This window comes from Aedes albopictus, chromosome 2, assembly GCF_035046485.1.
Source record: "Aedes albopictus strain Foshan chromosome 2, AalbF5, whole genome shotgun sequence".
Taxonomy (NCBI): domain Eukaryota; kingdom Metazoa; phylum Arthropoda; class Insecta; order Diptera; family Culicidae; genus Aedes; species Aedes albopictus.
Genome location: NC_085137.1, coordinates 317,396,599 through 317,511,741, shown reverse-complemented (window position 1 = coordinate 317,511,741; position 115,143 = coordinate 317,396,599). Strand labels below are relative to the sequence as shown.

Sequence of the window (115,143 nt, the reverse complement as noted above, 5' to 3'; positions counted from 1 at the left end):
GTGCTAAATGGATGCCCCTTAGGAAAAAATTGGATGACCTAGGATATCCCGACTGATCTGATACTGTCTTTTAAACTTTCAGAAGACCTATTGGAATGATAGATTACGTAGCGTATAATGAAAGAAGTTACCATTACACCCGTAGATTTCAGGATCTGAGCTCAAGAACAGTTTGGATGACCTAAGATATCCCAACCATTCTGATACTGTCTATTGGACTATCAGAAGACTTACTGGACTTGATAGATTACAAATCGTAGCTTTGTATAACGAAAGAAGTTACCGTTATACCCGTAGACTTTAAGTTCTAATCTCAACAACAATTAGGATGATCTAGGATATCCCAACTGATATGCTACTATCTATTGAACTTTCAGAAGATTTACTGAACATGATATATTGCAAATCGTAGCTTTATATAATGAAAGAAGTTACCGTTACACGTGTAGACTTTAGAATCTAAACTCAAGAACAGTTTGGATGACTTAGAATAACCAGAAACAATATTCTGCATCATATTCTACCCTTTCAATGCTATTGAGCACCAAACCCGCAAAAATACGAAGAAAAAACTCTATAATAGCGCTTGGAAAAATTCCAAATCCAAAGGGTTAAACAAGAATAAGCACTTTCTTGCACTTACCTCGTTGTTTCCACTTTTGGTTAATTGGTACAAAGTTGTCCTTGCTCCAAGCGATCTTACAATTGCTTGTAATTTTCCATATAGGACATTTTCCACGAAATTCTTTCCGCGGTAAATGTGGACATTAGCGTGGTTCAAAAAATCGTTTTTGCTCCACACCGCTTATTCGGTTCGTAGCCAGATTCTAAGCCTTCTCCCAAAAAATGAGCTGATTTGGTTGAAAATTGAGAGTGCACAAGCTCTTCAAAGTTTGTATGGGAATTACTATGGGAAAAGGACGTTTTTCATTCAATTAACCGTAGCATTTCCCCAAGTGCCCTAGAGAGTTAATTGACCCTTGGTTCTCCTAGGCTCCAATATCAGCTACAACTTTGCTGAAGACCACATTCAAATCGAATGCCTCATTAATTAGTTACTGATTTTTATCCATAATGAAAATCTTCGATCATGATAATTACACCACAGACAAACAGACGTCTCACTCTACTCACTTCCCATCGTTACCCTTTTTACCGGTTAGTTTAAATATTTTGTAGTTCGCAAATCGCTCGGTTACGGCGCTCGCATCGTTTTTGCTCTTGTTTGACGTTTGCTCACTACTGCCACCTACTGAGCTGTTTGCGTAAAACAGCCTGGCTAGCATTGGGCGATTATGTTTTCGTGACGATGGTTTTTATCGCAAATTGTTCCAAGTCATACGTCTGTTTGTCTGTGATTACACTATTCGATGGGCATCACTGCAATTTGCCTTGAAACATAGTAGCCATGATTTATGTGTGCTATCTTTGGCGCCATGTGCAGCAATGTTGCCTGTTGGGAAGCTGAATGATCACTGTTAAAGTTTCTGCAGTTGGATAAAAACCAATAACTAATTAATGAGGCGTCCGATTTGAATGTGGTCTTCGCAAAGTTGTAGCTGATATTGGAGCCTAGGAGAACCAAGGGTCAATTAACTCTCTAGGGCACTTGGGGAAATGCTACGGTTAATTGAATGAAAAACGTCCTTTTCCCATAGTAATTCCCATAAAAACTTTGAAGAGCTTGTGCACTCTCAATTTTCAACCAAATCAGCTCATTTTTTGGGAGAAGGCTTAGAATCTGGTTACGAACCGAATAAGCGGTGTGGAGCAAAAACGATTTTCTGAACCACGCTAGTGGACATCTCATTATCTGGAGATAAGTATTTCAGACAGCATCGTGTGGCTCCCTTCTCGAAGGTCGAGCACGAGCTGGTGTCTATTCTCGTGAGCTAAGGCTGCATCAGTCTTCCTCACTTGGTAGACACTGCACCGTATTTCAGGCCGAAATCTTTGCAATCAGCACTTCAGCAGCACGTAATGGGCAAAGTAATCCCAAGTAACCAAAAGTTCAGATAAAAGGGTACTTTATAAGCTAAGCAGCTTGTTCGAGGTTGCTCATTAGCCTTCTAAGCAGCTTCATTTTTAAGTAATTTTGGAACTTGAAAGTTCACATAAGCACGCTGGATAGCCTTCTAAGCAGCTTCTGACAGAACTTTGTCAAAATTCATGCAGAAACAAAAATGTGTTTCAGAATCACACCCTGTTGGTGGGGGTTTGTGATTCACGTCTGGAAATTGCTACTGAAAATTATATTTTTACATATGACGCTGCTATGTAGATTTGAACTGGAACCTCCTGCGTGATAGCCTGCCGACTTACCGCTGCGCTGCTGAAGACACTTGACAAAGTCAAGCTAACTTCACTACTGTACAAATGTGCAAAACTAGCTGCCGACAGAAAATCGATTCAAGTCAGACTTTACCTGCTGTCCACTCAATCGCAGCTGTAGTACTGCGGTAGAGCGTAGGGCTCTCACGCAGCGACTGTCGGTTCGAATCCGATGGGCGGCAACTTTTTTTTGATCAAGCCTAGTATTCATTGATTTGATATATTCATATTTGTCTTTTATTCGTGTACGCTTAAACAGTTGTTTTCTGTAAAAGAAATAAATTTAATCTTCATTGAAACACAACGCTACTGAACTGAACTTCTATGAACTTGAAAGTTCCGACAAAGTTCCGACATAGCATCTTAAGCAGCTTTAAAGTTCCGCGAAGTTCAGATAAAGTTCCGAATGGAACTTTCTGGCTGCTTAAGAGGCTAACAATTAGCCTTGCCGGAACTTGTGACCGAAGTTCCAGCAAGGCTCATCGTTAGCCTCTTAAGCAGCCAGAAAGTTCCGTTTGGAACTTTATCTGAACTTCGCGGAACTTAAAAGTGCATTTTGTCATGGGAAGCGGAACTTTTGGTTACTTGGGAATATACTTCTGTTGAGATAGCCAGACTGATATTAAAGCACTTGCTTCGGCCAACTCTAGGTCGAAGATAGTTATCGCTTGTCGAAATCAAATCGAGGAGCTGAATTCAGCAAACGCTGTTCACCTTGTATGGGTACCAGGCCAAACAATGCTGAAATAGTTTGGAGTCATGTCGTCAAACAAAATTGTATTGTACGGAGCCATCTACAGGGGTGGCGAAGTATCTTACATATCTGTCAAAGCAGAATTGCAGCATGCTGGTCAAAGCATTGACTGGCCACTACCGACTCAGCTATCACATGACGAATATTCAGCAAGCATGTGAAAGCTGTGAATCCGCGAACTCCGTATCATTTAATATGGGTGCATTACACTCTTTGCCCAGACGCCAAATATTTGACCACTTTTGACAGATAAATTTTGGCAGGTTGTTTGGCTCTGTTTGTCCCTATTCGTTTTTCGAGAGTGACAAATATTTTTGTTTGTCATGTCAGGTACACCTTGGTCAAAATTTAACTGTCAAAAGTGGTCAAATATTTGCATTGGTCAAAAAGTGTCATACTAGCTTATGTAACTGTCCAGTTTTTGCGCAACTGCGTTTCCGAGGACTCGGAAATTTTTAAACAATTATTAAATGAAACTGACTTCAGAAACCTAAATCTTCAGGATGTTGCTGTTCTTGACAAGTTGTGGTAAAGAGCTTTAGGCTCTCTTTACGCTTTATGCGTTATCACAGTGCCCATTTCAGGGCGCTGTTTGAATCCATTGTAGTACGCTTATGTGTTAGTACCCTCTTCCAGGGTATCTTTTCCTATTTCTCTACTTCTCCCAATCGCCATCCAAATCCTAGTTTCCTTCCTTTTCCCTCAGATGATGAAATGGGGATAGCACAAATGTCCCAAATGGAGGATAATGTGTCCCAGAAGCCGGCTTTCTGGTGCCTGATACCCAAAAGCTTTCGGAGTTTTTGAGCGTAAACCCGAGCAGGAATGAATAACTGCCACATAACTGGAGCATACCAAAGTCAGGTATCATACCAAGACAAGGTGTTGGTCGGTTGTCCAGGTATTGAAAATAACTTATTTTGGTATTTTGTAGGTATTCAATACCTCAACGAGTTATTGGTTTGGTGTTGAGGACTGCTTGAGGTATTATTCAATTATGGAAAAATCGCTATTTGTATGGAAAAATCTCCGATTATTATTTAGGTATTGCCATACCTGATGTAATTATTCACGCGTTATGCACAGAATACACACCAGTTATTATTTTAGGTATTTTACCTCTTATGCAGGGCTACTTTATACCTCATTCAGGTTGTAGGTATTCGGTTTTCCATAACTGAGTTAGTTATTCTTCAGCCATTTTCTCCTGCTCGGGAAGTGCTGCGGGAAATTCTCGTGTCCAAGTGTTAAAGAAGAACTATAAGTACCTAGAGTTAATGTTTTGAACTAGAATCTCATAACTGCGTAACGTGTATGAAAAAAAGTAGATTTGTTCGAGTATCACAATTCTAGCCAAAGAGAAAATCACTTGAACACATAATAACTAAACAAACAACTCAATTTTCAACTAGCTGTTTGATCAATGGCGGCACTTTTCAGTATCGATGTCAGTATCAGCTCCAAATCGAATTCCAGAATGCAAATTGGTTTAGTCAACTACACCTCGCTGAGTTCAATCGATTGTTGCCGGAATTACTAATAATCCACCGGATTCAAACACCCAACGACCACAAATCATACCTCATGTGACTTCACACCACTGATAAGAAGTTCAATCGATCAATCATTCAACCGGTACCGGCATATCCAGATACCTATACCTTCACTATTTACAGTTTGATTGTGATAATTGGAGTATCGATGACGCTAAATGGATAAATCATTTCATACCCACCGCGCCGCATGTAAATTACTCGTATCAATTCGGTACTTGTCATCACCAATCGTGATGTCGTTAAATTCAACATGAATATTTCAAACGTAGATAAAGACGTTGATTTTTGAATGTGTTTGCTTCATTGATTTTCGTTTTCATTTCTGCTGAAAAATTATTTCATGTTCGTCACTTATAAATGCGTTGAAATCTATCTACTGGTAGTCCCCACTCGGATAGATAAACGGCCACGTTTTATGCAGTGTTATGTTGCGTTCGTTCATGCGACAGAGGCCGGAAGATGTAACTATCCCCCACGCAGAAAGAAGCATGGTAAAATCAAAAATATTTCAGGTGAACTCAAATGAATTGTCAATTTGTTCTGGCAATAAAAATAAAACTGTTTGGAGCAAATCGAACGTCACATTTGAAGCAAATTCAATCCATTTTTGAAACAAACATGCATCTTCTGACAGGTTATGTTAGAAACAAATGTATTTTTTTTTTGTTTTTTTGTGGCAGGTCGGCCCTATGGAAATATTTGTTTTCCAATTAGCTGTTTCGTCGATTTTTTTTCTTTTTCTTATCCTTTTTAGCTCTCACGATCGAATGTCAATTGTCAACATTACTTTGGTAAATTAGGATTTTTTCATAACTGTTTTCCATGGCTTTCCGTTCCAGCTCCGTACCGAGCTTAAAGCCTCTTCCTTGCGGCCGAATCTCCAATAGGTTATGGGCCCAGCCGAAGGTTCCAGACTCGGTTCCAGATTAAGAAAATTTAAGAGTGGACGTTTGCTGTTTTTTCTCGACGGAATGGAGTGGGCGAAAATTGTGAAATTGAACAACTCGAACTACAAATCATGGTCGTTCTCCGTGAAGGCGTTGTTGCGAAGGGAGCAGCTCTGGAGGCACGTGGAGCCGGGTACCCCGCCGGTACCGCTGACGGACGCTTGGACGGAAAGCGACGAGAGGACGCTGGCCACGATTCACTTGATGGTGGATGAGAGCCAGTACAGGCTGATTCGTGACAAGACGACGGCGAAAGACACGTGGGAAAATAAGGTACAAAACCGACAAAGAATTCTGTAACTTTTGAAAACCACGAATGCGGTTTACGAAGTTATACTTTTCTAATGTAAAAATGTGTGGGGAATCCAATAAAACCGGTTTCATAGGCCACACGGATCGATAACATGCTCATTTTACCCCAATTCCCCAATTTTTTAGCCGTTTTTATAGAAATTCATGTATTTTCAGAAGCGGAAATGGTCTTGAAGTATGAAAACTCGACCGATCATGCTCATATATATTGCGGATATGAGTAAAAATGTTAAACTTGACCGCATGAATGATTGTCATGCCCGTTTTACCATATTCCCCCAGATTATCGCATTTCTGTTAAGATAAGCCATTTATCTAGGGAGAAAATCAGTAAAAATCCATCAAAATGAGTTTATACCTGGAAATATATATATAAGCCATCTAATAAATCAGGATAAAAAATCGAACGAACTGGTTTTTTGATCATTTTGCCTTGATGCCCCAAAAATATCATTTTTTGAACTGAAGAGTTCTGCAACTTTTGAAAACTATGAATGCGGTTTACGAAGCCATACTTTTCTGATGTAAAAATGTGCGGGGAATCGAATAAATCTGGTTTCATAAACTGCACGGATCGTTAACATTTTCATTTTACCCCAATTCCCCCATTATTAGCCTTTTTTGATAGAGATGCATATATTTTCAGAAGCGGAAGTGATCTTGAAGTATACAAACTCGACCAATCAAGCTCATACATATTGCCGATATTAACCCGTTAATGCCCAAGGTGTCTCACAATTCACATCTTCAAATAAATTTGTTATCAAAGGTCAAGTTCCAATAAAATAAATATGATTTGACGAAAAAAATGGAAGTCTATGGTGTAGTTCCAAAAAAAATCTTCATTGTAGGTCTTCAATATCTGATAATTTTCTCGAGCTCTATTTCAGCACAACTTCTACGCTATCTTTATATTCTGATCCGTATAGATACAATACAGCTCTAAACAAGTGAGAGAGATGATAACCACTCAAAAAGAATAGAAAAAGAACTTTTAAATTGGGGCAGAAATATAACCCGATAAACGCCTAAAAGTATGCAATGTATGGTCCTTGTATTTTCATGTAGTTTCGACTGCAGTGTTCAACATTTCTCAAATTTATTGTTTTGTAACAAATCAAACAAAGAGTGCTCACTATGTGTAGCATAACCAAACGTTAAAATACTGTAGAAGATAGATTCTACACAGATAATGATTTCTAATAAAGTAATTGAGTTTTTCCTTTAGTACCCCACAAACTCTCTTTACGTACTCACCATACGTAAACTTTTCAGAAATGTTGCATGTTTTAAAAAGAAAATCGCGTTGAATACTGTTCATTTTAATTTGTATCCTTTGACAGTTACGCATTTCGACTTCAACTATAAGGTCGTCTTCAGTGTCTCGTACTTGCAGGTATTCCACTAACACGCCCAGGTTCATCATCATTCCATGTTTTGATAAAAAATTTCAACCAGATATACTCTACACGGCCTCTCCACTTATGTTTGCACTACTCCATGATTTTTTATTCGTGAACAATATGTGGGTTTAATGGTGCTAGTCTGGGCACTATCAATGTTACTACCACCCAAAAATTCAATTTTATTCGGTCTACCAATTGCAATTTAGAATTACGTACAAAAGTCTGAAAAGCATAACGCTGGGGGGAAGAACATTCCCGGTAGAAATCCATGAAGGAATATCGAGAGGATTTACTGAAGGAATTCTGAGAGGCACATCTGGTAGAATTCTGAGGGAATCTCAGCTGAAAGCTTGATAGGAATCCCTGAAATAATCACAGGAGAAATCCCTGGAGGAATTGCTGTATAAATTCCGAGCAAGGATCCCGGCTCGTAGCAAGAATTCCATTAGGATTCTCTGAATATGTTTCGCCAGAACACTTTGAAAGTATACTAAAATGAATCTGTAAAGTAATTCCATGAAAGAACGGTGGTTAAAATTTCTGAAAGAATCCTTTCAGGATTTTCTTGAGCAATTCTGGCAGAAAACTCCGAAGTTTTTCGTGGAGGAATCCTGTAAAAATACCTGGTGGAATTCTTAGAGATATGATCATGATTCCTGATGGCTTCTGGTCCTGCCGGTCAGAAACTGAGCAGGTATTCCTGTAAGAATCATCGAAGATGTCTCCATGATCTGGGATTTCCTTGAAAAAATTTCGAAAGAAATCTATATTTTTTCATATTTTTCTTTCGGGAGGGATCCCTTAAAGAGTCACAGCAGGAATCCGGGAAGGAATCTCTGAAAGAATTCCAGCACAAATCCCAGAAGGAATGCAGAAAAGAATCACAGGAATCTCGGAAGCAATATCTGAAGGAATCCTTGAAATAAACCTGGGAAGATTCTCGAAAGGAACACCTGAAGAAATCCTGGAAAGAATTCCTGAAGGTATCTCGAAAAAAAAACTCAGCTCAGCTAATCTCATCTCAATTCTTCACCCCACTCTCTAGCCTCTACCTTACTGTCTTCTTTGCCCTCTATTCCAACCCTCTATCATAACCTTCAACCCTACCATCTGCCATACCCTCCACCCTACACTCTACCATAACCACTGCATCCTTTACCGTACCCTCTAGTCCATAGGTTCCCAAACTTTTTAGGTGCGCGACCCCCTTTTGCCAGTAGACGTGCTTTTGGCGACCCACCATAGAAATCCCCTCATTTGTTGTCTGTTACAGTAAATTATTCAACTGTCCCTCGCGACTCCTTGGATGATGGCTGGCGACCCCCCTGGGGGGTCGCGACCCACAGTTTGGGAAACCATGCTCTAGTCTATATTGTGTTTAATCGTACCGTCCACCCTACTCTTTACCCTAACCTTTTCGCACCCTCAACCCAACTCTTTATACTACCCACTTCCCTACCGTCTACCCTATCCTCTACCCTAACCTTCTACTCCACTCCCTCTACTGTATCCTTCACCCAAACCCTCTACCAGACCGCCTTCTCCAGCGTTTCCCCTACCCACTACCCTACCATACTCATCAAGCCTGATCGATAGATACCCATATTGCATGGTATCATATCTCAAACTACCATTCCATGGTTGTCATCTTGGATATGGTCCGCCATCTTGGATTTAAAAATAAGGTCAAATATCGATTTTGACTTCTACTCATGAAGCCCGATCGATAGATACCCATATTGCATGGTATCATAGCTCAATCTACCATTCCGTGGCCGCCATCTTGGATAGGGACCGCCATCTTGTATTTCAAAATGCCGTCGGATATTCATTTTTGAGTTCTACTAGTGAAGTCCGATCGATAGATACCCATATTGCATAGTATCATTGCTCAAACTCTCATTCCGTGGCCGCCATCTTGGATTATGGTCCGCCATCTTGGATTTAAAAATGGCGTTAAATATCAATTTTTGACTTCTACTCATCAAGCCCGATTGATAGATACCCATATTGCATGGTATTACATATCAAACTACCATTCCATGGTCGCCATCTTGGATATGGTCCGCCATATTGGATTTCAAAATGGCGTCGGATATTCATTTTTAAGTTCTACTTATGAAGCCCGATCGATAGATACCCATATTGCATAGTATCCGAAGCAGCATTGCCGTTAAAAAGCATATATTCTGGAGTTTTGACCGCCATCTTGGAACCTAAGCCGCCATCTTGAATTCCAATAACCCTACTATCACGTCCACATCCTAAGGAATGTGTATGCCAAATTTGATTGAAATTTCTTGACGCATTCCAGAGTTATGCCGGTACATTGATACATATATACATACGTACATACATATCAACATACAAATAGACAAACATACAAACATATAAACATACAAGCATATAAACATACAATCATACATACATTGACTTTTGTATGCATTGATAAACAACTCTGCCGAAGAAATGAACTATAAATCATTAATTATTGTCAAGATTCCAGGGAAATAATTTATTTTCGCATTGGAAATTAAGCTCACAGATCGTGACAATATGTAATCTTTGCAGTATCGTTTACGCCACCTAGTGAACCAGTCACTAACTATATTGTCCACTATGAGCAAGGTATGGGTATGGATAGCATCTTCTCTGAAGAAAGTATTCTAAAATTTTGCATAATTCTGGAGATATTCACATCAAAAGGACTGTCCTATTTATAGGACGCTGGGCGTTCGGGGCATCTGTCCTATAAATAGGACGCTGGGCGGATATGGGTTAATGAAAATGTTAACTTGACCGCATGAATGATTGTCATGCCCGTTTTACCATATTCCCCCAGATTATCGCATTTCTGGTAATATATGCTATTTATCTAGAGAGAAAATCTGTAAATGTCCATCCATATGAGTTTCTAATTGGTGAATACATTTGAGCCTTCGAATAAATCAGGATAAAAACTAAAAGAACGGGTATGTTGGTCATTTTGCCTTGATTCCCCAAAAGTGTCATTTTTTGAATTGAAGAGTTCTGTTACTTATTAAAAACCACGAATGCGATTTACGGGGTCATGTTTATCAAATGTAAAAATGTGTGGAGAATCGAATAAAATTGTTTTCATAGGCCTCACGGATCGTTGACATACTCATTTTACCCCAATTCCGCAATTTTTTGTGTGTTTGATAGAAATTCATGTATTTTCAGATGCGGAAACGACCTTGAAGTATATAAACACGACCAATCATGCTCATATATATTACCGAATTAAATAAAAATATTAAACTTGACGGCATGAACAATTGTCATGCCCGTTTTACCATATTCCCCCAGATTATCACATTTCTGGAAAAATATGCTATTTGTCGAGGAAGAAAATCGGAAATGTCCATCTAAGAGAGATTTTTATTTGAATAACACATTTGAGCCATCTATCTATTAAATTAGGGAACAACAATCTAACGAACTTATGTCTTGGTTATTTTGCCTTGATGCCCCAAAAATATCATTTTTTGAATTGAAGAGTTCTGTAACTTTTGGAAACCATGTATGCAATTTACAAAGTCATATTTTTTTTAATTTAAAATGTGCGAAAAAATTAATGAAACTGGTTTCAAAGGCCACAAGTACGTCAAAATACTTATTTAACTTCAATTTCTTCATTTTTTTTTGTGGATTTTCATAGAAATTAATGTTTTTTCAGAAGTGGAAATGACCTTTGAAGTTTAAAAACTCAACCAATCAAGCTCATATATACTGCCGATACAAATGAAAACGTCACACTTGACCGCATGAATGGTTGTCATGCCCGTTTCACCATATGTTCCCAGATTATCGCATTTTTTGGTAAGCTATTCTGTTTATCTGGAGAGAAAACTTGACCGCATTGACAAAATGATTGTCATGCCCATTTTACCCTACTTATCGCATTTCTGGCAAGCATAGTATACATCTAAGGAAAAATCAGTAAATGCCATCCAGATGAGTTTTTTATTTAAAAAAGACGTTCGACCCATCTTTTGAACCAGATAAATAAATCTAACGAACTTATATCTAGTTTATTTTACCTTGATGCCCCGAAAAAATATCATTATTTTTGATTGCAGAATTCTAAAACTTTTGAAAATCTTGAATGCGGTTTACGAAGTCAATGTAGAAATGTGCAGGGAATTGAATTAAAGTGGTTTTATAGGCCTCACGGATCGTTATCGCACTTCTTATTTCACCCCAATTCCTATTTTTATGTATTTTTTTATTGAAATTCATGTATTTTCAGAAGCGGAAATGACTTTGAAGTATAAATGCTCAGAAAATTTGTTGAGTTCATATAAGTTTTTATTTGAAAAAATACACTTGAGCCATCTTATACATCAGGAAATAAAAATCGTACGAACTTTTATCTTGCCATTTTGCTGGAAATCTCGAAATATAAATATAATAGTATGAATATGTACAAGAATTTTATATGTTTTTAAAAACCGCTAATGCAGTTTATGAAGTCATACCCTTCTTATGTAAAATTGTACGGAGAATCTAATGAAAGTGGTTTCATAGGCCTCAAGGGGTTAATGCGCGTTAGCATACGCGTAAGCATAGCCCAATTTTCCGTTTTCTTGGGATTTGATAGAATTTCATGTATTTTCAATAGCGTTAATGACTTTGAAATATAAGCACTCAAAAAATCCAAAAAGGCCCATTCAAATGAGTTTTTGTTTGAAATATACATTTGAGCCATCTAATAAATCAGGATACAACAATCGAACGAACTTGTATCTTGGTCATTTTGCTTTGATGCCCCGAAAAATATCCTTTTTTGAATAACTGTACAACTCAGAATGTTATCAAAAGCGTTTATTCTTAGAAGTGAATTTTCTAAGACAAAAACCCTGTAAATTGGATTAATGCCCGCATGAGTCATAACTGTGATTTGAACTCGTTTTTCTGCAAATTCAACTAAATAATTGTATTCAGGGTTAAACAAGCTGCATCTAGAATTCACGAATTTTATCTTCAAAAAACTGTTTTATAGAAAAACGGATCAGATTATTTTTGTGTTATACACTTATGCAAAGTTAATTGTTTATTTTACGGGGAATCAGTGCTAAATAGGCAAAAAGCATTTCCGACCGATTTTCGTAACACGTTTTCTTTGGATAGTTAAAATTGGTAATAAACAAAATTTTATTAAATTTGTCATTTGTTGATTTTATTTTTAGATGAAGCTGTACAACCCTAAAAACCCTTATACCTGAAAGTACAAAACTGAAAATGTTTAACAAACACATTATTCATAGTTAGTATTTGGATAATCTGAGAGAATATGGTGAAACGGGCATGACAACCATTAATGCGGTCATGTGTGACGTTTTTATTTGTATCGGCAGTATATATGAGCTTGACTGGTTGAGTTTTTAAACTTCAAGGTCATTTCCACTTCTAAAAAACATTAATTTCTATGAAAATCCACAAAAAATGAGAAATTGAAGTGAAATGAGTATTTTGAAGACCCTTGTGGCCTTTAAAACCAGTTTCATTAAATTTTTCGAACATTTTAACTTAAAAAAATATGACTTTGTAGATAGCATACATGGTTTTCAAAAATTACACAGCTCTTTAATTAAAAAAAATATATTTTTGGGGCATAAAGGCAAAATGACTAAGTTCGTTGTTGTTCCCTGATTTAATAGAAAGATGGCTCAAATGTGTTATTCAAATAAAAATCTCTTTTAGATGGACATTTACCGATTTTCTCCCTCGACAAAAAGCATAATCTGGAGGAATATGGTAAAACGGGCATGGACATTGTTCATGCGGTCAAGTTTAACATTTTTATTTATTACGGCAAAATATATAAGAGCTTGATTGGTCGAGTTTATATACTTCAAGGTCGTATCCGCATCTGAACATGAATTTCTATCAAACACACAAAAAATTGCGGAATTGGGGTAAAATGAGTATGTTAACGATCCGTGAGGTCTATGAAAACCATTTTATTCGATTCTCCACACATTTTTACATTTGATAAACATGACTCCGTAAATCGCATTCGTGGTTTTCAAAAGTAACAGAACTCTTCAATTCAAAAAATGACACTTTTGGGGAATCAAGGCAAAATGACCAACATACCCGTTCTTTTAGTTTTTATCCTGATTTATTCGAAGGCTCAAATGTATTCACCAATTAGAAACTCATATGGATGGACATTTACTGATTTTCTCTCTAGATAAATATATCTTACCAGAAATGCGATAATATGGTAAAACGGGCATGACAATCATTCATGCGGTCAAGTTTAACATTTTTATTCAAATCCGCAATATATATGAACATGATCGGTCGAGTTTTCATACTTCAAGATCATTTCCGCTTCTGAAAATACATGAATTTCTATAAAAACGGCTAAAAAATTGGGGAATTGGGGTAAAACGAGCATGTTATCGATCCGTGCGGCCTATGAAACCGGTTTTATTGGATTCCCCGCACATTTTTACATTAGAAAAGCATAATTTCGTAAACCGCATTCGTGGTTTTCAAAAGTTATAGAATTCTTTGTCGATTTTGTACCTTATTTTCCCACTGTGGTTGGGGCAACGGGTGACCCTCCTCCGTCAGATCACGAACCAGAACTACAAGGTAGGTGAGAACATGGAGGCCTATCTCGCCGAAATAGAGAAGCAGTATGCACGTCTCAAAAATTCCGGATTCGAGATGCAAGAGTGCCTGAAGGTAGCGCTGATACTGCGGGGACTTCCGGAATCGTTCAATCCGCTGACGACGGCGCTGGAAGCACGCAACAAAAGTGAGCTAACCCTGGAGCTCGTTAAGGTGAAGCTTCTGGACGAAGCGGATAAGCTCCGGAAACGGTCCGGTTCCGACGAACAAGTGCTGCGCACGGGCGGAGCAAGTGCGTCGCAGAAAAGCGTGGTGTGCTATCACTGCGGCAAGCCCGGACATCGGAAGCGAAATTGCAAGGCGTTTATGGCGGAGAGCAGAGGCAAGATGGACCAGAAGCGAGAAAAGGCTAAGGCCAAAACAGTGCGCGAAAACGACGCAAAGTCGTTCACGTTTGGGGTGCGGTCCGATAAGCAAGATTCGAGTGCGTGGGTGATCGATTCGGGCGCGACGTCCCATTTGGCGAAAAATCGCAGTTCCTTTACGCGTCTTGATGAAACTGTGCGTCCGATGATGTCGAACACCGACGGTAAAGTGCTGCATACGGCAGGTGTCGGTGACTGTAAAATCGACTGCGTGAACGGTGATTGCGACGGCAGATCGCACCAGTGGATTGTACCGACTGAACGTGGCTGAAAAATCGTTGCAAAGTTAGTGATAAGCAGCACAACGGCGATTGTCTGCACACGTGGCATCGAAGTCTCGGCCACCGAGATCCGGATGTGATTGGCGATACTGAGCGGCGGACTTTAGCTACCGGAATAATGATCAAGCCCTGTGGCATCCTGAAGACCTGTGAGTGCTGCGTTGAAGGGAAGATGGCTTGGCCGGCGTTTCCACAGACAGCCGAGAAGAAATCGAAAGCGGTGCTGGATATCGTGCACAGCGATGTATGCGGTCCTATGATAACATCGCCGGGCGGGTGCCGATATTATATGACGATGATTGACGATAACAGACGCTACACGGTCGTCTATTTTCTGAGTCCGAAGTCCGAGAGTTCTGAGAGAAGTCCGAGGTCGTCGACAAAATCCGTGAGTATGTGAGGTTCACCGAAACGCAATTCGGGAGGAAGCCGTTCCGACCGGGGTGGTGAGTACACCAGCAAAGCTTTGCGCAAGTTCTACGCAGAGGAAGGAATCAAGTCTGAATTCACCGCTGGGTACGCTCCACAGCAAAACGGCGTGGCTGATAGGAGAAACAGAACATTAAACGAAATGGGACTGGATGCTGGCTTACCTCGTCGTTTTTGGCAGAGGCTGTGAACACAGCGGCGTACATCCAGAATCGGCTGCCATTATCAGCGATCGGATCGACTCCGTACGAGATCTGGTTCGGTGTAAAACCGGATTTGCAGCATCTGAAGGTGTTCGGTTGCAGCGCCTACGTGTGGATTCCGCCACAGAAGAGGAAGAAGTTTGAAGAGAAGGCAACCAAAATGACCTTCGTTGGATACGCGTCCGACAGCAAAGCCTACCGTTTGCTGAACACTTCTACATGCCAGGTAGTCATCAGCCGTGACGTGCGATTCCTGAAGCTCGACGAAAACGGTAAAAGCGTGAAAGATGGCACCATTCGTGACCTACCAGGTGAGTGCTACAAAGACGATGAACAGGTTGCAGTTCGATTGTACGATTGTGGACAGACTGGCGAGCAAGTTCCCCACAACGATTCCCAAGACGAGGAAGAATTTTTCGGATTCGAAGACGACGACAATGCGGATCGAGGCAGCACCAAGGCAGGAGGAGCAAGCTGTCGTTCCAGTTGCTCGGGATAATCTACGGCGTTCACAGAGGACGAACTTTGGCGTACTACCTGCAAGATACGACGGCACGATTGGGCTGGCCGTGAGCGAGTGCGCAGAACCAGGTTCGTATCGAGAAGCGATTGCGAGCCCGGAAAGCGAGAAGTGAAAAGCTGCCATGGACGAGGAGATGGCATCTCTTCGTGACAACGACACGTGGACCCTTACTAAAGCACCCCAACAGCGCAACGTGATTGGATATAAGTGGCACTGGCGTAGCCACGGGGGGGTTTTAGGGTTAAACCCCCCCCCCCCCCAGAGTCAACCATTTTGGAACAAATTTTCAGTATTTTTTCAGTATTCAGTATATTTTCAGAAAAAAAAATTTCGGCTGCGCCGCTATTTTCAAAACTACGAATACAATGGCTCATTACTGTTTACACAATGTATGTGGTAAATCAAAAAAGGTATCATTGACCGTTGAAAACCACTCCCAGAGACAATTTCTGGCTACGCCACTGATGAGTGGGTGTACAAGTGTAAACTGGACGAAACTGGGAAGACCGTGCGATACAAGGCCAGATTGGCCGCACAGGGTTTTTCCCAAAAGTACGGAACGGATTACGATCAGGTGTTCGCACCGGTGGTGAAACAAATCACATCGACATCAAGACCGCGTACCTGTATGGCGTGCTGAAGAAGGAGATTTTCATGAAGCAGCCTCCAGAGTACTCGAATGGTGATCCGTCTACCGTGTGCCGCTTGAAGCGGAGTCTCTACGGGCTCAAGCAGGCTGCGCGGGTATGAAACCAGCGGATTGATGCAGCATTGAAAGGCATGGGGTTTCATCAGTCATCGGCTGACCCGTGTCTCTACTTGCGAGTCGTGGACGGCGTGTGCACGTACATTTTAATCTACGTGGATGATATCGTTGTGGTGTGCAGAACGAAGCAGGAATATCGAAAGATGGCGGAATCTCTGAGCAAGTCCTTCAAGATAGCAGAACTGGGGGATTTGACATTCTTCCTAGGGATCAACGTTCGACGAGATGAGGACCGATTCGCGTTTAGTCAGAAGTCGTACGTGCAGAAGATTTTGTCGCGGTTCAACATGGAGAACTGCAAAGCATCTCGTGTTCCGATGGCCAGTGGATTTGTACAACAAAAGGAGGAGGATAGTGACTCGTTGGCAGGTGGACAACAGTACCAAAGTCTGATCGGTGCTGTGATGTACATCGCTGTCAACACGCGCCCGGATATTGCGATCTCGACCTCTATTCTCGGGCGGCGCGTCACGAAACCAACAACAGCGGATTGGAACGAAGCAAAGCGGGTTCTACGTTACCTGAAAGGAACAGCAAACTACGAGCTGCGTCTTGGTGCTGTTAGCAACCTTCAAGTGGAGTGCTTCGTCGATGCGGACTGGGCTGGTGAAGTCGACGATAAGAAGTCCAACACTGGCAATATTTTCAAGTTCGGCGGAGGGTTCATCGGCTGGGGAAGCAGGAAGCAAACATGCGTGTCTCTGTCGAGCACTGAAGCCGAGTACATCGCGATGGCGGAATGCCTACAGGAACTGCAGTGGCTTCGACGACTGTTGGGCGATTTGGGCATCCGTCTGACGTTGCCCATAGTGGTCCATGAAGACAACCAGAGCTGCATACACGTGTTCATTTCATTTTCTCCCGGAAAAAGTCTCTTCCTTGCGGCCGAATCTCCAATAGAAGCATGAGGTAGAAACTTGTGGGGACTAGGCTATGTTGTACGCTTTACTTATCGACTCACCGTTTTGCAGCTGACTGGGCATTCCGCACATTTACCGCTTCGGTTATATGGGCTCTCGGCTTCAAAGGCCATTTGATTAGACGCTGTTTAACCGAACACCATTTGGTTAAAAAATAAATCGTGTTACGTTATCGTTACTATAGGAAAAGGCATCTGGTACATCATACAGGTATAACGCCCACAAATCCACATGAATTTCTTTCATAGCAAAAAAAAGTTCGACCAAAATGATCTCCTTTCAGTTAATTTTTATGGTTGTTTATTGATTCACTATTTTATACTCAAATAAAAACTGCCCGTTTGTAGCACATACAGAAGAAGCCTTCATGAGAATACAATTATTTAACTATGTATATGTACTTCCGTCTCTTTATCTCATTTTCGTAGTCCCTCTTACTTAGTCATAGATTTACACACCTTCAGGATCGGGATTTTGTTGCAGCTTCCTATGATTTCATATTCGTTTTTCTTTATGTCTGCATTTCTCTACCATCACTTACTACATGAACGTGCGGTTGTTGTCTCAGTACGATCGGTTGGCTTACAAGTCTTGTTTCAAAACGCGAAAAATATGTACCTTAATAACCCTAGGATCGTTTCTGCTCGAACGGCGATAGTTAGGTTGTTACATTTCTTTACACATAACTTAAGATTTAAAAACACAGTAAATTTTCTTTTCATTGCTCATATGTCAACGTTTACTCGAAAGTCCATCTTTCTTCTTTTTATATTTTGTGGCTTGTTCAGGTTTGCATTTTGTTACATTCGTGGGGGTTCCTAACATTGTAGCGTTCTGTTATCAAGTTTGTTTCCAACGGTTTTAGTTGCTACTGGCTTTAGTAGTGCTGCTAATACACATAATTAATATAATTAATCATCAGTTATCAGTTATATCGACTTGCGAACGGAAAACAAATTACTAATGGAAACAGAAAAAAACTCTAATCAAACGAGGATCGGGTTTTACTTTGCTCACAGTTGCAGCGCTATATAGGTAGTTGTAGAAGAGTAAAATTAGTCAATTTTTACATTGGAATAAATTTTCCGCACGAATATGTTCGTTCCGATGTAGCCGACCGTGCCGCAGATGATGCCGAGCGCACCGGAAAACAGCGCCATGTAGCCGAAGTAGAACGCCGTCTGGAAAAGGCCGTACATTCTGAAAGGAGAAAACGGATAAAAAGAAAGTGTTAGGTGAGAGTTTCAGCAATGCAATTCCTATTCCTGAAGGAATCTTATTAAAGACGCCCAGAGAGGTTTCTGATGACAATTATAAAAGAATTATGGAAAGAATTCTGAAGGGAGGGTAATCACCGATTGATTAGAAGAGGTTACAGATTTTTTTTTTTTTTTTTTCATAAGGATATAAGATTGTCTGATGGAAAAATCCACAGGTTTTCTCTAGTCTACTTACTTGGTTTTGAAGAAGAAATAATAGAACGAATAGATGTAGACGTAGATCGACGTGGAAGCCGCCGACATGAAGCTGGTCCACTGCCATCGGTAGTCTTCGGCGTTGAGCAAAAAGTATGTGCATACGATTGTCACGCACACGGTCACGATGATCAAAATCAGGAACACCAGCAGCATGAAACCGTACACGTAGTAGATCTTGTACGCCCAGAACGAGGTGAAGATGAAGTACCTGAAACGAATGAATAAATTGTAACATTGCATCCATACGCGTTGAAAGTTTGCACCTACATCTCAATGAAGATCGATCCGAACGGTAGAACACCTCCCAGCAAAATGATCACCAGGGGTTCCATAAACCATTTCTTTTCCGGAATGGGTCGAGGAACGGCATTCACTCGACACGGGTAGTCCGGCTGACCGTCCAAGTTGCGACCGACGATCGTTCCTATCAGCGTCAGCGGCAAAATCACGAAGATGCAAATGCATGTGACTGCAACCTACAGAAATATACGAGGTTATTGAACATTCGAAAGACTGATTGCTACTAAAAGTTACCATAGTTCCAAAAGGAATTGCCCTCGACGCGTGATAGTAGATGGCGATAAAGTTAATGAAGAATGCCGTTCCGCAAACAAGAGCCGGGACGATGAATGCGGACAGAAGCATCTGTTTAATCCATTGTTTGCCACCCATACGAGCATACAGCGAACCTCCGAAGTAGCCATTGATGGGTGAAGTGGCAGCATAAACGAAGATGGTTGTCGAAAGCATTGATCCACGTCTAAAATGAATATCACAAAAATGAACACTTGCTACTACCATGTACGAGGTGTGTCTTACTCTGTATACAGTTCCCCAAGAATAGCGAAACTAATTACACATAGAACCACCGAAGTCAGTTGGTAGCCAGCTCCAATTAATGCCGAGAACATCATAGCATTCGATGCTGGTCGGAATACGTCTCCGTGAATCTGTTTCCATCCGTATTCATCGCCAAGATCTCGTTCCTTGAGAAAAAAAACATAACGTCAAAAAATTGCCCGAATAAGGACTGTTTTAAAAATCATTTTTTACGAAAACCTTATTCGTGTAAACCTGTAGACTTACCATATCATCTGCTTCTTCGTCCTTGCTGTATCTCGCATAATCTTTCCTCAGAGTTCGCATCAGAATCATCGATACCAATCCAACCAAAAAGATGACCATCATGAAACTGTTGAAAATGCTAAACCAATGGATTCGGTGCTGGAAGAAGTTCGGATCCAGATACTTGTCGAACCGGTCCTCAAACTTGACGTTGCTCGGTTTCCAGTTAACTTCATACGTAAACTTAATCCTGGCGCCCACTTTCAGCAGTTCCTTCTTTTCCGGAGTTAGCGTCACGTCAACAATCTGCTTGCCGTTGTAGCTGATGTCGAACTTTTTATGCGTGTAGATGTAGTACTTCTTGTCGTCTTCCTTGCCTACCACTCCCCAGATGGGCAGGTCGTCAATGTACATCTGGTACCAGTACTGGTTCATAACGGCGTAAACGAACGCTTTGTGCTTCTTCTCAGTCAGTTCCACCATGCAGATCTCCGTTGGGGCAATGTCGTCTGGAATTTCGGTAGATTAGTACCCATAAGCCCATACATGGTTGATACCCTTGATACCCCATTAAGTAGATTTGTATGAGAGAAAATCAAGTGAGCTCTTAAAATTTCGCCCAGATTCATACATACATTCTAAAACGGAACGATCATTTGCACTTCGCTGAAGTATTGTAGGGTGGTATAGCCAGAAAATTGCAGAAAAGTCTACAAGATGACATGAACTACGTGAAGCAGATTTTAAGATAAAGTTGGTTGCTGATTCAATCATGCCAGCTGTCCTGTTCAACACAGGTCATCAAACAGGGATGTATCTTGGTGGAACAACAGGCTGGCTGAATTGAGAAAGAAATCTAGACGTTTGTTTAACAGACCGAAAGTTACTTCTGACTGGGATCCATATAAAAAGGCCCTATCAGAATATAACAAAGAATTAAGGCAAGCCAAACAAAAGGATTGGAAGAGGTATGTGGAGATAAACAACGCCCCTACAGCTACACAAGGCTACACAAAGTCCTTTCTAAGGACCATTTAACTGGTTTTGGCAGCCTTAAGAAGGAAGATGGATTCTTCGGAAACGTTGGAAGTAATGATACGAACTCACTTTCCAAGGTCGATTCCTTATTTGAATGATGAGCAGGACTCAGACGAGGCAAGACATGTATGGTCGACAAATGCCTATCAAAAAGCTTGTAAAATTTTCACGCCATCTAGGGTCGAATGGGCATTAAGTTCTTTTCAACCAGGGTGGCCACTCAATTTTAGTTTTGGAATTCCCGTCTTTTTCCCGGTTTTCCCGGTACGATTATTCAACTTTTCCCGGTTTTTCAAAATGAACATTTTTGGAGTATGTAACACCTAACTCTCGTTTTACGTAAATATAGGAACAATGTAAAAAAAATCCACTCCAAATTATGCATTAGTAAATACTAATTATTTTCATCAATAAACGATATTTAAGAACGATTACAGTTTTAAAAAAAAATCAAACTGTTTTAGCACTGTCCTGCACCATCGTTCTAAATGATGATAAGATTTTTTAAGCTTTTCTTCTATGTGAATTCTAACTTAAAGCTTGTTTTTCACACTGCAATGACGAAGTACTCTACCCTCTCCGTCTTTTAAGAATGATCACTAACCAATGATTAAACAATGTTAGGTCACGCCACGAAAGCTCAGCTTCTCGGACGCAGCTTAATTTCCTCTCATTTCTCCCTAAAGCGGGGATAAAAAAAGAAAGTTTAGCTGAAACCAAATGTAATTCTGAACAAAATCTTTTACTAAATTTAACATCGATCACTTTACATCAGATGTGGAGTAATTCGAGTAATGTGCAATCAAACGAATCGATTTTAGGATCTTACAGTGTGAGTAAAGTACTGTCCACGTACATACTGTAGCTCCTGTATATACTGTAGGCATCGTAAAGTGAACGTTGAACAGAAAAACCTGGCTGGTACTTTTCTGAACACTTAAATTTTACTTGAACAGCTTTCTGGAAATTTTAGTCTTTAAACGAGCCAAGAAACGAGCCAAAATAAATTTGTCCAATTTTAAAGATTGCTCTGTGATTAGAAGTCTGAAAACAATTTTGGACTAAAGACGTAGTCACGTGCTTGCTTCCAGAAATATATGAAATATTAAACTTTTATTTCTTACGACTTTGAACAGCCAAAAGAAGCGTACCCGGAAGAAATCTGAACAACATATTCTGTAAATTGGCTTACTTTGAAATAGTTGTAAATTAATAGTGTTTTGTTTTTTTTTTTTTGATAATGGTTCCACTATTTAAACAAGTGGTTAGTAGTTAATTCAAAATTAATTGGGTTACAATAATATTCTGAAAACTATTACATCTAATTCCGTTTGTCTCAAGTTCGTTGAAAATGTTAAATATTCTGATCGAAAGACACAATTCTTTCTCTTCAAATTCACTTTCAATATTTAACCTTCTACTTCCCATGGTTGCTCTAGAGCATCATCGATGTTCGACAAACTCGACACAATCGGAATTCAATAAATATGATGGAATGGTTTTTACAATACAACTGTAATCTCATTAGGTAAACCCAACTACTAACACACGTTTCAATAGTAGAACTATTGATTACCATTCAAACAACTAATGATTTACAACTGTAAAACTTTTTCGTTGATTTCGGAAACTTTAGCCAGTTCAGAATAAGTTCAAGCACTTTTTTCGATAACGCTTTCTTGACATAGAAATAATCGTTAAAAATCGTGGGAAGGAAAGGCTTAATCCTTTATGAAATTGTTTATGTTTGAAATGATGCTGAAGTTTATTCACAAATTCGATAATGAATTAGCAAAATTTCGAGAAAAGCAAGGTTGTAGGATCAGAATCGACAATTTGAATTTAGGTTGCTTATACAGATTATCGATGAGTTGTATAAAATTCAAATATGTTCACCAAATTTCTCTCAACAATAATTTTCCCGGTAATCATCTCAAATTCCCGGCTTTTCCCGCTTTTTTCCCGGTCGTTCTGAATTCCCGGCTTTTTCCCGGTTTTCCCGTTTTTCCCGGTTCGGTGGCCACCCTGATTCAACCTTTCAAAACAGCTGGGAAAGATGAAATCTTCCCAGCGCTACTTCAGCAAGGTAAATAAGTGCTTTGTCCGCTTATAACTGAAATGTTCAAAGCTAGCGTCACTCTTGTCTACATACCTAAAGCATGGAGGAAGGTTCGAATGTGTTTATTCCGAAAGCTGGCAAAAGGGATAAAACAACTCCAAAATCCTTCAGACCGATAAGCCTTTACTCAGTTCTATTGAAAACAGTGTTGGTAAAAACTCAAAATCTCAAATCTGAAGGTTGAATTGTTTCACGCGCGATTTTTGACTCGCCAAACTCACCGCCGAAAAAATCACGCATGAATTGGCTAGTGATTTCACTCATTGCTTTATTTCTTGGCGTTCTTATCATTTACATCGAGGTTTTCAGGATTACATGATAGAACAAAAGCCAATCTAGCGTACAATAACATTGAATGCCATTCAAATTGATTTGGATACGTTTTACTCGCGATAGCGAACGAGATTTCGGCGCATGACTCGTGAGAGCAAGATTTTGAATGAAAATCTCGCGCGTGAGAAAATGATTCACACGCAGAAAAATGGCGCTGGTTTAAAACAATAAAACGCATGGTTGATTTTCAAACTGAGAATTTACTTATTCCAAAATTATATTTAATTGTTTTCATTTAGAGTTTATCGATAAAAACAACCGATTACCATCATTTCATATAATGTCAAAAATTTCATTTGTTTCAACAAAATAAAAACCATAAACATGGTCCGAAAGCACTCACACACCTATAAAATGCTTACCCCAACATCGCCACAACGAAGAAGGTGCAGCAAATTTATCACGCCAACTTCCAAGTGCAGCTTTGGTCGTGATGGATAACGCGCTGGTACTCACGACAGCATCCACAAAAAGTTGATCGGCTTCGCCTTTTTTGTCTTTTTTTTAGTCGTTCTCCTCTCCATCCGCTCACCGACGGTCTAAAAATAGATTTCCGAGCTGCCGCAGGAGCTGCCGTCACCAACACAATCACATTCCGGCTTTGTTAGTCACAAAAGTGCAGTCGTTTAAAACAATCTGTTATTTTATGTTGAAACTACCAAATCTGTGTTTGTTCTAACAAACTGTGAAAAATTTCGTCAAATGAAAACATTTGTATTATCAAACAATGCAACAGTTCAGTTTAAACTAGAAATCAATTTGTCGCTATAGTAAACTGAAAAATCGGTTGATTTGAACTAGAATTTAATTATGTTTACAATTTATTTTTCTGCGTGCAGAATCGCGCGCGAGTTTGCTCACGCAGGAGCAGTTCTTAAGTGTGCTTTGAGTGTGATTTTACCAACACTGGTTGAAAACAATGCAAAAGATATTGGATGACTTTATCAAGTCAACCAGCTTAGTAGAGATACCTCTTAGCAAATTTCAATTTGCGTATCAAGCTGGTTAGTCCTTCAGTCACTAGTAAATAAAATTAAGAAATCGCGTCAAGCCAAGGAAATTTCCGTGGTTGCCTTTCTCGATATGGGTAACTCTCGCTGAGACCGTCCCACTATTTACACCAAGTCTTTAAAAATGTTTAAAGTAGTGAGTTTCTGAAAGTGCTCCTCAAAAAAGTAAGAAAAATGCATTTAGTTAATCAATATGATGGACCCCCCGTTAGTTAGAGTCACAACCATTTTTGCGGACCCCTCGATTTTGATCAATTGTTGGCTCATTTGAACCGTTATAACTCAAAAGTTTCTTTAAAAACCACCTCAAAACAAAATGTTGTTGAAAAGAGGAAAAATAGAGCTACTATTTAAAGTTATAAAAAAAATAAGTCGGCCATATTGATTTTGGCCGCCATCTTGGATTTTTATACCAAAACTTTTTTTATCACCATGTTGGCAACCACCGATTTTCCATGCGCACCCAACAACATCAGAGAATACGCCTGCATGCATACACAACGGCACCTGCAGCCAAATTAGGGAAAAATTGAGGTTTTTAACTGTTTCTCAATGATGCGGACATTGCTTTTTAAACTTTTTTGGTGTTTTGAAAAGCTGAAACTTTCAACTTTTCATTAGTGGATTCATATTTCAAATAAATGTTCGTAAACATTGTGAAATAACAATGCATTTATGTAAACAACCGGCACCTGGCCCAGTGCACTAAAGTGTCATGATTTACAAAAGTGCAGATAACTTTTGATAGTAAAAAGATATATCTCTAAATTTTTGATATGTTGTGTAAAAATGTCCCGCTTTCGATTGACGCAAAAATGTTGAAAATCGGTGGTTGCCAACATGGTGAAAAAAAAAGTTTTTGTATAAAAATCCAAGATGGCGGCCAAAATCAATATGGCCTACCCAACTTTTTATAACTGTAACTAGTAGCCCTATCTTTCCTCTTTTAAACAACATTTGGTTATAAGGTGGTTTTTGGAGAAACTTTTGAGTTATAACGGTTTAATTGAGTCAACAATTGATCAAAATCGAGGGGTCCGCAAAAATGGTTATGCCTCTAACTAACACGGGGGTCCATCAAATTGATTAACCAAATGCATTTTTCTTACTTTTTTGGTGAGGACTTTCAGAAAATAGCCACTTTAAACATTTTTGAAGACATGGTGTAAATAGCGGGACGGTCTCAGCGAGAGTTACCCATATCGAAGGAGCATTCGATAGTACATCATACAGCTCAATGCGTTCAGCATTGGAAGTTAGAGGCTTGGATAAATGCATAATAGAATGGATAATGGCTATGCTGAAAGATCGGGAGATTTCTGCTGATCTTGGAGATGCGCAACTATCTGTTAGATCTATGAAGGGCAGTCCTCATCCTCAAGGCGGAGTATTATCGCCCTTGCTATGTGTAGTAGTTATAGCAATGGTAGAAGACGAACTCCTTAAAAAAAACTAGCTGATCAAGGTATGCAGATGATGAGACCATTATTGTATTGGATATTGAAATTCGCTGACACGATCTCTAATCAGCTACATTTTGCGCTCAATATTACGCTAGAATGGTGTAGGAAAGATGGCTTAAACGTAAACCCTTCAAAACAACTATAGTTCCTTTCACTAGAAGGAATAAATTGAGTCTTATGCAGCCTTAAGGACAAACGTCTTGAAATCCCAGTTCAACAGTGCATCAAAACTTCTGACGCACAAATCTCAAGAAGCAAGCTTCAAACAACAATGCATTTTATTATTCTGTTCTTGCTCACTTGTAATAAGCTTAAAATAAGAAGCTCAGGTGCGCTGGTTTTGTTTACGAGGAGATGTGTGCCCTCAAAATCGTGAGTATGTGCCAAAGTCGGCCATTGTGGCGGCCATATTGGGATTCTAACAAGTCTGTCCTTAAGGCTTTTTACGGCATCATCAGCATTGGCAGCCATGTTGGATATGTGGCTCGAAATTTCAAAGTGATAGGTAATTCTCTGCCACCAAAGCGAATATTCGTATGAAAAAGTATCATATATCCTATATGCTCACTCGCACTGATTGCGATGATACTTTTTCTGCTTCGTTGTTGCAGAGTTGACAGTTTTTTATTGCTGACTGCATCCCAAATTGGACTATCACACTATTTTTGGTACGCCTAAAAAGTGTGATAAAAGTGCACAATTGCCTCGGATCGCCTCGACGTCTTCGGTGTACTTATTCCTTGATTTACAAGGAATAAGTGCACCGAAGACCCCAACTCGATCCGGCGTGGTCCTGCGCTGCAATCACACTTTGAAAGTGTGTGCACAATATACCGCATTTAGTTCACCACTGGACTGCGAACTGCGACTTCATAAGTGCGAAAACGTAAATAAAAGTGCGCGATTGCATCAAATCAGGTTGATGTCTTCGGCGCACTATTTCTTCAATCTATGGTGAACAAGTGCTCTGAAGACACCGCACAGTGGGAAAAATCGACCCAAAAAACGGATCTTTTAACGCCGCTGGTTTCGGTACGTGAAGTTGACCATTTCTGACGTAAAAAAATACGAGAAATCGATTGGTGCTAAATTCATTCACCGCACGGCACGGGAAGTGGTCCATTTTGCCCCATTTGGCCCTTTTTTCATACAAAAAGAAAATTAAAATGTACTTTCAAACAACTAACACGACCGTAGATCGTTGAAAATAGCTGCGGGTGTAATAAGAGGTTAATATAAATCATAATAATTCATGAAAGATTCTTTGAAATGCTTATTTTGCCCCATATGCCCCAACAACTGCTGGAAATTGTGGATTTTATATAATTATGAATGGATTTTTAAGGTTACGGATTTGAATTTGATTTTTTTGCATAAACAAAAAGCACTAGATAGATTATCACCAGAATCATCTTCTGTAGTTATCCAATTTGCCCCATTTTGCCCCATAATCATAGAAAAATGAGATTTAAAATGCATTTATAAGAAACAGATACTGCTATCGAACGTTGAAATTAGTTTTAGTTGCAATTGGAAGCTAACAGTTATCATGCGCGTATATGAAAAATATTTTCCCTATTTTACCCCACATGCCCCTAAAACTGCTGGATGATAACATTTTTCGTATTATTTTGTGATGTCACTGGTTGCAATACATGAAGTTCTGTTAATTTTTTTATGTACAAATACGGTTAATCAATTAGCTTTGGAATCATTCTCGGGAGGTACAAATAGCTGTCCATTTTACCCCAGTTTGCCCTGATTTGTTTTCGCCTTAATTGATTGATTGATTTCCCGCATTTGCTTATGTCCGAATTGCTGAAATTTTGGTACTGAAACCAATGCAATCGAAAGGACTGTTAAAAATATAACTGGTGGGGAATTCAGGGTATTATAAGCATCAATGGTAATCTAATTTGTGGCAAATATGCACACAACTGATATAATCAAGCATCACAAATATATATAATTTGGTGCTTTAAGACCAAAGGGCCCCAATCAATCAATTTAGCCCATATTTGACATATATCGTAAAATGCTTATTATGCCCTTAATTCCCCATCAAAAGCTGAAAATATAGAAAAAATCATATATATGTCTTTTTGAGGGCCCATATAGCCGAGGCCCATATGTCTTTTCGAGGGCCCATATAGCCGAGGCGGTAAACGCACGGGTATTCAGCATGACCATGCTGAGGGTGACGGGTTCGATTCCCGGTCGGTCCAGGATCTTTTCGTAAAGGAAATTTCCTTGACTTCCTTGGGCATAGAGTATCTTCGTGCCTGCCACACGATATACACATGCAAAATGGTCATTGGCAGAGGAAGCTCTCAGTTAAAAACTGTGGAAGTGCTCATTGAACACTAAGCTGAGAAGCAGGCTTTGTCCCAGTGAGGACGTTACGCCAAGAAGAGGAGAGGATGTCTTTTTGATAACTTTGGTTTCAGTACCAATGCTAATGAGGGAAATTAATTTATTCATTACCTGACAAAAAATCAGTGCAAAATAATTTATTCATTACATGATAAAAAATCTCGGCTAATTGGGGTGAAATGGACAGCTATTCATACCATTCCGAAAATGATTCTAGTATAAATCGATAAACCGCATTTGTATATATCCAAGATGTTTCACGACTTCATGTTTTGCATTCAGCAACATTACAAAACCATACAAAATTTGTTATTATCCCGCAGTTTTAGGGGCATGTAGGGTAAAATAGGGAAAATATCTTTCATATATGCGCTTGATAACTGTTAGCTTCCATTTGCAACTAAAACTAATTTCATCGTTCCATGGCGGTATCTTTTTCTAATAAATACATTTTAAATCCCATTTTTCTATGATAATAGGGCAAAATGGGGCAAATTGGACAACTACTGAATATGATTCTGGTGATAACAGATCTAGCGCTTTTTGTTTAAGCAAAAAAAATCAAATTCAAATCAGTAACCTTAAAAATCCATTCATAATTATATAAAATTCACAATTTCCAGCAGTTGTTGGGGCATATGGGGCAAAATAAGCATTTCCAAGGATCTTTCATGAATGTTTATGATTTCTATTAACCTCTAATTATGCCTGCAGCTATTTTCAACGATCTACACTCGTGTTAGTTGTTTGAAAGTACATTTTGATTCTCTTTTTGTATGAAAAAAGGGCAAAATGGGGCAAAATGGACCACTTCCCGTGCCGTGCGGTGAATGAATCTAGCACCAATCGATTTCTCGTAAATTTTTACGTCAGAAATGGTGAACTTCACGTACCGAAACCAGCGGCGTTAAAAGATCCGTTTTTTGGGTCGATTTTTCCCACTGTGCACCGAGTTGATTTGATGCAATCGCGCACTTTTATTAGCGTTTCCGCACTCGTGAAAACTAGTGCGATAGTCCAGTGGTGAACTAAATGCGCTATATTGTGTCAGTCCAATTTGGGGTGCAGTCAGCAACACCACTTCAAAAACGCGAGGCAGACAATCATTGAAAAGCAAAACGTCAATGATTCGTTTGAAAGCTTAGTGATGCATCATGACACCTTAATTAGACGGAGTTCGAATTCACTTCTCAAGAAGTAAAACATCTTGGCCATACTTTGACCAATTACTAATACCTTCACTAATACCTTTATTACTAAAGGCACAAATGCTCTTTGGGTCTGCAGTAAAGCCCTAAGTAAAACCTGGGGATTTCGACCAAATATGATATACTGAATTTATTCAGAAACAGACCGTCAAAAAATAACATATGCTTCACTTGTCTGGTGGATCAAAACAAATGAGATAACCGCTCAAAGGAAATTAAGTATACTGAGGATACTGAGGATACTGTTCGTATGTTTTCCATAGTTTACATCTTATGAATCAGTTATTTTTATTATTTTCATCATTTCATAGTTCTCGTATGCTTTTCATACTTTGAAATGCGAAATCCATAAGACTTGTCGTATGGAAAATCTCATAAGAAGCATCGTATGAAAATCATAAGATGTGTTATGAAACACCATTGCTAAAAAACAACAAAACTTTTATTGACTTCTAACCACTTCAACTTCCGAAGCGTCGGTGGGCGTATGAGTAAAGCACGCACTCGCCAACCTTGACGTTCCTGGTGCGATTCCAGGTTGCATTTTTTTTTTACTTTGTGCAAAACATTTCATAAAAATATGTATGATAGTCATACGACATAGTTTCAGTTTTTATACGTTATCGGTATGATTTTCATACGTGAGTGTTATGAAATTTATACAGTAATAGTATGACAATAATAGTAGGCGCTTTGAATCCAAAATCATAGTTCGTAGCTATGATTTTCGCAAGAAATTCTTGTGGCAAAAAATCATAGTTGATTCGTATGATTTTCGGAGTTGCAGTATCCTCAGTGTAGATTAGGCCTGTCCAGCTTTTCAAAAATGTTCTCTGATTCTCAAGTCCACCCCCATATTTTGATTGGCATCCTGAAAGAAGTAACTGGTCAAAATTTCAGCCAAATCCATTAAAATTAAGAGGTGCATCAAATAAATTTTGTGTTTTTCGATTATTTTTGAACTTCAAAAAATCATAACTACACTAAAACATGTCAAAACTTAATTCTTTTGACAGAAATTGAAAGCTATACTTGTTTGCTACAACTTCTCCGAACAACGTGTGCCTATAAAATTGAAGGAAACATGTGTAATTATCACATTTGTAATCAGAAAAACCTTAAAAAGTTGGTTTTTTGATAGATTTCGTTCTGGAACACCCTAATATACGTAATGAGTTTGATTTTTCAAAACGGCATCATATTCTCCAATGTTTTTTGGTTATTTGCTTCTTTGACACTAATGCTGTAGGAGTTGAGCAAAAATTACTAAAATTCGTGAAAGCCAAATGTGGCCTAAAAACTAGCTTTTCGGGTGCAATCACGCTTTGGCGCGCAAAAAGTGGCATCGCGTCAGCACTGATATGAAAGCCAACACCTGTCATCACGCTTGTTTGTTATCACTCGTAGTAGGGGATAGCCTAGGCAAACTACAAGGAAGCAAAGCTACTACGTTCAGTACAATTTCGCGCCACAACGTGATTGCCTCCAAAAAGCTAGTTTTTAGGCCACATTTGGCTTTCCCGAATTTTAATATTTTTTGCTCAACTCCTACAGCATTGGTGTCAAAGAAGCAAATAACCCAAAAACATGAGAGAATATGATGCCGTTTTAAAATATCAAACTTATTACGCATATTAGGGTGTTCCAGAACAAAATATATTAAAAACTCAACTTTTTCAGGTTTTTCTGATCACAAATGTGATAATTACACATGTTTCCTTCAATTTTATTGGTACACGTTGTTTGGAGAAGTTGTAGCAAACAAGTATAGCTTTCAATTTCTGCCAAAAGAATTAAGCTTTGACTTGTTTTAGCGTAGTTATGATTTTTTGAAGTTCAAAAATAGTCGAAAAACACAAAATTGATTTGATGCACCTCTTAATTTTAATGGATTTGGCTGAAATTTTGACCAGTTGCTTCTTTTAGGATGCCAATCAAAATATGGGGGTGGACTTGAGAATCAGAGAACATTTTGGAAAAGCTGGACAGGCCTAGTGTAGATGTTCCGAGGTTTCACTTTCGATATTACAAAAGCGACAGATATCATTCTGTACTTGGCCAATGTTTTTCAAATGATATCTGCTCGGACTGTGCTTAGTTACTAGGCCAGGTACAGGTTGAGGATCACAGGCCGATTGTTCAACTGAAGCATAATAAACGTGCACAGCCCACACTCCGAAAGCACTGATGATGACAAGGACGCATTTTACGCGCAGCTCGAACGCGAGTACGATCGCTGCCCAATCCACGACGTTAAGATCATCATAGGAGATTTAAACGCTCAGGTAGGCCAGGAGGAGGAATTCAGACCGACGCGACGATTGGGAAGTTCAGCGCCCACCAGCAGACGAACGAGAACGGCCTACGATTCATTGATTCCGCCGCCTCCAAAAGCATAACCTATCTTATCGTTACACCTGGAGATCACCACAGCAGACGGAATTGGTGATTTGTTGTTGCATGAAGAAGAAGAAGAAGAATGATGGTGTTTTGAAAAAATCCTATCCCTACAACACAGGGGAAGTTTTAAAAATGCCTCTATAAAATCTAAAACAAAAACTAATTAAAAACGGTTTGATGTACGGTGTTAGACTTTGGACGGACTACATATTGAACGTATAAATTTGAATTTAACATTTTTTTCTTGATAAGGTACTTAATTTGTAGTTCGTTCAAAGTCTAACACCGTACATCAAACCGTTTTTAATTAGTTTTTGTTTTAGATTTTATAGGGGCATTTTAAAAACTTCCCAGGGGACACAGGGCTGTGTTATAGGGAAGGATTTTTTCTAAACACCATCATTCTTCTTCTTCTTTTTCATGCAACAACAAATCACCAATTCCGTCTGCTGTGGTGATCTCCAGGTGTAACGATAAGATAGGTTATGCTTTTGGAGGCGGCGGAATCAATGAATCGTAGGCCGTTCTCGTTCGTCTGCTGGTGGGCGCTGAACTTCCCAATCGTCGCGTCGGTCTGAATTCCTCCTCCTGGCCTACCTGAGCGTTTAAATCTCCTATGATGATCTTAACGTCGTGGATTGGGCAGCGATCGTACTCGCGTTCGAGCTGCGCGTAAAATGCGTCCTTGTCATCATCAGTGCTTTCGGAGTGTGGGCTGTGCACGTTTCGCCAATCGCATATCGACCACGTTCTGATTGACGGACGGCACTTTTCCAGCATTATCGACATCAGGACCTATCGTGGCGCCAAAATACCGACTCCGACCACTGCACCCAAAACTCTCCTTCATCAACAATGTACGGTACCGGCGACCGCCACGGTACAACCTAGAGCGACTGAAACAACCGGATGTTGCCTCAGCATACACACAAAATCTCGAGGCCGCGTTGCCAGACGAGGGTGAGCTCGATGAGGCCCCTCAAGAGGACTGCTGGAGTACAGTGAAAGCAACCATTAACGACGCAGCTGAGAGCACCATCGGGTACGTGGAACGGAATCGACGGAACGAATGGTTCGACGAAGAGTGCATAACGGTTTTGGTGGAGAAAAACGCAGCGCGGGCGGTGATGCTGCAGCAAGGGAACCGACAGAACGTGGAACGTTACAAACAGAAGCGGAAACAGCAGACCTGCCTCTTTCGGGAGAAAAAGCGCCGCCTGGAAGAAGCGGAGTGCGAGCAAATGGAACTGCAGTGCCGTTCCCCAGAAACACGAAAGTTCTATCAGAAGCTCAACGCATCCCGCAACGGCTTCGTGCCGCGAGCCAAAATGCGCAGGAATAAGGACGGAGGCCTCTTGACGGATGAACGTGACGACGTGACGTGAGGTGATCGAAAGGTGGAAGCAGCACTTCGATCAGCACCTGAATGGCGTGGAGAATGTAGGCACTGGGAACCACTGCAACGGAGGTAACGACGATGCCAGTGCAGCGGAGGACGGAAATGAACCAACTCCAACGTTGAGGGAAGTTAAAGATGCCATTGATCAGCTCTAAACCAACAAAGCATCTAGTAAGGATGGTATTGCAGCTGAAGTCATCAAAATGGGCCCAGAAAAGTTGACCACCTGTTTGCACCAGGTGATGTGTAGTCAGGGTCTTGGAAACCGAGCAGCTACAGGAGGAGTGGAAGGAAGAGGTAATCTGCCCCATTCACAACTTTAGAGCGATCACTATTTTGCAGTGGCGATTCCCTAACCTCAAATCTACCTGTTCAACAAGTTTAAATTCTCAAATTTTCTGATCAAATTTGCCTGTAATTAGTAGAAAATGACGAGATTAGCTATTTACGATCATTTCCAATTCTTTTTTGATCCTATATTTTCGGCAATTGTATGCTTTATGGACGTTGGACAGGTAAAAAGTGAGGTTACGAGACGCCACTGCTATTTTGAATGCTGCCCACCAAGTGCTATCCTAAATCATTTTCCGTCGACTATCACCTAAAACGAATGAGTTCGTGGGATGTTATCAAGCCGGCTTCATTGACGGCCGGTCGACAACGGACCAGATCTTCACAGTACGGCAAATCCTCCAGATATGCCGTTTTTACCAGGTCAGAAAGCATCACCGACTTCAAAGTGACATACAACAGCATCGACCGCACAGAGTCGTGCAAAATCATGGACGAAAACGGCTTTCCTGGGAAGCTAACTAGACTGATTAAAGCAACGATGGACGGTGTGTAAAACTACGTAACAGTTTCGGGTGAACTATCCAGTTTATTCGTATTTCGCCGGGAACTGCGACAAGGTGACGGACTCTCATACCTACTATTCTGCCCCCATTCGCACAACAGTCCCATGTGAATAGGAAACCCAGCAAACATGGGACTGTTATGCGAATAGGGGCAGTATTCAGGTGTAATGCGACTAGCCGGGCTCAACAGCCGGGGAACGATTTTCACAAAATCCGATCAATTTGTGTGCTTTGCGGACGACATGGATATTAGCGCCAGAACATTTGGAACGGTGGCAGAATACTGTACACCCGCCTGAAATGCGAAGCATCAAAGGTCGGAGTGCTGGCAGGCGGAACCGAACATGACCGGATTTGCCTAAGTAGTAATGTCACGATAGACGGGGATTCGCGTACCTCGGATCCTTACTGACGACTGGCAACAATCAGTCATCAGTGGAAGTCGTACCTTACACCTATATGGTGTTAGGGCCCATATAGCCGAGGCGGTAAACGCACGGGTATTCAGCATGACCATGCTGAGGGTGACGGGTTCGATTCCCGGTCGGTCCAGGATCTTTTCGTAAAGGAAATTTCCTTGACTTCCTTGGGCATAGAGTATCTTCGTGCCTGCCACACGATATACGCATGCAAAATGGGCATTGGCAGAGGAAGCTCTCAGTTAAAAACTGTGGAAGTGCTCATTGAACACTAAGCTGAGAAGCAGGCTTTGTCCCAGTGAGGACGTTACGCCATGAAGAGAGAGAGAGAGAGAGTGGAAGTCGTACCTACTACGGGTTCCAGAAGAAGCTGCGGTCTAAAAAGATTCACCCACGCAACTATTGCACTAGTGCACAACAAGTACACCATGTACAAAACGCTTATAAAACCGGTGGTCCTCTGCGGAAACGAGACGTGGACCATGCTCGAGGAGGACCTGCAAGCACTCGCGAGTTTTCGAGTGACGCGTGCTAAGAACGATCTTCGGCGGTGTGCAGCTGAATGATGTAGCGGACAAGGATGAACCACGAGCTCGCTGCACTCTATGGCGAACCCAGCATCCAAAAGTTGGCCAAAACCGGACCAGGTGGAGTGTGGCTTGACGCATGACCGAGGATGGAGAACGGTAGCCACAAACCGAGTATTGCAGCGTTCTATTGTTGATTATGTCTTATCTTAAATGTGATGTTGTGAAAATAAATGTAGGTATGTATGTATAAATCTGGAAGCTCCCCATTTGAACCAATCTAATCTCCACTCACCTTTAAAGTCAATCTCGTACCCGCTGAACTCCAGTTCCACTCCCTGCAAGGCTTCGCTCATCGTTTCGTGGTAGTGGCTGATAGTCTGTTTGGTCCCCACGCAAAACGGCAACGAAAAGTAAGCGTACGTCTCCTGCCGGTTGTGATACGGCCCCACTGTATTCATCCATAGCACCACCTCTTCGTGGTCTTCATACTGCGCCATCGCATCATCAACGATGAGGGGGGAACATCATTAGTCATCGGTTCGAAAATCCAAAATCACCGTCGTCCCCCGCGGGAATACTTACCATGTGAGTGTGCTCGTCGCCCACCACCAGCGACACCAGGCTGGCCAGCAGCGGTAGCCCCAGCGAAATGATGACGAGCGGAGACTTCATGTTTTGTTGTTCGATCGGGGGAGGAACACCTCTTGCCGCGGTAGGTACCTGAAAACAAGATCCAAAAAGGCCGGAAAACGAACGAACGCCACCACTAGCACATGACTTCCCGCGACGGACCGAGTTACGAGGATCGCGTTTGGAACAATCTAACCGACCGGACGTTCCGTTTTATGTCCGTAAAAACGATTTAATGTTCCCGTTCCTGGGAATGTAAGGAGCGAAAAACACGTAGACAAAACCGGAATGCAATTTTTCCTCTTTTTTCTTTTCTGTATGACAGCGACTTTTGACGTTTTCTTTTGGGCTTGCCAAGGGCGTCGTACAGAAAGGGGTAAAAGGACACGCGTGATTCACTTCCTGAGGCAATCTGCTTCGTTCATCAACACGCCTTTTCACTCATTCTTTTTTCGTCGTCATTCCTCTTCTGGTCCGCTTTCGACGCCTGTTTTTCGTTGCTGCGTGCTGTTTGTCACTTTGCCAGTCGCGTTCGCCCTCGTCTCGATCAGTCATCATCAAAATTCTATCAAAAATGGCTGGAGGAATCACCGACATCAAGAAGCTCGAGTACGAAATCTACAAATATTCCAGCTACTCCTCGTCCTATTTGCCCGAGTAAGTAAAATTTCTGGTAGTGCCTGGGTGGGACCGTGTATTCCCGGAAGAATTACCGGCCGTAGTTGTGTATTTCGAGCGCTTCAAGCCGACAACAAAAATGTCGCATTAGGTTTGGGTCTGCGTCGAACCGCGAAAGGGGTTTAAATTTAGCAGCAGCGACTTTCGCTGTTTTATCTGCCATGAAATGCCACTGTTTGGATCAACGAATGGTGGATGATGCTTGCTAGTGTTGAATTATATTTATCTGACGCGAAATATACGATATTCGCAAGCTCATGGGAGTCCACTATCGGTAATTGGCCGCAAGTGCACTTTTGTATTGAACGAACAGGGTAGCGGGACCTAACTTTGGCCAGGAAGTGAAAACGTTCATAAACGGGTTTTCAAAAAGCTTTGATGTTCAAGATAGTTCCATTGATAATCTTGTTTATGATTTTGCAAACAAGATGAAAATTTACCACTCTACCCTAGTGTGAACTGCATTCCGCGCCGCGTCGTGTCCTTGTCACCAATGTCGGATTTGTTGTGATAACATATCGCCTCGCTGATGCTAACAAGTGCCAATGCACTTTCGAATCGATGATGGACTCTCACTTTCGATTTCTTACGCCATTTCAGAAACATTCGTGAAGATAATCCCACCAACCAAACATCGCGATGGTCGTCCAATACGAACAGCCCGCCGCAGTTCCTGGTGCTGAAGTTGGAGCGGCCGGCCATTGTGACGAAGATCAAGTTCGGGAAGTACGAGAAAACGCACGTTTGCAATCTGCGAAAGTTTAAAATTCTCGGCGGACTGGAGGAGGACCGGATGACGCAGCTGTTCGAAGGGTATGTACCTTTTATCTTTTATCCGAGAGGGCTCAGTACTTTGAATTACAGTTGTCGCTACCGTATCAGGTATCAGAAGGCCGGCTCCAGAGGCACGTTATCCTCCATTTGGGACATTTGTGCCATCGCCAAAATAACAGCCTATTTCATCATCTACCTGAGGGAAAAGGAAGGAAAAAGGATTTGAATGGGGATAGGGACAGGTAGGGAAATAGGAAAAATACCCTGGAAGAGGGTACTAAAGCACAAGCGTACCACAATGGGTTCAAACAGCGCCCTGAAAAGGGCACTGTAATAACGCATAAAGCGAAAGAGAGCCTATATCTCTTTACCACAGCGGGTTAAGAACAACAGAATATCCTGAATATTCAGGTCTCTGAAGTCAGTTTCACTTAATAATTGTTTACCGAATACTTGGGAACGCAGTTGCGCAAAAACTGGACAGTTACATAGCAAATGATATGAAGTTCCATAATCGGATTCACAGCTATCACATGCAAATGAATCAGCTTGCTGAATATTCGCCATGTGATAGCTGAGTCGGCGGCAGTGGCCAGTCAATGCTTTGACCAGAATTCTGCAATTCTGCTTTGACAGATTTGTAAGATACTTTGCCACCCTTGGAGATGGCTCAGTGCAATACAATTTGGTTTGACGACATGACTCCAAACTATTCCAGTAGGGGTAGGCGGGGCATTATGGACACCCGGGGCAGAATGGACACCCTCAATATTTTGAAATATGCGAACTTTTTTGAACTTTTAATGAATGGAGAATATAGTCCATTTGTCTAAAACGTAGTTTCAGGAAATAAACATTCGAAATTAAAATTATACTTGATTTTACACGAAAAAGTTGCGTCCTCCGTTTTTTGTGCATGGAAATTATAATTTTCACACCATCTAAAATAAGATTTAGTAATTAATTTATTGCAGGTCGATTGAAACCTGATATTTCTAGAACACATGCAAGTAGTTTTGCTGTATCTACATGCTTAACATGTTTATATTTTCTTCTTTATTATATCAAAAATGAAGTTTGGAAATATCTTCTGCTGCCGGGGCAAAATGGACATTCACCTTTTTGAAAGAACGGGCAAGGGAAATATATAGGCTAAATCACAAACCAACCAAATTCTTCGATTTCAGTACATTTCCGGTTAAATGTTCACTATAGTAGACATAGGGTGAAACAAATTGGTCAAAAAACGACAGCAGTGGAAAATAGTTGTTCTAGGCACAGCTGTACATGCCGACAAAAACAAAGCTTTATCCAAAACAGCCTGAATTTAAATTAACTGAACAAAAATGAACTACTTCGGCGTATTATTCATCCATAATAGTTGTTTTGTAATGAAATGACTTTATAGGTGTAAATAATGTACGAAATTCGTAAAAGTCTCATGGTGTCCATATTGCCCCATGGGGGTGTCCATTCTGCCCCGTATGCTTGAAGACGGTCATGAAAAACTAACATTTTTCGTAACATTTTTTGAAGTGGATAAATCATTTTTCTTCGTGAGCATTCTTATGCAATAGATGCTAAATCTATATATATATATATATAAAAATGCAGTGGCATACGTGGGACCGCGCATAACTTGCGAACGGAAGGACCGATTTTGGTCGTCTAAGTTTTGTTCTGTTGGTTTTCACCCAAGGAAGGTTTATGAGACAAAAAACATGGGAAAATTGCGAGTTTTTGAAAATCGATCTTCCATACATTTTGACCGGGGACTTGGTCTTGGCTTGAAACTTGAAACGTCAAAAAACGCAGTAGGCAAGACAAAGTTTGCCGGGTACAGCTAGTAGACTTTAAAAGGATAAATGTATCGAAAAACTAAACTTTTTTGACATCTTGCCAGGTAAAGTTGGCAAAAACCTTAGGGTGTCCATAATGCCCCGCCTACCCCTATTGTCTGTGTTGAGTGGCAGCCCAAGTGTGAATCTGAAGCTTTACCCAACACTTCGATATCGGAATAGCTGGCTCAGGGCCAATGAGGTCATGTGATGCTCCAGTGCGAGCTAACTCATCAGCCAATTCATTCCAGGGATGGAAGAATAGCCAGGTACCCATACAAGGTGAACAGCGTTTGCTGAATTCAGCTCCTCGATTTGAGTTCGACAAGCGATAACTACCTTCGACCTGGAGTTGGCCGAAGCAAGTGCTTTAATAGCTGCCAGGCTATCTGAACAGAAGTATATTACTTTGCCCATTACGTGCTGCTGAAGTGCTGATTGCACTCCGCACATAAGAGCAAAGATTTCGGCCTGAAAAACGGTGCAGTATCTACCAAGTGAGTAAGACAGATACAGCCTTAGCTCACGAGAATAAACACCAGCACCTGCTCGACCTTCGAGAAGGGAGCCATCAGTGTAACATACGATGCCGTCTGAAATACTTCTTTCCAAATATCCAGATGTCCACTCTTCCCGGGAAGGGAATTTCGTGGAAAATGTCCTATACGGAAAATTACAAGCAATTGTAAGATCACTTGGAGCAAGAACAATTTTGTCCCAATTCACCAAAAGTGAAAACAACGAGGTGTGTGTTGATGTGCGGTTCACAGGAGTTTCCTCTAGTAGACCGAGTACCCGTAGACGGTAAGTGCAAGAAAGTGCTTCTTGTTTGAGATGAATGTGTAGTGGGGCAACGTCAAAGAGACCTTCGAGCGCTGCCGTGGGAGTTGAAGAGAACGCTCCAGACATCGCCATTAAGCACATCCTTTGGAGATGGCCTAATTTTGATTGGACCGTTCTCACTTCGCCCTTTTGCCACCACACAAGACATCCATAAGCCAATATTGGCCGAACCACAGTTGTGTAAATCCATTTGATATACTTGGGTTTTAGACCCCAAGTTGTACCAAAGGTTCGCCGGCATTGCCCGAAGGCCATACAAGCTTTCTTGATTCTGAACTCAATGTGAGGTGTTCAGGAAAGCTTGGAATCAAGAATGACTCCAACGTATTTTACCTGTTCAGTCACATCAATTTCAGAATCAAAGAGACGCAAAGGTCGAACGCCATTATGGTTTCGCCTTTCCGTGAAAAGAACAATAGATGTTTTACTCGGATTAACCGATAGGCCATATTGGCGACACCAACCCTCAACTACCTGAAGGACGCTTTGCATCAGGTCGAAAAGGGTGGTGATGCACATACCAACTAACAATGTTAGGTAGTCGTCTGCAAAACCAAAAGTAGGAAAACCGCTATTATTGAGTTGCCTCAAAACCGTATCTGCTACGAGATTCCACAAAAGCGGTGATAAGACTCCCTCTTGGGGGCATCCACAAACACTCAATTTCCTAAACCCTGCTAGACGCAATGTCGAGAAGAGATATCGGTTTTTGAGCATTTGGTGAATCCAATTGGAAATCATTGGAGATATACCATGATTCCGTGCGGCTTCCAATATGGCATAGAAAGGCACGTTGTCAAAGGCACCCTCGATGTCTAAGAAAACACCCAGACAAGACTGCTTTTGAGCGAATGCTTTCTCGATATCGTAAACAACCTTGTGTAAAAGAGTCACAGTGGACTTACCAGATTGGTAGGCATGTTGATTCACATGAAGAGGCACGTTGGCCAGATGAACATCACGGATGTGATGATCCACAATGCGTTCTAAGCATTTCAGAAGAAAAGAGGTCAAACTGATAGGTCTGAAACTCTTTGCTTCTTCATACGACGCACGACCCACATTTGGAATAAACTTTACAGTAATATCCCGCCAGGATTTGGGAATATAGCCTGTAGCAAAACTGAAAACAAGCAGTTTTTTCAAAACATGTTTGAAATAATCAAAATCCTTCTGATGCGAAATCTGTCCCAGGAGATTTGAAAGGAGCAAAGCTAAAGAGCACACTCAATCGATTCTATAGTTACAGTGCTCCGAGCCAAAGCTAAAGAATCATAACTGCAAGAAAAGACATCAGGTTCATCTGAAGATGTATCCGCATATCCAGGGAAGTGTGTGCTGAATAAGCATTCCAGAACTTCCTCATCAGAGGAAGTCAGATCGCCATTTGGCAAACGAAGTTCGTTCACCCGGAAATCCTTAGATTTCGCAAGGATTTTGTTTAACCGACTGGCTTCACTTAAGCTGGAAACATTTGCACAAAGGTTTTTCCAGCCGGATCGTTAAGCAGACCGGAGAGCTTTCCTGTAGGCCTTGCGAGCCGACCTGAAAGCCTCCGGACCAGCCGAACGTCGTCTGTTCCAACTCTTTCTACATTGTTTCCTGAGTTTCGCCAGATCAGAGTTCCACCAAGGGGTTCCTCTTGTGATCTTCACAGACCGTAGAGGGCATGCTTCTTCAAAAGCTTCCATGATGAAGGTCGTTGTAGTATCAACGGCATCATCTAAATCACTTGGAGTGTCAATTGATGGTGAATATCCATGAAATTTGGCTGCAACCAAATCAGTATAAAGATCCCAGTTTGTTGACCGAGGATTCCTGAAACGCAATGTTTGCGAAGTAACATTTAAATGTTCAAAAAAGATATAGCGATGGTCAGATAAAGATTCTTCATCTGACACATGCCAATTGGTCAGCTCGTGACTAATTCTGCTAGAGCATAGCGTTATATCTAACACTTCCTCTCTAGCAGATACCATGAAAGTTGGGCGGTTGCCTATGTTAAGTAATGCAATATCTGTACTACTTAAGTATTTCATCTAACTGGAGCCTCTCAAGTTAATGTCTGAGCTGCCCCAATGATATGGTGAGCATTAGCATCACTGCCAACAATTAGCGGAAGGCCTTTTGAAGTACAGTATTCGATGACGTGTTTGAAAGCATCCGTAGGGGATGGTTCATCATGCGGCAAATAAACCGAACAATAGACGTATTTCCTGTTGAGGTTTCCAACAGATACATCAATTGTGATAGCACATACATCTCTGGTGGTTAGTTCAGAGATGAGTGTAGCAACTATTGCGTTGTTGACAAGCACACAGGCTCGAGGCATGACTCGCGAGTTTTCCATTTCATGTTTACTGAAAGTAGCAAAAACCGGGTTCACAAGGTTTCCTAGATAGAAATTTCCCTTACGAAAGTAAGGTTCTTGTACCAAGGCCACTTGGGCTGTACCATTTTGCATAAGTCTGCAAAGATTGATCGTTGCTGTTCTTTTATGCTGAAGATTGATCTAAGCTATCCTAACCGTAGCCACTACCCAAACTAGATAAGATTAAACTCTTCGCAACAACAGCAACAATAAAACCAAATTGGTATCGATTGGAAAACGCCAAAGGCGAGGATACACAGAATGCACTGTGTAAATCGCATAATGCGAAACCATATAGGTGAAAATTTAAACTAATTAACAACATCTTCATAATCCCGCCCTTATTTAGCCTCAAGTGATACTAAAGAAGGGCAGCTGATTGACTCGGAGAAACACAAGGTCCACTGCACCATTGCTCCGGCTAGCGCAGTAAGGGCTACATGCTGTGGAGGGCGCCCTGGTACTCCACAGGCTCCGTTAGCGGTTAGGTTTTTATTAGACCCCCCTAGCCATTCATTCCTAGGCACGGTAAGCATAAAGCCGCATCACACCATGAATTAGGGGTCACCTGTTGGTGGATTCTTACCACCGGAACAGGCGATCCGTAGTGTTATTCTTAGCCAATTGAGACAATCGCTACCGACACTACACAGCTATCTAGGATGATCGAGAAAAGAAGTTAATATTGATGATCAACTTCATACGGACTCGAACAACCAGTTCTTCTGGACGTCCCAAAAACAAGACTAGGAAACTGATGCAACTTTTTAAATTTACAAAAAGTGACTGATCGTTCCAGAAAAAAAAAGAAAATTCCCTTCAAGGATGTTCTGGAACAACCCAATTCATAAAGTTTATGAGATATTTCTGGCAGCTACTGAACGTTCAAAAAAATCCTAAAATATTCTAGAACATCAAACTGCTTGAAATACCTGGAACTTTGTAGAAGCTGTTGAAGCGTTAGAAGCAGCAAAAAGAATAAGAAAATGAACCTACCGAAATTTTCTAGAACATATATTTTAAGCCGAGAATGTTCGAAGAGTTGGTGAGCGTTCATTTAAAAATATAAAATAGACCTTCTAAAATTACATTAAATTACATTAAACGTTCAAGAGAGAATCATTCTGGAGAACTTTACTGAAATAGCCAAGGAAATAGCTGAACATTCTAGAAATCTCTGGAACTCTCCTTTCTACTTCTCCTTCTATAAAAGCGTACGAGCAGTAGATTCAGCAATATTTTATGAATCGACAGATGTTTATATAAAATGTGTTGCAGTGAAAAAAAGTAACTGGAATTTTAAAAACAATCTTTTCCTAGCTAACGTGGCTAGCGTCAGGTCAGGTAGTATAAAATAGTTTTAAGCCATTATGGCAATTCTCGGAATTGTAAAAACTCTCAACGAAGGTGGCTAGCCACGTCGGGTCAGCTAGTTACCTATTAAAATTCAAGTACAAAACAATTCTGTCAAATTGGGCCACCCTAGTTTTTTTACTGGGCCATCCTAATGTTTATGTTTAGCTTCTAGAAACTTCTGGAAGGGGCATTTCTAGAAGCTTGCAAAATGCTGACACTACAATAGAGCACGATATAAAAATACACTATTGTAATAATGCAACTATGAATTGGATAGGCTCAGACGCTAGAGCGCATAACGGAGCCAAACTCATTTCAAGCAGCATTAGAAAAAAAATGTGCGCTATGTATTCAACGATACGATAGTATCTTCAATAATTCTTCATTGTGTAATTCATTGTGTAGTAACATATTAGTTCTTTTCTTGGCGTTACATCCCAACTGGAACAAAGCCTACTTAGTTCTATAAGCACATCCACTGTTATTACCTGGTAGCTTCCTCTGCCGATGGCAATTTTGCATGTGTATATAGTGTGGCGAAGATACTCTATGCCCAAGAAATTCAAGGAAATTTCCTTCATGAAAAGTTCCTGGACCGACCGGGAAACGTCCCAAGTGGCACAGAGCCGGCTTCTCAGCTTGTGTGTTCAACGCGTTCTTCCTCAATTATTATCTGAAAGGCTTCACTTGCTCAATAGTCATTTTGAATTTGTATTTCGTGTGGCACTAAGATATGGAAATATCATAGACGAACCGGAAATCGAACTCAGATATTTTTGGCATGTTCTTGCTTTCGCTGAGTCATGCCAAAAAAAAATCTATTTTCACCTGTTCATGAAATTGTTATGTGGATTATTGGGGGGGCATGGTTGGTTCTACCTCCGGTCTGGTCACGATCTTTGACATTATCGTGATAGTCAGCGTTTGTTGAATAAAAGTGGGATTAAGCGCGAAGTATAATTTGAAAGAACAAACGTACAGATCAGGTCCCTCCCGGATGACTCTAAATGTCCCAACCTAATGTGGGGTAATTCGGGTCGCCGCTGGCCTTTTGAAGGAGATTTTAGAAAGAGGCTGATCCATCTCCAAATCTGGGTTTAATAATTTCTTTAATTGAATATAAAGCGCATTGGTTTTTGGAAATGTTTTTGTGTTCCGTGATGCAAGTGAGGAATGTCAACATATTGTGACAAATTCGGTGAGTACAAAATCATGCAGATTGGAAAAGTGTTGTGTTTTTCAAACTATATCTTTATTTTAACAGTGATTGTTATAAATATAATACTAAACTATACGGCCGCCTATTTATGGAGTTAGGTGGGCTATTATCTCTTCTACCATTTTAGAACTGAGTTAGTTATGAAGAAATAGCTACCTGCAGACGTCATTTCGAAGCAGGAACTTCATCTGTTGGATTCAAGTAAGCTACGCCGACCTGCCGTTCTTCGAGCAGTCCAGTCTTGGCCAAAAGAATAACCTACAACAAGACAAAATGGTACTACCATCTAGCACACAATGAAGAAGGAAAAATTGAGTCTTAAAATGACACGGACCTGTATCTTTCTGGTAGGGTAAGGGAGGTATTTTGGACCCCTTTAGGAAGTGGATGAACAATTCAGCGAAAAAAGAAAGTTCTCACTTCAAAATATGGATAATTTTAGTAGGCATTACGTAGATCAACATGTTTTCTGTCGGAAAAGGCCAAACAGAACTCAAAATTGTTGTAGTAAATACAAGAAATATCAAAACTCCTGAAGGATCTCGGGCTTCTATTTTGGACCACCTGATTTTATTTTGGACCACCAAGAGCACATATTTTGGCCCACCAAATTAAACTTCAATTGATTGATGAAATGAAAGTCACCTCAGCAAAAATTTCAACATAGTTAAAACTACGTGAAGTTTACATCTTTTCTATTCACTTTTTGAGGCAGGGAACGCTTAAAAATTACGTAACGGTAAACAACGATAAAATTTTGCTGCAATTGCCAGTTCTACGCATTGTTGTATCATGTTTCATAAAAAATGTTACGCAAAACGTGTATTTTTTTACATGACGTCAGTCACCATGCATAAATTTCGTAATGCTTCATAGAAGTGAGAATGTCTAGTGATTTTGCTAAATATAAAGGCGTTCTACACATATTGTAATGATTGGAAAGGCCATCAAAAATAAAGTAATTTGAATGATACGTAAATTGTCAAACATACATTAGATAACACATTGTCTCAGTCATCTACTGATTGCCGAGAAGGACAACTGGATGACTAAACACCTGAAAATTTCATCTTGTCGAAAAGCTGTCAGGATACAAATCGAATCGAAATTTTTAACTTGGCGAAAAGTTGTTAGAACAAATCGAACCCACAACAATCTCATTGTTAAATAAACGTATAACAGCCCAGATCATGGGAAGTCCCAAGTTGGGGACTCCCAACTTATTCTATTTATCTGTTTTTAGAGTACATTACATTGGCATGAATATTTTCTCCCTTTAGAAGGAACTGGAGAGATGGATCTGACAGGTGGTCCAAAATATGTCCACATCTGATTATGTTGAACATATTTTGGCCATACCTCAAATCACCATTTTAGTAAATATTATCGCTCCACCGAGGTTAAGAACAGTTTATTTTGAGTTCTTACCAGGCCCGAACTACATTTACATGAAATAAATATTTATTTGTAAAATTTAATACCTCTTCGAAGCCGACTACAAATTTGTCATCTTCTTTGTTTTTGGTGCTTTTCCGTGCGTTTCATTGGAAGTGAAAACATTTTCTCTATTTTTGATACTGAACAGCATATTTAATTGACATCCAAAATAAAGGTCATCACATAGTTGAATACTTTTCGTGTTCCAATAAAAATTTACCAAGATTTAGTAGAGATTATGTGATAAATATCATAAAACTTTCTAGGTGGGCCAAAATACCTGCCCGGTCCAAAATACCTCCACTACCCTAATGTACAGTAATCATTTTAACCGTTATGTGTCCGGCAAACTTTTTGCTTTTTTCTGCACCGTGCTTTTTAAATGAGCGCTGGGTACCCGGGTACCCTGTCGGCCACATAACTTATGTATAACTTATGTGACAAAAGGGTTAATGAACCTCTCTTTCCCACGGCAGCTTCGTAGCATTAAATAAAAGGTGGAGATGATTAAATGAAACGTATTAATAGTAATATTCACATTCAAATGTCCAAATTGTTAAGAAAGGTAATCTTAGTGAAAATCTTTTGATGAAAAATTCAACTAATTTAGATATCTGTTAATCTGCTTTAAAACCAATTGAATTTAAATTTAGACCAAGAGTAAGTAGTAACGTGTGCTCAGACAATCGGAAATCATACAAGTCGTGGGAAGGAAAGGGTCAACCCAACTAATATTAATCAGCCTTCTTTTACACCCGCAAAAGATCATCCACGATCGAACTAGTTCCCTTAATTGTTACTCCCTCCCTCCATCGGTAGTAATATTAATAATTGCAAGAATTCAAATATCGTGTCCGCCTCATAGTTTCACATAATTGATTAGTGGATGACCTCTTGTCGAACCGCAATTATTAACTACGTTACACTTCACTTTTATAAATAAATTCGTCTTTGACAATAACAAGTTCGCAAACGTTCGGTTTAGCAGAATTAGATTAAACTGATCTTAAAGCTTACAAAAGCTTCAAACTAGAAAACGAGCTTAGTTCTATTAGTTCTAGTGCTACAAGCTCATCTTTTGATAGATTGTCAATCTGTGACTTTTCAGTGCCGACTGTTCGGCTTGTCATAATTAGGTTATCAGAACAAGTTATGATAGTGATTCTCGAATAATTATAACATTGCAGAACGCCGTCGATGTAGAAACAGCAGTGCGTAATTGATCAATCGTTTTATCAACGGAGTACACAGCGCCCCCTCCCTTAAGGATCGGACATTTATGCCGTAGCTGTAGGTTCTAGAAGGCTAGATCAACGGTATTAGAAATTCACTTTTCATTAAGTCCAGAGTTTGTAACATCGTCGTACTCCGTCCGGTAGACGTATCGCTCAGCGGGGGTTAAAGCGCAGATCGGCCAGAGGATGCGTTTAGATTACAGAATTACAGAATAATCACTGTAATTAGCTCATTATTTTATTAGATTTCGGCCTCTCCACTTTGCCTAGTTGGGTCAACCTAATATTAGTTTGAAGCATTCCACTATCCACTCGGGTCAAGTGAATTTGTTTTTGTTTCACTATTTTCCGGTTTGTCCACCCTAAACCCACTTGGCTCACCCTAATATCACTTCGGATCATCACAATATCCATATGGGGCACCCTAATGTCAGTTAGTTCCACTCAATAAACGCTTGACCGCCCTAATGGATCACCCTAGTTCTGAAACATCCAAAAAATAGGAAAAAGAATTCTAGACATTCAAAGGTTTAGGGTCCGTCCATAAACTATGTAGGCTGTACGGGGACGTAATATGTATTATGAATAGTAAGGAACTATCCCTTGACAAATTCAAGAGAACAGAAATCTATGAATGTTCTGGAACTTTTAAGAATATCATCATTTCATACATATAAAATCCCATCGTTGTCGGTCTGTCTGTCCGTAACGCGTTGAAATGTTTTGGAATGTTCTGGAGTACCTATTGAACTACTTAAATTTTCGAGAATCTCCTCGAACTTTCTGGACGCTTCAGAAAGAAGAGGAAAAACCTTCTGCAGCATTATGGAACATATTCTTTTTTATGTAACGTACCTTCTAAGTTGTTGAACGTTTTTGAAAAGAACCTTCTAGAATATTCTAGAACGTCATATATATAAAATCCCAGCGTTGTCTGTCTGTCGTCGTCTGTCCGTAACGCTTTGAAATGTTTCATGGGAATGTTTCACCATAGTTGTATCACTTCAGAAATAATAAGAAGAACTTTTTGGGATGATCTGGAACATCAATATTCTGAATATTCCAGTTACTGAAAACTCCAGAAGAAAAGAAGAAGGTTCTGAAATGTTCCGGAGTATTGAATTTCTTAAATATTCGTGACCTTCTAGAAGTTTCTGGACGCTGCAGAAAGAAGATGTAACATTATTAAACATCTTCTTCTTTTGTTTGGCATAACGTCCCAATTGGAACGAAGCATGCTTCTTAGCTTGCTCTAATTTTGTGGAAATCATATATATAAAATCCCAGCGTTGTCTGTCTGTCTGTCCGTAACGCTTTGAAATGTTTCGTTGAAATGTTTCACGATAGTTGTATCAAATTTCTAAAAGGTACGAGAACTTTCTGGATGTTTTTTGACTTTCCAGAAATAATAAGAAGAACCTTCTGGAATGTTCTGGAACATCAATACTCTAAAAATTCTAAGAACTTTCTGGAAGTTCCAGAAAATAAATAACGTTCTGGAATGCTCTAAAATATGGAACTTCTTAAATTTTCGAGAATCCCCTTGAAGTTTCTGGACGCTTCAGAAAGAAGAAGAAGAAGAACCTTCTGCACCTTTTTTTTTGGCGTAACGTCCCAACTGGGACAAACCCCGCTTCTCAGCTTAGTGTCTAGGAGCTCAGTTATTAGCTGAGAACTTCGGCTTCTAATAACCACTTCTAAGTTGTTAAAAGTTTTAGAAAAGAACCTTCTAGAATGTTCTAGAGCATGAAACTTTATTATATTGGGAAAAGTTTATGAACGTTAGAGAACGAGCAAGGAACCAAAAAAGAACCTTCTAGAATGTTCTGAAACATAAAAATCCATAAAATTTCCAGAAACCTCCTGAAAGATACTGAACGTTACAAAAGTAAAACAATCATCTGAGATATTCTGGATATCCCACTTCCTCAAATATCGAAAACTTTCTGTGCGTTACTTCACGTTTCAATCAGAGAAAGGAGAAGGAATGTTCTGTACATTTTTCATTCTTAATTTCAAGAACTTTCTGGAAGTTAATGAAAGTCCAAGAAAGAAGTAAAGGGCCTTCTAAAATGTTCCGGAACACCAAAATTCATTAAATTTCGAGACATTTCTAGGGATTACTGAATGTTTCAAAAAGAAGAATAATAATCTATGAAAATGTTCTAGATAATCAAAATTCTTAGAACTTGCGAGAAGTTACTGGACAAAAACAAGACAAAGGCCTTCTGCAAACTTTTTTAAATTTACGAAAAGTGTCTGAGAGTTTGTGAACGTTCCAGAAAGAATGAAAAATATCCTTTAAGAAGGTTCTGGAACAACCAAATTCATAAAATGTTTGAGAAATTTCTGGAAGCTACTGAACATTCCAAAAAAACAGAAAAAATCTATAGAATATTCTGGAACATAAGAAAACTAACCTTCTGAAATTTTCTGGAACATTTTTTTTAATGCCGATCATGTTCGGTGAGTTTGTCAACGTTCAAGAAAAAAAAATGTCAAATGGGCCTTCTGAAAAATTCTGGAAAATCAGAATTCATTAAATTACGAGAACTTTCTGGAGATTACTAAACGTTCAAAAAAGAAGCATTCTGGAGAGAGATTCTGGAATGTTCTCGAAAACAGTTTCATTGAAGAAGTGTAACTAAAATTTTAAAAACAATCTTTTTCTAGCTAACGTGGCTAGTCACGTCGGGTCAGCTAGTATATATATAAAATCCCAGAGTTGTCTGTCCTTCCGTCACGCTTTGAAATGTTTCACAGAATGTAAGCTACAATAATCACTGCACTGTAGCAATGTATCTGTGTTGAATTGGTGCATCGTTGCATTTGTATATCGTTGGATTGGTGCACTGCCCCTATTCGCATAACAGTCCCATGTTTGCTGGGTTTCCTATTCACATGGGACTGTAGTGCGAATGTGGGCAGTGCAACATTGCATTGATGCATCATTGCATTGGTGCATCACTGTATTCGTGCATCGTTCCATTGGTGCATATTTGAATTAGTATATCGTTGCATTGGTGCATCGCTGCATTGGTGCGCATCATACCATTGGTGCATCATTGCATAGGTACATCTACATTGATGCATCGTTGCATTGGTCGTACATCAATGCATCGTAGGATTTTTAAAGCATTGTTTTGTTAAATCAATTCGGCAGTTTCTAGAATTTTCTTTCCATTCTATGGATCAGAACTATACAACAGTAATTTACAGACAAAAGGTGGATGCTTGGAAGTATACCTTCTGGCGCTTTTCGATGAGATGCCCAATGCTGTGAAATATTTCACATATACATTGATGTAATGGCTTTCGTGGAATCTTTTAAAAAGTTTCCTCCTAGAAGATTTCGTGAATAAAAATCATAGATAATACAAGTATTATCTTTCCATTGTTCCGTCGTACATTGGTGCATTGTTGTATTTTAGCATTGGTGTATCGTATTGTTGCATCGCTGCATTGTTTCATCATTTCTTAATGCATCGCTGCATTTTTGCATTGGTGCATCTTTGCATTGCTGCATCAATCCCGTAGAAAGATCTAGAAGTTTCTTTCATTCTACGAATTAGAACCCTACAACAGTTTTATGTAGATCCAATATCATTAGGGCATAAGTTAGCCTGTTTATAGTAAAAACAAATACACAAATAAAAAAACAGTAATATACAAGCCAATGTTGGATATGTTATAGTATACCTTCTGGCGCTTTCCAAAGAGGTGCACCATGCTGAGTGAAATATTTCATATATGCACAAGAAAGCTTCTAGAAATTTCCTTCTAGGAGATTCTAGGATTTTCTTCATTGTATAAAAAATCTACTTTTTTTGGGAACGTGGCTAGCCACGTTGGGTCTGCTAGTTCTTTGAAGAAATCAATAAAATTTCTGAAACTTTCCTGGGCGAAGAAGTTGGAGATAAAGATGCGCATGTTTTTGGAATATTCTAGAACATTCTCTGATGCAGGAAATACTGAAAATGTTCTTTAATTTTCGATAAATAACACAGCGCAACATTTTTTTGTCTCAAGAGCAAACTTATGTGTCTCCGAAGGATTTTGGGCCGCTGAATCCGAATCCGGGCTCAGATTTGCTCTAACACGTCACAATTTTGAGCTATACCTCAATTTATAGGGCAAAATATGCGATTTTGGGCTTTTTTGACTGCAAGCCATTAAGCAAGGAAATATTTTTTTAAGCAATCAAAAGGTTAATTGGTCAATTAACATCTAAATTGACGACTCATGCAAAATATTTTGTTTTACCTAATCAAATTTCATAGATTTAAGCATTTCATGTTAGTATGAAAACTTGCATGCAACTCTTGAAGGATGACTTGTATGGGAAATATCGTACCTAACATAAATCGCTTAAAACTATCAAATTCGATTTGGTGAAATGAAATATTTTGCATGAGTCGTTAATTTAGATGTTAATTGACCAATTAACCTTTTGATTTCCTAAAAAAAATATTTCCTTGCTTAATGGCTTGCAGTCAAAAAAGCCCAAAATCGCATATTTTGCCCTATAAATTGAGGTATAGCTCAAAATTGTGACGTGTTAGAGCAAATCTGAGCACGGATTCGGATTCAGCGGCCCAAAATCCTTCGGAGACATATAAGTTTGCTCTTGAGACAGACAAAAAGTTAATTTTTGTTACGCTGTGTAATGGAATATTTAGATTATGTTTCTAATTCTAAAAAAATAGGAACGTTCCTGTAAGAATCAGGAGAGAAATCGAAGATTCATTAACATTCTCGCACATTCTTCGTAGGAATCAAACCAATAACATACATGATCGAGTATTTTTCACAAATATAGCATTTTTTAAAACTTTCTGTATAGATGTTTTTGGAGCCTTACATGGCGAAGAGATTAAGTAGTAGGAAATTCTAGAACACTTCAGAGGAATGAATATAGTTTATAAATAAAGTTGTAGATAAGCAAAAAAAAACATTTTTAAGTCATCGTCATAATTCTTGGGATTGTGAAAACATGGCTAGCCCCGTCGGGTTAGCTAGTTTTAGAATATTCTAGAACATCAAACTTTGTAAAAATTGGAAAATTTTATGGAAGTAATGGAAACATGGCTAGCCCCGTCGGGTTAGCTAGTTTTAGAATATTCTAGAACATCAAACTTTGTAAAAATTGGAAAATTTTATGGAAGTAATGGAACTAGCAAGAAAGCAGAACCTTTTGGAAAGTTCTGGAACATAAAAAATCCATAAAATTTCTAGAAACTTCTTGGAAGTTCCTGTACGTTCCAGAAGTAAAACAATCGTCTGAGATATTCTGGATTATCACCCTCTTTCAAATAACGAAAGTTTTCTGTAAGTTACTAAACGTTTGAAAAAGAGAATGTGGAAGAACTTTATGGATTATTCTGTAGCACTTTTTTTTCTTATTTTTGGAACTTTCTGGAAGTTAATAAACGTCCAAGAAAGAAATAAAGAGCCTTCTGGAATGTTCTAGAACGTCAAAATTCGTAAAATTTCGAAAACTTTCTGGAAATTATATATATAAAATCCCAGCGTTGTCTGTCTGTCTGTCCGTAACGCTTTGAAATGTTTCGTTGAAATGTTTCACCATAGTTGTATCAAATTTCTAAAAGGTACGAGAACATTCTGGATGTTTTTTTGACTTTCTAGGAATAATAAGAAGAACCTTCTGGAATGTTCTGGAACATCAATATTCTGAAAATTTTAAGAACTTTCTGGAAATTCCAGAAAATAAATAACTTTCTGGAATGCTCTAAAATATGGAACTCCTTAAATTTTCGAGAATCCCTTTGAAGTTTCTGGACACTTCAGAAAGAAGAAGAAGAACCTTCTGCAGCATTATGGAACACCTTTTTTTTTGGCGTAACGTCCCAACTGGGACAAACCCTGCTTCTCAGCTTAGTGTCTATAAGCTCAGTTATTCACTGAGAACTTCGGCTTCTAATAACCACTTCTAAGTTGTTAAACGTTTTAGAAAAGAACCTGCTAGAATGTTCTAGAGCATGAAACTTTATTATATTGGGGAAAGGTTATGGACGTTAGGGTACGAGCAAGGAACCAAAAAAGAACCTTCTAGAATGGTCTGGAACATAAAAATCCATAAAATTTCCAGAAACCTCCTGAAAGATACTGAACGTTACAAAAGTAAAACAATCATCTGAGATATTCTGGATATCCCACTTCCTCGTATATCGAAAACTTTCTGTGCGTTACTGAACGTTTCAATCAGAGAAAGGAGAAGAACTATCTGGAACTAGCTGACCCAACGTGGCTAGCCACGTTAGCTAGAAATAAAGATTGTTTTTAAAATTCCAGTTACACTTCTTCAATGAAACTGTTTTCGAGAACATTCCAGAATCTCTCTCCAGAATGCTTCTCTCTTGAACGTTTAGTAATCTCCAGAAAGTTCTCAAAATTTAATGAATTCTGATTTTCCAGAACTTTTCAGAAGGTCCATTTGACTTTTTTTTCTTAAACGTTGACTCGAACTCCCCGAACATAATCGGCATTAAAAAAATGTTTCAGAAAATTCCAGAGGTCTAGTTTTCTTATTCTTTCTGAAACATTCAGTAACTTCTGGAAAGTACCTGCAAGGTTTAATGTTTTCTGTTTTCATTTGGAATGTTCAGTAGCTTCCAGAAATTTCTCAAGTATTTTATAAATTTGGTTGTTCCAGAACCTTCTTAAAGGATATTTTTCTTTCTTTCTGGTACGTTCACAAACTCTCAGACACTTTTCGTAAATTTAAAAAAGTTTGCTGAAGGTCTTTGTCTTGTTTTTGTCCAGTAACTTCTCGAAAGTTCTAAGAATTTTGATTATCTAGATCTAGAACATTTTCGTAGATTATTATTCTTCTTTTTGAAACATTCAGTAATCTCTAGAAAGGTCTCGAAATTTTAAGAATTTTGGTGTTCCAGAACATTTTAGAAGGCCCTTTACTTCTTTTTTGAACTTTCATTAACTTCCAGAAAGTTCTAGAAATTAAGAATGAAAAGTGTACAGAACATTCCAGAAGGTTCTTCTCCTTTCTCTGTTTGAAACGTTCAGTAACGCACAGATAGTTTTAGATATTTGAGGAAGTGTGATATCCAGGATATCTCAGATGATTGTTTTACTTTTGTAACGTTCAATATCTTTCAGGAGGTTTCTGGAAATTTTATGGATTTTCATGTTCCAGAACATTCTAGAAGGTTCTTTTTTGCTTCCTTGCTCGTTCCCTAACGCCCATAACCTTTTCCCAATATAATAAAGTTTCATGCTCTAGAACATTCTAGAAGGTTCGTTTCTAAAACGTTTAAAAACTTAGAAGTGATTATTAGAAGACGAAGTTCTCAGTTAATAACTATGCTCATAGACACTGAGCTGAGAAGCAGACTTTGTCCCAGTTGCGACGTTAAGCCAAAAAAAAAGATGTTCCATAATGCTACAGAATGTTCTTCTTCTTCTTCATTCTGAAGCGTCCAGAAACTTCAAGGGGATTCTCGAAAATTTAAGAAGTTCTATATTTTGGAGCATTCCAGAACGTTATTTATCATCTGGAACTTTCAGAAAGTTCTTAGAATTTTCAGAATATTGATGATCCAGAACATTCCAGAAGGTTCTTCTTATTATTTATGGAAAGTCAAAAAACATCCAGAATGTTCTCGTACCTTTTAGAAATTTGATAGAACTATGGTGAAACATTTCAACGAAACATTTCAAAGCGTTTCGGACAGACAGACAGACAACGCTGGGCTTTTATATATATGATGTTCTGTACACTTTTCATTCTTAATTTCAAGAACTTTCTGGAAGTTAATGAAAGTCCAAGAAAGAAATAAAGGGCCTTCTAAAATGTTTTGGAACACCAAAATTCATTAAATTTCGAAACATTTCTAGAGATTACTGAATGTTTCAGAAAGAAGAATAATAATCTATGAAAATGTTCTAGATAATCAAAATTCTTAGAACTTTTGAGAAGTTACTGGACAAAAACAAGACAAAGACCTTCTGCAAACTTTTTTAAATTTACGAAAAGTGTCTGAGAGTTTGTAAACGTTCCAGAAAAAATGAAAAATACCCTTTAAGAAGGTTCTAGAACAACCAAATTCATAAAATGTGTGAGAAATTTCTGGAAGCTACTGAGCATTCCAAATGAAAATAGAAAAATCTCTAGAATATTCTGGAACATTATACTTTCCAGATGTTACTGAATATTTCAGAAAGAATTAGAAAACTAACCTTCTGGAATTTTTTGGAATATTTTTTTAATGCCGATTATGTTCGGGGAGTTTGTCAACGTTCAAGAAAAAAATGTTAAATGGACCTTCTGAAAAGTTCTGGAAAATCAGAATTCATTGAATTTTGAGAACTTTCTGGAGATTACTAAACGTTCAAGAGAGAAGCATTCTGGAGAGAGATTCTGCAATGTTCTCGAAAACAGTTTCATTGAAGAAGTGTAACTGGAATTTTAAAAACATTTTTTTCTAGCTAACGTGGCTAGCCACGTCGGGTCAGCTAGTCATCATATATATAAAATCCCAGCGTTGTCTGTCTGTCTGTCCGTAACGCTTTGAAATGTTTCGTTGAAATGTTTCACGATAGTTGTATCAAATTTCTAAAAGGTACGAGAACATTCTGGATGTTTTTTGACTTTCCAGAAATAATAAGAAGAACCTTCTGGAATGTTCTGGAACATCAATACTCTAAAAATTCTAAGAACTTTCTGGAAGTTCCAGAAAATAAATAACGTTCTGGAATGCTCTAAAATATGGAACTTCTTAAATTTTCGAGAATCCCCTTGAAGTTTCTGGACGCTTCAGAAAGAAGAAGAAGAAGAACCTTCTGCAACTTTTTTTTTTGGCGTAACGTCCCAACTGGGACAAACCCCGCTTCTCAGCTTAGTGTCTAGGAGCTCAGTTATTAGCTGAGAACTTCGGCTTCTAATAACCACTTCTAAGTTGTTAAACGTTTTAGAAAAGAACCTTCTAGAATGTTCTAGAGCATGAAACTTTATTATATTGGGAAAAAGAACGAGCAAGGAACCAAAAAAATAATCTTCTAGAATGTTCTGGAACATAAAAATCCATAAAATTTCCAGAAACCTCCTGAAAGATACTGAACGTGACAAAAGTAAAACAATCATCTGAGATATTCTGGATATCACACTTCCTCAAATATCGAAAACTTTCTGTGCGTTACTGAACGTTTCAATCAGAGAAAGGAGAAGAACCTTCTGGAATGTTTTGTACACTTTTCATTCTTAATTTCAAGAACTTTCTGGAAGTTAATGAAAGTTCAAGAAAGAAGTAAAGGGCCTTCTAAAATGTTCTGGAACACCGATATTCATTAAATTTCGAGACCTTTCTAGAGATTACTGTATGTTTCAGAAAGAAGAATAATAATCTACGAAAATGTTCTAGATAATCAAAATTCTTAGAACTTTTGAGAAGTTACTGGACAAAAACAAGACAAAGACCTTCTGCAAACTTTTTTAAATTTATGAAAAGTGTCTGAGAGGTTGTGAACGTTCCAGAAAGAATGAAAAATACCCTTTAAGAAGGTTCTAGAACAACCAAATTCATAAAATGTGTGAGAAATTTCTGGAAACTACTGAGCATTCCAAATGAAAATAGAAAAATCTCTAGAATATTCTGGAACATTATACTTTCCAGATGTTACTGAATATTTCAGAAAGAATTAAAAAACTAACCTTCTGGATTTTTTTGGAATAATTTTTTAATGCCGATTATGTTCGGGGAGTTTGTCAACGTTCAAGAAAAAAATCAAATGGACCTTCTGAAAAGTTCTGGAAAATCAGAATTCATTAAATTTTGAGAACTTTCTGGAGATTACTAAACGTTCAAGAGAGAAGCATTCTGGAGAGAGATTCTGCAATGTTCTCGGAAACAGTTTCATTGAAGAAGTGTAACTGGAATTTTAAAAACATTTTTTTCTAGCTAACGTGGCTAGCCACGTCGGGTCAGCTAGTCATATATATAAAATCCCAGAGTTGTCTGTCCTTCCGTCACGCTTTGAAATGTTTCACAGAATGTAAGCTACAATAATCACTGCACTGTAGCAATGTATCTGTGTTGAATTGGTGCATCGTTGCATTTGTACATCGTTGGATTGGTGCAACATTGCATTGATGCATCATTGCATTGGTGCATCACTGTATTCGTGCATCACTGTATTCGTGCAGCGTTCCATTGGTGCATATTTGAATTAGTACATCGTTGCATTGGTGCATCGCTGCATTGGTGCGCATCATACCATTGGTGCATCATTGCATAGGTACATCTACATTGATGCATCGTTGCATTGGTCGTACATCAATGCATCGTAGGATTTTTAAAGCATTGTTTTGTTAAATCAATGCAGCAGTTTCTAGAATTTTCTTTCCATTCTATGGATCAGAACCATACAACAGTAATTTACAGACAAAAGGTGGATGCTTGGAAGTATACCTTCTGGCGCTTTTCGATGAGATGCCCAATGCTGTGAAATATTTCACATATACATTGATGTAATGGCTTTCGTGGAATCTTTTAAAAAGTTTCCTCCTAGAAGATTCTGTGAATAAAAATCATAGATAATACAAGTATTATCTTTCCATTGTTCCGTCGTACATTGGTGCATTGTTGTATTTTAGCATTGGTGTATCGTATTGTTGCATCGCTGCATTGTTTCATCATTTCTTAATGCATCGCTGCATTTTTGCATTGGTGCATCTTTGCATTGCTGCATCAATCCCGTAGAAAGATCTAGAAGTTTCTTTCATTCTACGAATTAGAACCCTACAACAGTTTTATGTAGATCCAATATCATTAGGGCATAAGTTAGCCTGTTTATAGTAAAAACAAATACACAAATAAAAAAACAGTAATATACAAGCCAATGTTGGATATGTTATAGTATACCTTCTGGCGCTTTCCAAAGAGGTGCACCATGCTGAGTGAAATATTTCATATATGCACAAGAAAGCTTCTAGAAATTTCCTTCTAGGAGATTCTAGGATTTTCTTCATTGTATAAAAAAACTACTTTTTTTGGGAACGTGGCTAGCCACGTTGGGTCTGCTAGTTCTTTGAAGAAATCAATAAAATTTCTGAAACTTTCCTGGGCGAAGAAGTTGGAGAAGAGGAACGAGAAGAAGATAAAGATGCGCATGTTTTTGGAATATTCTAGAACATTATCTGATGCAGGAAATACTAAAAATGTTCTTTAATTTTCGATAAATAATGGAATATTTAGAACCATTATGTTTCTAATTCTAAAAAAATAGTAACATTCCTGTAAGAATCAGGAGAGAAATCGAAGATTCATTAACATTCTCGCACATTCTTCGTAGGAATCAAACCAATAACATACATGATCGAGTATTTTTCACAAATATAGCATTTTTAAAAACTTTCTGTATAGATGTTTTTGGAGCCTTACATGGCGAAGAGATTAAGTAGTAGGAAATTCTAAAGGGTGATACGGTCAAAATTTGGTCACACATTTTTATTCATAACTTTAGACTGCGTACACCAAAACAGCTGATTTTTGGACCAGTAATGCTACATTATATGTAGCTTATACCATAAAATTTTCATCAAAATCGATTGAGTATTGGTTGATATATAGACAAAACCATCGACCTACCTTTTTAAAATTTTGTACAAAGGCGCTCCATAGTAAATTTCGGAAATTTAAGGTCAATAAAGCACAATTTTGATTATAGAACTACCAATACTGCTCCGATTTTTATCAAAATTTTACAGTATAGTACTATTATGCAAATACGTTCTTAGTAAAATTTTGAGCCATTTTGTATGAATACTTTCAAAGTTGTAGCAGTTTGAATATGAAAAAAACTGACCGGCTGCCACTTAAGCAAATATAACTTTGTAACGGCTGGATCAAATTGAATGAAATTTTTACACAACATTTTGATATGCATACTTCGCATACAGAAAAATTTTCATTGAAATCGGTTAAGTATCTCTGGCTCTATAAATAAAACAGTAAAAATGTGTGAATCCTCTTTGCACAAAATTTTAAAATTGCGGATCTCAGGGTTCAACAATATCTCCGCAAATACTAGACCGATTTTGATGAAAATTTTACGGTACAAGCTACATATAATGTACCATTACTGATCCAAAAATCAGCTGTTTTGGTGTACGCAATCTAAAGTTATGTAAAAAATTGTGTGACCAAAATTTGACTTGACTTGAAAAAATTTGACAAAATTTGACCACCTAAACAAATATAACTTTGTAACGGCTAGATCAAATTGAATGAAATTTTTACACAACATTTTGATATGTATACTTTACACACAGAAAAATTTTCATTGAAATTGGTTCAGTATTTCTGGTTCTATAAATAAAAGAGTAAAAATGTGTTCTTATTTTTTAATCCTCTTTGTACAAAATTTTAAAATTGCAGTTTTCAGGATTCACAATATCTCCGCAAATACTAAACCGATTTTGATAAAAATTTTATGGTATAAGCTACATATAATGTACCATTACTGGTAAAAAAATCAGCTCTTTTGGTGTACGCAGTTTCAAGTTATGTAACAAATTGTGTGACCAAATTTTGACCGTATCACCCTTTAGAACACTTCAGAGGAATGAATATAGTTTATAAATAAAGTTGTAGATAAGCAAAAAAAACATTTTTAAGTCATCGTCATAATTCTTGGGATTGTGAAAACATGGCTAGCCCCGTCGGGTTAGCTAGTTTTAGAATATTCTAGAACATCAAACTTTGTAAAAATTGGAAAGTTTTATGGAAGTAATGGAACTAGCAAGAAAGCAGAACCTTTTGGAAAGTTCTGGAACATAAAAAATCCATAAAATTTCTAGAAACTTCTTGGAAGTTCCTGTACGTTCCAGAAGTAAAACAATCGTCTGAGATATTCTGGATTATCACCCTCTTTCAAATAACGAAAGTTTTCTGTAAGTTACTAAACGTTTGAAAAAGAGAATGTGGAAGAACTTTATGGATTATTCTGTAACACTTTTTTTTTCTTATTTTTGGAACTTTCTGGAAGTTAATAAACGTCCAAGAAAGAAATAAAGAGCCTTCTGGAATGATCTAGAACGTCAAAATTCGTAAAATATCGAAAACTTTCTGGAAATAACTGAATGTTAGAATAATAATCTTCAAAAATGTTATAGATCATAAAAGTTTTTAAAATTCTAAAGACTTTTAAGAAGTGACTGGACGTTCCAAAAACAATATAAAGAAGCTTCTGCAAACTCTAAATTTACGTAAGTTTGTGAGAACGTTCGGAAAGAAAGGAAAATAACCTTAAAAATGTTCTGGAACAACCAAATTCACATAATTTTTGAAGTATTCGTGGAAACTACTGAGTTCTGGAACATCGAGCTTCCTTAACCCTAGTAGTATGTTGGGGTCAATATGACCCAGACAGGCACGCTGAACTTGCACTTCGCCATTGTGGTGCGGAAAACCTAACATCTTAGGAGGGTTAAATACCTGGAACTATCTTGAAGCTGCAGAATGTTTCACAAAGAATAAAATAACGAATTTTCTGGAATTTTCCGCAACATATTTTTGTAATGCCGAGAAGGTTGGGGGAGTTGGTGAGCATTCAAGAAAAAAAAATATAAAATGGACCTTCTGAAAAGTTCTGGAACACCGAAATTCATTAAATTTCGAGAGCATACTGGAGATTACTAATCGTTCAAGAAAGAAGCATTATGAAGCGAGATTTTGGAATGCTCTCGGGAACTCTATAGAAAAAGCTGAACATTCTTTAAATCTCTGGAACTCCATTTTTGACTATATAAAACGGTAGAGCCAGTAGATGCCGCAGTATTTTATGAACCGACGAACGTTTATATGAAAAAGTGTTACAATGAAAAAAAGTACTTAATTGGAATTTTAAAACAATATTTTCCTAGTTAACGTGGCTAGCCACGTCAGGTCAGCTAGTATAAAATAGTGTTAAGCCATTATAACAATTTTCGGAATTGTGAAAACTCCACTCCGAGTCAGCTAGTTACCTATTAAAATTCAAGTACAAAACAATTCTGTCAAATTGGGCCACCCTAGTTTTTTTTACTGGGTCACCCTAATGCTTATGTTTGACTTCTAGAAACTTCTATAAGCTTCCAAAATGCTGACACTATAATAGAGCGCGATATTAAAGTACACTATTGTAACATTGCCACTATGGACACACATAGCATTTTTTTGCATTGGGTAGGCTCAGACGCTAGTACGCATAACGGAGCCAAACTCATTTCAAGTAGCATTAGAAAAAATGCGCTATGTATTCAACGATACGGTAGTATCCTTAATGATTCCTCATTGTGTAATACACTTTAATGTGTTATTTTTATTTTTGGCGTTACATCCCAATTGGAATAAAGCCTACTTCTCAGCTCAGTGTTCTATAAGCACTTCCACTGTTATTACCTGAGAGCTTGCTCTGCCAATGGCCATTTTGCCATGTGTATATATACAGTGTTGAAAAATTCATTTCGTCATATCTGAATTCAATCACCTACAGCTCATTTTAGAAGCTGGAATATGGTATATCAAAAACTTGTGCGGCTAGACCAGTTCTGCAAAAAAGTCACGAAAAAACCGCTATTTTTCGAATATTTAAGGTAAATGTCACGGACTACCTTCGAAAAATGCCAATGATATTTACGGTAAGCTACTAAACGTTTCAAAAGAGAAAGGAGAAGGACCTTCTGGAATGTTCTGTAACATTTTTTTATGATGATGATTAACCTGGGCTTGTTAGGGGAATATCTGTAAATAAAAAAAAATCGCGTTAAGTACTGTTCCTTTTAATTCCACTAAGAATTTGCATCCTTTGACAGATACGTATTTCGACCTCAACTGTAAGGTCGTCTTCAGTGTCTTGTACTTGACTCGAGTCAAGTACAAGACACTGAAGACGACCTTACAGTTGAGGTCGAAATACGTATCTGTCAAAGGATGCAAATTCTTAGTGGAATTAAAAGGAACAGTACTTAACGCGATTTTCTTTTTTTATTTTTTTTTTATTTTGAGAACTTTCTGGAAGTTGATAATCGGCCAAGAAAGAATAAAGGACCCTTTAAGATGCTCTGGAACATTAAATTATGTACATAACATTTCTAAAACTTTCTGGACATTACTGAATGTTTGAAAAAGAAGAATAATAATCTACGGTTATGTTCTAGATCATCAAAATCTTTCTAAGATTCTAAGAGAAGTTACTGGACTTCCCAGAAACAAGGACCTTTTGCAAACTTTTAAAATTTGCGAAAAGTGTCTGGAAGTTTGTGAAAGTTCAGAAATAAATAAAAATAACCTTCAAGAATGTTCAGGAACAACGCAATTTATATTTTTTTGGAGATATTTCTGGCAGCTACGTTCCAAAAAAATCCTAAAATATTCTGGAACATCAAACTGTTTCAAATACCTGGAACTTTCTAGCAGCTGCTAAAACGTTAAAAACTGCAAAAAGAATAAGAAAACTAACCTTCTGGAATTTTCTGGAACATATTTTTTAATGCCGAGAATGTTCGAAGAGTTGATGAGCGTTCATGAAAAAAATATAAAAAATGGACCTTCTAAAATTCCATTAAATTTTGAGAACTTTCTGGAGAAAATTGAACGTTCAAGAGAAAATTATTCAGGTGAGAGATTTTGGAATGTTCTCGAGAACTTTACAGAAATAGCTGAATATTCTAGAAATCTCTGGAACTCTCCTTCCTACTTCTCCTTATATAAAAGCGTACGACCAGTATATTCGGCAGTATTTTATTAACCGACAGATGTTTATATGAAAAAGTGTTAATGAAAAAAAGTAACTGGAATTTTATAAACAATTTTTTCCTAGCTAACGACGTGGCTAGCACGTCAGGTCAGCTAGTATAAAATAGTCTTAAGCCATTATGGCAATTCTCGGAATTGTGAAAACTCTCAACGAACGTGGCTAGCCACGTCGACTCAGCTAGTTACTTATTAAAATTCAAGAACAAAACAATTCTGTCAAATTGGGCCACCCTAGTTTTTTACTGGGCCACCCTGATGTTCATTTTCGACTTCTAGAATCTTCCGGAAGGGTCAATTCTAGAAGCTTCCAAAATGCTGACACTACATTAGAGCGCGATATAAAAATACACTATTGTAATAATGCAACTATGGACACACATAGCATTTGTTTGAATTGGGTAGGCTCAGACGCTAGAGCGCATAACGGAGCCAAACTCATTTCAAGTAGCATTAGAAAAAAAAATGTGCGCTATGTATTCAACGATACGATAGTATCTTCAATAATTCTTCATTGTGTAATACACATTAATATGTTAAGTTTTCTTCTTGGCGTTACATCCCAATTGGAACAAAGCCTACTTCTCAGCTCCGTTCTATGAGCACTTCCACTGTTATTACATGGTAGCTTCCTCTGCCGATGGCCATTTTGCATATGTATATAGTGTGGCGAAGATATTCTATGCACAAGAAAGCCAAGAAAATTTCCTTCATGAAAAGTTCATGGACCGACCGGAAAACGTCCCAGGTGGCACAGACCCATCTTCTCAGCTTGTGTGTTCAATGCGTTCTTCCTCAATTGAATCTGAAATGCTTCACTTGCTCAATAGCCTTTTTGAATTTGTATTTCATGTGGCACTAAGATATGGAAATATCTTAGACCAACCGGGATTCGAACTCAGATATTTTTGGTATGTTCTTTCTTGAGTTTATTTCCACCTCTTTATGAAATTGTTATATGGATTATCAAAGCAGAAGAATTGTCAAGTTAGTAACGGCTTCGTTCAAATTTTACTTTAAGGGTTCATTTGCATATTACGTAACGGCAAATTTCCCAATTATAACACAGCAGTTGACCTCCTCCCTCCCCTATTAGTGTTACGTAATATACGAACAAACCCTTATTAGAATTGAACTTTTAATATAAATGATTTTATTCCGGTGTAAGGAATTCACAAAAACAAATGTAATATAACTTGTTCTTTTTTAACAGAACCAGTTTTAGTTGACTTACCTTCACCTAAGTAGTATCCCTTCAATCGTTACTTTTCTATAAATCTGTTATAAACACTTGCGACAGAATCGACCGTTCCGAAAAACACATCCCGATCCCCGACCACTAACAACCCTACCGGTATTCCTACCTGACACGAGCACACCCATATGGCGTGACACGACACGAATGAACGTGGTTAGTCGTACCCAGAAGGATCCGAAAAGGAATGTTCCAGAACGTTACCTTCCGGAAAGTGCATAAAAGGGGCACCGACCGAACGAAGTAGAACAGTACCCACCCATTGATCCGGCAAACGATCACGAGCCAAGAATACAGCAAACTTGTGAAGAGTGTATACCGCAGAGCGCAAGTGTAATAAATTGATGTGAAGAATAAAAAGAGCACGTGCATGGATGTGAAGAACTTCACAACTATAATAATCAATTGCATATTTGCAGAACATGAAAAAGGATTTGTTGCATGTAAGCAATAATACATATTGAACTTCGAATTTTAAATTACTACTTTCTCGCGTTACATTTGAAAAGGACCTATCCTCAGAACATATACATTGAAAAAAAATCGATGCAAACATTTTCCATCACATTTTCTATTCGTATTTCTCAGTTTGAGGATTTTTCAACATGCTTTCCGTTCTGATGACACAAAATTAGATGTACAGGGTTGTTACAACAGCGCGGATTTCGCGAATTCCGCGGATTTCGCGATTTTCGCGAATTTGGCGCGGATTTACCCATGGAATTTGGCCCTCGCGCGGATTTGGCGCGGAAATGATTTTTGTAGTGTTTATAGCGAAATATTTGAATGATTATCGGCACTTGAATTAGAAATTATGAAAAGTAAATATTTGTTTAACCCTCCTAAGATGTTAGAATTTTTGCACCACGATAGCGTAGTGTACGTTCAGCGTGCCTGACTGGGTCATGTTGACCTTAACATCCTACTAGTGAAGAATTTGAAGCAAGTTTTCGTTTTGGTTAACGGCAATCGTTTACGAATGTAAAATTCAGCTCTTCAAAATATTTCTTTGAAGAAATTGTGCAACGATTCTTCCAATTCCATTGCGGGTATGATGTGCATCTTTTTTCAACTTTCGAGTTCTTGTTTCTCAAAAAAAATCAAATTTGTTTCTAGCAATTCCTTCGAATTTCGACTGTTGGTTATGTTGGGAGGTATGACGTTCAGTCTTTGGAGGAATAGCTCAAAAATGGATTCTTAAGCTTTCATCCGAGGTTTAGGTCGCTATATTGCGCCTTTTCTGGGAATTAACTATGCTTCGTTTTATCGTAAGTATGAGCCCACTGCATAGTCCACATTCGTCCCAGACGTAACGTATCGGCGGTGTTCCTTTGAATGTAATATCCGAAAGATATCCGTTTATCGGAAGCCGAAAGGGTAATAGTAATCTGCCCGAGTTACTGGTACAATTTCGAAAGGCACCAGCTATATATTTTGAAGAGATTTCTAGATAAATCCCTAGATTATTAAGGGAAAAAATCTTGTGAAGGGTATCCTAGAGGAAACTGCTAGTAAAAACTTTGGCGAAAAACTCTGGGGGATCTCTGTCGGCATTCCTGGATATATTATTACTGCAGGAATTCCCGGAGAAACTCCTAAAAAATCCAGGAAAACCCTGTAGGAATTTCAAAGGACTCCAGCAAGTAAATCTTGAAAATTGTCAACATTGTCCTTCTAGGATTTTTCCAGTGATTATCCATTTTAAGGGACGTTTTCCTCTGGGCAGAGGCACAACCTTGTGATCAGCTTGATTGCTGTCAGGTCTCGGGACTTAAATGTATCTTTACTCTACAGAGAAAGATGCACACTCGTGGTGCCAAAAAAAAACCGATACTTTTCGTGATCAAACGAAGAAGCGTCACGGCTCTTTTTTTGTTGTTTTTGATATAGGTATTTGATTTCTATTTCCATAAGAAAGGAGGTTGTTACACAATTTATCCTTCTATTTTTTAAAATTATTATTACCCAGCTTCCAATATTGAAGACACAAGATCAAGAATCACATGAAGAGCTGTTTATGCTAGTTCACTGAACCTGGTGCTTGATCGTCAAATTTGTTCATTTTGTGTGAAAATGCGCAAAGGTAAATAACGTTGACAATTTAATTAACAACACATTCTTTTACAGCTCAATTCGCAAAATCAATCTCCCACCTTTCCTCATCCTTTAGGCCACGCAAATCTTTAAAGCCACATGGCTAAATAGGTTGCAATACCTACTCCCAAATTCCACGGTGTATTATGGACGATGTGAGTTCTTGGACTTGCATTGGAGACTAGGCCCCATGATCCCCTTGTGCATCAATAAAATAAAATGAGATTACTCATTTTAAGGGACGTTTTCTCAGGTTTTACCAAGTATTCTCCTTGGAAAATTCCTCCCTTAAGATTCATTCAAGAACTACTAAGACATTACTCAAAAAATGTTCGAAGTGATCTTATGAGAATTTTTAATGAGTATCCTTCTCAAACTCATACTGGTTTCCAAAAATTCTTAAAAAAAATGTTCGGGTTACTGTCTCCAAAAATATTCAGTAATACTTAAAGAAAGCCAAGAAAGTTCCATTCTGTTTATTTCAAAGATTTTTTTTTCAGTTACTTATAAAATTTCTTCACTTTTTTTAGTATTTTTTCCACGAATGCACTACCTAGTTCTTGGGATGTTTCTCCTGAGATTTTGTCTAGAAAATTCTTTTCAAAAATCGCCCAATGGATCTTTAAGAAATGTTTTTGGAAAAAAAATAACGAAAGTTTTGCCGAAACGTCTTCAAACTCACTTTCAGAAAGCATGAGTTGTGTTGATTTACGAATCAAAAGTTTATTCTTCATCCAGCAGTCCATTCCAGTTTAATGGATTTAATGGATTTCTTCAATAACGTGAAGAAAGAAAAAAAAATACCTTCACGCTCTCGCGGATTTGGCGCGGATTCAAATTAAGCTCGCGCGGATTTGGCGCGAATTTTTTTCCACCCTTCTCGTAACAACCCTAGATGTATCTATGCATCAATAATCAAAATTGCATTAAAATTTATCAAAAAAGTATGAAAAATAATAGATAGACAGACATGTTAAGCTGATTTCAAATGTTTCACCCGGTGTCGGCCTTATTGTGAGTCTTTCTAAAATTGTCTTAGCGTGGTTCGGCCCGCCGAGTGAGTCCGTTGTTAACATCGAATCAAGGCTCGGCCCTTCTCTCTCTCTCTCTCTCTCTCTCTCTCTCTCGGCACTCGGGCCGGGAGCCGTTCGGAAAATTTTTAGTTGTCGGCCATTTAAACGAGAAGGCCTACCAATGTAAACAAAATTTTACCGTTAATGGCCCATTTTGAGCACGGGCTTATGAATGATTGGGAAAAAAGCAGGGATAGGCCGTTTTGAAGGTGGGGTTTATTCTGATAAGGTTAACGATTAGGTGGGTGATCTTTGCATAGTAGGTTACTGTTGGGGGATGCTATGGAATGGTATAAAAATCGATTTGTTTACAGTTTAGGGATAGGCCCTTTTCAAATGTAACGCGAGTTATGTTGGTTTCTGAAATTACGTAGAATACTAGCAAACCCAACATGGCTATACTGCCCATGATCACATAACTGTCCTATGTGAATAGGAAACCCAGCAAATATGAGACTGATATGCGATCATAGGCAGTATACTGTTCCAGTCATATAGGGGTAGGCGGGGCAATATGGACACCCGGGGCAGAATGGACACCCTCAATATTTTGAAATATGCGAACTTTTTTGAACTTTTAATGAATGGAGAATATAGTCCATTTGTCTAAAACGTAGTTTCAGGAAAGAAAAATTCGAAATTAAAATTACACTTGATTTTACACGAAAAAGTTGCGTCCTCCGTTTTTTGTGCATGGAAATTATAATTTTCACACCATCTAAAATAAGATTTAGTGATTAATTTATTGCAGGTCGATTAAAACCTGATATTTCTAGAACACATGCAAGTAGTTTTACTGTATCAACATGCTTAACATGTTTATATTTTCTTCTTTATTATATCAAAAATCAAGTTTGGAAACATCTTCTGCTGCCGGGGCAAAATGGACACTCACCTTTTTGAAAGAAGCGGCAAGGAAAAAATATAACCTAAATCACAAACCAACCAAATTCTTCGATTTCAGAATATTTTCGGTTAAATGTTCACTATAGTAGACATAGGGTGAAACAAATTGGTCAAAAAACGACAGCAGTGGAAAATAGTTGTTCTAGGCACAGCTGTACATGCCGACAAAAACGAAGCTTTATCCAAAACAGCCTGAATTTAAATTAACTGAACAAAAATGAACTACTTCGGCGTATTATTCATCCATAATAGTTGTTTTGTAATGAAATGACTTTATAGGTGTAAATAATGTACGAAATTCGTAAAAGTCTCAAGGTGTCCATATTGCCCCATGGGGGTGTCCATTCTGCCCCGTATGCTTGAAGACGGTCATGAAAAACTAACATTTTTCATAACATTTTTTGAAGTGGATAAATCATTTTTCTTCGTGAGCAATCTTATGCAATAGATGCTAAATAGACTTTAAAAGGATACATGTATCAAAAAACTAAACTTTTTTGACATCTTGCCAGGTAAAGTTGGCAAAAAACCTTAGGGTGTCCATATTGCCCCGCCTACCCCTATCAGTCCCATGTGGAAGAAAAAGGAGCCTCCTGCAAGAATTTTTGGAAGAAAATCAGACATGTTTCCTGATGGAACTTTTGAAGCAGGTTCTAGAAGAGTCCCTAGCATAGGCGCCAACTTGTGACGTAGTTGAGGGGGCGAAGCTCTTCAAAATTGGACAATACTGAACTATTTTCACCTCAATGTACTAGTTTTCATGTGCATATGCCTAAATAAGATGAACTGCGTCGATATTTGCCGGATTTCATTGATTTTGGGAGGCCTTGCCCCCCCCCTTGATTCAAGTCAATGGAAATGCCCAATAGGAAGCAATCAGTGAAGTACTAGATTGAAAGTAGTGAGCTGGATTTTTGTATGGTGAGATGATCAATTCTCCGTTTCTGCAATGAAATGGTGCAAACAGCGTGGGTTCTATGATTTCTTGCCTAATTTGATGCTGTTTGAGCAAAAGTTTGGGTAACTGTGTTGTTGTATTATTTATTCCGTGCAACTTCAACAACACAGTTACCCAAACTTTTGCTCAAACAGCATCAAATTAGGCAAGAAATCATATAACCCACGCTGTTTGCACCATTTCATTGCAGAAACGGAGAATTGATCATCTCACCATACAAAAATCCAGCTCACTACTTTCAATCTAGTACTTCACTGATTGCTTCCTATTGAATGCGAATAGGAAGCAATCAGTGAAGTACTAGATTGAAAGTAGTGAGCTGGATTTTTGTATGGTGAGATGATCAGTTCTCCGTTTCTGCAATGAAATGGTGCAAATAGCATGGGTTATATGATTTCTTGCCTAATTTGATTCTGTTTGAGCAAAAGTTTGGGTAACTGTGTTGTTGAAGTTGCAAGAAATAAATAATACAACAACACAGTTACCCAAAGTTTTGCTCAAACAGCATCAAATTAGGCAAGGAATCATATAACCCACGCTGTTTGCACCATTTCATTGCAGAAACGGAGAACTGATCATCTCACCATACAAAAATCCAGCTCACTACTTTCAATCTAGTACTTCACTGATTGCTTCCTATTGAACGTGTAAATACCACCATTCGTCTCACATGAGCAACTCACTTGACTTGAACGAAAGTTGAACATGTTGATTTTTTTCATTCAAGTCAAACGAAATCGTCTCACTTGCCCCGTCTAAACCCGCGATTCATGTTAGCTGCATTCAAGTCATCTGTCAGTGAGATGAACTCAATTCAGTTTGCTCACGCTCCGCACGAGTTGAACAATGTAAACACTTCAAGAAACACTTCCCAAATGCATTCAAGAGCATTCAAGTGAACACTCAAGTCATTTGCTTAGTCTATTCACATCATTCCATTGATGTGAATAGGAGGCAATCAGTGAAGTACTAGATTGAAAGTAGTGAGCTGGATTTTTGTATGGTGAGATGTTCAATTCTCCATTTCTGCAATGAATTGGTGCAAACAGCGTGGGTTCTATGATTCCTTGGCTAATTTGATGCTGTTTGAGCAAAAGTTTGGGTAACTGTGTTGTTGAAGTTGCATGAAATAAATAATACAACAACAAAGTTACCCAAACTTTTGCTCAAACAGCATCAAATTAGCCAAGGAATCATATAACCCACGCTGTTTGCACCAATTCATTGCAGAAATGGAGAATTGAACATCTCACCATACAAAAATCCAGCTCACTACTTTCAATCTAGTACTTCACTGATTGCCTCCTATTGGTGCAAACAGCGTGGGTTATATGATTCCTTGGCTAATTTGATGCTGTTTGAGCAAAAGTTTGGGTAACTTTGTTGTTGTATTATTTATTTCATGCAACTTCAACAACACAGTTACCCAAACTTTTGCTCAAACAGCATCAAATTAGCCAAGGAATCATAGAACCCACGCTGTTTGCACCAATTTATTGCAGAAATGGAGAATTGAACATCTCACCATACAAAAATCCAGCTAACTACTTTCAATCTAGTACTTCACTGATTGCCTCCTATTGATGGATTGAACAGCTTTGAAAAGTTAGCAAGTGAAATGCTCGTTTCAGTTGAACAATGTAAACCAGGCAGTGCTCTTAAGGCCGATTTCTTCATCCTGGCTTAGGCGTTAAGCCAGGTTCAACTATATGGGTAAGCCTGGCTTACGAGTTAAGCCGAGGTGAAGAAATCGGCCCTTAGGGGCGATTTCTTCACCCTAGCTTAAGCGTTAAGCCAGGTTTAACTGTATCGGTAAGCCTGGCTTACCGGTTAAGCCGAGGTGAAGAAATTGGCCCTTAGAATACTAACCCCACGTCTCCACTAGACAGAAATGTCTTGCCATTTTGCTGCCAGAAAAAGAAAACGTAACCCGACGTCTCCACTAGACAGAAATGTCTTGCCATTTTGCTGGACAGATGTGTCATGACAGAAATGTTCTCTCGCTGTTTGCATGGAAAGCAGCGGTGTTGATCATTTCTGTTACGTTTTCTCTTTCTGGCAGCAAAATGGCAAGACATTTCTGTCTAGTGGAGACGTTGGGTAACCCGACGTCTCCACTAGACAGAAATGTCTTGCCATTTTGCTGGACAGATGTGTCATGACAGAAATGTTCTCTCACTGTTTGCATGGAAAGCAGCGGTGTTGATCATTTCTGTTACGTTTTCTCTTTCTGGCAGCAAAATGGCAAGATATTTCTGTCTAGTGGAGACGTGGGGTAACAGAAATGATCAACACCGCTGCTTTTCATGCAAACAGCGAGAGAACATTTCTGTCATGACACATCTGTCCAGCAAAATGGCAAGACATTTCTGTCTAGTGGAGACGTCGGGTAAGCTGAGACAATGAGACAATTTTTTTCTTCAGCGAGGGCGTAACGTCAGAAAGAAGAAGAAAAAATCCACTAAAATTTCGATTCATTCTCTTTTCAGTGGTCTCAAAAACGACTCGGTTCCGGAAACGTTCAATTTGAAACATCGCACCAACTCGGGCGAACTGTTACCGATCAAGTTCCTTCAAATTGTACCGTTGCTGTCGTGGGGACCCAGTTTCAACTTTTGCATCTGGTACGTCGAGCTGCTTGGAATCGAAGATTCGATCTTTATCCTGTCGAACCTGCGCAAGTACAACATGCTGCGGGAGGTGGAGATCGTACGGCTGTTCATGAAACACTGCCGCCAGCAGGGCTACGTCAAGGCATTTAGCGCCCTGCAGGAGGAGACGGGCGTTCGACTGGAGGACGAAAAGATGACTGAACTGCATGAAATTCTCGTCAACAAAGGAGATTTTAAGAAGACTGAAGTAGTTCTGGTCGATTTTATCAACAGTGAGACAAGATGAGGAGGGCTCTGTTGCAGCTTAAAATAACATTTTGTCTGTCTGATTCTAGGCGGCCTAATGGACGACTACCTCTTGCGACAGGAGTATAAACCGCACTGGAGCTTGCAGGTGACAGCGGAACGCGAGTCACGACCTGGCCGTCGAGGTGGCCATCAGCTCATCATTGATCCGCTGACCAGTACCGTCTATCTGTACGGCGGTTGGGATGGCAGCGAGGATTTGAGTGATTTGTGGTCCTACGATATGAAGAACAACCGATGGACGATGATTCACGAAAATTCCGAATTGCTGGACGGTCCGTCGCCACGCGCCTGCCACAAGATGGTTTACGACACGAAGAACTCGCAGATTTTTATGATCGGACGCTACCTGGACAGTGCTTCCCGCACGGAGGAAAACATCAATAGCGATTTTTACCTGTATAATACCATCAGCAAAACGTGGTGCTTGATCAGCAACGATACGGCACAAGTGGGCGGACCCCAACTCGTGTACGACCATCAGATGTGCATCGACGTGGACAAGCAGACAATCTACGTTTTCGGTGGTCGCATCCTCGAGCCCAAGTGAGTACCATAGTTTCCTGTGTTACTTTTTTGTCGACTCTCTTGTCGATTTTTTCTTCACATTTTTTCGTTTGGTCACACCTTTCTACACGAACTTCCTACAAGTTACAGATTTTCTTTCTCCTTTAGAAATGAGGAAGAAACAACGGGCGATTACAAGTATTCGGGGCTGTACTCGTATCACATCAGCACCAACACGTGGAACCATATCTTGGTGGATTGTGGGCATCCGTCGGCCGCTAGTCCGCACGTGCAGAGCATCAAGTCGCGAGTGACCCATTCGATGCTGTTCCATCATGTAAGTCAAAATTCTTAAATTCTAGTTTAGTAATATCAGAATGAGTCATAGAATTGTAGAATCATAACATGTTTAGCTGTGCGCAGTTTCCTCTCAATAACTGGGCTATCAGTTCGCGAGCGTTTTTTAAATTGCTTTAAAATGACAACTCTTATCTTTGTCTCTTTTAGAAACACCGAAAACTGTACATTTTCGGCGGCCAACGCGGCAAGGATTACATGACGGACTTTCTGATCTACAATGTGGACAGCACTGAGCTCACGAGTATGACCCCGGAGAACGTCGGTACGGATTCGAAAAACGTGCCCCAGTCCGGTTTCACCCAACGAGCGACGATCGACTGTGACAAGGACGAAATTTACGTGCTGACCAGTCTGAGTAAGGAAAAGGAACGGCGTGATCTCAACATCAATTCGTTCTGGTTGTTCTCGCTGATCAAAAGGGAATGGTGCTGTGTGTACAGGAGTGACCACTCGATTGGAGAGAACTGTTATCTGAAGAGCCAGCATGCTTGCTCGGAACCGTGCCCACGGTACGCTCACCAGATCGTGTACGATGCAGTAAATCAGGTCCACTTCCTTTTCGGTGGTAATCCTGGCATGAATTCACACGTCCGTTTGGATGACTTCTGGATGCTACGGCTGGAGAAACCAACCAGGGAGAATATACTGCGCTACTGTAAGTACCTGCTTAGAAAACAAGAGTACGAAGAGATTGCCAGGAAGAATCCCCTCACGGCAATATCCTACCTGCAAACGAAGTTGTACGACATCATCGATCACAACGATCCAGCGCAGTTGAAGGAGTTCCACAAGTTGGCATCACTATTGTTCAAATCGGACAGTACGGATTGTGAAACGGAACCCACCAGCCTGCTGGCATGTCCCCTGGGCGGTAGCTTGAAACCCAACAGCCAGAAGCATGCCAACGAGCGTGAACCAAATGAAGACAATGCCAAGATTATGCGGGTGGAATCGCCCAAATGTCCGGACGAAGCGGACGCTTCCAGCATGAGTTCGCTAAGCAGTGAGTGTTCCAGCTCGCAAACAGCGCGGGCGATTCCATCGACGTCATCCAGCTACTCATCTCGCACCCGCAAGGCCAACGATCAACTGTTTGAGCTGAAAATAAGACGCTGCCTGCTGTACAACAAACTCGTCGACCTGCTTCCGGAAAGTCTCTGTCAGCCAAAGAAGAACATCAGTGACTTCGTGCTGCTCTAATCCCACGAGGTAAAACACAAAATAGCTTTTCTTTTTTAATTTTGGCAAAAAATCTTTGTTATGGAACTTCAAAAGCTCATACAAGAAGAGCTACCCGAATGGCACAAAATCGTTTAACATGACGCCATGTGGCATAAAGAGATAAACACCCAAGGGTCATTTGGCATAACGATCCTTCGGTATAACACAAAAAATAGCCTATTTGAAAAAAAATGTGTATTATGGCGAAATGTACAGTTACTCCAAGCACCATCATGCCAAACGGCTTCATGCCCAACGGCTGCTCCTTCCCCCCATACAAAGTTTTTCAAATTCTCAGACTGGTACTGATATCGGTACGGATTTAGGCTAATAAATGGAAACGGAAATGTGATAACTTTACCCTTCCCCCGCCCCTCCTGTAAACGCCGGTCACAGACACACACACCCACACGGATGCCATCTCGAAAAGTCAACCAATCAGTCAATTTTGTCGCTTTAGGTTTAACTCAGTTTTTTTTTTTTATTTACATCAAATATGTTAGCACATCAGCTTTTGATTTACCAATCGTTAGGGAAGACAATCAATTGTAATGACGGTTTTTAGGACTTTGTTTGAATAAATTTGGACGACGCGCAATGAGAGCCACAAACACACATACACATCACACACCAAAACGTAAGAGACGCTAGATTTTGTTTTGTTTTTCATTAAATTTATGCACTTCTTTCGCCTAAGTGATATATAGTTTATACAGATGCAAAAATAGTAAGAATCATACGTAAGATTGCCTCGTTTGTGTAACTTTCATGACTTTTTTATAATTTCGTTACTCAGAAATCGCTGTTTGTTAGCTTATTAAAAACCGTAAAGTCTGTAATTATCGAAATGTTGCTGATTTTATTATTTATTTCAGATAATATATAGAGAACTCCAATATTCTTAAAAAATCTTCTCGGACATCTTTCTGGTTTTGGACTAGAAGAACTAAGGTCCAACATCTTCACCTCCGCTGAACTCATACGCCGATTTTAAATTGATGAACAGGTTTGCTGTTGTTAGTGATCGGTCATTCTCCTGTATGAAGGGCCAAAAAGGGTTGTGCGGACTCGCAAGCAAAGACACTTGCGCCCCGCGTCAGGGGAAAAGAATCTCCTTCCAAAAGAAAGTTCTCACGAACAACTGCAAAATCGAGCCCTCGATTGACAGAATATTCCCAATAGATGGGGTCGAAGAGCCCGCGAATTGTTAACAACAAGGAGGAGGCAGTTCCAAGTTCCTTTCCAATTCGCTTCAATCGGGTGCTCTGATGGTACCTCCATTTCCCAATATATGATGTACACCAAACAAAGATCTTGAAAGGTACAGAACTGTCCGATTACTTTAGACAGTAAAATATGTAGCAAGATCTAATTCCCAGAGCTGTTTTCGTAATCGCTACCAGAAATGGGGCACGTTCGGCGTAGTACTAGATTTGTAGTAATAAGCTGAGTTTTTGTATGGTGAGAAGGTCAAATCTCCGTTTCTGCAAAGAAATGGTGCAAACAGCGTGGGTGTTATGATTGCTTGCCTAATTTGATGCTGTTTGAGCAAAACTTTGGATAACTATGTTGTTTATGTTGCAAGAAATGGAGAAAACAACAACACTGTTGCCCCAAGTTTTGGTCAAACAGCATCAAATTAGGCAAGGAATCATAATACCCACGCTTTTGGGATCATTTCATTGCAGAAACGGAGAATTGACCTTCTCACCATACTAAAATTCTGCTCATTACTACAAATCTAGTACTTCATCGATCCATCCTATTGTCCCGAAATTCTGGGTGCTCCTACTGGGATTATTTTATTCGTTGCTCATGAAGTTGTAGTCGGAAATTTTTCAGGAGTTTTTCTTCGGAATGTGTGGAGAAGTCTCGAGAGGAACTTCCGAAGAAATCCTGAGTAAAACTGGGACATGTCGGAAAAAAGTTCTGGGAGTGTTCCGGAATGAAATATAATTTAAGAAGAAACACTAAAACCTCCAAGAGAAATCCCGGCAGGAACTACGGGCGAAAGTCCGCGAGGAAACACAAGAAAAATGTCGGAAAACTCTGGATGAATGTATAATAAATGGATGAAAAGCAATCGCGGAAAGAGAAATTTCTGGAGGAACTCAGCATATATTTTGAAAGGATCTCCGGGAGTAAGCCAGCGTAGCATATCGGGAAAACATCTAGAAGAAATACCGGGGTCTCCAGCAGAGACCGCGTACAGAATACCCTGGGAGGAACTCTAGTAGAAATCTCTGGAACAACTCTCAGAAATCCCGAAAGAACATCCTAAAAACCCCGAGCAAATACGTAAAAACATCTGGATGGAAAACTGGAGAAATTCAGAAAAATACTCTAGCAAACCACTAGGGGAAAAAAGGGATAAATTCAAGGAGAATGCGGGAACAATTCTGTGAGAGACTGCGAAAGAACTTGAAGGAAGAATTACGGTATAAATCCAAGGAAGAGTCTCGGAAGAAAATCAAGGAAGAATCATGGATAGAGTTCCGAAATCTAAAAATTTATACACCACCAGCACACAGATATCAGACATCGAAGCAGAATTTTTTTTAATATGCATGTTCGTACTTGTTTCCGCGTTCGTATAGCTTACGTTTTGTTCACCATGAGTTTGATGAGCGCTGCAAGCCAGCAGGGATGATCTTCTCATCTACTTCCGTTGAACCATTCTGAATGGCCGTCGTGATAATATCACCAAAAGCTCTAATAGGTATTACCTTTCCTCTCCTTTCATGTACCTCAACTTAAACAATGCACTGTATCGAGCATTGATTTCCCGCAAAGCATCACAGCATGGGGCCATGATGGGCTCAAAACTGGAATCATCTCTAACACTGAAGCAATTACGGAAGTATTAGGCATATAAAATGTTCACTGATTACCCTTAAAATCAGTCTAAAGGTAAATGACGACTATACAATTATTAACACCTTCTATCCCCAGCTCAATACACCAAATTAATCTACCACCTTTCCCAATATCTTGGCCACGCAAAACCAATGCCTATTCGTAAATCCCAGTGTTTTATGGGCAAACATAGGGTATTGATTCCCTTATTAAGCATATGGCTCCCATTTTCATCCCACGAAAAACAAAGGATTGAAGCGCTGTTTGTTTTGTTTCTTATTTTTGTATTTTTTGTTAGAAGTGAGCACCCATGAAAACAAAAAGAACGGAATCAATCGGTGCCGTAGTCTCTTGTTTTCGGATAGGATAAATATGGGAGCGTAAGATTACTGCAGGGACACCTACCCTACATACTTTTGATCTGCACATGCATACCGTGCCATGCCCTAATACCGTGTGCCTCCTAATACCGTGTATTTAACAAAAAACTCAAATATTTTACTAAGTGTATTATTTTTTAAACTGAATAACTAGTTAAATCATTAGCATATTAAACCTTCTCAAGTTAGGCGTGATAAATTTGGCACATATTTTCAAAAACAAGCGATTAAAAATATTTACAGAATGTGAGTGCAAAGTACCTATACACGGTATTAGGGCATGGTTCCTTATGTGTTCCAAATACCGTGTTTCGGCTAAAACTTGCAAACTGAAAATATTATTGATACTTTTTACTATCAATTACACAAACCTCTAGACAACGTTTGACGCACATATTCTTTTAAGTATGAACTTAGTATGATTGATATAGTGATGATTCAAAGGACCACCAATGTATGCGGGTCACACGGTATTAGGAACAATGCTATGTTTTACTATTTTGATTTTAACAATGGATTAAACATTTGGAAGTCCATTAATCATATTTATTATACCGTGGAGGGTCCATATTCTGCGCAAGACTTTTTCAATTTCAATCAGCTGTAACAAATTCAAAATCGAACCGATTTGGCTGAATTTTTGACCGCACATAGTTATTAGCTTTGTAAATAAGAGAAAAATATAATTCTTATACAAATCACTCAATTTATACGTAACATTATGAAAATTCTAAAGTGTGTCTTTGTTCCTAATTCTGCGCACCCTTTTTTGGAATGTTCCTTATTCTACGCACTAGTGTTCCTAATTCTGCGCACATGAGAAAAACTCTAAAAAGATAACATATTGTAATGAGAACATGATTCATAGATTAAATTTAAATAATTGAATTCTTCATTTTCAACTTTTATACGACATTACGACCATATTGGAACTTTGCATGTACCCAACATTGATACTACCTACTTTGATTACTGAGCAAAGGGAATTTCAATCATAATACACAAAAGGATTTTATAGCATTAGCATTATCGAATACTTCTACGTAAAGTTTTTTAGTCATCCGCATATGCACATATTAGTAAAATTTACTTTCATTCCTAAAGGCATTATAAACTTTTTCGCCATGACAAGGTGGCACAATTTTTGTTTGCAAACTGAGACTTCTTTCTTGTCTAACTCCAGGGTTTCCATTGTTTAAGAAAATTCCATGTAAACTTACATCATATATCGCATTTGACGAATGCTTGCATTAACACATACAATTTCCCCAGAGGTTGATAGCAAATGTTTAAAACAAGTGGTTAGTCCGGTCACAAACTATCAGATCAAAAATGCAAGAATCGTAAATTAGCCTTCAAAGTTTATAAACTAACTTGTTGAGACGTAATTACATTCACCGGATTGCTAGAACCATAGAACATCCTAGTTATAACTATGTTGGCATTTATATGATGTTTGTTTATTAATTATATGTTCAAAACTTAGTGTTGAAATGTCTGCGCAGAATAAGGACCACTATTTAATACCGGTTCCTAATTCTGCGCACCTAAGAAGAACAAGAAGATTAAGAAAAGATGAAGAAAACTCAATTGTTTTTTGCCGATTCTGATTCCTCGAAGACAGCAGTACAGGATGCGCATGCAAAAGCAGACATTCTCTTCATTATTTATGTCGCAAAATGCTTCAGCTTATGAGGCAACTTTTTAGCAGCTTTGCTAACGGACACAGATTTCAGGCAATTTCCAGTAGGGAATCGCGCCACTTGGGCTGGCTTCTATTTCCGTCTGTTTTCCACTATAACTCAGTCAAATTTGAACCAATTGACACAATTTTTGGAATGCAGTGAGATAGGTATAGTATCTACCCGTGTACAACATTTCAAGTCAATTGGTTCAAAATTGACTGAGTTATAGTGGAAAACAGACGAATATAGAAGCCACCGCCCAAGTAGCGCGATACCCTACTTGCAACATCATTTTATTTTTTTACAAAATAATGGTCGTTGATTTCAAAAATTTTTCTTCACAAACTTTTTCATTACTATTGAAACAATATTCAAAAAATATATTTGAAGCTAATATTGAACTAGCGTCCGTGATTTTGTGGTATATTCGCGAAAGTGCGCCGAATTAGGGACTGCGCAGAATTAGGGACGGTCACGGTGCATAATACACACAATAAGCAATAATGTACCGTTTGAAAAATCAAGAAACATGGATTATTGATTTTTACAGGGCTCTTTGAAGTGAAGAGCATCCTTAAGGTGACGGTATTAGGGCATGGCACGGTAGTTCTCGAAATTGTTCTACGATTTGAATAATAAAGACTACGACTTACTTCTATAGAAAATAAGAACTAGGTACCTAATACTGTATTCTTTATGCTTCTGTGGAATGTTACAGTATAAAAATCCGTATCTTCAAAAATCAAAATGACAAACATAACAACTAGCATAATAACATAACTATCTAGCATTTTACCTAGACTTTGTTGAACCACCCGGTTCGACTGGCAACCTTTGAACGAAAGCCAATCAGGCAACACTGCAAATAAGTTCATCCTATGTAACTGAGCGTAAATAAATTCATTCTTGTCTAAAGCGTACTAGCGTCCACACGTGTTTTGTTCTAGCTTGACTGAGTCCCCGTTTCCCTCGTCTTTTCGTAGCCTCAACAGGTTATGTGCTCAGCATTGGGGCCAGTTCTAGTGAAAAAAGTGCGTGACGCGTTTCGGAAAATAGTGTTTTCGGTGCGAGAAAACAAAGACTTTGTTCGAGAAAGTACGCGGCGCGGTTGGAAAATCGTTTTTCGCGGTAACGAAAGTGGATTTGTCCGGAAATCTTTTGTGTGAGCGGAATGGATTTTTCGAAGGTGGGCGTCGTCCGGCTGAACAACCGGAATTATCGGTCGTGGGCTTTCAAGGTGCAAATGCTCATGATGAGGGAGGGTACGTGGAAGTACGTCGACCCGGGTGTCGCGCCGGCACCGGTAACTCCGGATTGGACGGAGGGTGATTCAAGAGCGCGAGCCACCATCGCTTTGTTGGTGGAAGATAACCAACATAACCTCATCATGTCGCAAGCCACAGCGAAAGGAACTTGGGATGCGCTCAAATCTCATCACCACAAAGCCACTCTCACACTCTCAAGTTTCGTTGCTCAAAGAGATTTGCAGCACAAACTATCGCGAAGGTGAGAATATGGAAGCCGCTCCGATCAGGACTTGACGATGGAGCTGGTGCGAGCCAAACTGATCGACGAAAGTGAAAAGTTGTATGGCGGTAAAGCACAGGAGGAGCGCGTGCTGAAGGCGAAAAACGAACACAAATCGGCTGGTGTTTGTTTCTTCTGTGGTCAGCCTGGCCATAAAAAGCGTGAATGCAGGGAGTTCCTGAGCCGCAAGAATGCCGGAGAGGGTGAAGATAAGAAGAAAAAGAAGAATAAACAGAAGCAGGAAGAAAAAGTGAAGCAAGTGCGTGAAAACGACAACAGATCGTTCACGTTCATGGTGCGTCACAATGACAGTCGTCGTCGGGTACCTCATTCGTGGCTGGTGGACTCGGGGGCCACGTCGCATATGTGTAACGACAAAAGTGCGTTTACGGTATTGTGCGTTTAGCACTAAATTGATTTCCGAAAAAACTTCATCGACTTCCGCTGCCTTTCCTATGCGTTAAACATAACGTCGGAAGTAGTGCGCTGTATAGAAAACCAGATTTACTGTACAGCGCACTACTTCCGACGTTATGTTTAACGCATAGGAAAGGCAGCGGAAGTCGATGAAGTTTTTTCGGAAATCAATTTAGTGCTAAACGCACAATAATGGAACATGAGTCGCGGTCGAGTGTCACCGTCGCGGATGGAAGCGAAAATCAAGTGGAAGGCGTCGGCGATTGCCTGATCAAGTGCGTTGATGACAGTGGAGAGACAATCGAACTCACACTTCGCGGGGTGCTGTATGTTCCCACTCTGGAAGGAAATATGATTTCGATCGGGAAGCTTGCGGCTAAAGGTGTTCGGGCGATATTTGACAACAATGGTTGCAAACTTGTGTACGGTAACACGGTAGTCGCGGTCGCGGACAAAGTGAGTGATATGTACTGGTTGCGGGTCGCGCAAGATCGAGTGATGAAATCCGAATCCCGAGAGCATGCGAAAAACTGCCAACATACATGGCATCGCCGCCTTGGACATAGGAGTCCGGATGTTCTCGGGGAAATGAAGCGAAACGACTTGGTGACGGGATTGAATGTGGTCGACTGCGGCATCCGCTGCACCTGTGAGTGCTGCATCGAAGGCAAAATGGCCCGGCCGTCGTTTCCTCAGGTGGCCGAAAAAACGTCGACACAGGTGTTGGATATAATCCATAGTGATGTGTGTGGACCAATGGAGGAGACGAGCTCAGGGGGGTGCCGCTATTACATGACTCTGATAGACGATCATAGTCGTTACACCTACGTCTACTTTCTAAGAAAGAAATCGGAGGTCGAGGAAAAAATTCGCGAGTACGTACGATTGGTCGAAAATCAGTTCGGTCGTAAACCGCGAATCATCCGCTCGGATCAGGGCGGAGAATTTTCCGGCATGTCACTGCGTCGGTTCTACGCCACCGAAGGAATAAAGGCGGAATACACTGCAGCATACTCACCCCAGCAAAACGGGGTTTCAGAGCGGAAGAACCGGTCTCTAAGCGAGATGGGTAGATGTATGCTTTTGGACGCAGGCATGCATAAGCGATTCTGGGCGGAGGCGGTGAACACCGCTTGCTACCTGCAAAACCGGTTGCCCTCTGCTGCGGTAGATCGTACACCCTACGAAATTTGGTTTGGTAGAAAACCAGATTTGGCCTACCTACGATTGTTCGGGAGCGTTGGATACGTAATGATTCCGTCAGCGAAACGAAAGAAACTGGACGTCAAGGCAGTTCGGATGACATTCGTAGGCTACTCGGCCGAGCATAAAGCGTACAGAACACTGAACACGAGAACGGGAGAGATTCAGATCAGCAGGGACGTTCGTTTCCTAGAGCTGCAGGACGGGTCCAAGGCTCAGCTTCGCGCTGAATGCAAACTGGCAGACAACGCGGAAGGCAGCGAGGAAATCGAGTGGTCGCTCGATAAAACGGAAAAGGAAGCCAACAAACAGCAGGTAGCGGACGACACACTTTCCGAAGGAGATTTTTATGGATGGGATGACGAAGATAACAGCTGGCCACGAGGTTTTTGGCACGACAACGACAATGATTGGCTTCGCGGACTGTGGAACGATGATGACGTCGGAGAACCGGATCCCGCGGTTGAGAAACTGGCTTTGCGCCGTTCGGAACGCGCAACAGCTGGTGTAGCACCAGTAAGGTATCCCGAGGAAGTGAACGTTGTGAAGCAAAGTCTGGTCGAACCAAGAACGTATCAGGAGGCTGTGTCTGGTCCGCAGTGCGCCGAATGGAAGTCGGCCATGGCCGAAGAAATGCAAGCTCATCTGGACAACGGAACTTGGGATATCGTCGAGCTGCCGCCAGGTCGAAAGGCTATCGGATCGAAATGGATCTATAAATGCAAGGCAGATGAGGATGGCAATCTCGTCCGTTTCAAAGCGCGGTTGATGGCTCAGGGGTTCTGCCAAAAATATGGGACAGACTACGACCTAGTTTTCGCTCCCGTAGTCAAACAGTTCACATTCCGGACGATGCTGGTTGTGGCTTGTAAGCGTAAAATGTTGACGAAACACATCGACGTCAAAACCGCCTATCTTCACGGCCAACTGCAGGAGGAGATCTTCATGCGCCAACCGCCCGGCTATGAGAGCGGTGAACCGAAGGAAGTCTGCCAGCTGAGGCGCAGTATTTACGGGCTAAAACAGGCGGCCCGCGTCTGGAACGCGAAGATCGACGAAGTCTTAAAGCGTATGGGATTCAACCAATCAACAGCAGACCCTTGCCTTTACATACGGCGGAGGGCGGGTAAGTCCATTTTTGTGCTTATCTATGTTGACGATGTAATTGTTATCTGCTACACGGAGGAGGAGTTTGCTGAAGTCGCCCAAGCCTTGAAGCAAAACTTCACGATCAGCGTCATGGGGAACCTGCGATTTTTCCTCGGTATACGTGTTCGACTGAATGACGGACGCTACTGTATTGACCAGCAAGCATATTTGGAACGGATTTTGGAGCGGTTCGGTATGCAGAACGCGAAGCCGTCAAAACACCCGATGGATCCCGGCTTTTTAAAACAAAATGAGGAGAATGGCAAGAAGCTGGACTCGCCGGCAGCGTATCAAAGTCTGATCGGGGCTTTGTTATATGTCGCCGTGACCACCAGACCCGATATTTCAATCGCCACATCGATTTTGGGAAGAAGAGTGAAGGAGCCATCTGAAGCGGATTGGACTGAGGCCAAGCGGGTGCTACGGTACCTTAAAGGCACATTGGACAAAGTACTGTACCTTGACGGTGATGGTCAGAAACTTGAGTGCTTTGTAGACGCCGACTGGGCAGGCGACGCCAGCGACCGCAAATCGAACTCTGGCTTCGTTTTCAAGTTCGGCGATGGACTTATTGGATGGGGCTGTCATAAGCAGAAGTGTGTAGCCTTATCGAGTACCGAGGCCGAATACGTAGCCCTCGCCGAGTGCCTACAGGAGATCAAGTGGATTCAGAAGCTAATGGCAGACGTTGGTCAGCAGCTGGTTCTCCCAATCGTAGTCCATGAGGATAACCAAAGCTGCATCGCGCTGACACGAGAAGATCGGACTGAACGTAAGGCCAAACATATCGATACGAAATACAACTTTGTCAAGGATATGGTTCGGGACGGCACTGTACAATTACAATATTGCCCGACCGAGCAAATGGAGGAGGACCTACTGACGAAACCGTTGCAGGCTATGAAACTGCGACAGCTTCGGAGGGCGATCGGCATCACATCGTTTAACGTTGAGGAGGAGTGTTGAATCACCCGGTTCGACTGGCAACCTTTGAACGAAAGCCAATCAGGCAACACTGCAAATAAGTTCATCCTATGTAACTGAGCGTAAATAAATTCATTCTTGTCTAAAGCGTACTAGCGTCCACACGTGTTTTGTTCTAGCTTGACTGAGTCCCCGTTTCCCTCGTCTTTTCGTAGCCTCAACAGACTTACCCAAGAGTACTGAATGACATAACGTTACAAGTATTAAACAAAATAAGACAATATAGTATTCCAGAAATTGAAAAGTCTTGACAAATGTACGACAACTGAAGGCAATAGAAAAAATAACGAACCATACCACAAAAATAAACACAAAGACAAGTAAGAACTGTGTAGAACACGGCATAGACTAATCCTGATGAACGACTACTTTAAGACTGACTGATTAATTGAAAATATTCCAATCTCCTACTGTAACTTTCTGAGTTAGTTTGCAACAGTGTCTTAATGGATGTCAGTATCCGCGTACGGTTGGTAAACTGCTTCTGAAAGATTACGTATTCTCTTCTATCTTCAGGTCTAGTGTAGATGTTTCAACTCTATTCAGAGTGCAGCCAGAAGCCTAACAAAAAAAATTCTCGAACATTTTCCCTTAATTTTTTTACCGATTTTGTAGGTTGAAATTTTTTAAATTTAATATAATTTCTTGAAACGTTTTTTTTTTATAAAATTTGAACTTATTTTTTTAACTTTCGAAATTTCCTCCTGCAAGACTCGGGGGATTTTATTTTGTCTATTGAGTAAACATCCTGGTAATGGCCAGAGTTCATAATGTTTGACGTGTTGTTCAGCAATCAGAACGTGGTCAATTTGCGATTTCGTTTGCTGTAGTGATAGGTTCTTGAAGGTTGAAGGGGGCAAATTCGACGCCGATGTTGGTCTCTCAATGATCAAGTATGAGTCAAGTACTCAAAAATGAAAAAAATTCGGCTTTTTATATAGGGGAAATTACCTATTCTCGGCCGTTTTGTTCTCTTCGTCTTTGGGGGTTTTTTGAAACCAATTGAACTCAGAGTTGGTCTTAAATCCTTCCCAACTAAGCTGAATTATATGGCCAAGTTTCAGACAATTTGACTGACAAAAACCCCCCATGACGAAGAGAACAAACCTGCCGATAATACCCATTGTCACCCTAATTTATTATACTTAAAAGTGTATTAAGCCTATACTGCCCCCACTCGCATAACAGTCCCATTTGCAAAAAGGAGGAATTGAGAAAACGGCATTTGAAGTTTGAAAACTTGTTTCCATATAAAACTTTGAAAAATTGCCAAAATTTGAAAAATATTTCGATCATCTCGAAACTTTCACAGATTGCTTTGCACATGAATATATAACTGTAAAAAATATTATAATTGCTACAAAGTTGTTCAGTTTTGTGTTTTGTGACACAAAAATCCATGATGGGACTGTTATGCGGGTACTTTTGATATGGGGCGCTCATGACTTGGTATTTTTTTCACACATTGACATAAAAATTCGTAATTTTTATTGTTGTATTTGGAAGTACATCGAAAATGATGACTATGCATAACATTAACTCAAAATTGATGAAAAGTCAAATGGGACTGTTATGCGAGTGGGGGCAGTATATATAACAAAACTGCATCTCATCTCAACCTGTATGACTCACAACTGGCTGGCCCTGTTCAAACGATACCATCCGATGAGCTTCATCTTCCGCGTGCACATCCAAAACATCGTGCACTTCTCGCTGTCGCTGTCCCGCATCGACTTCCATCCGTTCGCCAACGGCATCCTTCAGGCAGAGCACCATATGATCCTTTTTGAGCTTTCGCGTGGCAAAAGCCTTTTCACACTTTGTACACCGTTCGATCTGTTTGCGGGAAGCTCTGGCAGCTCCGACCAGCTGGTTGGCCGTCAACCGGACCCGGGCATTTGTCTTCAAACCGTGCACCAGGAACATGTGCTTGTTGTACTGGAGGTGATATTTGAAATCTCGATCGCAACAGTAGTAGTCGTCCCGATAGCTTATGCACAGATGTTCGTCGAATTCCTTCGCGTTGAGGAAAGCCGAAAGACACGTGGCACATTCAAGATCCTTGGGATTCCGGTGGTGTTCGGAGTGCTCGGTCAGTTCGAAGGCCGTTGCGAATGTTTTGAGACAAATTTCGCACGGAAAGTAGGTTTGAACCTGTAAAATTTAAAAGAAGTAACATTCCGGCATTCAGGTTTTGGGGAAGATTCTTAGAATCCATTTGGCAATTGAACTACCGGTGTAAAAGCTAAACCGCTTCTTAGTTCCACTACATACCTTATGAATTTTCTCCATGTGCATTCGCAGTTTATCCTTCCGTCCATAGCTGACTGGACACATGGTACAGTAGAACTTAATGCCACGGTGGATACTATTATGATGTCTCCGAAGAAGAGTAGACGTTTTGAAGGTCATGTTGCACTCCTCACAGGAAAAACTACGTTGCTCCGAATGAGTTCTCTCGTGCAGGGTCAATGATTTTTTGCTGCGAACAAATTGATAAAACAAAACAATATTAGGTAGGTATTTACTAGCTGATCTGACGTGGCTAGCCAGCAAAGTCCTATAGGTAGGAAAAGATTGTTTTTAAAATTTCAGTTATATTTTTTCACTCCAACACTTTTTCATATAAACATCTGTCGGTTCATAAAATACTGTCGAATTTACTGGTCGTATGTTTTTATAGAAGGAGAGGTAGAAAGGAGAGTTCCAGAGATTTCTAGAATGTTCAGATATTTCTGTAAAGTTCTCGAGAACATTCCAGAATCTCTCTCCAGAATTCTTCTCTCTTGAACGTTTAAGTATCTCCAGAAAGTTCTCGAAATTTAATGAATTTTAGAAGGTCCATTTCATATTTTTTTATGAACGCTCGCTTCGAACATTCTCGGCATTACAAAACCTTTTCCAGAAAATTCCAGAAGGTTCGTTTTCTTATTCTTTTTGCTGCTTCTAATGTTTTAGCAGCTTCTAGAAAGTTTCAGGTATTTAAAGCAGTTTGATGTTCCAGAATATTCTAGAGAATTTTCTGTTTTTTTAACGCTCAATAGCTTCCAGAAATATCTCAAAAAATTTATAAATTGGGTTGTTCCAGAATATTATTGAAGTTTATCTCTCTCTCTTCTTGGCGTAACGTCCTCATTGGGACAAAGCCTGCTTCTCAGCTTAGTGTTCTATGAGCACTTCCACAGTTATTAACTGAGAGCTTCCTCTGCCAATGACCATTTTTGCATGCGTATATCGTGTGGCAGGCACGAAGATACTTCTATGCCCAAGGAAGTCAAGGAAATTTCCTTTACGAAAAGATCCTGGACCGACCGGGAATCGAACCCGTCACCCTCAGCATGGTCATGCTGAATACCCGTGCGTTTACCGCCTCGGCTATATGGGCCCTTATTATTGAAGTTTATTTTTCTTTTTTTCTGGAACGTTCACAAGCTTCCAGAGACTTTTCGTAAATTTAAAAAGTTTGCATAAGGTTCTTAGTCTTGTTTTTGGAACGTCCAGTAACTTTTCGAAAGCTCTTAGAATCTCGAGAATTTTGATGATCTAGATCTAGAACATACTCGTAGATTATTATTCTTCTTTTTAAAACATTCAGTAATCTTCAGAAAGTTCTCGAAATTCTATGTAATTTAATGTTCCAGAACTCCCAAAACGTAGGGTATCGCGCCACTTGGGCGGTGGCTTCTATATTCGTCTGTTTCCTACTATAACTCAGTCAATTTTGAATCAATTGACTTGAAATGTTGTACATACACGGGTAGATACTATACCTATCTCACCACATTCCAAAAGTTGTGTCAATTGATTCAAATTTGACTGAGTTATAGTGGAAAACAGACGAATATAGAAGCCACCGCCCAAGTGGCGCGATTCCCTACTTTATTCTTTCTAGAACGATTATTAACTTCCAGAAAGTTCTCGAAATTAAAAAAAAGTGTTACAAAACATTCCATATTAGTTCTTCTCATTTAAGTAGCTTACAGAAAGTTTTACGTATTTGAGAAAGTGTGATATTCAGTGGCGTCGCGTAACCTCACTTTTTACCTGTGCACCAAGTATAATTTCTTGAATTTTTTGAACAAATTTGCTTGTAATAATTAGAAAATGACGAGAATAGCTGCTTTCACTTATTTCTATTTCGATTTTGATCATAAATCCCCTGCAATTGCAAGTTTTAGGGTCGATGCACAGGTAAAAAGTGAGGTTACGCGACGCCACTGGTGATATTCCAGAATATCTCAAATGATTGTCTTACTTTTGGAACATTCAGTAACTTCCAGGAGAATTCTGGAAATTTCATAGATTTTTATGTTCCAGAACATTTGAGAAGTTTTTTTTTTTATTTTTTTGCTTGTTCCCTAACTTCCATAAAGTTTTCTAAATTTTATTCAGTTTGATGTTGAGAACATTCTAGAAGGTTCTTTTCTAAAAAGTTTAACAACTAAGTTTAAGTGGTCATTAGAAGAGAAAGTTCTCAGTTAATAACTGTAGTAGAGCTCATAGACAGAATCTCCTAGCTAGCTGAGAAGCAGGCTTTGTCCCAGTTGAGATATTACGCCAAGAAAAAGAAGAAGATATTCCAATATACGGCAGAAGGTGCTTCCCCTCCTTTTGAAGCGTCCAGAAACTTCAAGGAGATTCTCGAAACTTTAAGAAGGTCAATACTCCAGAACATTCTAGAACGTTCTTTTCCTTTTTTCTGCAACCTTCAGCAACTTCCAGAAAGTTCTTGAAATCTTTAGAAAATTCTTTGGGTTACCCTAAGCTAGGTATTGACTGGTTTGTTGAATATGATACACCGCGCGGCCTTTGTAATGTTCCAAACGCGCATTTGCACGAAATTCCACGCGGCAAATCCTCTTGGAAAGGAACAACCGCACTTGAGGAAACGCCGCAATGTTATCTCCCATAAGAATTGAGTAAAAGAGGAGCTAAAAACGCGGCTGTTCCTTTCCTCAGGGATTTGCCGCGTGTACTTTTGGGCAAATGCGCTAATATACTCACTTTTTGAACGCCAATCCACATTCGTTGCACAGGAACTCAGCCGAATTAAGATGTACAACCGTCATGTGCATTTTCAGTTCGTTCGCCGTGTAAAACGATGTGTCACAGTACCAGCAGGGATAGTTGCTATTTCCGTTGTGCCGCCGTAGATGAACTTCCAGCGTGTATTTGTGCTTCACCGCCAAGCCACAAATGTTACACACGTAATTGGAATGAATTTCCTTTTTGTGCTTCAGGAGATCGTCTTTGGTTGGGAAAGCTTCACTGCAATTGGCAAACGAACATTTCCACGGATTCTCGTCGGTAGGATTTGCGTGGCGATCCACGTGATTCTGGAACATACTTTTTGATGTGGTTCGATATTTGCAGTAAAGGCATTGAAGCATTCTGATTTTTTGTTTTCGCTTAACGGGTGGTTCCTTCTTCTCTGAGGGCGTTTCTTCAAATTTCTTGTGGTGATCCAAATGAAATTCGTAGTTTTTTGACGAATGCGTTTGATATGTGCATTTAGCGCATTGTAGCATTTCTTGCTCTTGTTGTGGCCTAGGAATTTCTTCTGCTGCATTGGCTGGCCCCTCTTCACATTCGTTGATAAAGTAAAACATGTTCGATTCTTCCTCCGTTTCTTGCAAAAACTCTGCTACCGCTTCAATAGACTCGGCGATAGCCTGATGCTCCTCGTTTTGCTTTTCTCGGGAACTAACATCTTCTCCATCCTCAATGTATTCCACGTTATAGTACTCGGATTCCTCCTGTTTTCCTACGTTTTCTACGACACTTGAGTTGTCTTCCATTTTTAGAACAGACAAGTCGGTAGGTTTTCCCGGATCATATTCCAGTAATCGATCCAGAGCCATTTCTTCCCCTTCGGCACAGATATTCAGTTCCTTGAAAAGACTCTCCAATTCGCACCGGCTGTTACACAGTATGTCCTCAGTTGGTGCCTTATCGCCCGCTTTGAGCCGTGCAAATGCCACTTGAAATCTTGTGAGCAGGATCAACTTCCGTTGATATTGAACCACAAACTCAAACTCGGCGAAACACTTGCAACACATGGCTCTTGGGACTGATTCAGCAACATCCTACAAAACATATAAAAACTTTTGAAATTGAATCTTGCATTAGCTTTAAGTTCTTCATTACCTTAGGAATCACAACAGATGTGAGATCGTTCAGCAGATCCGCCAGCGTTTGGTTTCCGTGCTCCAGGGTGCTGCTTTCAATCGGGATCAACTGATCCGGCGGCTTCGGTTGGATGCACAGGCGGCAAACTTTCGGGAAGTGATCGAGCTGAACGATAACCATAGCGCAGCCAAATTATTCAAAGTTATCTTAGGCTTTCAATAAATCTGGAGTATTGAATATGTGATAAAATTTAATATTAAACTAGATTATATGAAAAACTTTTGATGAAAAATGCGAAAATGTTCAACAAAACGTAAACATAAACAAAAACATCAGCGAAGAAGAGCAAAGTTAGCCCGCACAAAGACCATAAATTACGTTCCGAATTTGTTAAGAGAAAAAAAACATGGGCGGCGAACTCAACAGGAAGCAAATCTGGAGCTCGATTTGAATAGGTCGTATGTGCTTTTGTCGATATAAAATTCGATCAGTTTATTTTAGTCATTGTAGCAATATGGCAGATATTTTGCAAACTTTTAATGATGGAACAGAAAGCCTGTTTTGTGAGGATTCTGCTGTATGTATCTACTTTGCTCAATTTCAACTGTTTTCGCTATAATAAGCGAATCCAACTGATCGAATTTTTAATCGACAAAAGCACATACGACCTATTCAAATCGAGCTCCAGAAATAATTACAGTAGACGTTCGATAACTGCAACATGTTTACGTTTCACTTAGCGAACAAAAATCCGATAACTGCAACGCCTGACAGTGTCAGCAAACCATCAACTGACGTTAAATGAACGTGAACTTCATCCGTCTGTTCATTTGGGCTAACATGGCGCACCATTTTGACATTTGGCGGTGCGATAACTGCAAATTTGTTGCACTTACCGGACTTGCAGTTAAAAAGCATTGCAGTTAAACCGCTTGCACCGACCAAACGTCTACTGTACTGAGTTTCTCACAAGAAAAAAAATCGGAATTCTAAGATGAATTCCTCAAGAAACTTCAAAGAATCCTCAGAACCCTACTCCAGGAACCTGAGATATACCACAGACAAACAGACGTAACACTTGCGAAATTTCCATCGACCACGCTTTTAACGATCATTTTAAATTTTCATGGTTGTGGCTTTCACAACCAGAGGCGCGTGCATCGTTTTTCTATGCGTTTGACGTTTCACACTAGCGCCTTCTGTTAACGATATTGCACAACACAGAGATTCGTGCAGCTTTTCCACCAGGTGATGGTAGTGTGAACTGGGCGATGGATTTCCATGAAAATCGTTCTAGGTGTTACGTCTGTTTGTCTGTGGATATACTCTCGCAGAATTCTTGGAGATAGGATGCCCCCAAAATCCTGAGAAGAATTTCTCCAGAATCCTTTTAAGTACAGTAGACGTTCGATAACTGCAACATTTTTACGTTTCACTTAGCGAACAAAAATCCGATAACTGCAACGCCTGACAGTGTCAACAAACCATCAACTGACGTTAAATGAACGTGAACTTCATCCGTCTGTTCATTTGGGCTAACATGGCGCACCATTTTGACTTTTGGCGGTGCGATAACTGCAAATTTGTTGCACTTACCGGACTTGCAATTAAAAAGCATTGCAGTTAAACCGCTTGCACCGACCAAACGTCTACTGTACTCACCCAGCTTTTCCCTAATAACCTTGGTAACCTGAGAATAATTCTGCCAGAATCCCGAAAGGTATATATTCTCCAGAATTCTATGAGTAATTCCCCAAGAATCCTGATAGAGATCATATGAGGGGTTCTTCCAGATTCTTAAGAGAAATATATCTAGAAGCATTTTTCCGAAAATCTGATCTGATTCTTCCTGGAAGGGATTACGAAAACATCTAAAGCCCATGGGCGAAACTAATGTCGTTTTCGTTTTTGCGGTGGTGCTACACCGCTTCGTGCTACACTTTTCGCCTCACTTTTCGCTGAATAAACATGTGTATAAACACCAAAATATTGACAACTTTGCAAACGTTGATTGGTGGACACGGTGTTCACCAGCTACACTCCCGATTTTTTGAGTGCTACACTATCATGCGCGGTGCAGAAAAAGTGCTGCACCGGTGTAGCACGAAAATCAAAAACGAACGTTTTCGGTGCAAAAGTGCTACACCGGTGTAGCACCACCGCAAAAACTAAAACGACATAAGGATTTTTGACAGGGGGTGCGCTATACAAACAAATATTCATTAGTTCATCCATTCATCATTCATAGACCTATAGGATACTGCAAGATGACGTCACGAATGAACGTTTGGTTCATTCTCGTTCGTCCCTTCCTTTTCTCTTCCACACGAATTTTGACATTTTCCGGTGGTTTGTTTTGATTCACATTCGTTGCCGTTCTTTTCTCTCTCGGGGAGAAAATTAAGGTTAAATTTCGATGCAAAACTATATCTAACAGGAATGCATCAAAATTCTGGCACCCCCGGTAGTTTCGCCTACACGAAAAGAAAATTCCTTAATTAGAAAATGTTATACAGTAGACGTTCGGTCGGTGCAAACGGTTTAACTGCAATGCTTTTTAACTGCAAGCCCGGTAAGTGCAACAAATTTGCAGTTATCGCATCGCCAAATGTCAAAATGGTGCGCCATGTTAGCCCAAATGAACAGACGGATGAAGTTCACGTTCATTTAACGTCAGTTGATGGTTTGTTGACACTGTCAGGAGTTGCAATTATCGGATTTTTGTTCGCTAAGTGAAACGTAAACATGTTGCAGTTATCGAACGTCTACTGTATTGCAAATTGAGCACTTTTCAAGTAAGGCATAGAGCTTGCTGACGTTTATTCACCTTTCTCTTTCAAACATGCAGGCGGAATAGGATTTGTTGTCATCAGGAAAGGTTTCTCGATGAAAACAAATCCTATCCCGCCTGCATGCTTGAAAGAGAGATGCGAATAAACGTCAGCAAGCTCTATTACAGTAGACGTTCGGTCGGTGCAAACGGTTTAACCACCGACGAACCGACGTGACAGTGGCGATCCAAAACTGTCCCCCCCCCCCCTAATTTAACGATCGACCAGCGAAGCGAGCGATTGCTTCTGTCAAATCAGCACAGACGCGAACCGTTTCCTATATGAACACACGGGGGTTTGGTGTCGAGCTATCAAATCATCGCGAGCCGTTATAGAAGTGGCGATAGTGTTCAGCTATTTTTCATCATGGCGTCGGGGACAACAAATTTGAATTTATTTATTCTAGCTGTCACGTCGGTTCGTAGGTGGTTTAACTGCAATGCTTTTTAACTGCAAGTCCGGTAAGTGCAACAAATTTGCAGTTATCGCACCGCTATCCGTCAAAATGGTGCGCCAAGTTAGCCCAAATGAACGATCGAATAAATTTTACGTTCATTCAACGTCAATTGATGGGTTGTTAACGCCTATCTGACATTGCAGTTATCGAATTTTGTTCGCTAACTGATACGTAAACATGTTGCAGTTATCGAACGTCTACTGTATAGCAAATATTTGCACTGAAAAATATCGGCACGATCGATTGATGTGTTTTAACTCATGAGCTGATTCGAAAGCGTCAACGATGGTTCAAAATATATTATGTTTCCAGTTCAAAACCGAATTAGCGACATTTTTTCTTTGACTTCCGCTGCTTTTACCTTGCGTTAAACACAATGTCGGAAGTGGGGCGCTGTATAGCGCACAAGGTGTACAATACAGCGCCCCACTTCCGACATTGTGTTTAACGCAAGGCAAAAGCAGCGGAAGTCAAAGAAAAAATGTCGCTAATTCGGTTTTGAACTGGAAACATAATATTGTCGGGCCGCCACCAAACCGGACTTCGCACAATCAAGTCGCGACGCGACCCAACTCGCGACGTTTTTCAATTATGTCAAAAGTAGTGCGCATCCTTCCCGTTGTTGTCAGCATCACAGCGCACTAGATGCGAAACAGTTGCGACACCTGTGGACCAAGAAAATGGCTATTTTTGATTGAATGTCGGTCTTGATTCCAACCGTATAGACAATACATTTGGCAGCAGAGCTTACATCACCGAATCAAATGTTATTCACTTTAATATAATATTCGTTACACTTGGCATTCGAATACAGTAGACGTTCGATAACTGCAACATGTTTACGTTTCACTTAGTGAACAAAAATCCGATAACTGCAACGCCTGAATTTTGCACCGAAATTTAACCTCAATTTTCTCTCTGAGAGAGAAAAGAACGGCAACGAATGGGAATCAAAACAAACCACCGGAAAATGTCAAAATTCTCGTGAGAGGGAAAGAGAAGGGACGAACGAGAATTAACCAAACGTTCATTCGTGACGTCACCTTGCAAAATTCAATTGCAAATTTGTTGCACTTACCGGACTTGCAGTTAAAAAGCATTGCAGTTAAACCGCTTGCACCGACCGAACGTCTACTGTAGCTCTGCCTTTGACTGAATCCAAAGGCTAAAACATCACAATCTTATATGTGATACGATTGAATTTGAAAGAAATGTTCAAATGAATTTGCGCTACTGTTTTTCTCAAATGCATTTCATAATTGGTGACACATGACCTATAAAAACTGTCAAATGTGAAACGGCTGCCATGTTGTTTCTAAATTATACTTTTTTTTTCAAACATAACGTGTAAATTGACGTCGTTCCGGAAAAAATGTATTAAAAGGTGGGTTTTTTGGATTTTATTGATATTGACCCACATATGTCTGACTTGGGATTTACGTTTTCAGATTCGAAAGTTTCACCAAGCGGAGAATCCCGCATCGACTGCAGAACATAATCATGCCCCAAACAAGAAGCCGAGGACTCTTGGAGAGTTCCTAATCATCCTGAAAAGATTCGGGCGGTACCACAGAGAACAGACATCCAAGTCCAGTTCCGAAACTGTGTAAGGAATTTAACGGCCATTTGAAATCGGCAACACAAGTGGCAATAGCGTGGCGCTGCAATCGATTAATTTCCCATACTAATTAAATTCACCACTTGAAATGTTTCAATTCACCACTGACTGTGGCAATATGGTGTTTGGTGGCGTTAGTGTTGTCATCGTGTATTGGTTTGCAACCTTACTCAAGTAAAGATTCAAATCCTTACACAACTTTCTAAATGAAATTTGTTCTAGCCTGGATGTCTGTTCTCTGTGGCGGTACCGCTAACTTGTGGTGAGTTATTAGTTTGGAAGCCAAAATGCACTTGATGCAAATCCGGTTGGCCTGCAGTCTATATTTCTTTGCAAACTATCGTCGGATGATTAAATCTCGATGTTGAGTTTTTTTAGATTAAGTAAATAAATATATAATTACAGTAGACGTTCGATAACTGCAACATGTTTATGTTTCAGTTAGCGAACAATATTCGATAACTGCAACGTCAGATGGGCGTCAACAACCCATCAATTGGCTTCTTTAGCGGTGTTGAGATTAGTCCATATTCAGAATCTGCATGCAAAACTGAGCCGAAATCCAAATTTGGGGCTGTCCATAAACCACGTGGTCATTAGAAAGGGGGGGGGGGGGTTCGGCCAATGACCATTTTGTATGGACAAATAATTTTTTTTGTATGGACTAATGACCACGCGGGGGGGGGGGGTGGTTGAAAAGTCCCAAAAAAATGATCACGTGGTTTATGGACAGCCCCTTTTCATTAATTTTGGCGCCCGGGAACCCATTTAAAAATCAGTTTGAAGTTTGTATGGGAGCGATTTGTCGAATCACCCTTCGTCGCATTTTGTACTGGCGGAGCTGTCAAGCAGTTGGCCAGCTGTCAAAAGGTGATTTCGAAAAAGCTCTTCGAAATCGATTTTAGGTACCAAAATGAAGTTCTAAAAATCTGAAAAAAAACATGGTGGTTCAGAAAAAAGTGCTCTTTCGTATAAAATCAAAAAATCAATATTTTTTTCTTAATTCAAAAACCCAATTGACGTTAAATGAACGAAACATTCATTCGATTGTTGATTTGGGCTAACTTGGCGCACCGTTTTGACGGATAGCGGTGCGATAACTGCAAATTTGTTGCACTTACCGGACTTGCAGTTAAAAAGCATCGCAGTTAAACCGTTTGCACCGACCGAACGTCTACTGTATTTGTACCTCATGCAAAACAGTATAATAGCGAACAGTATTAATAAACAATGCATGTGTAGCTCATAGTTTTGCGAGAAGCTCGGCGAGAAGTGTAAAATTTCTTATTAGAAAACAAGAATAAACTGTTATCACAATTACAAACTTTGAGTTTTAATTAATAATTAATCAAATTCGCTTATAAACTGAAGTGACTATATTTCAGGCGAGCTCTTAGTTTTTTGTTTCACGATTTTAATTTGAAGAGCAAAATATGTGTGAAACTTGTTCACTTTTAACACATAATTTGAAATTATATACTAAAATCGTGATGATAAAACTATGAACTCGTGTAACGTAAGGGTACTTCATTTCCTGGGTATTTCCTGCCTGGAGAACTACATGGGCAACATAACATGAAATCTATGTGCATCAAAATACGACATTTATGTTCAGCATAATATGATATTTATGTATTAACAAGTTGAGATCAATAAGATTGAAAAGGTATTTTCATTGGCTCTTAAATCAGAATCCATATGTACGTTAATCAAATTTCATGTGAGATACACATTAGAATCGTGTGGATTGTTGATAGGTCAACGCCAAAAATAATGTTGGCAATTCTATATGTTCCGCACGTGACAATCACGGGTTTTTACAATTTGCGCAATTCTACAGTAGACGTTCGGTCGGTGCAAGTGGTTTAACTGCAATGCTTTTTAACTGCAAGTCCGGTAAGTGCAACAAATTTGCAATTATCGCACCGCCAAATGTCAAAATGGTGCGCCATGTTAGACCAAATGAACAGACGGATGAAGTTCACGTTCGTTTAACGTCAGTTGATGGTTTGTTGACACTGTCAGGTGTTGCAGTTATCGGATTTTTGTTCACTAAGTGAAACATAAACATGTTGCAGTTATCGAACGTCTACTGTACTCAAGGGGCTAGTCGCTTGGAACATTGTGCCAAGAGGTGCCAAGCACACCGTCTTATACGCTGTGTGGCACACCGAGGCACTCTGAGGCACAATTTTGACACTTCAGTTTGGGTGAAAAAACTAGGCAACCATGTGCATTTGACCTGCAAAATGAAAACAAACAGTTGGTTGTCTTGGTAGTCAGTGTTGCGAAATAAGCGAGTACTCACACAACTAGTCAAACTCACGAGTGAGTATGAGCAGTACACCTTATACTTATGACACACATGTGATACAAACATCACTGTACAATTGCGCTTGAAATGAGTGCCATACTGAAAATTCTCTCAGTTCAAGTCAGTCTTGTTAAAATTTTCTTGACACTGCGTACCGTTGTACAGGAATCACACTCGTATCACATGTCTGTCCGGGGTATTAAACTCACCGTGAGTATTACTCACATTTGAGTAAGCGCTGTACAACTCACACTCACTCGTGAGTATTGACGTGCACATACTCACTCACGAGTATGCTTTACTCATATTCATACGGTAATCTAAAATTTATCTAAAGGCTTGGAATCCTATCAAACATTAAAATGGTATAGCGCATTTAGTTCACCACTGGACTATCGCACTAGTTTTCACGAGTGCGAAAACGCTAATAAAAGTGCGCGATTGCATCAAATCAACTCGGTGTCTTCAGAGCACTTGTTCACCATAGATTGAAGAAATAGTGCGCCGAAAACATCAACCTGATTTGATGCAATCGCGCACTTTTATTTACGTTTTCGCACTTATGAAGTCGCAGTTCGCAGTCCAGTGGTGAACTAAATGAGGTATATGTTTTATTGCGGCGAATGTATTGAATCAGTAGACAAGGTTGCTTGTCAATAATTCTATTGTTTTTTTTATTCTAGTGAATTGAATCTTACTGGTAGTTCTAAGCGCTCCGTTAAGGGTGGTCCTGAAGAGGTCCCCTTTGAGCCCAACAGCTCAACGTGAGGGCTTTTGTTTGAACTCAAACCTCTTGTAGACAGAGATGAATCCCCTGAAATGGCTGTCATCCACATATCAAGAGCAAATTTTCAATACGTCCTAAGTAACATTTAGATTGTATCGAGAAAATCAAACTCAAAGTTTTGGGTTTCATTTTAAATTCCTATTTAACAATCAAAATGAATTCAATAAAACAAATACACGTAAACGATACTAAGAAACAGTATTTATTGTTTCCTTAATAAAAAGCTTGATAAAATATAATACAACAATATTTTTTTGCATTAAAACAATTTTACGACATTTAGGGTCGGAAAACATAAATAAGTCATTTTGTTAAGTCATTCTGAAACCTGTCGGGTTTCTTACACGCTAACCCTCAGTTACCCAGATTGGTGTCAAAGCGACCCAGACTGAGCAAAACTGCAGTTACTCTAAACTGAGTAAAGGCACCTTTACTCAAATCTGGGTTACCGATGTTGGTGGCAAAATCTGGGTAAACGATACCCAGCTCCTCCGGGGCCTTGATTTTGTTAATTTATTTTCAATTTAGATTTTAAATAAAAAGCTCTTAATTTCCATGTGCTGTTCACTTACCTGATGCTGGAAAACAGTTCCCCGGAATAATTCCACTGTTTTCCCGTCATTTATCGGCATATTTTTCGCGAAAACATTCATAGTTTTCAGCGTTCTCCTGACCGCTGCCATATTCTCAAGCTGAAAAGTGACAAAGTGCCGATTACCCAGATCTTTACCCAAATTCAACGAATCTGGGTTTTCGGGTTACCCGGATTATGACAACTGCTAACAACATGAAAATCCGGGTCGAATCGACCCAGTCGATGGGTAGTTTCAGGTTAGCGTATACGTCATGTGCGTTACGTCGCGTTACGTGAATTTATGTTACTTTCGTCGGTGTACTTACGTCGTTCAGCCAGCTGTCATGTTGGTTAAGTCATGGTTGATAAGTTGTTTTGAATGAAAAATGGTCACTTAAGACAAACGGGTTCTTCCGGAAAAAAGGTATTTCTAGATTGAGTTTAAATAAGGGCGAAAGTAACATGAGAGAGTTCTCTTCACCGACTCTCTCTTCTGCAAATTAAAGTGACAAGATGCAAATTAAATCGAACTTTTTTACACTTAGACGCTAGATTGCATCGCAACCTAGCGATTTATGACCAAAAAGTTCAACAATACTTGCATCTTGTCACTTTAATTTGAAGAAGAGAGAGTCGATGAAGAGAACTCTCTCATGTTACTTTCGCCCTTATTTAAACTCAATCTAGATTTTATTACGTTTAACAAAATGATTTTATTAATAAATGATAATGTTCTGTTTCAGCAAGTGTTTTCCACGCAAAAGCGGTGCCACAGAAGCTGTTGCGGCAGGATTAACTGCCACAGAACCAGCTGCTTTGTACGTTTGGTCTTCTGGATGGGGGCCGCCCGTGGTTACCGTGGCACGAGTATTATTCTGTGACAATGAAACCGGGGAGCAAAGGACCACTAGTGACAATGCCATCTGGTTCCGCTGACATCTCTCTCTGTGCTTGAACAAGCCAGCCACCAGTGACTCCACTTTTCGATTACATTTGCCGTTTAAAAGAGAACCAGAAACACCATTGCCAGTGAAAGCTTCGATCACGCCGTGTGAATTTGAGGTCACAACAATGTCATGTCATGACTGAGGCACCTTCCGGTATGGCTTCTTTATTAATTTCGGCACATAGACACCAACCAAAGATTACTTAAGCTACAACGTGATGAAGCTGACACAGAAAGGTGTCTCATGCTGTACGAGGCGACTCTGTTCTCGTTCGGTTTCTGCATGAAAGAGAACTGGCCGTTCACACTCACCGCTAGGTCTGGAAACTGATGAGCCTAGGCGATGGAGAGGAGATGTCCCACTACCAGCTGAAGCCGAAGAAGCCTCACCTATATGGAAAATCTTTTAAGCGGCGGAAACTCTCTCAAAAGTAAAACAAGTGCTAGATTATTTTATTCAAAAATTTAAAAAAAGTAAACTACAATAGTTTTGAAAAATATATGTGTTGTGACGATCTTTTGTAAAACTGGCAACGCTGGTCGGTAGATAAAATCAGTTGTGAAAAGTGATGAGTTCGGGCGGAGGTCCTTTGAAGAGCGTGAAATGGACACCAAATTGTAAATATAATTGTTATTATTTGTAAATAGATTTAAGCTAAATAAACTGAATTTCAGCATTGAAGCTGCTACGAAGTAAAAGGCTGCTTTCAATTATTGGTTGTACGCGCTAAAGGAAAACCGTCCCAACAATATGATTTATTGATTTTATATCCTGCAATAAACGGTAACGGTATGTCCAAATTACTTGAAACACCCTATACTGCCGTTATACGCATAATTGTCCCATGTTATATGGGATTCCCATATAACATGGGACAATCGGGCGTAGAACGGCAGTATAGTCTTTGACCTATAATCATATGATCACATAACAGTCACCCAGGGTCTAGAAGATAGCAGTTGAGGTACCTGGACCTACAGGTACAATCAAGAATTCTACGACCATTAGGTTGACACTACATACAACATAAACCAACATTTTCTGATTGAAGTCACTTCCGTCACTTCGTTGGCTTTACATGAAGGAATACATATACCATGAGGTCATCTAACAATAATGCATGGTTCTCTCCAGAAATTTCATGGCAATTTTAAGGGGTTTTCCTAAACAAGTTCCTCCAATTCATTTCCACGAGTTCACAAAAAAACGGAATTTCTTCAGGAACTTCTTCGTGAATTCCTCGAAATTCTCCCAAAAAGTTCTCGCGAATACCTTCAGAAGATCCCAGGAGTTCTTCCGGAATTCCTGCAGAAGATCCTCAGCAAATCCTCCTGCCCTGAAGATCCTCGGGAGTTCCCTCAAAGATCCTTAAGAATTCCTCCAGGTAATCCTCAGGAATTCCTCGAGAGCTCATCTAGGGGTTCCTCTGGAATTCTTTCATAAGCTTCCCGTGAATTTCTTCATTCTTCCAGGAATTCCTCTACAAGTTCCTCCAGGACTTTTTCGAGTATTCCTCCACGAGTTCTACGGGAAATTCTCTAGGAGTTCATCTAGGAGCTCTTTAGGAATTCCACCAGGATATCCTCGGGAACTCCTCTAGAAGAAGAAGGAGTTTCTCAAGAATTTATCCAGGAGATCCTTGGAGATCCTCCAGGAAATCATCAGCAATTATTACAGAAGTTCCATGGGAATTCCTATCGAAGTTCCTCGGGATTTTTTTCCGGTAGTTTATAGGGAATTCCTCCAGAATCTCATCGGGAGTCCCTTCATGAATTCCTTGTAAAGTTTGTCGGGAAATCCTCCTGTAGATCCTCTAGAATTCCTCCAGGCAATCTTTGGGAATTGCTGCAGAATTCCTCCTGAAGATCCTTGGGAGTTCCTCCAAGAGATCCTCGAGATTTCCTCTATAAGTTTTGCAAGAATTTCCCCGAGATTATTTCAGGAGCTCCTCGGTATTTTTCCAAAAGTTCCCCAAAAATTTCTCCAGGAATTCTATTGGAATTCTTCCAGGACTTCCTCGGAAATTCCTACAGGAGTTCCTCGGGATTTCCCTTAGAACTTTATCGGGAATTCCTCTAGAAAATCGTCAGGAATTCCTGCAGGAGTTCTTCGGAAATTCTTCCTGGAGTTTTGAGAATACCTGCTGGAGAACCTCGAGAGTTCCTCCAGGAGATTCTCGTAAATTCCTCCAGAAGTGCCACGGAAATTCCTCCCGGAGCTCCGCGGTAATTCTTCCAGGAGAACTCCTTTAGATGATCATCGAAAAATCCTCCAGGAGTTCCTCAGAAATTCCCTCAGGAGATCCTACAGGAAATCGACGAAAATTTCTCCAAAAAGATTGTCAACAATTCCTCCAGGAGTTCCTTTAGAATTATGGAATTCTTTCAAGAGATCCTCTAGAATTTCTACTGGAGATCCTCGATTAATTCCTTGCCGGAGTTCTTCGTGATTTTTTGCAGGAGTTACTCGGGAATTCCTCCAGAAATTTTTCGAGAATTCCTTTAAGAATTCATTAAAAAGTTTCTCGGGGATACCTCCAGGAGTTTCTTGGGAATTCCTCTTGGGATTCTTCGGGAATTTTCCGAGGAGTTACAAGTTTCTCGGGAATCCCTCCAAGAATTCCTTGAGCAGTTCTTCATAGTTTCTCGAACTTCTTTTCCGGCAGTTCTTTTCGGGAATACCTCTTGGTACCCAAAAATTCTTCTCCAGGAGTGTCCTGGGAATTCCCTACGATTTCCTGGAGGTATTCATAGGTATATCCAGATGAATTTCTGATAAACTTCTGATAGGTACATTTCCTGAGAATCTTCCGAAAGAATTTCCGAAAAAAATGCTATTGGGATTCTCGATGAACTTCTGGAAAAAATTCCAGGGAGTTCCTAGAGAAATTCTCAAAAAACACATAATTATAAAGAATCCCTTGAAGAGTTTTCGAGGAACTTCTAGAGAAATATCCAAAAAAACTCTTGAAAAAAAAAATCCGATGAACTTCAGGAGAAACTCCCGAGGAACTTCTTTGAAAATTCCGAGGAATACATGGAGCTATTTAGGGCCCATATAGCCGAGGCGGTAAACGCACGGGTATTCAGCATGACCATGCAGAGGGTGACGGGTTCGATTCCCGGTCGGTCCAGGATCTTTTCGTAAAGGAAATTTCCTTGACTTCCTTGGGCATAGAGTATCTTCGTGCCTGCCACACGATGATATACAGAGGAAGCTCTCAGTTAATAACTGTGGAAGTGCTCATAGAACACTAAGCTGAGAAGCAGGCTTTGTCCCAGTGAGGACGTTACGCCAAGAAGAGAGGGTTATGGCGTTGTTTTGACAAAATTAATTACAATAGGAAGAAAATTGAATGGCGCTGTATTCCTTCATCCTACCCTATACACGATCTTAGAAGATAGAAACGATGAGAGTTTTATATATTGAGCCGGGACTACAGGATCCGCTCGATTTCCTCCTTGGTTAGATGACCTTCCTGGTGTTGCGGCTGCTGGTGCTTATCAACTGCTGGAAATGCTGTGATTGGGCCTGCAGTTGGACCACAATGTACGCCTGGTGTTGCATATGCTGGTAAAATTGCGATTTTGGGGCGGGTTTCTCCCGCTTCGAAAGATTTCTGGTAATCGAAGGCGTCGTCCTTGCCGTTACAGCCTACGGTTGGGATTGATTCTATTTTGCAGAAATCATCCGATGAGTTAGTCTCCGATGAGGTGAGATCAACTATTTTGTATTGCAGTGGCCGGCCCAACAGGAACGACAGATCTCGGGTCAACTTCAGCAGTCGTCGATTTTTCTGAAAAAAAAAAATAGTTCTCAATTAGTCCCATTCAATACAGGAAAACTAAATGCCACCACCTTACGGGCATTAAAGTTGCAACGCAGCACGAACCATACGATTGTCCCAATAATAGCTTGTAGGAACCGGATCTCAGGCATTCGACCATGTTCGCTTCCGGATGTCCAGCAGGTGCATTTCGAAACCATCCGACATTCAACGAAGTTCGCTCTGTGTTACGATAGCAATCCGACCGCTGCTGGAAGACCTTCTCGATAAGGTACCGTGAATCGTTCGAAGCACTTGGACCCCGTAATTTGTACTATTTTCTCGCGGCCACCGACTGCATATCTTTGCACTGCTTCTTGGTTGTGGTGTCCATCAAGGTGAGGTCCAGTGAACGTCGAATGATCAATATTGGTATGCAGAAATGTGTCGGCCTCAAGAACTAGCATGGTGTGTACTGATGTACTGGGCCGATCCGCTAACGGTCATCACCGTACTAAGGCCACCAACCGATCCAGCAACAGGTCCAACGCTTTGACCCACAACACCGGCAAGACGTAGAATCTGCGGTTAGAGAGAAAACGTTTGTTGAAATAACGGGTTAAAAATTGTAGTCCGATCATCAGAACTTACCCGCCGCTGATGCTTTTTTTTTATTTGGAGTGTCACTTGGGACGGCTAAGACCGATCTTGGTCTGCTCCTTGGTCCGCTCACCCTTTGAATTGCGTGGGAGGACAGTGTCTTTGTTTTGCCGTAAACGCTTTCGTATCGTGTTTACAAATTACTTCACTTACACACTTTACACTTAAAGTGTAGTACGCACCTCAAAAGTACTGTGGAAAAGGATAGGACAAGAAACGGTCAAGATTGTCAAAATTTCTTGAGCGGTCCGCAGCAGAAAAGAAATGAAAATTGTGTAACGCTCGTAACGCCTGCCGGGCAAATCAAATGGAGCTGTCACTTTTCCTTGCGGAAAAATGTTCCGTTCCATTATTCCTCAAGGAAAACTGACATTTCCTCCCATACTAATCAGTTGTCAGAATTCCTTTGGTAATTAGAGGGATTTTTTCTTGAGTGCTTTTCTTACCAGTAGGCGAATTCCGGCGCACTTTTTCTTCGAAGAGAAGAAAATTTTCTTGCTGGTAGGCAATGGAAGAAAATTTCTTCTCTTCGAAGAAAAAGTGCGCCGGAATTCGGCCACAGGTGCATACTACAGTCACTATATACACAGTCTGGCGGACTGTCACTTTCGACCGGAGCCAATCGAGCATGACGTCACGGTGTAGCATTTATCGGTGTGGACACTATGACGTCATGCTCGATTGGCTCCGGTCGAAAGTGACAGTCCGCCAGACTGTGTATATAGTGACTGTAGTGCATACTAGACTTTACTTAGGACGTTGTGACAGCGCACTTACGTCAGCTGTGAGTTACGAGCGTTACATAAGTCATTGTACCAACAAAGCGACACATATGAAAAGTGCTCACTTTGTTACTTAAGTCAGATTGATTTTCTTCAATTTCAAAAGGTTTTATTGTGCCTGCAGAAAAAAATCGGAAGCGATGTGTCGCTGGACTGCAGACGAACCTCCAGCGACGATCATAATATATTCATAGAGTGTAGTCTTGTTTCACGAATTGACAAAACTTCATAAAAATGAATAAATAGAAAAATAAATATTTCGCTGTAAATTGATGCTTAAATATCAAATTTCAAAAAATCGAGATAATACATTTAAAAAATGTATTATAATATAATGAAATTCACAAAATTTCGATGAAATCATTGAAATTTTTAAGGATCTTCGTCATGGATCAAGACAACTTTTGTTGGCTAACATACCGTAATTTTTATTTACTTTCACGATGCATTTCCCCGACGACGCATATTGAAATTGGAAGAATGGTCACAAGCAAGACGAAGAGCTTCTGGAGGAGCTGATCACAGTTTATTACAATTGTATAAATACTTTTCAATAGCTCTCTGTTCCACAAAACCCAACGCTGGTCAATACAGGATGACTTTACACGCAATCAAACACTTTTGCGCAATCGAAGATGCCGACGTCGGTGACGACCTGTGACGACCAGTATCATGATCGTTGAGGTGCCCGTTCGACAGCATCCAATGCCGCTGCGGATTGTTCTATTATTTATTAGCTTCGGTTTTATGTAGGTTCGGTGGCTTTTTAAGTTCAAATGCCATCAGGAGCACGCCAAAAAACGGATGAGAATGAACAAATCTAGCCAAAAATCTCTCCGGAACTCAGATTGAAAACGTAAGCACGTAGCACGGTAGCCAGCTAGAGGTAAATAATGGTAGCTGGTATCGAAACGTCAGGACTGTAATGACAGTTCCATTGACGTCGCTGGAAATCGTCGCGTCGCTGGACTGTCCAGCGAATTGCAGGTTAGTGCTGCAGCGACAATAACAACTGTTGAATTGTGATGTTGCTACACATCATTAAGCAGTATATTAGGTATGTAAATATGCAAAAATCTAAGTTTTGTTTATTTTGTTACTTAGGACGTATTGAAAATTTGCTCTTGATATAACTGGCGTGAAGCCAAAATTTTGGTGCAGGACGTGGTGCTGATTTGAATGGGCGGTTGCATTAAGCTGAAACCAGTCATTTTTTCTGTTAGTGCAGGCGTGACATTCACATATAAGGCTGACACAAATTTCGATTTTCTCTTATGTCACCGCCCCCTCGGAAAATTTTGGTCGATATTCAACATTTTGAGGGGGGACAACAATAAATTATTCAAGAAATTCTAAAATTTCAAGGTGAAATTAGAGTTGCACAGAAAATTTCTTAACAAATCCGATGAGTTTATAGATTTTGCCAAATTGATTGGGTATTTCTTCGTCACTTACATTTATTATTTATTTATTGTCCTCCCCCTTAGCGAGCCAACGAGTATTGTGACATAAGAAGAAAATGAGATTTGTTCCGGCCTAATTGAGTTCAGCGTTGTTTTAAATGAACGAAATGTATTTTCATGCTTGTGCGTCATGTAAATTTAATAAAGAACACTAAACGCATTGAATAAATGTGTAAACGATCGTTTCTCAAATGCACGATAATTCGTACGACAAAGTTCGCTTCCGCACGTAGCAGATTGAAAGGCAGGCTGAAATTTCGTAAACGAGCCCGTTCGAGAACTTCAAGAACTAACGCTTTCTTCAGGGGGTTGGCAGAGATAGCAATTAAGAAAAAGTAATTTTACGGAATCGTGTGGTGTGCTCGATTGGTAGCCGGTTTGACCTTGGATTTGACAGTTCGATAGCAGCAGACCTGCAGCAAAGGCGCATATAGTGCTAAATTAATGCCATTTTAGCTGCTAATTGGTTACCTGGGTGTGATTACTGGCCATGTTACTGGTACACTCTGGAGAATTTTCACGTCCGATTTACGTGAAAAGATGGGTAGTTTTCGTCCACCATATTTTTCACGTCGCCTGCACCGGAATTTCAGGTAGCTGAATAAATGTGAGCTTCGCTCATCGACGTGGTAAGTCAGGTAAATTTGACATGCATTGTACGTATCGTTTACGTGAAATGTGAGTGAGTGCTACCGGAATCACAGGTAACTTTTACGTGAAAACATGATTAGCTCTACGTGAATTTCACGTAATTTGTACATCATTTTTGAATGAAAATAAAGCAGCAGCACCAGCTTGTAACGTATTTGAAGAGGCAAGAGAGTTTAAATTCTTACAAAATGCAATAAAAAGCATACTTTTACATCCGACGCCATATTGAATTTATTTTTGCACACCTGAAATTCACGTAACTTTCGTTTCGCGGAAACTTCCAAGTCAGAAGTTCACTAACACAAACGCATTCAAACGAGTTACGTGAAAATTGGGTGGATTTTACCAAACAGGGCGGTGCATACGCCGTGATTATCGGGTGATAGTTACTGACGTAAGGTAACTTTTGAGATTTTGCGAACAAGGATGAGCTACGTGATATTTCACGTAAATCAGACGTGAAAATTCTTTAGAGTGTAGTAATTTGCTCGGCAGTTTTTTTTTCTTTTAAGGTCTGAGGCTCAATAATTAGGGTGGTCCAACTTTATATGAAAAAAAACTAAGACTTGAAAAAGCTCATGGGATTCCTTCAGAATTTGTTCCCTTTTTTCCATTCTTCCAATTGGAAGCTGTGCTTACACTTTGTACAGCTCCTAAATGTATTCTATTATAATTCTACTAGATCGAACTGGATTCCGTTGCGCTACTTTCACTTTCTACACTATCATGGTTGAATGATGAGCACGAGTATGTTGATGTGTGGCTCTTGTTCCTTTTCCAGTCCGATTGGGAATCCATTGCCGTTAGCCGATATCCAGGTGTCCGGGCCCGTTAGAGCATATGCTCTGAAGAGGGTCAGGTGCCAGCTGCTCTTGGGGGGAAGAGCAACTGACGAAAAATTGCAAGTGCCGGGCTGGGATCGAACCCATGACCATCCACTTATGAAGTGAACGTGTAGCCACTACGCTACGGGCCCTGGCAATTTGTTCCTTTTGTCACCCATAAGTTCCAATAAAGTTTTGTTTCAATTCTATCAAGTCTAAGCACATTTTAGTGAAACATCCAGCAATTTGTGCTGATAGGGCACAAAGTTGTACCGGATTCTAGCAAAAAATTGCTTAAAAACCAACTATTCGTTTTGCTGGTTTTTGCTTTGCTGGATGCGTTTAGTGTGTAAGTTTCATGTTCGAAAGTTGAGTACTCAAGTAAATTTACTATTTTTTGTAAATTTTAAATTACAAACTGATCAAGTGTTTAATATGAGGAAAAATGTTACTTTTCCTTACGGAATAATAGAACGGACTATTTTTCCGCGCAGAAAAAAATACAGCTCTTTTAGATTTACAAGGGAGGTGTTACCAGTGTAAAACTTTGTTTCCTTACTTGCCTACTCAAGTAATTTTGAAGCCAAACCACTATTTGTCCATTATATGCCCTATCTTTTTGCACAGTAATAGAAACTAGCCATATGGGAAAAAACGATCAAATGTATGCAGAAAAGAAAAGTTTTAAATGTTTGGACCAAGGAGATGCTTTAATTGACCCTACCATTTTTAATTTGAAGGTAGGTAAATAATGCCAAACATCTTTATTCAATACCGTAAAGTGACCCGACGTACGCGAAAAAAGTTATACCATTGACAAAGTGTGGTGAAATAGGCTAAGTGTACCAGTTATGGCTATAGTACCGTCGTTGGGGGTGAGAATGGGTCAAAAAATATAACTCAAAGATTGTTTGTTAAATAACAAATAAAAATGAAGTCGGAATAACTTTTTATTTGGTATGTATACTCTTCAATGTGGTAATGATAGTTTAGCAAGAAAGTATCACGTTATATGAATTTGTTACTAAACTACAAATGATTGAAAATTGACCCAATCTCACCCCTTAGAGGGGGTGAGAATGGGTCAAAGTGTTCGAAATCGCCTAAATGAGAATATAAGTTAATTTTATTGATCATATCTAGTAAACCTACTTAAAACACAATGTTATCATAGCGAATAAATATTTAAGTAATATTAAAAGATGATTAATCCACCTAAAAGGTCTAATGCAACCGAAAAAATGGTTGAAATTTGATAAAATAACGTTTGTATGCTGTATCGCCATTTTTAGCCATCATAATCATCCTCACTTAGAGTTTCAACCATCATGAGAGGAGGGGGGATTACAATGAGGGAGGGCGCATTGAAAGATTGATTGTAAAAAAAAAAACATGATAGTTTTAGTATAATGCATAAGAAATATTTAACCAAACCCTCCGTTATAAACTCTTATGTACATGATCAGTGGCCTCTATATTGCTAAAGCAAATCACTTCATCTCGAGATAGAGGAACGCTATTAAGTCTATTTTGTGAGCTTACGATAAAGCAGTACTCTGAAGATTAGCTGATGATTAGAGGAGCTGTCCAAATGCATGGGTGTATTGCTATATATGATTTTTGGCGCTAATCGTATTAACACACTCGTTTGACACTTCTCGACATATTTTCGAAAGAAAGCGTGCTTTTATGAAGATACGGTAAACATGGCACCACTCTAACGTCAAATGGGGACTGGATAACAAGTTGAATGTTTAGTAAAGTTATGTGCACTCGATAACTTGCTTGACCCAATCTCACCCCCATTCCTCATATTTAGACATAGGGTCAAAAATATTGAATTTTTAAATAAAAAGAGCAATGACATCCCGCTTTTTTCATTTCATCAACCAGGTAATACCTACAGCTAATCACTTATTTGAAAATATATGGTTAGGTACTTGTGTTAAACATTACGAAGGAGAAATTTTTTCAGAGTGATTTACTAGTAGTTTCATCGTATAAGTTTAGCCACAAATTTAACAAAAAACGATTATTGCTAAACATCTTATTCTGCATTATGACGTGTAAAAACATCTCCTCTTTGAAATAATATAAAGTTTTCAACATAAATTAGCGATAGTTGATGAGCTATTTCAAATTTTATGTTTCTCCGTTTTGACCCAATCTCACCCCCCAGACCCATTGTCACCCCCATCGACGGTACCTCAAATTCGCCATAGTTGATTTTCAACCTTTAAAGATACAAATCAACTAGATAAATTTTGTCGGGCCCGTGGCGCAGTGGTCCACACGTTCGCTTCATAAGCGGATGGTCATGGGTTCGAACCCAGCCCCGGCACTTGCAGTTTTTCGTCAGTTGCTCTTCCCCCCGAGAGCAGCTGGCACCTGTGACCCTCTTCGGAGCAAATAGCTCTAACGGACTCGGAATTTGGATATCGGCGAACCGCAACTCATAATGGACCCCCAATCGGACTGGAAAAGGAACAGCAGCCACACATCAGCACCATCGTGCTCATCATTCTACCATGGACAGGGTAGAAGAATGAAAGAAGCACAAAAGGCAACCAGTTCAATACAGTAGAATAGAATAGATTAGAATACATTTAGGCGCTGTACAAAGTGAAAGTGCAGCGCCCAATTGGAATCGCTCACGTAGTACCCTAGTGGACAAAAGAGCTGTAAATTAGGTTAAGTGATAAAGAATAAAAAATAAAAACTAGATAAATTTCGTGAACAACAGATCACGATCACAAAAGATGATTGCAATCATTCAAACTTCACAATTTGCTCAAATTCTGGTAGAAATGAATCATTTTCCTTAACTTTTCGGCCTCCTTGCACCCTATTTCGCCATAGTGTACCAGTTATGGCAAATCCCATAAGGAATGCATGTAAATAGTGCGAAGTGGAACCCAAATTAACAAATGTGTCCATAACTGGTACAGGGTTCCTATCATTGGCACACGCCGTAATAAATACTAAAAGTAGTTTTGGCTCCGTTTTTATATTTTTCCTGTAAAGTATGAAAACTAATCAATCATTTGACTTTTTGTTTACATTCGTCGGTCTTCTTCTTATTTTTGTAGAAATAGTTTTTCTTAGGTGGTGCGATAACTGGTACAGGCACCCTATACAGATTTCCTAATTGATGATGTTACTTTGCATGCGTAGGTAAACAATAAGAGTTTTTAGTTTATGGTGCCAAAGCCCTCGAGCAGATCCACTTTTCGTCGAAAACTGTGCCTTGTATATAAATAATCACCATTGCAGTACAGAACAAACGAAAACATCATTTCAAACCAACAAAAATAACTTACTCACTAAACTCACCGTGAGTAAAATGAGTAACTCACGCGTGAGTAATGACGTCATACTCTCGCGTGAGTATTACTCACTTGTGAGTAATACTCACGCGAGAGTATGACGCCATTACTCACGCGTGAGTATACTCATACGCGAGTAACTCACAGCGTGAGCATTACTCGCAAATGAGTAAGGTGAGTGAGTATTTTTTACTCGTGAGCATGAGTTTCGCAACACTGTTGGTAGTTGCCAAGCAAAATCTGAATCATCAAGCAGTGGCACTTCGGGGCACACTGAGGCACAATTCAATACCCGGTGGCACACTGAAAATAATTGGCGCAAGTAAAGATGTGCTCAGCGACTCCCCCTTGACTGTACTCGAGTGGCAAACATGTGCAAATATGCACGGTAAAAATTCTGCACGCTCGATTCAAGGGAAAAATACCTTAACTAGGGTATTTTAGCCAATAGTGGACCCCTTACCTATAGTGGACCCCCTTATATTTTTCCTAATTTTCCTGCTTAAATCTGTTTTTACCGGTGAACTTCCACCGGGAGACAATGGATCATGTTCCTAGCTGGAAAGCAATACAGTAGACGTTCGATAACTGCAACATGTTTACGTTTCAGTTAGCGAACAAAATACGATAACTGCAACGTCAGATAGGCGTCAACAACCCATCAATTGACGTTAAATGAACGAAAAATTCATTCGATTGTTCATTTGGGCTAACGTGGCGCACCATTTTGACGGATAGCGGTGCGATAACTGCAAATTTGTTGCACTTACCGGACTTGCAGTTAAAAAGCATTGCAGTTAAACCGTTTGCACCGACCGAACGTCTACTGTAATTTGATTTTTTGAACAAATTTGTAAATGTAAACAAATCTGGGGGACCACTACAGTGAGGATTCGCTCGTTGGGTCACGACTGCGCCCCGATTATCGAATCGTGTTCGTTCGTTGGGGCAACTGACAACTGATCAAAATGCTCTAGACACACGCAAGTGACGAGAAATACGTCACGAAACACTCACATACTTGCACAAACGTTCTGTTTATAGGAGCTGTGATGCGACGGCGGTCAGACGTCAAACTCGTTTTGACATCGATTTTGACATTGACAGTGCTTTTTAGTTGGGTTTTGCCCCAACCAGCGAACATTCAACCATCGAGACCGCCCATCTAACTAGCCGCCAACCAGACATGTCCAAACACTGCACTGTACAAGGAGTCGATGCTCAAACACACCACCGTGGGTGTCAAGCCACCAGTCAGCTCTCCGTGTTTCAGAACGAACACGCACCGTGTCTGGCTCAACACCGGTGTCGGTGGCGGTGCTCAGGCACTGGGCACGGTGTTTGACGCTTCGGGTAACACGGAGCCCGAGTGTTTCCGATTATGCAAAACACTCGTGCGAGCTCAAGCGCTCGGTGCCGTTCGTTCTCCAGCACCAGTTGCAAATGCTGTTGGTCGACGACGAGAGTGAAGTACCTACTTGGCGGCTCCTTTTGTGTCTTTCTCGTCCCTTCTGACTCAGTGCTTCTGTTGCAGCCAAGCTACCAAGCACTGTGGCCGAGCTCACTGCTTTGGTGTTTCATACAATCGGAAACACTCGGCCTCCGTGCCCAACCAAAACTGAAACACGGAGCCGAAACTGAGGCTCGAGTTATAACACCGACACGAGTGTTTCGCCAGTCGCACTGCGTGTTCATCAGTAGAAGCTGAACGAAGGTGGTGATATGAACACAGACGGTGGTGTGTTTACGGGCAAACACGCCACCGGTGCGGCACGGTTTGGTGTTTTGCCCATGTCTGCCGCCAACGAACGAATCGGGACTGTATTGGTTAAATCCAAGGGGGTCCACTATTGTCTCCGTTTTAACATGATAAGAGAATACGATTTATCCTATAGTGGACCCCAACAATCCTATAGTGGACCCCGGGGGACCACTATAGGATAATTTGAGCCAGATTTGAAATGATTATTTTATGGGAAATATAGGGTGATTTGGTAAGGTTTTTGTGTGCAATGTGCAGGAAAGACATAGAACTTGCTGTGCAAACGTTGACAGGGGCAATTTAATTGGAATATCATACTGTTTTAACGATCAGAACAATTTTCAGCTACTAAGGGGTCCACTATTGGTTAAAATACCCTAGTCAACATATCAATCATTATGACAAGAAATGCTTTTTCCTTTGAATTCGCAATGCTGTCACTGTTGACTTAAGAACCAAAACAAACCCACCGGAGAAGTCAACTGAAAATCACTTCTATTTGCACCAGGGGGTGCAATGCTTTTTAACTGCAAGTCCGGTAAGTGCAACAATTTTGCAGTTACAGTCCCGATTCGTTCGTTGGCGGCTCGTTAGATGGGTTGTCTCGATAGTTGAATGTTCACTGGTTGGGGCAAAACCCAACTAAAAAGCACTAATGTCAAAATCGATGTCAAAAAGAGTTTGACGTCTGACCGCCGTCGCATCGCAGCTCCTATATACAGAACGTTTGTGCAAGTATGTGAGTGTTTCGTGACATATTTTTCGTCACTTGCGTGTGTTTACAGCATTTTGATCAGTTGTCAGTTGCCCCAACGAACGAACACGATTCGCTAATCGGGGCGCAGTCGTGACCCAACGAGCGAATCCTCACTGTATCGCACCGCTATCCCTCAAAATGGTGCGCCAGGTTAGCCCAAATGAACAGTTGAATGAATTTTGTATTCATTTAACGTCAATTGACGGGTTGTTGACGCCTGTCTGACGTTGCAGTTATCGAATTTTATTCGCTAAGTGAAACGTAAACATGTTGCAGTTATCGAACGTCTACTGTATATCGAATTGATTGACAAGTACAGTAGACGTTCGATAACTGCAACATGTTTACGTTTCAGTTAGCGAACACAATTCGATAACTGCAACGTCAGATTGGCGTCAACAACCCATCAATTGGCGTAAAATGAACGTAAAATTTATTCGACTGTTCATTCGGGCTAACCTGGCGCACCGTTTTGACGGATAGCGGTGCGATAACTACAAATTTGTTGCACTTACCGGACTTGCAGTTAAAAAGCCTTGCAGTTAAACCGTTTGCACCGACCGAACGTCTACTGTAGTGCGAATTCAATTGCAAATCCCCTAATATCAGCGTGCAGATTTTTTACCGTGTGAGTTTGCCAATGAGCCATTTTACGAAGTGACAACAATGTTGATGATGATACAGTAGACGTTCGGTC

General features: G+C 39.8%; 3 protein-coding genes across 4 annotated transcripts; 1 reads left to right on the top strand and 2 right to left on the bottom strand.

Moving 5' to 3' along the window:
* Nucleotides 1-17,745: 17,745 nt before the first annotated feature.
* On the bottom strand, nucleotides 17,746-36,105 carry LOC109412507 (transmembrane 9 superfamily member 3). Its single transcript, XM_019686125.3, has 8 exons — nucleotides 35,737-36,105; nucleotides 35,447-35,642; nucleotides 20,027-20,514; nucleotides 19,760-19,926; nucleotides 19,475-19,700; nucleotides 19,208-19,416; nucleotides 18,918-19,148; nucleotides 17,746-18,662 (listed from the first exon to the last, which is right to left on the bottom strand). Exons 1-8 carry the CDS (start codon nucleotides 35,824-35,826, stop codon nucleotides 18,518-18,520), a joined length of 1,752 nt encoding a protein of 583 aa, XP_019541670.1. The 5' UTR covers nucleotides 35,827-36,105; the 3' UTR covers nucleotides 17,746-18,517.
* A 172-nt stretch (nucleotides 36,106-36,277) lies between these two features.
* Nucleotides 36,278-75,445, top strand: LOC109420811 (muskelin-like). 2 transcript variants are annotated; one of them, XM_062852330.1, is made up of 6 exons: nucleotides 36,278-36,441; nucleotides 37,063-37,275; nucleotides 72,081-72,475; nucleotides 72,539-73,055; nucleotides 73,167-73,353; nucleotides 73,524-75,445. In XM_062852330.1, exons 1-6 carry the CDS (start codon nucleotides 36,359-36,361, stop codon nucleotides 74,574-74,576), a joined length of 2,448 nt encoding a protein of 815 aa, XP_062708314.1. In that variant the 5' UTR covers nucleotides 36,278-36,358; the 3' UTR covers nucleotides 74,577-75,445. The 2 variants fall into 2 exon arrangements, with proteins under 2 accessions (XP_062708314.1, XP_019550803.3); XM_019695258.3 differs by having other exon boundaries at nucleotides 36,280-36,441; nucleotides 73,185-73,353.
* A 10,283-nt stretch (nucleotides 75,446-85,728) lies between these two features.
* Nucleotides 85,729-91,264, bottom strand: LOC115257993 (zinc finger protein 260-like). The gene is made up of 4 exons (XM_062852331.1): nucleotides 90,946-91,264; nucleotides 89,803-90,884; nucleotides 87,073-87,280; nucleotides 85,729-86,952 (listed from the first exon to the last, which is right to left on the bottom strand). The coding sequence occupies exons 1-4, from the start codon at nucleotides 91,105-91,107 to the stop codon at nucleotides 86,413-86,415; spliced, it is 1,992 nt and encodes a 663-aa protein (XP_062708315.1). The 5' UTR covers nucleotides 91,108-91,264; the 3' UTR covers nucleotides 85,729-86,412.
* Between the last annotated feature and the right edge of the window lie 23,879 nt (nucleotides 91,265-115,143).

Excerpts from the sequence above, each read along its gene's own strand:
- LOC109420811 (XM_062852330.1), top strand. The coding sequence starts at position 36,359 with ATGGCTGGAGGAATCACCGACATCAAGAAGCTCGAGTACGAAATCTAC. Across the intron at positions 37,276-72,080 it reads ATGACGCAGCTGTTCGAAGG|TGGTCTCAAAAACGACTCGG; the intron begins GTATGTACCTTT and ends TTCTCTTTTCAG. Across the intron at positions 73,056-73,166 it reads GGTCGCATCCTCGAGCCCAA|ATTTTCTTTCTCCTTTAGAA; the intron begins GTGAGTACCATA and ends TACAAGTTACAG.
- LOC109412507 (XM_019686125.3), bottom strand. The coding sequence starts at position 35,826 with ATGAAGTCTCCGCTCGTCATCATTTCGCTGGGGCTACCGCTGCTGGCC. Across the intron at positions 19,417-19,474 it reads CAATTCCTTTTGGAACTATG|GTTGCAGTCACATGCATTTG; the intron begins GTAACTTTTAGT and ends ATATTTCTGTAG. Across the intron at positions 19,149-19,207 it reads GGATCGATCTTCATTGAGAT|GTACTTCATCTTCACCTCGT; the intron begins GTAGGTGCAAAC and ends CATTCGTTTCAG.
- LOC115257993 (XM_062852331.1), bottom strand. The coding sequence starts at position 91,107 with ATGGTTATCGTTCAGCTCGATCACTTCCCGAAAGTTTGCCGCCTGTGC. Across the intron at positions 87,281-89,802 it reads TGTGGATTGGCGTTCAAAAA|CAAAAAATCATTGACCCTGC; the intron begins GTGAGTATATTA and ends ATTTGTTCGCAG. Across the intron at positions 86,953-87,072 it reads ACATGGAGAAAATTCATAAG|GTTCAAACCTACTTTCCGTG; the intron begins GTATGTAGTGGA and ends TAAATTTTACAG.